General features: G+C 46.0%; 1 protein-coding gene across 1 annotated transcript; it reads right to left on the bottom strand.

Annotated features, from left to right (window-relative positions):
* Nucleotides 1–813: 813 nt before the first annotated feature.
* On the bottom strand, nucleotides 814–8,224 carry LOC142254118 (uncharacterized). The gene is made up of 9 exons (XM_075325160.1): nucleotides 8,175–8,224; nucleotides 3,300–3,340; nucleotides 2,009–2,115; nucleotides 1,857–1,934; nucleotides 1,700–1,777; nucleotides 1,392–1,605; nucleotides 1,155–1,311; nucleotides 878–1,026; nucleotides 814–842 (listed from the first exon to the last, which is right to left on the bottom strand). The coding sequence occupies exons 1-9, from the start codon at nucleotides 8,222–8,224 to the stop codon at nucleotides 814–816; spliced, it is 903 nt and encodes a 300-aa protein (XP_075181275.1).
* Nucleotides 8,225–144,179: the final 135,955 nt, after the last annotated feature.

Raw genomic sequence — 144,179 nt, forward strand, 5'->3', positions numbered from 1 at the left:
GTATATCTTGGGCTTGGGGTGGAGATAGTACTGGAGGGGCTGACAGGTGGGAACACACGCACAGTTGGAGTATTGAGGGTGGAAAGTGGTGTTGGTGGTGGTGGTGGGGAAGTAACAGAAGGTGAAGGTGTGGTTGAGAAACCAAGAGGGAAACCAGGAGATGGGATGGGATTTGGTAAGGATTGAGGGGTGGAGTGGAGGGATTGGGAGACAGAAGAGGTGGCGGGTGAATTAGTGGCTTGAGTTGGGGTCATGATGGGTGTGGAAGGCGAGATGTGGTAGTGGGTAGGAAGTGTAGGGGCAGATGTGGTTGGGAGCTGGTACTGGGCCGCAGGCTGGTACTGGGCTGCAGGCTGGTACTGGGCAGCAGGCTGGTACTGGGCAGCAGGCTGGTACTGGGCAGCAGGGGGAGTAGGGACAATGGCTGGAGGGGGGGCAGGTGCTGGAGGAGGGGTGGGTGGAGGTGGTTGGGAGGAAACCTGCGCCAGAGCCTGCCGTGTGGCTTGCATTACATGCATCTGCTGGTCAGGAGATAGCTTTTCCATGCGCTCTAGTACGGCTTGAAAAAAACAATGATTGGGTGATTTACTTGCATCTAAATGCAGCCTGTCCAGACGCGTGCACAATTCGTGTGTATTTTTTTCCATATTGGCATTTATGAAGCTAAAAGAAGAACGATTTTGTTCGGCTAATAATTTAATGGCGTTCTGGAAGGCTGCATTTAGATGCAAGAACTCGGGCGCATAGCTCTTTTCCTGACCCCTATGACGCTGACGCCCAGAACCCAAAGGTGTTCTACTGAGGGCAGCAGTGTCAGAGGGGTGAGGTAGGGGAAAAGCTATCTCGTCACCAGCAGCTTCAGGTAATGAAGTCTCACCGGAAGCTCCAGCGCAGGTGGATGGGACAGATGTAGATGGAAGGGAAGGTTCAGATGGGTCGGGTCTGTGCCTGTGTTCCCCAGTGGCGGACTGTTCAGGGATCGCTCCTGTCGGGTTCGATGCAGGCTCCCGAGTGCTGCAGACGGTGCTGTTAAAAAGAGGAAAAACAAAACAATAATTACTTTAATTGCTATACATTGGCACTGACTAAAAAAAAAGGCAAAAAAAATCAGACATAAAATATTATACTTTGTACATATTGTGGGGAATATTTACCTTCTGCACACCATAGTTGTCCGGAGGAACGACAAGGCTCTAAAGTAACGGTACTTCGATCTGCGTCCTCCGGATCCACTCGGGGCCTGCATCTCTTGATTCAACTCCTTTTTGAAGCGATCCCTGATAGACCGCCACCGCTTCTGAAGTTTGTCACCTGAAAGTGGAAAGCACAAAGTGGTTAGTATACAACACATTACATCCTGCAGCATAACCTACTGAACTGTGAATACTTACGCGCTTTCTTCTGGCCACGAGAATTGAGCTCCCCCCAACCTTCTATCGCTGCGTGGCATACCTCGTCCCAGAGTCGACGGGTTACGATAGAATCAGCGTGGCGGCGGTCAGCCATGTTCCACAGCGGCTCCCTCTCTCTAACTTCATCGATGAGGAGGTCGATGTTGATAAATCCGGCCTCCTCACCGTCAGAATCGGGAGCACGCTGTGATGCCTGTTCAAAGAAAGAAAAAAGAAATTAAAAAAAAAAAAAAAAATTAGACATAAATTCACACAGACATGAAAAAAAAAAAAAAAATAAATCTTACACTATGACCACCGCCACCTCGACGACGACCCTGGGACGGTCTTGGGGGAGCTCTATCGTGAGCCCTAGAAGTTGAAGCCTTTAGTGAAGAAAAAAAAAAACATTATTTACTTATGTGTTTGGTGTGCTGTGGTAAACAATTCCTGTATGAAACTTACACTATGACCGCCCGCTCCGTGTATTTCTCCACCCCTTCCGTCCTCTTCTGGCAGCATCTCCTGTGATGTTTCGGCCACCTGTGTAAATGTCGTTTATTTAAAAATTTTTTTATTTTTTTTTAAAAAAAACACCCAAAAAAAAAAAAATATACCTCAGTTTGTGAACCGGAGGGCGGGCTACCAGAAGACGACATATCTTTTTTTATTACAGGCCTCGCACACCAACTGGCTGGCCCAAACGATGACCGCAACACTGCACCTGTAAAAAAAGAAAAAAAAATGTCTAAGTACATGTACGCAGCTCACAACAGTGATCTGTGGACAGTACTGTGGACATTACCTCAGGAACACTCTCCTCCAAAGAAATTCTCACTGGCACTGAAGCAAACGTACCCAGCAACTGGCTGGCCCAAACGATGACCGCAACACTGCACCTGTAAAAAAAGAAAAAAAAATGTCTAAGTACATGTACGCAGCTCACAACAGTGATCTGTGGACAGTACTGTGGACATTACCTCAGGAACACTCTCCTCCAAAGAAATTCTCACTGGCACTGAAGCAAACGTACCCAGCAACTGGCTGGCCCAAACGATGACCGCAACACTGCACCTGTAAAAAAAGAAAAAAAAATGTCTAAGTACATGTACGCAGCTCACAACAGTGATCTGTGGACAGTACTGTGGACATTACCTCAGGAACACTCTCCTCCAAAGAAATTCTCACTGGCACTGAAGCAAACGTACCCAGCAACTGGCTGGCCCAAACGATGACCGCAACACTGCACCTGTAAAAAAAGAAAAAAAAATGTCTAAGTACATGTACGCAGCTCACAACAGTGATCTGTGGACAGTACTGTGGACATTACCTCAGGAACACTCTCCTCCAAAGAAATTCTCACTGGCACTGAAGCAAACGTACCCAGCAACTGGCTGGCCCAAACGATGACCGCAACACTGCACCTGTAAAAAAAGAAAAAAAAATGTCTAAGTACATGTACGCAGCTCACAACAGTGATCTGTGGACAGTACTGTGGACATTACCTCAGGAACACTCTCCTCCAAAGAAATTCTCACTGGCACTGAAGCAAACGTACCCAGCAACTGGCTGGCCCAAACGATGACCGCAACACTGCACCTGTAAAAAAAGAAAAAAAAATGTCTAAGTACATGTACGCAGCTCACAACAGTGATCTGTGGACAGTACTGTGGACATTACCTCAGGAACACTCTCCTCCAAAGAAATTCTCACTGGCACTGAAGCAAACGTACCCAGCAACTGGCTGGCCCAAACGATAACCGCAACACTGCACCTGTAAAAAAAGAAAAAAAAATGTCTAAGTACATGTACGCAGCTCACAACAGTGATCTGTGGACAGTACTGTGGACATTACCTCAGGAACACTCTCCTCCAAAGAAATTCTCACTGGCACTGAAGCGAACGTACCCAGAAACTGGCTGGCCCAAACGATGACCGCAACACTGCACCTGTAAAAAAAGAAAAAAAAATGTCTAAGTACATGTACGCAGCTCACAACAGTTATCTGTGGACAGTACTGTGGACATTACCTCTTCCCTGGAGCACTGGACTGGAGGACAGCAGAAGTTGAAGTCAGGAACGAACGGCAGGAGGTGTGTAGAATGTGCTGGATCCTTTTATAAGTTTTGTGATGATGAAAAAAAAAAATTTGCGCATGCTCTGTTTACCAAACCGGATGCGGTCACCGCATCCGGTTTAAACCGCATTGCGCCGGATCCGGCATGCATAGACAACCATTGTATACAATGCCGCATTGTACCGGATCCGGCAGAATGCGGTTTTTTTAAGGGGCAAAAAAACGTTACATGATACGTTCTATCCGGCCGCCGCATTTAATTATTTTGCCGCATCCGGAAAAAACCGGATGCACCGCAAAGCCATCAGGTACAATCCGGTTACAATGCAAGTCTATGGGGATAAACCGGATGCGATACCGGATCCGTTTTATCCTTTTTTTCCCGGATTGTACCTGATGGCAAAAAACTGATGTGTGAAAGTAGCCTTAAAGTCAGTTAATTTAAACTCACAACTAGGTCCCTAGAGAGGGGTTTGTCCAATCTAATATATAAAGCTGAGTGTATGTGTGTATGTGTACTGTGTGTGTGTGTTTGTCTGCCAAAGGAATCCGCAATCACAAAATTTTGTACAGCCACCCCATTGACTCAGATGACATAATAGACTATGTTATGAGGGGAAATTTTTAACCCCGCGCTTTACAGTTATTAGCTAAAAAACCTGCCTCCATTAAAGTCAATGGAGCTGGGAGCTACAGGTCATTAATAGGAGCTGTGATTGGTTGCTATACGCAACGAAGAACATTCTTAGTATAAGAACTTATGTGTAAGGTAATATGTTATCAGTAGATATAGACACACACAGAGACATGCACAGAGACAGAGACATGCGCAGAGAGACGCAGAGACAGAGGCATGCACAGAGACATGCACAGAAACACACAGAGACAGACAAAGACAGACACTGAGACAGAGTCATACACAGAGACAGACACACAGAGACACACACAAAGAGAGAAACAGAGATAGACACAGACAGAGACACAGACAGAGACACAGACAGAGACACAGACATACAGAGATAGACACACACAAAAAACAGACATACACAGTCAGGCATACACAGAAACACACAGAGAAAGACACAGAGACACAGACAAAGACACAGACAGAGACAGACATACACACAGACAGATACAGAGACTGACACACAGAGACAGACATAGAGACACACAGACACACACACAGACATACACACACAGAGACACAAAGAGACTGATATAGAGACAAAAACACACAGAGAAACTTACAGAAACAGAGACACACAGAGACACACAGAGACACAGATAAACAGAGACACACACAGAGACAGAAACACACAGAGACAGACACAGAGACACACAGACACACAGATACACAGACACAAAGAGACAGAGACAGACACACACACACACACAGACACACAGAGACTGATACAAAGACAGATACAGACACAGATACACAGAGACACACAGACACACAGAGACAAACAGACATTAACAGAGACAGAGACTCACACAGACAAACACAGAGACAGACACACACAGAGACAGACACACACACACACACACAGACAGACACACACAGAGAGAGAGACACACAGAGAAACACAGAGACATACACACACAGACACACAAAGAGACTGATATAGAGACAAAGAAACACAGAGAAACACACAGAAACAGAGACACACACAGAGACACACAGAGACACAGATAAACAGAGACAGACACAGAGAACACAGAGACTGATATAGAGACAGATACAGACAACGATACACAGAGACACATAGAGACAAACAAACATTCACAGAGACAGAGACTCACACAGACAAACACACAGAGACACAGACACACACAGAGACAGACACACACACACAGACACACACACACAGAGACAGACACACAGAGACAGACACACACAGAGACAGACACACACAGAGACAGACACACACAGAGACACACGAGATACAGACACACACAGAGACACACGAGATACAGACACACACAGAGACACATAGAGACAGACGCAGATACACAGACACACACAAATACAGAGACAGAGACACACAGAAACAGACACACAGACACACACGCAGAGACAGATACAGACACACAGACAGATACAGAAACACACACAGAGACACACACAGACGACGAGAGAAGCAGGCAGACAGATAGGGAGACAGACAGAGAAGTAGGGAGGGAGACAGACAAAAAGGGAGGAAGACAGACAGAGAGGGAGGGAGACAGACAGAGAGGGAGGGAGACTGACAGGGAGGGAGGGAGGGAGACTGACAGAGGGGGAGGGAGACAGACAGACAGAGAGGGAGACAGACAGGGAGGGAGAGAGACAGAGAGGGAGACAAACAGAGAGTGCATGGGAGAGAGGGAGAGTGAGAGAGACACTAAGTTACTATCCCGGGCAACGCCGAGTACTACAGCTAGTATTAAGTATAATTTGTTATACAGATCATAAACTATAACAATATTTTCCATTGACATTTTGTTGAAAAATGATTAATAGAAGAAGTATAACAATTACTTAGTATGGTACTACCTGGTGTTCAAAGTGTTGAGCAATATGCATGTCCATCTACTGAACTAAGTGCTGGTGGACACACATGCACAGTGTTACTTAGTTCACAGCAGTGTGCCAAGGTAGCTCTGTTTTCTTTTTTTTTATCTACCATGACATAAGAGGGGGCTGGCTTAGCTGTTGTAGTTAGTCTCACAACTAGCCGCCTTCTCGGTGCCGAAATTGTGACAGTAGGGGCTGATCTTAAAAGTAAATGAGAAAGTTTTATTAATATTTTATGATAACATATGTAAACTTTTTGAATGAAAATGTTTCATGGAATAACCTCTATAAAGGGGTTGTCCAGAGGTAGATAAATCTGCTTTGCTTATGAAATCCAAAATATTTTGATTTATTAAGTATGTTAGTTGTACTAATATTAGTTAGTATGTGAGTATTGTTGTATTTTATTATTCAGGTATGTTCCATTTTCAGAGCTTCACTTCCACCTTGGTTTGAGAAGAATTTTTTTGGGGATGTGATAAACTCGACTGACTGCCTCATTTCAATAGTGAAGCCAGCCCCCTTCTGTCTGTGAATTAGCCTTGTTGAAGATGAAGACTGTCTCTTTGAGTTACATACATCACCACCAGATGCGGAGTGCGTCTTATAGCTATGGAGGTTTTACCTATTCAGAATTTTGCTATTGGCCCTATGATTTCTATGTCTGTGTGTAGTTATCTACTAAAGGGTTGTTCCCAACACATGATGTTATCCACTACCCATAGAATAGAGAATATCATACTGATTGCTGAGGACTGAACCACTGAGACGCTCTACGATCCCAAGAATGAGGTTCTGATACCTGAGGTCCAGGCTCGCAAGGCTCCCATCTCGGGATCTCTGGAGTTCCAATGGTCAGATCCTAGGTAATCAGTAAATTATTACTTCTTCCATAGATAGAGGTTAACTTCTTATTTGATAATAACCCTTTATAATAAAAACTAAAAGGTGTTTTACTATGCAGTTAAATATAACAGTAGATGAGAAATTTATTATAATATCCATAAAATGTAATTTTACTTGCATATAAAGTACACCATACTGAAAGAGTTTATGAAACATGAAAATCAGTCCTGTACAGACTTGAAAGCCGGCCATGAGCGGTGACAAAAATCTCAGAAATGTGCTTAGAATAACAAACTTAACTTTCCTAGACTTTCCAAGATTTTATGAGATTGGCTGTGTGGTGTATCTGTTTTCTTTTCTGACCACTATTCACGTTGAATCAAACAATATACAGTATATATGATGAACTATACAAAGCTGTGGACTTGTTTTTTTTGCTGTTTCAAGTACTATCACTTGTGCAATTGAGCTTGTGGGCTTTTGTAAGCAACAAAGCGGAGGTGGCAATGTCCCTTCTTTATGGTAATTGTTTCTGTATCTATTGGGAGAACTCAAGATACTTCAGTGGATTGCAGAGATAATTAAATAACTTTTCTAGAATAGAACATTGAAGGTCTAATAACTTTCCCAGAGTACTTAGTATCTGCTTCTTGACGATCCCCGAGAGACCAACTACTGAGAAGCAAAGTCTTAGAATCTTATATTAATGCTGTTAAACAGATGTACCCATGTGAATAGACAGCTGAGTCTCACTGCTCCATACCAGCATATGGAATCTCATGGCCACATGATTTTGCTTTTAAAATTATATGCAGCAGCTTTGTGACAAAACTTGTGCTATTATAATTGGCTTCATGTGTAAAGACTGAAGTGAGTTTATCAAAATGAATGTCCTATGTTTGGTTTAGTAAACACAGTAGGGTAATTTTCCATTTGAAGAACAGAAAATTTTGTAATATGACAGAGCTAAATTCAGCTACATTGCCCCTCCAGCCACACTGACTCATGCAGGAGGATACACCAGGAGACCATGCTGAGATATCTGCTGAGTGTTGCTGCCTGCTTATGATTGGTCAGCAATATACAGGGGAAGAAGAAGTACACACCCCCAGTGAAAAATGTGTATTATAAGTCCAAGTGAGTGTTAGCAAAGTTAAGTCATTAAATATCAAATACTTTGATTGCTGAAATCTCCACAATGAAGAGTCGAAATTGAAAAAAAAAATGTTATATTCCACTCTGCAGCCACTATTACACAGTCTTTCTAGTTCAACACAGAAATTTGGTGAAAGGTCCTCTTTACCCTCTACACGACATTGGACATACTGCGTACATCATGAAAGTCAGTGCCATTCCGACCAATGAAGTACTTAGTACGTCATGAAGATCACAGGTGTTCCTGCGCTGTACTGCCGCGATTGCAGACGGGTTTCCTGCTAATATTTCAGTCAGGACCCAGCTCTCACTGCCAGGAGTGGTGGTCGCACCGTTCTCAGCAGTTTATCTTCCTAAATTCTGTAATCAATGGTGATCAGGTCCCTGTAAAGCGATCACAGGGACCCGATCACTACCACGGCAACCCTGGGTTGTCACCAATGATGACCCTGGATCACCCAGCTATTCAGAGCCTCACAGACCATGTTGGATGCATGGTGTGTGAGGCGAAGTATCGGAGCTACGAGTGCAGCTCTGACACTCATAATCCACGGCAGTGATGAAGCACTGCAGTGGATTAGATCAGTGATCAGATCACAGAAAGTTAGTGTCCCATAAAAATACTAAGTTAAAAAAACAAAAAAAAAAACAAAACAAAAACAAAAAAAAATGATATACGTATATACAGTCATATGAAAAATTTGGGCACCCCTATTAATGTTAACCTTTTTTCTTTATAACAATTTGGGTTTTTGCAACAGCTATTTCAGTTTCATATATCTAATAACTGATGGACTGAATAATATTTCTGGATTGAAATGAGGTTTATTGTACTAACAGAAAATGTGCAATCCGCATTTAAACAACATTTGACCGGTGCAAAAGTATGGGCACCTCAACATAAAAGTGACATTAATATTTTGTACATCCTACTTTTTCAAAAATAACAGCCTCTAGTCGCTTCCTGTAGCTTTTAATGAGTTCCTGGATCCTGGATGAAGGTATATTTGACCATTCCTGTTTACAAAACAATTCCAGTTCAGTTAAGTTTGATGGTCGCTGAGCATGGACAGCACGCTTCAAATCATCCCACAGATGTTCAATGATATTCAGGTCTGGGGACTGGGATGGCCATTCCAGAACATTGTAATTGTTCCTCTGCATGAATGCCTGAGTAGATTTGTAGCGGTGTTTTGGATCATTGTCTTGCTGAAATATCCATCGCATGCCTGGTTCCCACCGTGAAGCATGGAGGAGGAGGTGTGACGGTGTGGGGGTGCTTTGCTGGTGACACTGTTGGGAATTTATTCAAAATTGAAGGCATACTGAACTAGCATGGCTACCACAGCATCTTGCAGCGACATGCTATTCCATCCAATTTGCGTTTAGTTGGACCATCATTTATTTTTCAACAGGGCAATGACCCCAAACACACCTCCAGGCTGTGTAAGGGCTATTTGACTAAGAAGGAGAATGATGGGGTGCTACGCCAGATGACCTGGCCTCCACAGTCACCAGACCTGAACCCAATCGAGATGGTTTGGGGTGAGCTGGACCGCAGAGTGAAGGCAAAAGGGCCAACAAGTGCTAAGCAACTCTGGGAACTCCTTCAAGACTGTTGGAAGACCATTTCTGGTGACTACCTCTTGAATCTCATCAAGACAATGCCAAGAGTGTGCAAAGCAGTAATCAAAGCAAAACGTGGCTACTTTGAAGAACCTAGAATATAAGAAATATTTTCAGTTGTTTCACACTTTTTTGTTAAGTATTTCATTCCAGATGTTTTAATTCATAGTTTTGATGCCTTCAATGTGAATCTACAATTTTCAGAGTCATGAAAATAAAGAAAACTCTTTGAATGAGATGTGTCCAAACCTTTGGTCTGTACTGTATATAAGTAAATGTATGTAAAAAAAAGTACACATATTTGGTATTGCCCCGTCCGTAAGAACCTGCGCTATAAACCTGTCACACTAGTTAACCCTTACAGTAAATGTGACGCCCTGGCTATACCAGGGTGCTGCAGGGTTCTGGACTGCCTTTATCTTAGGAGCAGGGCCCACCCTCCTTGGTCTTGGAACCTTGACCCGGGGCACTGAATACAGCACACAAAATCCTAAGCCACCTCACAACACACCCTGCCAGCACACCAGTGGGTAGGACCAGTTGGGAATGGGCTAGACAGGATGGTGGGAGGGATATAGTGAGGAGTTCAGGAAGCAGCAGGAAGTTAAGTGGTGACTCTCAAGAGGAGAGGACACAGGGAGTTGGAGCTCCCAGGGAGGGGTTGTAGCCCCTAGAAGACGGCTAGGTTGGGACCACAGGAATCAGAGACCTGGTCGCAGGGGACTGGATTGGTGGTCCAGTAACCGGTTCAGATAACTGAATAGGATAACTGAAGTGAGCACTAATATATATATATGAGTGCAAGCCAAAAAATACATACTATATAAGAATAAGGCTGCACATCAAACTTAGATAATGGTATAATGCCTCAAGCATATGGAAAAATATTGGAATATACAATGAAAAATGCTACTTGCTAATTTGAACATGTGAATAATGAATTGCATACCTGCCATGAATATTAGGAAAAAGGAGATATTTAGCAATCGCATTGATCAATGTAACTGAGCCCCAAGACCTCGTCAAGGTATATCTCTATATTGGGGTCCCTAGCTCTGTGACCCTAATTGTGTGTCATCTCATTGCAATTAAAAACTGCTATGGGTGGAGAGGGGTAACTAAGGACTTTCTTATATAGGAGATGGAAAAAACATGGCCGAAAGGGGCGGAGCTGTGTTCACATTCAGAAAAAAGCTACATATAACTGAATAGGATAACTGAAGTGAGCACTAATATATATATATGAGTGCAAGCCAAAAAATACATACTATATAAGAATAAGGCTGCACATCAAACTTAGATAATGGTATAATGCCTCAAGCATATGGAAAAATATTGGAATATACAATGAAAAATGCTACTTGCTAATTTGAACATGTGAATAATGAATTGCATACCTGCCATGAATATTAGGAAAAAGGAGATATTTAGCAATCGCATTGATCAATGTAACTGAGCCCCAAGACCTCGTCAAGGTATATCTCTATATTGGGGTCCCTAGCTCAGTGACCCTAACTGTGTGTCATCTCATTGCAATTAAAAACTGCTATGGGTGGAGAGGGGTAACTAAGGACTTTCTTATATAGGAGATGGAAAAAACATGGCCGAAAGGGGCGGAGCTGTGTTCACATTCAGAAATAAACTACATATAACTGAATAGGATAACTGAAGTGAGCACTAATATATATATATGAGTGCAAGCCAAAAAATACATACTATATAAGAATAAGGCTGCACATCAAACTTAGATGTTTGGCCTTTCGGCCATGTTTTTTCCATCTCCTATATAAGAAAGTCCTTAGTTACCCTTCTCCACCCATAGCAGTTTTTAATTGCAATGAGATGACACACAGTTAGGGTCACAGAGCTTGGGACCCCAATATAGAGATATACCTTGACGAGGTCTTGGGGCTCAGTTACATTGATCAATGCGATTGCTAAATATCTCCTTTTTCCTAATATTCATGGCAGGTATGCAATTCATTATTCACATGTTCAAATTAGCAAGTAGCATTTTTCATTGTATATTCCAATATTTTTCCATATGCTTGAGGCATTATACCATTATCTAAGTTTGATGTGCAGCCTTATTCTTATATAGTATGTATTTTTTGGCTTGCACTCATATATATATATTAGTGCTCACTTCAGTTATCCTATTCAGTTATATGTAGTTTTTTTCTGAATGTGAACACAGCTCTGCCCCTTTCGGCCATGTTTTTTCCATCTCCTATATAAGAAAGTCCTTAGTTACCCCTCTCCACCCATAGCAGTTTTTAATTGCAATGAGATGACACACAGTTAGGGTCACAGAGCTAGGGACCCCAATATAGAGATATACCTTGACGAGGTCTTGGGGCTCAGTTACATTGATCAATGCGATTGCTAAATATCTCCTTTTTCCTAATATTCATGGCAGGTATGCAATTCATTATTCACATGTTCAAATTAGCAAGTAGCATTTTTCATTGTATATTCCAATATTTTTCCATATGCTTGAGGCATTATACCATTATCTAAGTTTGATCTGCAGCCTTATTCTTATACAGTAACCGGTTCAGGACTGAGCACGGCAGGGTACATGGAACCTAGGTCGGGGAGAAGCTGTATGCAACTCGGCAATTAGCCTGTAGCGAGTAGAGTCTATATGTTTTACTCCCATGCGCCCAGAGATTGGCAGCGCCAGCACACCGAGGGGGATAGACTTCCCAAATAACGGTCAGAAAATCCCACGTGCCTGCAGCCAAGGGCATTGCTCCACATAACTGGGGAGCAGGACCCGGACGGTTTCAAGCCTAAGGGGTACTTTACACACTGCGACATCGCTAGCATTTGCTAGCGATGTCGACGGCGATTGAACCCGCCCCCGTCGCACGGCCGATATGTTGTGATTGCTGCCGTAGCGAACATTATCGCTACGTGTCACGCTCCCCGGGTCCTTGGCTCCCCTCCTCGGGTCCTCTCCTCCGCTCCCCGGGTCCTCAGCCCCGCTCCCCGGCTCACCTGCCACGCTCCCCGGGTCCTTGGCTCTGGTGCCCGTCCTTCCCAGGCCCCCTGGTCTCCGATCGCGCCGCCCGACGGCTTCCCAGGCCCTGGCCGGCTCCCCTGCGTCCTCTTCTCAGCCTCCTTCCCTGGCTTCTGGCACCCGGGCTGCGCGCATGCGCATTAGGGCGCGCGGTCACTGACCCTTTCTTAAAGGGCCAGCGTCCATTAACAGGAAATGAGGCTAAACAGGTACAGGGTATAAAGGGGTGTATTGTCCAAGAGGGCGGGGCCTGATCTTCGTGTTTTCCAAGCTAGGAGTCAGGTCTCCTTGTGTCTTCGTGCCATACTCACGTATCTCTCTTCTAGAGCTGATCCTGCCTCGCCATCCGGTCCTGCTGAATCCCGAACCCCGCACGCTGTCCGTCTGCCATCTGACAGTCCGTACCATCCCGGATCCCTGCGGTGACCCGTCATCTCGCTCCAAAGGTTCCGGACCCCGCCTGACATCACCTCGGCTTCCGAACCTGAGCTACGTCACCCGGACTACCATCTGTGACTCCGTGGTCCCAGGGACTTCTTCGTTACACTCACTGGCACGGACTGTTCTACTGCCCATAGTGCTTCAGCTACCGGACTCCTTACCACCATCTTAGAGTTCGGCCCAGTGGATCCACCTCCTGGGTCTGCCCGACCGCCTGGCCCTGACAGTAAGATCAGGCCATGGATCCCGCTGCGGCACTAGCAGCCTTGCAAGAGGAACTCCAACGCCAGCGTGAAGTCCAGACCCGCATGCTGAACTTTATGACTTCCGTGGACACCCGCCTGACCACGCTACAAGCGGCAGTCACGTCTTCGACATCCCAAGCCGCCACTAGTCAAGCCACGTCCCCCGCTCCCGTGGCTGCTTCTTTGGATGCTTCCAGACTGCGTTTGGCCTCACCACCCCGGTACGCCGGAGATCCCAAGTCCTGCAGGGGGTTTATAAACCAATGCTTCCTCCATTTCACGCAGCTGCCACATCTGTTTGCCTCCGACCAAGCCAAGGTCGCCTTCATCATGTCTCACCTGGAGGGCGAGGCACTGGCGTGGATGAACCCGTTGTGGGAGAAGGAGGACCCTATGACCAAGGATCTTCAAGAGTTCCTGCAGGCCTTTCGCAGCACCTTTGACGAGCCGGGACGCGCCTCTGCGTCTGCTTCATCCCTCCTCCGCTTACGTCAAGGAACACTGACGGTGGGCCAATACGCCATCCGTTTCCGCACTTTGGCTTCAGAACTCGGGTGGAATAATGAGGCCCTAACAGCCGCCTTCTGGGAAGGACTCTCGAGTCGCATCAAAGATGAGTTGGCGGGTCGTGACGTGCCCTCCACCCTAGATGCCCTGATTGCCCTAGCAACTCGAGTGGACATTCGTTTTCAGGAGCGCTCCAAAGAGCTGTCTCGTGAGAGACGTCCGGTACGGCATTCCTCTCCTCCACAGAAGCCCTCCGTATCTCAGTCATCAACAGCTGGGATTCCCGTCCACGAGCCCATGCAGATCGACCGAGTACGACAGTCTGAACAACGTCGAGCAGAGCGGCTCGCCAAGGGTCTCTGCTTTTACTGCGGAGAGGACACACACCTCCTACGCTCCTGTCCGGAAAGGCCGGGAAACTCCAAAGCCTAGGGTTGGTAGGAGAGGCCACCCTAGGTGCTGGGACTCTCTCAGACCCGGTTATGTGGACTGTGCAAGTGTCAACGGGAGAGACGCGCTTCACGGCTGAGGCATACCTCGACTCTGGAGCAGCAGGCAATTTCATCCAGCAGGCCACGGTGGACAAGTACCAGCTGCCTGTTACTCCACTCGAGAAGCCCCTAGTGATTGCCTCTGTGGATGGGAGACCCCTCTCTGATACCATCTCCTGGGTCACCAGTCCGGTCGAACTGCGTATCGGTGCCCTGCACACCGAGAACATCGCTCTCTACGTCCTTCCACACATGTCCCATCAAATCCTGCTGGGACTTCCCTGGTTGCGGACACACGAACCATCAGTCAGCTGGGGTACTGGCGAAATCACCCGATGGGGTCCTGCTTGTCATGAGAAGTGTCTGAAGTCCATACAACCCATCCGACGACCTCCGGTTCCAGAGAACCTACCGGAACTGCCTTCGACCTATTGGTCCTTCGCAGACGTTTTTGACAAGAAGGAGTCTGAGGTACTTCCGCCACACCGTCCCTACGATTGTGCCATCGACCTGCTCCCAGGAACAACACCGCCTCGAGGACGGATATATCCGTTGTCTCCATCCGAAACCAGGGCCATGTCTACCTACATCACAGAAAGCCTGGCAAAGGGATTCATCCGGAGATCCTCCTCGCCTGCGGGAGCAGGCTTCTTCTTCGTTAAGAAGAAAGAGGGTGACCTACGCCCATGCATCGACTACCGGGGTCTGAATCAGATCACCGTAAAAAACAAGTACCCTCTGCCGCTCATCCCCGAATTGTTCGACCGGCTCAGAGGAGCCCGTGTGTTCACCAAGCTGGATCTTCGGGGTGCCTACAACCTAGTTCGTATCCGCTCTGGGGACGAATGGAAGACCGCGTTTAATACTCGCGATGGGCATTATGAATACTGCGTGATGCCCTTCGGCCTGTGTAACGCACCAGCAGTCTTCCAAGAATTGGTGAACGACATATTCCGGGACCTCCTCTACATCTGTGTAGTAGTTTATCTGGATGACATCCTTATCTTCTCTCCGGACCTCCAGACCCACAGAGAGAACGTACAGCTGGTTCTACAAAGACTGAGAGAGAATCGTCTCTACGCCAAATATGAGAAGTGTGTCTTTGAGCAGTCCTCTCTCCCTTTCCTGGGATACATCATCTCGGGCACTGGACTGCAGATGGATCCAAAGAAGGTCTCCTCCATACTCAACTGGCCTCCCCCTTCTGGACTGAAGGCAATCCAACGGTTCCTGGGATTCGCCAACTACTACCGCCAGTTTATCCCTCACTTCTCTGCCCTGACTGCTCCTCTCTCCGCTTTGACCAAAAAGGAGGCTAATCCAAAGGACTGGTCACCTGCGGCCGACGCCGCGTTTTGCTCACTGAAGCGAGCATTTGCCTCCGCTCCTGTACTCCACCGTCCGGAGTTAAACCGCCAGTTCACCTTGGAGGTGGATGCCTCCTCCTCGGGAGCCGGAGCAGTGCTCATGCAGAAGTCCTCCTCCGGCAAGATGGTGACGTGCGGTTTCTTCTCCAAGAGCTTCTCAGCGCCTGAACGTAATTACACCATCGGTGACCGAGAACTATTGGCGGTCAAACTGGCTCTGGAGGAGTGGCGCTACCTCCTGGAAGGAGCAGTGTACCCCGTGATTATCTACACGGACCACAAGAACCTGGAATACCTGCGGTCCGCTCAGCGACTGAACCCACGGCAAGCCAGGTGGTCCCTATTCTTTGCCAGGTTTGACTTCCAGCTCCATTTCCGACCCGCGGACAAGAATGTACGCGCTGATGCCTTGTCTAGGTCTTTCATGCCCATGGAGCAGGAGGAAGAGACTATCCAACCCATCATCTCTCCTAGCAAGATCATTTCGGTGGCCCCTGTCACCCTGGCCCAGATACCGCCCGGAAAGACCTATGTCTCTGAGACTGACAGGCAAAAAGTGTTACACTGGGGTCATGCCTCAAAAACAGCCGGTCATGCAGGCCAGAAGAGAACATGGGGTGCGATTGTACGCCATTACTGGTGGCCATCCCTTCGCACGGACGTCGCTGCTTTTGTCTCTGCCTGCTCCTCTTGTGCCAGAAACAAGACGCCCAAACACCTGCCCTATGGCCGTCTTCTGCCTCTGCCTATACCCTCAGTTCCGTGGCAACACATAGCGATGGATTTTATTACGGACTTGCCATTATCCTCTGGACACACAGTCATATGGGTCGTGGTGGACCGGTTCTCCAAAATGGCTCACTTCATCCCCATGGCTGGACTGCCCTCTGCTCAGGAACTCGCGGAAGCCTATATACACCACATCTTCCGCTTGCATGGCTTTCCATCCCACATCGTGTCCGACAGAGGAACTCAGTTCACCTCCCGCTTCTGGAGGGCGCTCTGCAAACATCTGGGAGTAACTCTGGACTTTTCTTCCGCATACCATCCTCAGTCTAATGGCCAAGTGGAGAGGGTCAATCAAATCTTGACATCCTTCTTACGTCACTATGTCAACGCCCATCACGACGACTGGTCCACGCTTCTGCCTTGGGCTGAATTCTCACATAACCACCACATCAGTGAGTCGTCCTCCAAATCTCCCTTCCATGTCGTTTACGGACTTCAGCCCTCCGTTCCATTGCCTATATCCCCTTCTTCGGATGTCCCTGCGGCTGATACTGTAGCCCGTGACTTCGCTACCATTTGGGACTCTGTCAAGGCGTCCCTTGGACGCGCTTCCCAGCGGATGAAGAAACACGCTGACAAGAGGCGTCTGGACCCTCCGTGTTTCTCTCCTGGTGACCTGGTCTGGCTTGCTTCCCAGTACATCCGATTGAAGATACCTTCCTACAAGCTGGGTCCTCGCTACATCGGGCCGTTTAAGGTCCTCAGCAAGATCAATGAGGTCTCTTACAAGCTACAGCTCCCGGCCACGATGAGGATACCCAACTCATTCCACGTCTCCCTGCTCAAGCCGGTTGTCCTTGGTCCCTTCTCCGCTGCTGCCAGTCCGGCTCCTCCACCTATTGCCGATGACGACATCTATGCGGTAAGGGATATCGTGGCCATGAAGACTGTTCGAGGCCGACAGTTCTTCCTGGTGGACTGGGAGGGGTATGGTCCTGAGGATAGGTCCTGGGAGCCCAGGGAGAACGTGGGCACTCCTCTGATCCGTGCCTTCATGTCCCGGTTGCGGGGAGGGGGGCGTGGGGGGGGGGGTACTGTCACGCTCCCCGGGTCCTTGGCTCCCCTCCTCGGGTCCTCTCCTCCGCTCCCCGGGTCCTCAGCCCCGCTCCCCGGCTCACCTGCCACGCTCCCCGGGTCCTTGGCTCTGGTGCCCGTCCTTCCCAGGCCCCCTGGTCTCCGATCGCGCCGCCCGACGGCTTCCCAGGCCCTGGCCGGCTCCCCTGCGTCCTCTTCTCAGCCTCCTTCCCTGGCTTCTGGCACCCGGGCTGCGCGCATGCGCATTAGGGCGCGCGCGCGGTCACTGACCCTTTCTTAAAGGGCCAGCGTCCATTAACAGGAAATGAGGCTAAACAGGTACAGGGTATAAAGGGGTGTATTGTCCAAGAGGGCGGGGCCTGATCTTCGTGTTTTCCAAGCTAGGAGTCAGGTCTCCTTGTGTCTTCGTGCCATACTCACGTATCTCTCTTCTAGAGCTGATCCTGCCTCGCCATCCGGTCCTGCTGAATCCCGAACCCCGCACGCTGTCCGTCTGCCATCTGACAGTCCGTACCATCCCGGATCCCTGCGGTGACCCGTCATCTCGCTCCAAAGGTTCCGGACCCCGCCTGACATCACCTCGGCTTCCGAACCTGAGCTACGTCACCCGGACTACCATCTGTGACTCCGTGGTCCCAGGGACTTCTTCGTTACACTCACTGGCACGGACTGTTCTACTGCCCATAGTGCTTCAGCTACCGGACTCCTTACCACCATCTTAGAGTTCGGCCCAGTGGATCCACCTCCTGGGTCTGCCCGACCGCCTGGCCCTGACACTACGGCAGAGTCACACACACATACCTGCTCTGCGACTTTGCTGTGACCGGCGAACCGCCTTCTTTCTAAGGGGGTGATTTGTTCAGCGTCATAGCGACGTCACAGCAGCGTCACTGAACCGCCGCCCAATAAAAAAGAAGGGGAGGAGATGAGCGGCCGAAACATGCCGCCCACCTCCTTCCTTCCTCCTATTCCGGTGGACGGAGGTAAGGAGATGTTTGTCGTTCCACCGGCGCCACACATAGCGATGTGTGCTGCCGCAGGAACGTCAAACAACATCGTACCTGCAGCAGCACCGATATTATGGAAATGAACGATATGTCAACGAACAACGATTTTGCACGTTTTTGCACTCGTTGATCGTCGCTCATTTGTGTTACACACTGTGATGTCGCTACCGGCGCCGGATGTGCATCACTAACGATGTGACCCCGACGATATATCGGCAGCGATGTTGCAGCATGTAAAGTGCCCCTAAGGGTCAATCATTAACACTTTGTGCAAGAAGGAGGGCCTTCGGATCACCCAACAGGGCCATAGGTAGAGGCATACCTGGACGGGTTCTCCCAGGAGGCAGCGGCACCCAGAGACTTGGTTTAACATCTGTGCCTGTGAATTCTTCTCACCTGCTTGCTACTACTATGGTGATCTGAGTGAGTACCCTGCAACCCCGACCCTACTGCCTGCCCTGCGACCCACACAGCGCTCACCATCATCATCCTCCCAAGTCCGGGGCCTCCCTACCTGCGGAGGGAATCACCACCAGGCTGCCCAAACACCATCAGCCCCGGTACTCCATTGGCAGCGGCGGTACTCCCCGTTACTGTAACCCGCAGGTGGCGTCACGAGCTCTCCTCTGTATATATCCCCTTACCCCCTTTTTATTTTGGAGTGTCCACTAGGCCCCCGGGTTCGGGTCCCTCGAGCCACGACCATCCCCGGATTCAAGCAGTCTGAGCACTCAGGGGTGGTATAGTAAACACAGTAAAAAAAAAAAAAAGTAGCAAAAACAATCTTTTCATCACATAGCTGCCCACAAAAGTGGAATAAAATGTGATTAAAAAGTCATATAGAAATAAAAATGGTAACACTGAACACATTATCTTGTCCTGCAAAAAACAAGCTGCCATAAAGCTCTGTCAGTCAAAAAATAAAAAAGTTATAGTTCTCAAAATACAGCAATGCAAAAACTTTTTTTTTCTATAGAATTGTTTTTATGGTGTAAAAGCCGCAAAGCATAAAAAAACCCTATATAAATGTGGCACAGCTGTAATTGTACTGACTTGAAAAATAAAACTGTCTTATCACTTTTACAGCACGGTGAACCATGTAAAAAAAAACAAAAAACTATTCCTGAATTGCTGTTTTTTCTTTTTTCTGCCTCACAAAAAGTGGAATAAAAAACGATCCAAAAATATTGTATGGCCAAAAATGGTGCCAATGAAAACTCTAACTCATCCCGCAAAAAAATATGTCGTCAGAAAAATAAAAAAAACTATAGCCATCAAAATTCAGTGATGCAAAAAACCTTTATTTTGTAAAAAATTTTTTAGTGTGATAGTCACCAGACCTAAAAAAAACCCCAATATAAATCTGGTATCCCTGTAATCATACTGACGTGAGGAAAAAATCCACCTAATCACTCATACTGCAAGGTGAATCACGTAATAAATAAATAAATAAATAAAGCATTCTTCAAATCAGGTTGATTTGTTTATCCTGAAGATCGCAGTATGGCGTGTTTAATATTTATCCTACGCTCTATGGTGCTTACACCGTGATAGTGTAAATCTCTGAAAAACGTTATTCAGACAACTCCCAACGTAAAATTCATTATAATGAGAGAGTCACTTTGACCTCACGTCACGCCTGTGGTCTGGCGGTGTCCATCTTTTGATGCGTCTTTTTATGCGTGCACAAATATGTGGTCAACAGCAGTTTTGTTCAACTTTGAAAAAATGGACATCGCTGAACAGAGGCTAAACAGATTCTGGAGTAACTCTGCTGCCTCATTAGTGAATAGATCCATCGGGGTTTTCACCTGAATCACGTATTTCGGAGATGTAGATGGAAACCCCTATATAAGTGCTTAGCATAAAGCATAAGATAAATGGGAACTGATTCAAAATGTTCTGTACCCCAAATTGCCACCAAATAGCATTAAACTCAACCCACAAAAACACAAGTTCCCACTTAGAGCCATTATCTGTTAACTGACATATAGGGTTTCCACGTTGCTGGTAGCATAAAAGCTATCTAACGATTCCAGCTAATTTTGCATTCAAAAATTCAAATGGCGCGCCTTCCCTTCCGAGCCCTGCCGTGCGCCCAACCAGTAGATTTTCACCACAAATGGGGTATTGGTGTACTTAAGAGAAATTGCACAACAAACTGTATGGTGCATTTTCTCTTATTATCCTTGTGAAAAAAGTTATTTGGTTGAAGTAACAAGTTTTTGGTAAAAATGTAGTTTTTTACTTTCACGGCTCAACTTTGCAAAATTCTGTGAAGCACCTGGGGGTTCAAGGTGCTCATTAAACATTTAGATTTCTTGAGAGGTCTAGTTTCCAAAATGGGGTCACTTGTGGGGGTGTTCCATTGTTTAGGCACCTTAGAGGGTCTCCAGTCATGACATGGTGTCCGCTAATTTTGCATTCACAAAGTCGAATGGCGCTCCTTCCCTTCCAAGCCCTGCCATGCACCCAACCAGTAGATTTCCAGCACATGTGAGGTATCAACATACTCAGGAGAAATTGCACAAATTGTATGGTAGATTTTCCTTTTTTACCCTTGTGAAAATGCAAAATTTGGGTCTAAAGTAACATTTTTGTGGGGAAAAAAATACAATTATAATTTTTTTCCTTCCACATTGCTTTAGCTCCTTTCCTATGAAGCACCTAAAGGGTTAATAACTTCTTGGATGTGGTTTATAGCAGTTTGAGGAGTGCAGCTTTCAAAATGGTGTCTCTTTTGGCAATTTTCTGTCACCTAGGCTTCTCAAAATCACTTCAAATATGGTGTGGTCCCTAAAAATTGTTTTTGTAAATTTTGTTGGGCAAATGAGAAATTGCTGATAAACTTTGAAGCCTTCTAACTTCTTATGTTAATATTATGTTAATATTATGTTAATAAAAAAATTATGTTTCAAAAATTGTGCTGGTGTAAAGTAGACATGTGGGAAATCTTATTCATTAACTATTTTGTGAGACATAATAATAATAAAAAAAAAATTCTTAAGCATCAAAAAACGTTGAAATTCAATATTACTGGGGAGATATTCAGATTCACCAGTTTTTGAATTGTAACTCGTTTTTTATTATTTATATGTTAGAATGTAGTTGCGGCCTGCAATATGTAGGCCGCACTACTCAACCTATGCATTTATGCCTAAACACACATAGGCACAATATTAGGCAAGGGATTATGACACACAGTGGCTTATGATATTGGAGCAGATCCCTGAGTGTCATCCTGAGAGATTCAAAAGATTGGTATTAAGGGAATCTTACTGGATCTATAAGTTGGCTACCCTGATTCCTGAGGGATTAAACATCAGCATAGAACAAATAAAATGAATTAAGCGCCGAGGTTGATACTTAGAATTTATTTTTACAGTATATATTTTTTACATAAATTTTATATATATATTATTTTATTTATTTATTTTTTTCTCTACATATTTTTATGCGCAATTTTATAGATTTATCAAAGTGTGTTTTTTATTACTTTGTATTTTATTATTTTCACCTTAGTGGTTGATATTAATGTGATTAATTAATGCTGTGATTTTTGGTGTATCTATTACTTATTTTTGTACTGTGAATGTGATTTTAATCTAGGTTTTAATTTTATTTATATATGCAGTTTTGCACGGTTAAATTTACCTGGAATTTAATTTATTGATTGATAGATTGATTGACTGACATGGAGTGTATAAAGCCCACTTTACACGTTGCAATTAGTTGTACAATCGCATTTGCGATGTGACACGCCCAGGTTGCATACGGGATTTTATGAGATTGCACGTTGGTCGTTCATTTGCTGTCACACTTGCGTTAGTAGTCTATGTTAAATTGGTCAATTTTATGTGCGATCCTTTAGATCATGTGTTCTGTGACGTATGCATTGGGCACCTTTTTTTTTTTTTTTTATTTATTGACTTGCCAAGCGTGTGTACTGTGTAGGGATGCGTTTTTACTATGTCATCTGCCGTTCAGCTCTGCTACATGGCCGCTAACAGCAGACACAGACAGCCATGTAGCAGAGCTGAATGGCAGATGACAGCAGACACAGACAGAGCCGCACTGTCAGAATGAACTCGGGTGAACTTCACCCGACTTCATTGTCATGCTGCGGCTCTGTCTGTGTTGCGCCCTGATTAGCGGTCACCAGTGAAGACTCACCGGTGACCGCTAATCTCCTAAGTGACTGAAGTTAGCAGCCCTCTCTCATATACTCACCAATCCCAGATCCCCGGCACTGCACGGCGTTCACACTGCTCCGGCGGCTTTTACTATTTTGAAAAAGCCGGCCGCCCATTAAACAATCTCGTATTCCCTGCTTTCCACGCCCACCGGCGCCTGTGATTGGTTACAGTGAGACACGCCCCCCACGCTGAGTGACAGGTGTCACACTGCACCCAATCACAGCAGCCGGTGGGCGTGTCTATACTGTGTAGTGAAATAAATAATTAAATAATTAAAAAAAACGGCGTGCGGTTCCCCCCAATTTTAATACCAGCCAGATAAAGCCATACGGCTGAAGGCTGGTATTCTCAGGATGGGGAGCTCCACGTTATGGGGAGCCCCCCAGCCTAACAATATCAGCCAACAGCCGCCCAGAATTGCCACATACATTATATGCGAAAGTTCTGGGACTGTACCCGGCTCTTCCCGATTTGCCCTGGTGCGTTGGCAAATCGGGGTAATAAGGAGTTATTGGCAGCCCATAGCTGCCAATAAGTCCTAGATTAATCATGTCAGGCGTCTATGAGACACCCTCCATGATTAATCTGTAAATTACAGTAAATAAACACACACACCCGAACAATCCTTTATTAGAAATAAAAAACACAAACATATACCCTGGTTCACCACTTTAATCAGCCCCAAAAAGCCCTCCATGTCCGGCGTAATCCAGGATGCTCCAGCGTCGCTTCCAGCGCTGCTGCATGGAGGTGACCGGAGCTGCAGAATACACAGCCGCTCCGGTCACCTCCACACAGCTAATGAACACAGCCGAGCGATCAGCTGCTGTCACTGAGGTTACCCGCTGTCACTGGATCCAGCGGTGGCCGCGGGTAACCTCAGTGACAGCTCAGCTGATCGCGCTACTCACCGCCGCTCCTATCACCTCCACGCAGCAACTGAGGTGAGTAGCGCGATCAGCTGAGCTGTCACTGAGGTTACCCGCGGCCACCGCTGGATCCAGTGACAGCGGGTAACCTCAGTGACAGCAGCTGATCGCGCGGCTGTCTTCATTACCTGCGTGGAGGTGACCGGAGCGGCTGTGTATTCTGCAGCTCCGGTCACCTCCATGCAGCAGCGCTGGAAGCGACGCTGGAGCATCCTGGATTACGCCGGACATGGAGGGCTTTTTGGGGCTGATTAAAGTGGTGAACCAGGGTATATGTTTGTGTTTTTTATTTCTAATAAAGGATTTTTCGTGTGTGTGTGTTTATTTACTGTAATTTACAGATTAATCATGGAAGGTGTCTCATAGACGCCTGACATGATTAATCTAGGACTTATTGGCAGCTATGGGCTGCCAATAACTCCTTATTACCCCGATTTGCCAACGCACCAGGGCAAATCGGGAAGAGCCGGGTACAGTCCCAGAACTGTCGCATATAATGTATGCGGCAATTCTGGGCGGCTGTTGGCTGATATTGTTAGGCTGGGGGGCTCCCCATAACGTGGAGCTCCCCATCCTGAGAATACCAGCCTTCAGCCGTATGGCTTTATCTGGCTGGTATTAAAATTGGGGGGAACCGCACGCCGTTTTTTTTAATTATTTAATTATTTATTTCACTACACAGTATAGACACGCCCACCGGCTGCTGTGATTGGGTGCAGTGTGACACCTGTCACTCAGCGTGGGGGCGTGTCTCACTGTAACCAATCATAGGCGCCGGTGGGCGGGGATAGCAGGGAATACGAGATTGTTTAATGGGCGGCCGGCTTTTTCAAAACAGTAAAAGCCGCCGGAGCAGTGTGAACGCCGTGCAGCGCCGGGGATCGGGGATCGGTGAGTGTATGAGAGAGGGGGATAGACTGACATGGACAGAGAGTGAGGGACAGAGATAGTGACGGACTGACAGAGATTAGTGAATGACAGACATTGTGAGGCGCTTCAGAACGCAGCTTTTCAGCTGCGCTCTGAAGCAGACCTTTTATAAGCTGCGGTGCAGAGCGCACACCTGCGCACATAGCATCAGACATCAAAATCGTATGAGGGATGTCACACGTTACAATTGACTAGGTTCGTGCAACAAAACGCTCAATTCTAGAGAATGATACGATGTGTTTGCGATCAACGGTTTTGCGTTCAATCCTGATCGCAAGTAGCTGTCACACGCAGATACCTCACAAACGATGCCGGATGTGCGTCACTTACAACTTGACCCCAACGACGGATTGTGAGATATATTGAAGCGTGTGTAGCGGGCTTAAGTTTGTCTTACAATGACCTCTTACTTCTACTGGCACCTGATCAAGGAGGCAGACCGCCTCTGAAACACGTTGTGAATAAAACCAATGATATTATAATTTATTCTTTTCAGCTTTTCAGTAGAGCCGAGCACTGGGTGTCTGATCTGCGTCCCTTACCACACAAGTTTTGTTTTTGTTGGCACTATTTTGTGAGACATAATTCTCAGATTTAATGGCTTAAAAAAATCAAAGTTTGGAATTTACAAAATTTGTAACATTTTTGCAAAATTTCTGATATTTTGACAAATAAACACAAAAGATGTCATCTTAAATTTACCACTATCATGAAGTACAATAAGTCACGAAAAAACAATCTCAGAATCACTGGGATCCATTGAATCATTCTAGATTTATAACCTGTCAAAGTGACACTGGCCAGAAATGCAAAAAATTGCCTGGTCATGAAGGTGAAAACCATGCTTAAGGGTAAAGGGGTTACAGATCCCGTCGGGGATTAGACTAATGCAGCAAGCTCTTCCCAGTGATACTAGAGTTGATTAACAAGTCTCTTATCAATGGACACAAGGGAAAGACCTATCAAATACAGATGAGCGGACCTGTGGGAGTTCGGTTCGGTGGGTTCAGCCGGACTTTAGATAAAGTTCGGTTTGGGACCCAGACATGACCTAAACCCTAATGGAAGTCCCTAATTGGGCAGTTCGGGTCTCCGCCCACATGCAGCCAGCGATAAACAGAACACTTCCAGGGGCGGGGTTTTTCAATTTTTTTGTTTGGTGCACACTACATCCAATCATTCTATTGTTACCCTCAGTTTCGAGCCGATAAAACACTGCAAGTGGCTCACACTGGGCTGAGGACCCAGCGTACCCGAGCACAGCAATGCAACTGGTGAGCACCTGAACTTCGAACTCGAACTCCGTGAGCCGTGTTTATGGCACACGTGTGTTCTCCGTGTGTTATCCGTGATAACACACGGAGATCGGGAACTTTCTGCTCCCCTGTCCCTGGCGTTGCTGTCCGTGGTGCTGATCTTCGGTCTCCGGTCCTGCCGACTCTCCGCTGCTGCTGCTTCTGGCCCGCAGTGAAGTGAATATGCAATGAGCATAATGAGCGGCGGTCAGAAGCAAGTGACAGCAACGGCAGAGACAGCAGGGCTGGAGAAGGTGAGTAAAGTTTTTTTATTTTTTTCTCAGAAACATGTGGTTTCTCCGGTGCGTGTCACACGGAACACTTCCGTGTGGTCCATTAGCGTTGCGTGTGACACCCGTGATGCTGAAGAAAAACGGACATGTCTACGTGTGGAGCACACGGACACATGTATGCTCCACACGGACACACGGTCCATGGCAGAACATGCATGTGAGCGCAGACCCATTGAGTTTAATAGGTCTACGTGAGCCCGTGTCTCCAGTACGTGAGGAAGGAAACAGACCAAACACGTACCAGAGACACGGACGTGTGAAAAAGGCCTAAAGTATATTTTCTCTGAAATGCCAGAGCATTTCAAAGGAAGATATACCTGGGTGTAATCATGCAGCCAGGAGCTGATTCATGCTGATTGCAATATGGGCACTATGAATCAGATGACAGGTTCATTAAGTGTAAAGTTCTTACTTTAACCATATTTCTAACAGAAAGTTCTTACTTTATTTCTACTTTGTGTGTGATGGCCATATGTTGTCATCATTTTTTAGGATCACATTAAATAATTTATAGCTTATAATTTGGACAGATACCTTGTTTGCCATTGAACTTGTCTACAACATATGGACTCGCATATCTTTCACATGATTCACCTGTGGCGCCCTTGTATTTCACACTTAGTTATGTGGTGCACTGTACCATTCTCACAGGAATGAAAACTATTCTTTCATAAGGCTACTTTCACACATCCCGTTTGAGCCGTGCGGCTCAATCCAGCTGTGAAACCTATGCAACGGATGCGGCGAAAACACTGCATCCTTTGCATAAGTTTTTACATGCGGCCAGTCCATTTTTTTCCGGTTGCGGCACGCTACTGAGCATGCGCAGTGGAAGAAACCGCATGCGGCGGCCGGATGCTTTTTTGTTCCGCATCGCGCCGCATCCGGCGTCCATAGGCATGCATTGAAAAATGCGTTGCAGCGGCCGGATGCGGCGCGATGCGGTTTTTTTTGCCGGAGCAAAAAAACGTTGCAGGCAACCTTCCATCCGGCCGTGGCATCGGCTAAATCTGCCGCATGCGGCAAAAACCGGACCGAACGCAAGTCCATGCGGCACAATATGGCACTAATGTAAGTCTATGCAAAAAAACCCCGCAACCGGCGGCAAAAAAAACGGTTGCGGTTTTTCTGCAGAGTGCCGTATTGTGCCGCAGAGAAAAAAACGGATGTGTGAAAGTAGCCTAAGAGTTATCTCTCATCTCAGCAGTTTAACCCCTCACATGCCACAGTCAATAGCAGGATTGATTTTAGACAAACTGTGGCTCTGCGTGAAATTCAAAGTGGGGCCCTCAATCCTGAAATACTCCATCAACAATGTCACAGCCAATTCAGTATGTTAACACCAATATAATCTTGTAACAAAAGGAACATATAATTGTATTAACCACAGCAATAAAACCACAATATATAACCCACAAAATGATTGCCATAAATAAATAAAAACATTTACACAAATTTTTTTTATTCATTCTGGCTCACAAGCATTGGAATAGAATGCAATAAAAACCATCATGTTTCCCAAACTTCCCTGTGAAATCTGTTCTGGTGTCAATGTCGATGCTCAGGTTGTCTTTGCTGGTTATTGTTTACTTATAACATAAGGTACAGCCACAAGACAACGGTAGCCAAGACTAGCAAAGACTACGATTTGTACATTGGCCCCGAAACAATGTGTCATTTAACATTTCCAAGCTAATTTTTTTACACTAACGAAAAACCCTTTAGGGTTTGTCTACATTGAACTTAGCTGCTAAACAGGAACATTTACACACACACACACACACACACACACACACACACACACACGGGCATAAGGATTACAATTGCAAGGGGTGTAACCAGGGCTGTATTTTGCCTTCGTGCTGCCCTAGGCACTTTAAGTGGTGGCGCCCCTTAGTGACAACGTAAAACTGAGTATTCGCACACAACATCTGTTTAAGGCAGATCTACTCTGTAAAACACTTGAAAAAGTACCAATGAGAAACGAAGGGCACTAACCCCCCCCCAATGGGGATCACCACAGGCACATCAAAACATAGCATGAGTATAAAATATTCCCACCACACCGTCCCCACTTATACACTGTGACTGTCACACTGCCCCTAATATACTACACACTGCCCTCCCTTATAAATTATACCCACCACACCTTCCTCAATTATGAAATATGATCTGCACATTGTCCTCACATCATGCTTCCCCCTCCTCACAGTGTCTCATGCATGCTGCCCCCTCCTCACAATGTCCCATGCATGCTGCCCCCTCCTCCCAATGTCCCATGCATGCTTCCCCTCCTCACAATGTCCCATGCATGCTGCCCCCTCCTCACAATGTCCCATGCATGCTGCCCCCTCCTCACAGTGTCCCATGCATGCTGCCCCCTCCTCACAATGTCCCATGCATGCTGCCCCCTCCTCACAATGTCCCATGCATACTTCCCCCTCCTCACAGTGTCCCATGCATGCTGCCCCCTCCTCACACTGTCCCATGCATGCTGCCCCCTCCTCACAATGTCCCATGCATGCTGCCCCCTCCTCACAGTGTCCCATGCATGCTGCCCCCTCCTCACAGTGTCCCATGCATGCTGCCCCCTCCTTACAATGTCCCATGCATGCTGCCCCCTCCTCACAATGTCCCATGCATGCTGCCCCCTCCTCACAATGTCCAATGCATGCTGCCCCCTCCTGACAGTGTCCCATGCATGCTGCCCCCTCCTCACAATGTCCCATGCATGCTGCCCCCTCCTCCCAATGTCCCATGCATGCTTCCCCTCCTCACAATGTCCCATGCATGCTGCCCCCTCCTCACAATGTCCCATGCATGCTGCCCCCTCCTCACAGTGTCCCATGCATGCTGCCCCCTCCTCACAATGTCCCATGCATGCTGCCCCCTCCTCACAATGTCCCATGCATGCTTCCCCCTCCTCACAGTGTCCCATGCATGCTGCCCCCTCCTCACACTGTCCCATGCATGCTGCCCCCTCCTCACAATGTCCCATGCATGCTGCCCCCTCCTCACAGTGTCCCATGCATGCTGCCCCCTCCTCACAGTGTCCCATGCATGCTGCCCCCTCCTTACAATGTCCCATGCATGCTGCCCCCTCCTCACAATGTCCCATGCATGCTGCCCCCTCCTCACAATGTCCAATGCATGCTGCCCCCTCCTGACAGTGTCCCATGCATGCTGCCCCCTCCTCACAATGTCCCATGCATGCTGCCCCCTCATGACAGTGTCCCATGCATGCTGCCCCCTCCTGACAGTGTCCCATGCATGCTGCCCCCTCCTCACAATGTCCCATGCATGCTGCCCCCTCCTCACAATGTCCCATACATGCTTCCCCCTCCTCACAATGTCCCATGCATGCTTCCCCCTCCTCACAGTGTCCCGTGCATGCTGCCCCCTCCTCACAATGTCCCACGCATGCTGCCCCCTCCTCACAGTGTCCCGTGCATGCTGCCCCCTCCTCACAGTGTCCCGTGCATGCTGCCCCCTTTTCACAGTGTCCCGTGCATGCTGCCTTCCTCTTTTCCATAATGACACCTCCATGCTGCCCCACTCATCATACTAAGACCACCACACTAGCGCTTATGCTGAGAAACACACACACACTACCCCACTCTTGATATTGACTCCCCTACATTGTTCCACTCCATACTGAGCCCACACATGCTGCCTCTTCTCCATAATGAGCTCCCAATGCTGCCCCCCTCTTATTCTGAGTCCTTACACTCCCCTTCCATCGATATTGTCATTGCTCTATCCCTCAACCCTTGTCCTCTGTCTCTAGCATTGGCCCCTCTCTTCCATTCCCCCAGCAGCAGCCTCTCTCCCCCCAGCCTCCCCCAGCATCAGCCTCTCTCCCCCCAGCCTCCCTCAGCATCAGCATCCCTGCTCCCAGCTTACCCCAGCATCAGCCTCTCTCCTCCCATCCTCCCCCAGCATGAGCCTCCTCCAGCATCAGCCTCTCTCCTCCCAGCCTCCCCCAGCATGAGCCTCCTCCAGCATCAGCCTCTCTCCTCCCAGCCTCCCCCAGCATCAGCCTCCCTGCTCCCAGCTTCCCCCCAGCATCAGCCCCCCTCCTCCCAGCCTCCCCCAGCATCAGCCTCCCTCCTCCCAGCCTCCCCCAGCATCAGCCTCCCTCCTCCCAGCCTCCCCCAGCATCAACCTCCCTCCTCCCAGCCTCCCCCAGCATCAGCCTCCCTCAACATCAGCCTCCCTCAGCATCAGCCTCCCTCAGCATCAGCCTCCCTCAGCATCAGCCTCCCTCCTCCTAGCCTCCCCCAGCATCAGCCTCCCTCCTCCCAGCATCAGCCTCCCTCCTCCCTCAGCCTCCCCCAGCATCAGCCTCCCTCCTCCCAGCATCAGCCTCCCTCCTCCCTCAGCCTCCCTCCTCCAAGTCTCCCTCAGCATCAGCTTCCCTCCTCCAAGCCTCCCCCTCCCCCTCCCAGCCTCCCCCAGCATCAGCCTCCCTCAGCATCAGCCTCCCTCAGCATCAGCCTCCCCCAGCATCAGCCTCCCTCCTCCCAGGCTCCCCCAGCATCAGCCTCCCTCCTCCCAGGCTCCCCCAGCATCAGCCTCCCTCCTCCCAGGCTCCCTCAGCATCAGCCTCCTTCCTCCCAGCCTCCCCCAGCATCAGCCTCCCTCAGCATCAGCCTCCCTCAGCATCAGCCTCCCTCCTCCAAGCCTCACCCTCCCAGCTTCCCCCAGCATCAGCCTCCCTCCTCCCAGCCTCCCTCAGCATCAGCCTCCCTCCTCCAAACCTCACCTTCCCCCTCCCAGCCTCCCCCAGCATCAGCCTCTCTCCTCCCAGCCTCCCCCAGCATCAGCCTCCCCCAGCCTCAGCCTCCCTCCTCCCAGCCTCCCCCAGCCTCAGCCTCCCCCAGCCTCAGCCTCCCTCCTCCCAGCCTCCCCCAGCCTCAGCCTCCCTCCTCCCAGCCTCCCCCAGCATCAGCCCCCCTCCTCCCAGCCTCCCCCGGCCTCAGCCTCCCTCCTCCCAGCCTCCCCCAGCATCAGCCTCCCTCCTCCCAACCTCCCTCAGCATCAGCCTCCCTCCTCCCAACCTCCCCCAGCATCAGCCTCCCTCCTCCCAGCCTCCCCCAGCATCAGCCTCCCTCCTCCTAGCCTCCCCCAGCATTAGCCTCCCTCCTCCCAGCCTCCCCCAGCATCAGCCTCCCTCCTCCCTCAGCCTCCCTCCTGCAAGTCTCCCTCAGCATCAGCTTCCCTCCTCCAACCCTCCCCCTCCCCCTCCCAGCCTCCTCCTCCCAGCCTCCCCCAGCATCAGCCTTCCTCAGCATCAGCATCCCTCAGCATCAGCCTCCCTCAGCATCAGCCTCCCCAGAATCAGCCTCTCTCCTCCCAGCCTCCCCAGCATCTGCCTCTCTCCTCCCAGCCTCAGCCTCTCTCTCTCCCCCCCAGCCTCAGCCTCTCTCTCTCCCCAGCCTCCCCCTCTCTCTCCCCCCAGCCTCCCCCCCAGCCTCCCCCAGCATCAGCCTCTCTCCTCTCAGCCTCCCCCCCAGCTTCAGCCTCTCTCTCCCCCCAGCCTCAGCCTCTCTCCCCCCAGCCTCCCCCCCAGCCTCAGACTCTCTCTCCCCCCAGCCTCAGCCTCTCTCCCCCCAGCCTCCCCCCCAGCCTTAGCCTCTCTCTCCCCAGCCTCCCCCCCAGCCTCAGCCTCTCTCCCCCCAGCCTCAGCCTCTCTCCCCCCATCCTCAGCGTCTCTTTCCCCCCAGCCTCCCTCTCCCCCAGCCTCAGCCTCTCTCCCCCCAGCCTCAGCCTCTATTCCCAGCCTCCCCCCAGCCTCAGCCTCTCTCTCTTCCCAGCCTCCCCCCAGCCTAAGCCTCTCTCTCTTCCCAGCCTCTCTCTCTCTTCCCAGCCTCCCCCCAGCCTCAGCCTCTTTCTCTTCCCAGCCTCTATCTCTTCCCAGCCTCCCCCAGCCTCAGCCTCTCTCCCCCCAGCCTCCCCTTGCATGATTATAGTGGACAAAAAGAGGCATCGCAACGATCATCAACTAACCTGTAAGGAGCCCATACATTCTAGGCTCTGCCTCTGCCTTACCTGCTCCGGTGCCCGCCGCCCTGCTCTGGCTGGCTCCTCTTCTGGCTGGCTCCAGCTTCAGACGCGTCCTCCTCCGCGGCGTGTGTCGTCTGCAGCATTGGACGCTGCAGCACGGGGCAGTCAGCTGATTGTCGCGCCCGCGCGCCTCTGACCCCGGAAGTGCAGGCGATGGAACTTCCGGGGTTAATCAGCCCACTATGCCTGGCGCCCTCCGTGTATTTAAATAGACAGAAGTGCGCCTCTCCTCCCTCTCAACCCCCCCCCCCGAACACAGCCGAGTGCAACGGAGGGAGGGACGGGGGGCGGGGATGTAAAAAAAAAAAAAAATTTATATATATTTTTTTTTTTTTTTTTTTGCTGCCAGAAAGTGCCGCCCCCCGCATTGTGCCGCCCTAGGCACGGGACCACAGGTGCCTAGTGGCAAATACGGCCCTGGGTGTAACTGCAACTTGGCCTGAAGGGAAAGGGGGCCTATCTAGATACTTGGGAAGGCACATATTTAACTGTATCCGTGTTTATATGAAGTGGATACAGTTAAAAAATGTGGTGGCGCAGAGAGCCCCTGGCTCCCTGCCACCATCACTAGCTCTAGTAAGGCACATGTTGCATAAGGGCTATCAGAGCTTCCAATTGCACAGAGGAAGTTAGGCAGAGACATGACATCACATCATGGGTGTCACCAAAATTGGATCATCGGAGAGCATGCTTGATATTTTTGTGACGGCAGAAAGGTGAAATGAATTTTAGACAGAGCCATTATTACTACTATTATATAAATAAAGGGGACACTATTACTGTATAAGGGTGCAAAGAGAGACATAATTATTGTATAGGGCCTCAAAGGGGGGGGGACACAATTTTTGTATGGGACATAAAAGTAGGACACTGCAAGGGGGATATAAAACTTTTGCATAGGGATATAAACGAGGCAATATTACTATGTAGAGGCATAAAGGGGGCACTAAAAACTGTATGGAGGAACAATAGGGTATGAAATTATTAGTGTGCAGGGCACTATTTAATTTATATAGAGTTAATTAAAGGCAATAAGCCCAAAATGTCTGTGTGTTACATTCTGAAGAAACAAGATGTGGAACTTTATGTTAAAATGTTTTAATTGCGTTCTTGGCCAGATAGAAAAGAACAGGGGAAATTAATGACTTTTATCACAAAAACGTCACTGGTAAGTTACTAGATTTATCTGTGCAATATACACATATATAATATACTAGCTGTAGTACCTGGGCGTTGCCCGGGATAGTAACTGTCTCTCTGTCTCTCTCCCAGTCTCTGTCTGTGTGTCGCTGTCTGTCTGTCTCTCTGTCTGTCTCTTTCCTTGTCTGTCTGTGTCTATGTCTCTGTCTGACTATTTCTATCTCTGTCTGTATTTGTATCAGTCTATCTGTCTCCATCTCTGTGTCTGTCTGTCTCTATCTCTGTGTCTGTCTCTATGTGTGTGTTTATCTGTCTCTTTTCCATCTGTCTTGGTCTGTCTCTTTCCAGGTCTGTCTCTTTCCAGGTCTGTCTCTTTCCCCGTCTGTCTCTTTCCCTGTCTGTCTCTTTCCAGGGCTGTCTCTTTGCCCGTCTGTCTCTTTCCAGGCCTGCGTCTTTCCCCATCTGTCTCTTTCCCCATCTGTCTGTTTCCCCATCTGTCTCTTTCCCCGTCTGTCTCTTTCCCCGTCGGTCTCTTTCCCTGTCTGTCTCTTTCCAGGTCTGTCTCTTTCCCCGTCTGTCTCTTTCCCCATCTGTCTCTTTCCCAGTCTGTCTCTTTCCCCGTCTGTCTCTTTCCCCATCTGTCTCTTTCCCCATCTGTCTCTTTCCAGGGCTGTCTCTTTCCAGGGCTGTCTTTTTCCAGGTCTGTCTCTTTCCAGGTCTGTCTCTTTCCCCGTCTGTCTCTTTCCCCGTCTGTCTCTTTCCCCGTCTGTCTCTTTCCCCGTCTGTCTCTTTTCCCGGCTGTCTCTTTTCCCAGCGGTCTCTTTTCCCGGCTGTCTCTTTCCCGGGCTGTCTCTTTCTCCATCTGTCTCTTTTTAGGGCTGTCTCTTTCCCCATCTGTCTCTTTCCAGGGCTGTCTCTTTGCCCGTCTGTCTCTTTGCCCATCTGTCTCTTTCCCCGTCTGTCTCTTTCCAGGGCTGTCTCTTTCCTCGTCTGTCTGTCTGTCTCTTTCCCCATCTGTCTCTGTCTGTGTCTCTGTCTGTCTTTTTCTGTCTCTCTAGCCATCTCTACACCAACATTATATAACCTCACGCATAAGCTTCAACTAACAGTTTATTTTGTTCCTATAGCAACCACTGACAGTTGCTATTGATAACCTATAGCTCCCACCTCCATTCAGTTTAATGGCGGCAGGATTTTAGAGACTAACTGTAAAGCACGGGGTTAATTTTTTCTGTCAAAACATAGTCTACGATGTTCCCTGGGTCATATGGGGCGTCTGTGCAAAATTTCGTAATTGTAAATGCTACGGTGCGGATTCCTTTAGCGGACACACACACACACACACACACACACATATACACACACACACACACACACACACACACACACACATATATATATATATATATATATATACTAGAAGGTGGCCCGATTCTACGCATCGGGTATTCTAGAATTTACGTATTGTGTAGTTCATGTATGATTTTTGTTATTATAGATATATATATATATATATATCTATATGTATATATATATATATATATATATATATATATATATAGATGTTGTTGTGTGTAGTTACCAAGTGTTTGTGTAGGGCGCTGTACATGTTCTGGGTGTTGTCTGGGTGTGGCGGGGGGTGAGAGCGGTGTTGTATGTGTGTTGCGTTGTTTGTGGAAAACTGTGTGTCTGTCGCGTTGTGTGTGTGTGTGTTGCGCGGTTTGTGTGTGTGTGGTGTGTTTTGGGGGGAGGTATGTTTTGTGCAATGTGTGTGTTGTGCGGTGTGTGCGTATATTTATGTATGCCGCGGTGTTTGTGTGTTGGGTGTTGTGTGTGTGCAGCGTTGTCTGTGTGTGTGGGAGTCTGTGTATGGCGGTGTTTGTGGTTCCCTGTGTGTGTGTGTGTGTTGGGGGGAGGTGTGCACCTCCCATCGTGCTCCATCCTCCATGCTGCGCACCCCCCATCGTGCCCCATCCCCTATGCTGCGCATTCCCCATCGTGCTCCATCCTCCATGCTGCGCACCCCCCATCGTGCTCCATCCCCCATGCTGCGCACTCCCCATCGTGCTCCATCCTCCATGCTGCGCACTCCCCATCGTGCTCCATCCCCCATGATGCGCACTCCCCATCGTGCTCCATCCTCCATGCTGCGCACTCCCCATCGTGCTCCATCCTCCATGCTGCGCACTCCCAATCATGCTCCATCCCCCATGCTGCGCACCCCCCATCGTGCTATATCCCCCATGCTGCGCACCCCCCATCGTGCTCCATCCGCCATGCTGCGCACTCCCCATCGTGCTACATCCCCCATGCTGCGCACTCCCCATCGTGCTACATCCCCCATGCTGCGCACTCCCCATCGTGCTACATCCCCCATGCTGCGCACCCCCCATCGTGCTACATCCCCCATGCTGTGCACTCCCCATCGTGCTACATCCCCCATGCTGCGCACTCCCCATCGTGCTACATCCCCCATGCTGCGCACTCCCCATCGTGCTACATCCCCCATGCTGCGCAACCCCCATCATGCTCCATCCGCCATGCTGCGCACTCCCCATCGTGCTACATCCCCCATGCTGCGCACTCCCCATCGTGCTACATCCCCCATGCTGCGCACTCCCCATCGTGCTACATCCCCCATGCTGCGCACCCCCCATCGTGCTACATCCCCCATTGTGCTACATCCCCCATCGTACTACATCCCCCATGCTGCGCACTCCCCATCGTGCTACATCCCCCATGCTGCGCACCCGCCATCGTGCTACATCCCCCATGCTGCGCACTCCCCATCGTGCTACATCCCCCATGCTGCGCACTCCCCATCGTGCTACATCCCCCATGCTGCGCACCCCATCGTGCTACATCCCCCATGCTGCGCACCCCCCATCGTGCTACATCCCCCATGCTATAATAGTTCTCCTATTATACTCAGAGAGGAGTATAATAGGAGGACTGTAATAGGAGGAGTAGTCCTGGGGGGAGAGGAGTATAATGCCGGCTCCCTGCACATGTGTACCGGGAGCCGCTGCGCATTCCCCATCGTGCTCCATCCCCCATGCTGCGCACCCCCCATCGTGCTCCATCCCCCATGCTGCGCACTCCCCATCGTGCTCCATCCTCCATGCTGCGCACTCCCCATCGTGCTCCATCCTCCATGCTGCGCACTCCCCATCATGCTCCATCCCCCATGCTGCGCACCCCCCATCGTGCTCCATCCCCCATGCTGCGCACCCCCCATCGTGCTCCATCCGCCATGCTGCGCACTCCCCATCGTGCTACATCCCCCATGCTGCGCACTCCCCATCGTGCTACATCCCCCATGCTGCGCACTCCCCATCGTGTTACATCCCCCATGCTGCGCACCCCCCATCGTGCTACATCCCCCATGCTATAATAGTTCTCCTATTATACTCAGAGAGGAGTATAATAGGAGGACTGTAATAGGAGGAGTAGTCCTGGGGGGAGAGGAGTATAATGCCGGCTCCCTGCACATGTGTACCGGGAGCCGGTGTACGCTGGTAACTATGATACACATCGGGTAACTAAGGGACCTTAGTTACCCGATGTGTATAATGGTTACCAGCGTTCACCGGCTCCGTCACGATCCCAGCATGGCAAGGTTATGTCTGGCGTTGCTGGGATCGTGACGGAGCCGGTGTACACTGGTAACTATGATACACATCGGGTAACCAAGGGAGCTTAGTTACCCGATGTGTATAATGGTTACCAGCGTTCACGGCCTCCGTCAAGATCCCAGCATCGCAAGGTTATGTCTGGCGCTGCTGGGATCGTGACGGAGCCGGTGTACACTGGTAACTATGATACACATTGGGTAACCAAGGGACCTTAGTTACTCGATGTGTATAATGGTTACCAGCGTTCACGGGCTCCGTCAAGATCCCAGCATCGCAAGGTTATGTCTGGCGCTGCTGGGATCGTGACGGAGCCGGTGTAGAAGCAAGCGATATCCCAGGATGTTGTGAGTGTGTGGATGTGATGTGTGAGGTGTGTGTGAGAGTGAGTGTGATCTGATGTGTGTGTGTGTACTCACCTGGGAGTCGGAGCTCCGTGTCAGTTGGGCCAGAGCGAGCGTGCATTGCGTGAGGGGGGCGGGGCCTGCAGAGAGCCGGGGCGAGAGGCCAATCCGTGTGGGGGGGGCGGGGCCATGGCGAGCCCAGCGGCCAATCAGCTTTGTGTCACCGTAAGGACACAATTTTGGAGCATGACAGACAGACAGACAGACAGAATAAGGCAATTATATATATGATATATATATACATACGCACATATGTCGCGGGCGGGGAGGTGGGTGTCATCACACAGCGCTCACCCCTTCTGCTCGGGTCCGGCGGCTGCTGCTCAGTGGTGGCTCGAGCGGTGGGCCGGATCCCGGGGGTTCTCGAGCGGCACTCCTCGCCCGTGAGTGAAAGGGGGTTGTTGGGTGTGGGGATTGTTTATTGTCCGTGATGCCACCCATGGTTGTGGTGATTTCACCACCGCTGCTCGGTGTGGGGATCCCGGGAGTGATGGTGGGGGAGCAGCTAGTTGTTGTGTTGCCCCTCCGTGGGTAGGGGTTGGTGATCCTGGGGCCCGGTGATGAGATGGGAGATGCAGGGCCTGGTGGGCGCAGGGACGCGGGGGCAGCGCTGTGCCTTGCGGCACTGTGGTACTCACTCAGCCTGAGACGTTGACACAGTTTTACGGTAAACCACACGGCTGGAAAGACGGTTCCCACGGACGGCTGTACTTGCTCTCCCAGTAGGTGACAGTGATGTCCCTTTTCCTTGCACCTTTGTTTCTGTGTTGGTAACGATGGGTTCCCACCGGTAACCCGCTCCCCGCCTTCAAGCTGGACCGGAGGAGCTCTACTCTTTGCCCGCAGGCGCTGGCCCTGAGAAACTGGTGCCCTGGCGGTAGCAGTGTTTCTACTGTAATGGTTGGGCTGTTGCCTTCAATCGGGACTTGGTTGTTGGGGGATCTGCGTCCCCTTCACTGACGGATTTGGCAAATTATGGCGACTCCTAGCCTTGCCGGGGTCCGAGAGGCCCCTGCCCTGGTGCTGACTGTCCTTTGGTACACTGCTCCAGACCGCCGGGCCACTACCCGTCCGCGGTCCTTCCAGGAACTTCCAAACGGTCCCCCTCCAGACAGTCACTGCCGTTGCTGACCTTGCTGACCCTGTCCTGCACACAGCTGGACTCTCTCTTCAGGCTTTCTTTCTGTCACTTTTCACCTTTCTTCCACTTCTCCTACTCCTCCTTTACCACTTCCACTTCACTTCCTAAACTCAACTTCACTCTAGCCCTGCCTGGGCTCAACTGCTGGGTTTTCCCGCCTCCAGAGCTGTGTCCTCCTCGGTGGGTGGAGCCAACCACCTGGCCCACCCCCTGGTGTGAACATCAGCCTTTGGAGGAAGGCAACAAGGATTTTGGTTAGCTTTGATGTGCCTAACTGGGGTGTAGGGTGTGTTGGTGCAATGACCTGTGACCCCTGGCTTGCCCAGGGCGTCACACATACATACACTGAGCTTTATATAATAGATACACTACCTGTGTACAAATAGTATCTATCACTATATGGTCACTGTATGGTGGTAATATTGTTCTTGGTACAGTTGTTTTAATTATTAGTATAGAGGTATTATTTAGGCTCCCATGTGGTGGTAATATGAAGTCATGGTGTGACAGTATTATTTGTTCCTTATGTATGTAGTGGTATTGTTGGTAATATTGCTATTAGTATAGTGGTTTTTGTTCAGTAACTGAGAGGTAGTATATTTACTAGTGGTATTATCTGCTAACTGTAAGACATTATTGTTTATATATTTGTTTTTTTGCGCCTTTTTTTTTTTTTGAGAGAGGGAAACATATATTCTTATAGATTTTAGCAGGTCCCTAGAGGATCATGTATCCATTCATCAACCTAGTGATTATTTGTATCACGATGTGACTGCAGGATAGCGAGGGACAGGGGGCTCCTATACTATACATAATGCTAGGGGATCCAAGCCTATCCCTAACCGCAGGGTTTCCCCACATGGTGGAAATGCCTGACTCCTATGCCTGGCTTTCTTTTGATAAGAGCTAATCTGTTCCTCCCAGGGAAGGAAGGGGCAGGAGTGTGATGGCAAAACAGATTTAGAGAGACAGGGAGAAAACAAAAACTCAGACATACTGCAAACTCACAGGAACAGTAAGGAAATAAGGAGGAAAGCAAGAGAAGTAAGGCAGCAACAAGAGGACAATAAGGGTTAACACCACAACCGCACACAGAAATAAAGCACTATGACCACCAGTAAGTCTGGATTACCCACCTCTCCAGACCAGTATAGATAAACTATAGCTGATACTAATGGAAGTGTCCAGCAAGGATATATAGGAGCGGATTGAATTTGATGAGATTAACTCCTGCTAGCCTGCCTAGCCTGCCACAAGTCTGTGGGTTGACGCACGAGTCTCCCTGTGCTGATCACAGATATCAGAGAAGATAGAAAACAGAGTGTAAAGTGGGCTTTACACGCTGCAACATCGCTAGCAATGTTGCGAGCGTTAGCACCCACCCACGTCGGTGGCACGTCACGGGGTGATCGCTGCCGTAGTAAACAGTTTCGCTACGGCAGCGTCACACGTCTTCACCAATGTCGCTGTGGCCGCAGAAAAATCTCTCCTTTAAGGGGGATGTTCGTTCGGCGTCACAGCAACGTCACTAAGCAGCCGCCCAATAGAAGCGGAGGGGCGGAGATGAGCGGCTGGAACATCCCGCCCACCTCCTTCCTTCCTCATTGCGGGTGGCCGCAGGTACGGTGATGTTCCTCATTCCTGCAGTGTCACACATAGTGATGTGTGCTGCTGCAGGAACGACGAACAATCTGCGTCCTGCAACAGCAATGATAATTGGGATAAGAACGACGTTTCAACTATCAATGATTAGGTGAGTAATTTTGATCGTTAATGGTCGTTCGTGCGTTTACACGCAACAACGTCGCTAACGAGGCCGGATGTGCGTCATGAATTCCGTGACCCCAACGACATCTCGTTAGCGATGTCGTTGCGTGTAAAGCCCGCTTAAGAATATGTAGTTTCCACAGATCCTGACGCTGCCATGACAGTCGGCGATGCGTGTGTGTGTGTGTGTGTGTGAGGGGTGTATTCACTTTTGTGATATACTATACATTACAGAATAAGAATTAAACATGCATAAAAATCTGTCATTGATAAATTGTTAATTTACTGAGAGGCCTTGCAACAGCCGTGCTTTAATGATTTTTTTGCACTGAATTGTGCCAGGGAAATCACTTTGACTAGACCCCAGTGTCCTCTGAACCTTTCTTCTATATTTCTTAACTGTTGATGGAATCATTCACCCTGCTCTTCACTTAGGTCACCAAGGTTTACTGGGAAAAGATCCAAGTGGCTGTGGAGATAACGCACCTTGATACTCATTGTACAACCAATGTGATTGAAATAAGAAAGCATTCTTTCTACTAGTTCAGAGTAATTATTTGCTTTATAGTTCCCAAGAGAGTTCTGTACAACCATAGTGAAATAAGACCATGCATCTGCCTCAGCATCATTCAATTATTAATCTTCGAAGTGTGGCGTTTTGATGAGTACTGTGATTTGAGAACCGTCAAAAATACCCTGCAGATACCTTTTCTGCAGATGTAGGTCGAAGTATCTTCACTGTTTGTTTAGAGCCTTTACAAACTGCTTAATTAAACCTAATTTGATGTTCAGTGGTGGTAAAATGATCTTATTACTGTCAACCAATGGTTCTGCCATTGCATCCTTTTCTCTTACTACCATGTGTTCTCCCAGAGGACAGTTTTCTCAACTAGTTAACAATTTTGATTTACTATCCAAAGACAGAAAAAATACGGATACTTACTGTATCTACCCTGCTGTCCCAGGAGAATATTCACCATATTTAGAGTCACACAGATTGGCCACAGGTGATTGTGGTATGATATTTTCTGTAGACTAATTGTATTTTGCTTTTCAGTAGTGATGGGTGAACCTGGACTGTAAAAGTCCTGATCGCGTGGGTAAACTAATACCTGTGCACAAATTTCTGAGAACTCCGGGTAACTATCCGGATCTGGCTACCCAGGTAATTAAAAAAAGAAAAGAAAATCATGGCTGGGTATCAAAATTGGGGGGACCACAAGCCGTTTTTTGATTATTTAAAAAAAAGCCAGATGGATCCCTTTTATTTTGATACACACATAAGCACATGGCTGGGGGCTGCAGCCTGTAGCCATATGCTTTATTTGTGCTATGTATCATAATACGGGGGGACCCTACTTCAATTTTCTTATTTACTTATTTATTTTACACCACTATTCATACACAGACAGCATCTGCAATTGCAAGCAGTCAGACACTCTGTCACATAGGCTGGGGGTGCGGTTTGATTGCAACTATTCACAGCTGACAGAACTGCCGGTGAGCAGGGGAAGCAGTGTATATGTATGAGATTATTGAGCAGACCCGGAAGTAGTGTCACAGCTGGGTGGGAGTAATTATAACACGCCTGCTAAAATCCCCCTTTCCCTGCCACCATTTTAAAGCACCTGATTCGGGTCCCCATAGACTTATATGAGGATTGGTGCCTGGCCAGATATCCAAAATTAATTAAAAAAAAATACAGTTGGACCGGCTGATTATGGACATCTGAGGATTGGGCCATCACTACTCTTCAGACATCTTAGTGTACCGCTGGTATGTGCCATCATACTTACTACCATTACTGTCCTGTGACTGACCAGCTTGCTGAGCTTACTCATGCAACTCTCACAGCTCTGCTGCATCTGACCAGTTGCTGGTGAGTCTCCTTCTGGCTATAGGGATAACAGGATGGCTGGGAGAAAAACGGGTTAAATGCTGCGCTAGAAAACCACGATTCTGATGGATAGAATAAATCCTTTCCTTTAATGGCACAAGTCAACGCGTTTCGAAAGCATATCCGCTTTCTTCATCAGGACAAGACAGTACAAAAAAAGAGAACAGTATGCTCTGCTGCATCTGACCAGTTGCTGGTGAGTCTCCTTCTGGCTATAGGGAGGCACAGTCAGACTCTGCAGGAATTTGTATTTCTTGTGTTCTGTAGTGTTTATTCAGCAGAAAATTCCCTTCCAGCTCTCAGTATATTAGGCAGCTTCACCCTCCACACAGTTGCCTGATTTTAAGGTCTTTGTCTATTCCCCTCTGAGCTCTGTCTAAGTGGTCTCTCTGTTTTGTCTCTCCTGTTTTTCCTGAGCTCTCCTTGTTTGTCGCCCATTTGTTCTGATATCTCCTCTTCTTGCTATGTTTCCTGTACCTGTGTTGTTTGTCCTATCACTGTCCTGCACATTGGGACCATGTCTCTGGGTTTTGCCTTGCATGTCTCCTGTACACTGACCCTGGTCAGCTGCTGTAGGCCCAGGGACTGCCATGGAGTATATCTGGTGACTACCTGCAGTTCAAGCCTATCCTCACCATCAGAGGCCTTAATGAAGACCAGGTAGTTGCTTATTCACGCTCCTCCAGGGTAAGCCTGGCCAGTGGCACAGTGGGTTCACATCCACTAGCCGTTACACTTAGTTGAGTGACATATTGAGATTGATTTGTTTACATTCTGTCAAAGCACACATTTTAAGCTTAGAACTGTATATTAACAATCATAATTTGCTTGGTCGATATTGTAATACACCCATTTTCGTCAGTAAGGGGTACTTTGCATGCTGCGACATCGCTAATGCGATATCGTCGGGGTCAAATCGAAAGTGACGCACATCCGGCGCCGGTAACAACGTCGCAACGTGTAAAGCCTAGATGCGCCTATAAACGATTGCAAAAGCATTGAAAATCGGTGATCTGTGTAGCGTCGGTCATTTTCATAATGTCGCACCAATAGGAGATACGATGTTGCTCCTCGTTCCTGCGGCAGCACACATCGCTGTGTGTGAAGCTGCAGGAGCGAGGAACATCTCCTTACCTGCCTCCACCGGCAATGCGGAAGGAAGGAGGTGGGCGGGATGTTTACATCCCGCTCATCTCCGCCCCTCCGCTTCTATTGGCCGCCTGCCGTGTGATGTCGCTGTGATGCCACACGACCCGCCCCCTTAGGAAGGAGGCGGGTCGCCGGCCAGAGTGACGTCGCAGGGCAGGTATGTGCGTGTGAAGCTGCCGTAGCGATAATGTTCGCTACGGCAGCTATCACAAGACATCGCATGTGCGACGGGGCAGGTACTATTGCGCTCGGCATCGCTAGCCGATGCTAGCGATGTCGCAACGTGCAAAGTACCCCTAAGACTTGAACAATGTTGCAATAAACAACATCACTTTCCCCCGAGCAGAGTGGAAGTAAATAATTTTCCCTGTTGTGATAGAATGTGATTTTGATTTTCGCATGTAATAAATTCTTTTCTGCTAGTCACTATGGACGTCAACAATACTGCTGATTTTTTTAGGGGGTGATTTAGCTCACTAATGAGCTCATTGAGCTCTAGCTGATAAAAACTTGTGGCACTGATGAGTTTCCTTCTAAATCACCGACATCATGAATACTATTTATAGGTGAAGAACAGGACTCATCTTTAGGGAGCTCTGCTACCTTATTGAATGATGGGACTGATATTTCATATGAGTGTAAAACAGGTCGTTTTGCCGAGTCTAGGTCAGGGTACATCCATTTACTCCGATTACGTTCATAAGTATGCCAACTTTCAATCCCACTCCTTCCACATGGTAAAAAAATGTTTTCCGAGGCTCCTCTCCTGTACGTCTATTCCAGGGTGTATCATAGTGCCAACTTCTAATTTTGGGGCATAGCCTTTATGAGTAGGCTTTACTATTATATGGCTAGCTGCTGAAGAAGGGCCATATAGGCAAGGTTTCTCTCCTTAGGCCTCTCTTTCACACGTCAGTGATTTTGGTACGTATGTGCTAGTTTTTATAGGCTTCTCTTTCACACGTCAGTGATTTTGGTACGTATGTGCTAGTTTTTATACGTACTAGAACCATGGGCATACGCAGACCCATTAAAATCAATGGGTCTGCACACACATCAGTGATTTTTCACTGACTGTGTCTCCATGCGGTGTATACTCATGTCCGTGATTTCCGCACGGAGACATGTCTGTTTTTTTCTCGCATCACTGATGTCCTATGGACCACACTATGGTGTGGAGCAGCCGGAGTGCCCCTGCAGAGATGAGGAGCAGGCCACTGAGCAGTGAGGCCCACGGCAGAATGTGAGTCCGGTCGTAGCCGGCGCCGGGGGCATCCAAGTGAGCCTGGCTCCTGGGCAGGAAGGGGAGCACGGAGCCCGTGCCCCATACTGGGAGCAGCAGCAACGGCAGCTGCGCCAAGAAATTGCTGTTTAAAGAAGAAGAGTACTAAGAGGTAGTGGTTCCCGGCTACCTTTATGCAAGTCCCCGTTGGGACCCTGTTGATGTTCCCGTTGTTTTATTACCCATTAATACAAAAAGACATGGCTGAGAACTTGGAGGCCAACCCAAAAACTATTGGGTCTTGTAAATATCCCCTAGACCACCCTTTTCATCATCCTGCAGTCTCCGTAGAGGTTGGTTGGAGGAAGGGCCTGCGGCAGAGTAGGCTGAGGTCCTGTCACCATGGCAACCGGTGACTACCCTCCGGGTCAGGGGTCCCCTGGCATGGGGCCTCTGAGAGAGACTGCCGGGTAAGGAACTTATTACCCGGCCCGTTTGGGCAACACCCGGACCCGAACCTGTTTCCTGGACTGGGGAAAAGAGGTGCGCAGCAGTGCTTAGCGGTGGCACCAGGGATAGGTTTGGTTGGGTGGGTTAAGGTGAAAAGGACCCGGTCCCATCCCGTCCCGGTTAATAAAATTGTTTTCTGTAACGTTTAAGTGACCTGCCTCCTGTTAAGGGAAGAAACCATAGCATTCATACTCTATAAATATGTTATTTTAATTGTATATGTTCTAAAATCTTTTTATCTTTTCCAGTTAAACAAAATAAACCTGTGGTGGTCGGACAGCCTGCGGACGGTCTGTGTTTAACCAAGGGGGAATGTGACGCCCTGGCCAAGCCAGGTAGTCACAAATAGGGCCCCATACAACACCCTTCCCTCACAGGTGACATCAGCCAACCCTTAAAACCCTAGTCACCCCCTAAGGGCTTGATAGACACACCAGGGGGCGGAACCAGGTGGTTGGAAGAGGCCCACCTTGGAGTTTTAGACAGCCCGGGGCGGGCAAAACAAGAGTTCAGTTCAGACAGTTGAGTTTGAGAGTTCAGTGAGAGTGGAGGACAGGCCTGTGTCTCAGGTTTGAAGCAAACTGACAGGTACCAGGGTAGGAGCCCTGGTGCCTTTGGCTAGGAGGCATACGGCAGTCTCCGTCTGCAGGAGCCGGGAAGATGGGTCGGTGGAACTGAGGTGGACCGGGACAGGGTAGTGGCCCGCCGGTACCGAGTCGGGGAACCGACTCGGAAACCGGAGCACACAGAGGGTACTCAGACCCTGAAGCTAGGTCCAGAAGCGACTGGAACTGGTTAATTAACTGATTGCGGCCAGGACTAGAGGTCCTGTCCCACCCAAAGTCCCGATTGAAGGCAACAGCCCACCGAGGGGGATAATAGGCCACCGCAGCGGCTTAGAGATCCCACGGGCCAGCATCTGAGGGCAAGGGCTCCTTAGGCCACATCCAGCCGGGAACGGACTCCTGAAGTTGCAAGCATAGGCAGTGCACCGTTCTAAAACAGGTGCAGGAGAAAGACAGAGACCACCAGCCGGGTGGAGGAATCAGAATGCAGCCGGATGTGGGCACCGACCACCATCACCTTGGTTTAACAGAGTCTCGTGTGTTTTCTTAATAATGAGTACACCAGCACCCTGCGGTCGCCCATCTCCCTGCACCACCAAATCCCAACGGGTCCCGGGGCCACCATGCCTGCCCATGGAGGGGTTAATAACTTGCTGCACAACACCTACCCCGGGTGCCCCGTAACTGCAGCGGTGGTGTCCAATATCACCACATACCGTGGGTGGTGTCACAAACCTAGTACGGCCCTGTACATATACGTCCATCAAATCCCCCTTTTCATTCGGAGTGTCTGTGGGATCCCCCGGGTCCGGAGACTCTCGAGCCACCCGCCGGAAGGTCCAGACCTGAGCAGCGGCAGGCTCCTAGCACGGGGAGGCACACATGCATATGCATTTATGCACGACACCACGACCTGAAAGTAGCTGCAGCGGGATTCAGTGTCGGCCGGAAACACAGCAGAGCCGAACAGTTCAGTACCATGGACAGCAGGAGCGGGGACAGGTGAGTTTATCTCCATATCCTATCACGGATGACGGATCACGGATAGCACATGGATAACCCACATGTGCCGTGAATCACGGCACATGGAGGGACATATACGTTTTTAACACGTCAATGAAAAACGTCTGTTTTTTACTGACGTGTGAAAAAGGCCTTACAGTGGTTGCCCTAAAGACATTTTCCAGGCTACATGTATTAGATTATATTCCCTACTAATACCATTTGTTAGCTGCATTCGTAATTTCATATGTGCAAAGCAAGTGGTGAAGGACAGGGAAGTGGACTTGCTGCTGAAGGTACACACAGAGGTCGAGGTTTTGGGCCAGGTGAAACTATGCCTGCTACTTGAGCACAACAAATCTGCTTATCCACAAGACCTATATTTTTGTCTCACTTTGCCTGGGGGGAGTGAGACACCACCTCTGAAGGCCGAACAGTGCAAATAGGTTGTTGGTTGGATAGCAGATAATAACCAGTCTTGGAGAATATTTTTTGAATTGCACCAGAACTCAATCAAAGTATATCTTCTATGCCTCTTGCTGAGTGTACTGTAATCCCTACTTGGAATTCTTGGTAGGCCTACCACTGAGTACATAGTCTGTTTCCGGTTAGGAGTCTGAATCTTTTTAAAATTGATCCAAATTTTGTCAAAAGCCCTGCTCTACATCTCTTGATGCATGTATTGCAATCTGTCCTTGGAATTCTTGCTAGGTCTTCCACTGCGTGCATAGGCTGTACCAGGCTAGTAGCCTAAATCTTCTTAAAATTTACCCAAAATTCAGTCAGAGGCTCTCTTCTTTGTATCTTGCTGCGTGTATTAAGCTGTACAAGGTTACTAGCCTGAATCTTCTTAAAATTTACCCAATATTTAGTCTTTTTTTCTAGTCTTGAGGCTGCCATTCACATGCTTATAATGTTGCATGTTTACTGAACATTTGTTACAGCTCAGTTTCTTTTGGTGTTTTTCTTTTTTTTTTCAGCAAGAAAAGCAGTAACCACTACACAAGTATAAGGGGTGTCTAGGGACAAAACCAAAAGACCCGAGCAGAGAGCAAATTAGCAGCCACACAAACTACTAACCTTCCTACCCAAGCACAACTGAAAATAATCAGAGCTGAACAGAGGATATGGCGGGTTTAAATATCCCTCTCCTCGGTCAGCTGACATTGCTGAGGTAACTTACAGTTTCCACCTTCAATCCAGAGTGGCAAAAGAGGGGGAGAGGAAGATTGACTGGAAGGAACCTCCCACCACCTAGCTGAACCAGAAGACATGGCATTACATATCCCCTGGCAACAGCTAACACTAGAGGACCTAGCATCCTGGGACCCCTGCACCACATGATCGCTGGTAGTGACGGCACCTTGCCTCCCAGCAATGCCACAACCTGAAGTGAGTCTTTTAGGCTGGAGTCACAGTTGTGAGTGCCTCGCGTGTAACTCGCTCGAGTCTCTCATTGCATCACCCGTCACACTCTCCGGACAGGAGCATGTCAGCTGCATAGAGATACATGCAACCAACCGCTCCTGTCAGGATGAGAGACTCGCGCGAGTTACACGCGAGGCACTCGCAAGTGTTACTCCTGCCTTAGAGCGCAAAACACGTCCAGAGGAAACATCTGCACTAGCTCCGCCCACTGGAGGCGACACCCAGCCCCTGATAGCCAGTTAAGACCGACTGTGAGCTGGAGAATGCGCAGAATTGCGAAGGACTCGCCTGGGTGCAGAGGCACGAGCCCCGGAGACCTGCCATGAAGCCCACCACCATGCAAACAGCCAGACTTGACAGTATTACAGTCCTTCCTTCTAATTTTTTGAAGCCATTGCACTTAGTACATAGGTTTTATGAGTGTAGGAGTGCCACTATCTAACAATTTTACCACAATGTGTATGAGGCCCTCCTTTATGTCTAATACAGAGTGTATCAGAGTCCCTCTGTGCTGCCCCCACGCCTGTAGCAGCTGAGCTGCTCGGATCTGGACCCACTGTGTGGCTCGAGGGATCCTCCGGACCCGGGGGTCACGCGGACACGCCAAATGAAAAGGGGGACGTAGTCGTACGGGCTTGGCCGTATTCAGTTTGTGACACCACCCACGGTGTGTGGTGAAAGGTGGCACCACCACTGCTGTTGTGGGACACCCCGGGGGAGATGTAGTGGCAGCTGGATGTTAACCCCTCCATGGGTAGGGATGGTTGCCCCGGGGCCCAGTGGCTCTGTGCAGGGGATGGCGATGGCAGGGGCCTGCACGCCCGGACTTACCAGGGGATGTTTGGTTACTCACAGTTGAATAAATCACACGAGTCTTTTGGTAAACCAAGGTGCTGGTGGCCGACCGCCGCGGCCGGTTGTACTCTGATCCCCCACCCGGACTGGTGGTCGCCGTCTTTTCCCTCTGCACTGTTTTTGCTTGTGTTGGACTTCCCGGTATGGAACACGGGAGTCCGCTCCCGGCTTGTTGTGTACCTGAGGAGCCGTGCCCGCTGACGCTGACTCGTGGGATCTATCGGGCCCTGGCGGTTGCCCTATCACTCTCTGTGGGTGGTTGTCTGCTTTTGGGACTTTCGTTGGGACAGGACCTAAAATCCTGCCCTCAATTGGTTAATTAGCTAGGCCGTTGGTTCCAATCCTGGCTTCAGAGTCAAAGTACCCCCTCTGTGCTCAGTTTCCAGGTCGGTGCTCCGGTGTTGGTATCGGCAGGCTCCAACCCTGTCCCGGTTCACCTCGGATCTCCGGTTGCCGTCTTCCCGTCACCTGCTGATGGAGACCACCATCTGCCACCTAGCCAAGGCACCAGGGCTCCAACCCTGGCGCCAGTCAAATTGAGCTTCACCTCCGCTGGAGCTACACCTAGCCCCAGCCTCCACTCCTCTCAACTTGAACTCGAACTACTTGTTTTCCTACCCCGGGCTGTCTAGACCCCTAGGTGGGCATTTCCTAACCGCCTGGTCCCGCCCACTGGTGTGCCTGTCTTGCCCTGAGGGGGGTGGCTAGGGTTTCAGGTCGCCTGTATGTAACCTAGGTGAGGGAAGGTGTTATGCAGGGGTCTATGTGTGACTACCTGGTTTTGCCTGGGCATCACACCTCTTCCTTCTAATTTTTGGCAGTCCTTGCATTGTCCACATAGGTTTTGTGAGTTTCAGAGTCCCTTCTTCATAAATTACACAGGATGTGTCTGGCATGTCACTCACACCATATGCCCAGATAACGTACTAAAATGTTAAAATTAAATTTACCAGTGAATGGGGTTTTTTTACCATTGAAACCAATGAGAAAAATGCAGCAAATATACTATACAGGAGTCTAAATATGTTGCTAGACAGTATGATTTTTTTAATGATAGCGATTGATAAGCGAATAGTTCTCGCCCTGCGATAGTGCATACATACATGCTGATTATTACAAAAGCAAATGTTCGCTTGAAAGATCACTGGAGCTGTCAATGGAAAGTTGCTAGTCGTTTACAAAAGCATGTATTACAACTTTTAAGAATTTATTACATGGTGAACTTTTATGCCAGCAAGTGATAATTTGTAAGCTAATTGAAAGGTCTGGTTTTGCGAAAATTGGATGATATTACGATCATTAGCATCTATTACACATTACAAATATCGCTGTCTTTAGAATGCTGTTGAAATTTCACAAGCATTTTTTGCCCCGTCTAATAAGGGCTTAAGCTGTGTCCATGTGTAGCACCCCACGGGACCTGCAGGGCATAACTCGTCACCGGGCCAGTTTTTTTGTGGGGTTCTACATTTTGGCGCTGCGAGCAGGGTCGCGAGCCCATAACAACGGGTACTGTGCACCTTCTTGGAATTTACAAAAACTGATTGCCCACCATTAACCATCCTGGCAGGAAATGAAGGGGCATGTCAATTTGGGTGGGACCCAAAAAGCGTGCAAAAGTGTGGGAGGAGCCCAATTCCACCTACTTTGGAGGTAAAAGTGGGCCTCCTTACCTCTTGGGCCCCTGTCCGACCGCACAGGCTGCACCAATGATATGTCTGCCCCTGTAACAAAGCTCATTTGTTATATCTGTCACTCCTCACTTCTGCCATATCCTCTCATAGAGGAGGTAGACACAAGACTGAAGGCTGCCTCCTACGCTGTCAGGCCCCTATCCTTCAACTTCTAATCAGACACTGGTTGAGAGTAATGTTCTCTGACCAGTGGTGTAACTAGAGTTGGATGGGCCCTGGTGCAAAGTTTGGACCTGCCCCCACCCCCCTCCACGTACACTGACACTTGGGGTACGGGATAATGACACTGACAGTCGGGGTATGGGAAAATGGTGCTGACACTTGGCTCTTGCCCACAGCACCCAGGTGTCCCATGATCTGAAATCCCTCTATCAGCACCCTGTTTTCCTATGTTCTAATATCCATCTTGTTCTCGGCACCCAGCTTTCCCATGCTCTGCTAAACATCTTTTCCTCAGCACCCAGCTTTCCCATATCAGAGCATGGGAAAGCTGGGTGCTGAGAGATGTACAGCAGAGCATGTGAAAAGCTGGGTGCTGAGGGAAAGAGCCTTTTTCCCTCATCACAAAACATTCTCATCCCATGCTTGTATCTTTTTCCCCCCTCGTAAATACTTCTCCAAATACTATAATGGCCCCCACATAGCCTTCCATATAGTATAAATGGTCCCACATAATCCTTCATAAATTAGAATGCACCTCCATAGTCCTCCATGTATTATAATGCATTTCCCATAGTTCTCCATGTATTATAATTCACCCCATAGTATGCCATATATTATACTGTACCACATAGTTCTTCATATATTTAATGCACCCCCTCCATGTATAAAGTAGCCCTCATAGCCCTCCGATTTTTATAATGAATTTCCCATAGTTCTCCATGTATTGTAATTCACCCCATAGTTCTCTATATATTATACTGCACCACAATGTTCCATGTTATATAACGCACCCTCATAGTCCATGTGTAAGGTAGCCTCCATAGTCCTTCATATATTATAATGTAACCCCCATAGTCCTATATGTATTATAATGCAGCCCCATAAACCTTCATATTATAAAGCAGGCCCAAACCATGATGCTGCCACCACCATGTTTGACAGTGGGGATGGTGTATTCAGGGTGATGAGCTGTGTTGCTTTAAAACAAACATATTGTTTGGCATTGTGCCCAAAATGTTCGATTTTGGTTTCATCTGACCAAAGCACCGTCTTCCACATTTTTGGTGTGTCTCCCAGGTGACTTGTGCCAAACTTTAAACAACACTTTTTATGGATATCTTTGAGAAATGGCTTTCTTCTTGCCACTCTTCCATAAAGGCAGATTTGTGCAGTGTATGACTGATTGTTGTCCTATGGACAGACTCTCCCACCTCAGCTGTAGATCTCTGCAGTTCATCCAGAGTGATCATGGGCGTCTTGGCTGCATCTCTCATCAGTCTTCTCCTTGTTTGAGATAAAAAATTTTAGGGACGGACGGATCTTAGTAGATTTGCAGTGGTATGATACTCCTTCCATTTCAATATGATCGCTTGCACAGTGTTTCTTGGATGTTTAAAGTTGTGAAAATCTTTTTGTAACCAAATCCGTCTTTAAACGTCTCCACAACAGTATCACCGACCTTCCTGTTGTGTTCCTTGGTCTTCATGATGATGTTCTCTGTGCTGTAAACAGAACACTGAGACTATCACAGAGCAGGTGTATTTATACGGAGACTTGATTACATACAGGCTTATATTTATCATCATCAGTCATTTAGGACAACATTGGATCATTCAGAGATCCTCAATGAACTTCTGGAGTGAGTTTGCTGCACTGAAAGTAAAGGGGCTGAATAATATTGCACACCCCAATTTTCAATTTTTTACAAACGTTTAAAATAAGCAATAAGTTTCGTTCAACTTAACAATTGTGTCCCACTTGTTGTTGATTCTTCACCATAACATTAAAATTTTTATCTTTATGTTTGAAGCCTGAAATGTGGGAAAAGGTTAAAAATTCAAGGGTGCCGAATACTTTTGCAAACCACTGTATATCTGTGTGCTGTTACCCCACTGCCCCTCCGGCAGCTACACTCTGTGCACAGCACACTATGTGTATAGTGTGTACACCGCTGTGTGCAGTAGTGTTTACAATGCCGCAAACAATATACAGTAGTGTGTAGCTTGTTGTATTGTGTGTATAGTGTGCATTGTGTAGTGACAGTAAACGTATTTGAAAATATATTTATCATGCTTTGAGATGTCAATGTATGCAAAAACTGGTCTAAATTTATAGATGTAAGCAAGCCAGTGAATATGAAGCTAGATATGCTACAGAACTTGTTCCAGGCCAGACAATTTGCCCTTGGGTGGCAAAGATAATTATTTCCAGCTGTAACCATGTCTGTTACATCCCAGATCTTTCGTTATCGCTTCATCATCATCTCAACAGAGACTATCCTCCACTGATCTGCTGTCATTTCTGCCTTGAGTTAAAAACGTTTGATGAATGCATTCGCCTGAAAAAAAATTACTAAAAAGATAGTTTTATATTTAGATCAAACAGAGTTTGCAATGTTTAAGATGGAGATGAAAAGCAACCAACAAGGATGCACATAAAAATCATGGGGTCCCACAGCAAGAGTTCATGTTGAGCCCCTACTTCCGCCATCTGAGGATACAGATGCTATTGAAATCAAAATACCCAGCAGAAGACGGATGTGGCTGCTTGGCCTCAGGGTGTTCCCAGCTCTCGGGCCCTATAGTGGCTGTGTGGTTTGCCGCTATAGGCGGTATGCTCCTAGCAGCCAAACATACAGCACTACACACTGACAGACACAGACAGAAAAATACCCTGTGCAAGAACAGTATATGGGCCCTTTTCAGTCCAACAACTGATCAAAATTCACAATTCCACCTGTTTTGTAAGTAGAAATGGGCCCCCAACCTCTTGGGCTCGTGTGCGGCTGCATAGGTTGCACCAATGATAAGTCTACCCCTAGCACTACACCTGTTACATTACCAATTTTTGGCAATTTTCAACCATAAGAACCACCCTTTGAGCAAAGACACAAAGCTGAAATGCACACATTATGTAAAATGTATTAATATAGGCAAAGTTCTATAGGCTGGTGCCCTGCTATATACAACACAGGAAATCAGATGATCACAGTTTCAAGTCTCCTAATGGGACTATTAAATATAGTAAAAAGTAAAAAAAAAAGTTTTTAAAAATATGAAAAAAATTAGAACCTCACAAAAGTTAAATTAACACCCTTTTTGCCCTATTAAAAAATACAATAATATATATATATATTTTTTTTTTAAATACACATATTTGACATCACTGCATTTAGAAATGTCCAATCTTACAAAATATGAAATAAATTAATCCAAACCGTAAACGGCATAAGAAGAAAAAAAATCAAAACATCAGAATTACTTTTTTACTTGCAATAAATGCAACAATAGGCGATCAAAACATTGTATCTACTTCAAAATGGTATCAGTAAAAATGTCAGTTTAGGGTGCAAAAGATAAGCCATCACATAGCCCCAAATCCAGAAAAAAGAAAATGTTACAGGTCTCGGAAAATGGAGACAAAGGCAAATTTTTTCAATATTTTTTATAAATTTCCAATATTTTTCCACCACTTAAATAACAAAAAAAGTAATTATACATATACAATATATACCATATTGCCCTGCCAGTTTTATTATTTTTTGAACATGGTATACAAAAAAAATTGGGGAATTGCATCTTTTTTTTGGCATTTTCACTGCAATTTATTCTCCCATTTTTTAGTACAATATAGGGTAAAATGAATGGTGTAATTTAAAAGTACAACTCGTCCCACAAAAAACAAGCCCTCATATGTCTATATATCCAGAAAAATAAAAAAAAGTAATGGTTATTGGAAGAAGGGGAGGGAACAAACAAAAACGTAAAATGGAAAATTGCCCATGGGTGAAAAAGATAATACAACTGTCATTGAGGGGTGAAAGGGGTTTTCCCATTTAAAAGATCCTATGTTAATATGTAGTAGGTGTAATAATGATAATATTAGCACATACCTCCAATTAGAAATGTAGTATAGTTCTCCTGGTATCTATGGTTACGCGACCATTCATATAGTCGAAGTTATTTAGTTAGCTGCTTGCGGTCTTAACCATGGATACCTAAGGTTCTGCAATGCCCTGAACATGAGGTAAGCGACATAGTGAATCAGAAGAACTATACTACATTTCTAATTGGAGATATTATTATTATAGCTATTACATATTGGCATAGGATCTTGGAAATGGGGATACCCCTTTAAAGGGAAGCTGTTAAAAAGATTTCCCAGCCCAAACCATTTATATGCACATGTAGCTCTTTCACAGACAAGTCCAGCATTCCCTTTACATGGCCAGTCCGGTCCTAAGAATATAGCTGTAATACTGCCCACAAATAATACAAATAATACCTACCTTTTAAGTCACAAGAGGTTTGAAAATCAACAAAGAAATCACTAGTAAACCAGATGAGGACGCTGCAACAAACTGCGTGTTGAAAAGGCTCAGGAAGAATGAATGAAAGCGCTACTGCGTCTTCCTTTGTTTGGCACGGTCACCCAATCAGGCGCCGCTGTAGTGATCACCAATCAGAACAGAGGGGTGTGATAACGGCAACGTAAATGCGCTGTAGCGATCAAGAATCGGAACAGAGGGGCGTGAAAAAGGCAACGCAAAGGCGCTGTAGCGATCACCAATCGGAAAAGAGGGGGCGTGTAAAAGGCAACGCAAAACATGTCTAGGGGTAAATAACACGCCTCTATCAAGGTCTGAGTTGTCGCACAGCGACGCGTGTGACACGTCTTCCAACGACCGTCAAGGTTGTTATGATCGCTGCTCCGTCGTTGTTTAAAACTACATGTTTGACAGCTAACTAGCGATCATGTAACGACTTACAGGGTCGCTGTTACGTCACAGACAATGGTGACATAACAGCGACGTCGTTGTCGCCGTCGCTGTGTGTGACACTAGCACAAGAAATCAGCGTTTAAACTGATAAACAAAGGAGGCTGAAGTGCTATTTGTAGATCTGAAGTCTCTCACTCCAGCTCTGTTCTCCGCTCAGCATCGCCTCCTACTGCTTCACAATCTCATTTGCCTGAAGCTACATAGCATAGAGGCTGTCAGTCAAACTGATTTCGTAGAAATGGACTGGCCATGTAAAGGTATTACTAGATGTGTATTTTAAAGAGCTACATGAACATATAAATAGATTAAAAGGGGGGTGGGGTTAATGCAGCTGATAGATTCCTCTTAAACATTTAATAACTTGAAAAAATACTGTTGCAGCATGATTTTTAACCATTTATCCTGCAGTCATTGGTGTGCTATACTACTTTAAAAGTTCAAGTGGAGTTCAGATTCCCCTTTTGAGTTGGAATGCTTGGAGCTGCTAATCCTTATTCCTTTATTGAGTCAGTGTGAGACGTAAAGTAACATTCCGGTGCCACCGGATCAGCTACTAAAGTTAACAGTAATGTGGATTATAATGATTTCACATATAATAAACTAATGAATTCAGATATAAATAAGACCTTTTCCTTGGAAGAATGGCAACGCTGCCTTAAAACAACGTATATTTCTATTGCTTGTGCGACTCTGCATAAATTATTCTACAAAACCATCACAAGATGGTATTGTCGCAGGCGGAGGAGGGGACGCTGCGCTCTCCCACTGCTCGGATCCGGCCGCTGCTGCGGCTGCCGCTGCTCGGTGGTGACTCGAGTGGTGGGCCGGATCCCGGGGACTCGAGCGGCGTTCCTCGCCCGTGAGTGAAAAGGGAGATTGTTTGGATGGTGGGGGATTTGGTGATTGTCCGTGACGCCACCCACGGTTGTGGTGATATTGGTGACACCACCGCTGCTCTAGACGGGGATCCCGGGAGCGGTGACAGGGAGCAGCTGCTAGTTCTCGGGCCTGTTCGTAGTAGTTTCTACGCATAATTTGAAAAAGGGGGTCCCAACGGGGACCAGTTGCCGGCAACGACCGATGCAAATCAAGGCTTCAATCAGGTGAATCTTCGGTTAATTATTCTTTTTCATTCTTTTTCCAAAACTTTAAACGGTACTCTGGTGGTCCCAACGGGGGACAACTGCAACGGGACTCCACTGCCCTTACTCCGACTCTTCTGATGAGGCGGCCCCATCCTCTTCACCAGCATGTCAAACATGCAGTGACATGCCTGCTGTGACAGGGGTGCCCGGTATCCGTTCCCACCATTGCGCGCGGTGTAATAAACTACCGGTTCTCCCACGTAGCGGAGACGCTCATTGCCTCCTCACTTTCAGGGGTGGGCTCTGCACCGGAGCAGGAGTCACTGGAGTCACTATCACTTGTCTCTGCGTCAGCGGGTTGCCGCCAGCTGCCGCAGCCTCCCGGCTCCCAGTAGCCAGCAAATCAGATTCTTCTGCGGTAGCGTGGGGTAGTAGGTCAGGTGGATTCACGCTGAGGCGCCCCATAAGTAATGGTAAGGGCAATGCGTGGTTCGAGACTGGGCCGGGCCCCTCAGCCGCAGTGGCCGGTCCTGGTAGGACATAGGGACGTGGGTCACCTGTCGGCTCCGTCACATCTGTTCCCATCCCGTACATTGGGGCAGTCGCAATCAGCATCTCCACCTCATTGGTCCACTGCTCCATCATAAGGCATATCTGGTTCTGCTGGCGTTGGTTGAACTCAATTATTCTGGCCTTCATCCACTCCACGGTCCCGGGCTCGGGCACAGCGCCTGGTGCCATCCTGGCCGGGGCCTCTGATACGTCTTCACTAAGGGGCTGCGATCCTGACGGTTCCCACAGGAGTGATTCAGGCCGGCTCCGCGTGTCTGCAGCCAGTCGGTCCGCCGAGGCAGATTGGCAGGGTATTGCAACCGGTTGAATAGGTAGCGGGCCTTGTGGCAGGCGGCAGCAGCTAACACGGGTAGTGGGGGAGGAGGCAGGGCGAGCGGGGATGGACCGGGTCCCTCGGCCGCGATGACCGACCCGCTAGGGGTACAGGGGCGTGGGTCACTCACCCTCCCTTCCAAATCCTCTTCCACCTCGCGTCTCCGCATAGCTGCCACCACGTCCGCCATGTCGGTCTCCCACTCCTCCAGGAGGAGCTACATGTGGGCTTGCAGACGGTTGTTCAGCGGGGCGTTCCGGTCTCTCAGCCACATTGCCGTGTCGGGTGCGGGAGCATCATCGCTGGGTGTCGGCCTGTGCATCTTGGCAATGAGGTCTTCCAGGAACCCAGTATCGCCGCAGAGTCCTGGTGTCTCTGCTTTTATAGCCGCGGGCTACATGCAGCCAGATGCCATCAGTCCCCCTTAGTCTCTTTTCGGCTCCTCCTCTACAGGGGCGGGGTTTTGGCCTTCGCGCCTCCACTACTCGAGGAGACGCTTGAGCGGGAATTCTTCGCGCCCAAATGGCGGCTTCGCAAATTTTTCGGCCGGACACCTCTGGCGGTCACACAAGGCGCACTTCCACCAGTTGGTAGAACGGTAGGATCCTATTCGTGACGCCAAATTGTCGCGGGCGGAGGAGGGGACGCTGCGCTCTCCCACTGCTCGAGTCCGGCCGCTGCTGCGGCTGCCACTGCTCGGTGGTGGCTCGAGCGGTGGGCTGGATCCCGGGGACTCGAGCGGCGTTCCTCGCCCATGAGTGAAAAGGGAGATTGTTTGGCTGGTGGGGGATTTGGTGATTGTCCGTGACGCCACCCACGGTTGTGGTGATATTGGTGACACCACCGCTGCTCTAGATGGGGATCCCGGGAGCGGTGACAGGGAGCAGCTTTGTTGTTAGTTCTCCCCTCCGTGGGTAGGGGGTTGGTTGTCCCGGGGCCCGGTGATGGGGTAGGAGTGGATGGGAGGCGGGTTACAGGGCCTGGTGAGGTGCAGGGTTGCGGGGGCAGCACTGTGCCGCACGGCACGGTGGTACTCACTCAGCCAATGATGAGGACACAGTTCTCGGTAAAACACACGGCTGGATGGACGGGTCCCACAGACGGCTGCGGTGTTGTTTCTCCCGGCAGGTTGGTGGTGACTGCCTTTCCCTGCACCTATGTACGGTAAACGGTTCCAATGGGTTCCCACCGGTAACCCGCTCCCCAGCTTGGATATGGGCTGGAGGAGCCCCTTTTGCCCGCAGGCTCTGGCCCTGGGAACGGTAGCCTTGGCGGTGGCTGTGTTTCCCTCTCACGGTTGGACTGTTGCCTTCTGTCGGGACTTGGTACCGCCGGGCCTCCGCCCGTCCACGGTCCTTACGGTAAACTCCGATAGGCCACTCCTGCAGACGGTCACCACCGTCTGCCAACCTTGCTGTACCGCCCGGGCCACACACCCGGACGCTGTCAGTTAGTTGCTCCACTACCACTTTCCTCCCTTCCACTTTCACCTCCAAAACTAAACTGTCTGCTTTTCCCGCCTCCAGGACTATGAACTCCTCGGTGGGCGGGGCCAACCACCTGGCCCACCCCCCTGGTGTGAACATCAGCCCCTGGAGGGAGGCAACAAGGGTTTTTGTGTCTGACTTCGGTGTGCCTGACCGGTAGTGCGGGGTGTGGTGGTGTTGTTCTCTGTGGCCCCTGGCTTGTCCAGGGCGCCACAGTATTATACCCCAGTGCTTTTAAATAGAGCAAGCCTTGGCTCCATCGGCACTTTGTTGGAGAGAATGTGGAAGCGAAGGGAATCTCCTTTATACCTTCTAGAGCTGCCCGTAATGAAAGGGCTTTTGGTCAGGAATATTCGTTCTGGTAAACCATATAACCCACATTTCTATTGACCATATGCCACAAATGGCTGCCTTATCCATGGACATGGAGCACATCGACCCAATTTTTAGACCAATTATAATTCATATATTCGTGGTAGCTAAAAATCTAATTGCATTATATTGGATAATGATATAATAATAATAATAATTTTTATTTATATAGCGCCAACATATTCCTCAGCACTTTACAATTCAGAGGGGATATGTACAGACATGATGAGACATTACAAAATAACAAAATTAAGGTACCAAAAGTGAGGGCTCTGCTCGTAAGCTTACAGTCTGTGAGGGTAGGCACAAAAGGTGAATGGGGGAGGGGGGGCAGAATTTATACAGGTACAGAGTGTAAAAAAAAGTACAAGAGGAAGGAACCAGAAGGACAAGGGGACAAGCATTGGAAGTACCTTTTTTGAAGGGCAGAAAGGGACTAGATAAAGGTGTGGATGTTGGGAATTAAATCGGATTGTTCTTGGTAGTGTGCTCCAGAGCATAGGTGCAACTCGTGAAAAATCTTGAAGACGGGAGTGGGAGCTTCGAATTGTTGAGGATGTCAGTCTTAGGTCATTAGCAGAGCGAAGGGCACGGGTGGGATGATAGACAGAAATGAGGGAGGAGATGTTGGGTGGTGCGGAACCGTGGAGAGCTTTGTGAGTGAGAGTGATAAGTTTATGTTGGATTCTGTAGCGAATTGGCAACTTGTGTAGTGACAGAGCAGAGGCATCAGTGGAGCGGTTGGAGAGGAAAATGATCCTGGCTGCAGCATTCAGAATGGATTGGAGAGGGGAGAGTTTAGTAACAGGGAGACCAATTAGTAAAGAATTACAATAATGCAGGTGAGAATGAATGAGAGCAACAGTAAAGGCCGCTTTACACCCTGCGACATCGCTAGCGATGTCACTAGCAATCGCACCCACTCCCGTCGTTTGTGTGTCACAGGCAAATCGCTGCCCGTGGCGAACAATATCGCTAGGACGCGTCAAACGGACTTACCTTCCTAGCGACGTCGCTGTGGGTGGCGACCAACCTCTTTTTTAAGGGGGCGGTTCGTGCGGCGTCACAGTGACGTCAATCAGCGGGCCACCAATAGAAGTGGGGGGGGGGAGCAACCGCATTCACGTCACTCCCACCTCGTTCCTGGAAGACGCAGGAACGCTGTTGTTCATCGTTCCCGGGGTGTCACACGTAGCGATGTGTGCTGCCTCAGGAATGACGAACAACCTGCGTCCAACACGAGCAACGATATTTTGAAAATGAACAATGTGTCAACGATCAACGATTTGGTGAGTATTTCTGATCGTTAGCGGTCGCTCGTAGGTGTCCCACGCAACAACGTCGCTAAAGAGGCCGGATGTGCGTCATTAATTCCGTGACCCCAACGATATCTCGTTAGCGATGTCGTTGTGTGTAAAGCGGCTTTAAGAGTTTTTGCAGAGTCAATAGCAAGAAAAGGACAAATTCTAGAGATGTTTTTGAGGTGGAATTGACATGAACGAGCGAGTGAACGAATATGGGGAGTGAAGGAGAGATCAGAGTCAAATATAACCCCAAGACAGCGGGCATGTTCCTGGGGCGTAATGGCAGAACCACAAACAGAAATAGTAATATTGGGTTTCGGAAGGTTAGGGAGGATACAGGGGAAGTTCGGTTTTTGACAGGTTCAGTTTTAGATAGAGGGAGGTTTTGAATATATCCCAGGGGGCATTGCTCTAGAATCACTGCGTTGAGAAACACGTGATGGTGTCTCCGCAGTGTTGGATGTTGATCTCCCTAAGGTCAACCATCCTTGCTTATGTAGTCTTCTACTAGGCATTGCTCCAACTAGCCAGTTTCCTACTCCACACTGATGAGGGGCAAATACCCCGAAACAGCTGTCTGTGGATGGATACCATGTTTAGTATAGGTGGTCTCCTTGACTGGAGACTGCCCTTCCCATGGTTTTTCCTTCCCGGTGAAAGACCTGGCTAGTTTCCTGCCAGCGTTGAGAAACATGTGATGTTGTCTCCGCAGGCTTTCTTGTTTTGAATATTTCCTAGGGGGCATTGCTCTAGAATCACTGCGTTGAGAAACACGTGATGGTGTCTCCGCGGTGTTGGATGTTGATCTCCCTAAGGTCAACCATCCTTGCTTAGATAGAGGGAGGACATGATATTAGAGACAGCGGACAGACAATCGGTAGTATTTTGTAATAATGCAAGGGTGATGTCAGGAGAAGATGTGTACAGTTGGGTGTCATCAGGATAGAGATGGTACTGGAAACCAAATTTCCTGATCATTTGTCCAATAGGGGCAGTGTATAGAGAGAAAAGGAGGGGGCCTAGGACTGAACCCTGAGGAGACCCGACCGTAAGGGGAAGAGGAGAGGAAGAGGAGCCGGCAAAAGATACAGTGAATGAGCGGTCAGAGGAGAACCAGGAGAGAACAGTGTCCTTGAGCCCGATAGAGCGGAGCATAGTGAGGAGGAGCTGATGATCCACAGTATCAAATGCAGCAGAGAGGTCCAGGAGGATCAGCAGGGAGTAGTGACCATTAGATTTAGCTGTTAGTAGATCAGCAGAGACTTTAGTAAAAGCAGTTTCAGTAGAATGTAAGGAGCTGAAACCAGATTGTACAGGGTCAAGGAGAGAGTTTTCTGACAGATAGCGGATTAAATGGGAGTGGACCAGGCATTCCAGGAGTTTGGAGATCAAGGGGAGATTAGAAACAGGTCTGTAGTTACTGTAGTTAGTGGCACAATTTTGGTCCAGGGATGTTTTTTAAGTAATGGGTGTATGCTGGCATGTTTGAAGGAGGAGGGAAAGACACCAGAGGAGAGAGAGAGATTGAATATTTTAGTTAGGTGAGTGGTGACATCTGGGGTGACAGATTTAAGGAGATGTGAGGGAATAGGGTCACTGGTGCAGGTAGTAGGGCGAGAAGATGCGAGGAGCCTATTAACTTCTTCTGTGACTGGATCAAAGAGTGAAAGTGAACTAGATGAAGTGTAGGAGGGCAGGCAATGTGTGGTGTTATGAGGCTGGGAGGAAATTTCCTGGCGTATATGGTCAATTTTTTCTTTAAAATAATTGGCCAAGTCGTCTGCGTTGAGGTTAGTGGTTGGGGCCAGAACTCTTGGTCAGAGAAGGGAATGGAAAGTATCAAAGAGTCGTTTAGGCTAGAGAGGTGATGAGGGTGGCTAGAGAGGTGATGAGGGTGTTAAAATATGCTTGTTTGGAGAGGTGAAGGGCAGCATTGTATGTTTTGAGCGTAAACTTATAATGGATGAAATCTTCGGCTAGATTGGATATTCTCCACAGACTTTCAGCGCTCTTGGAACACCGCTAGAGAAAGCGTGTTTGCCACGTGTGCTAGGGCTGCTGCCATCTGCGCCGAGTTGCTCTGCGTATAGCAGGAGCAGCTTCATCTAGGGCGCTCTGTAGGGTTTCATTATAATATTTTACAGCAGAGTCAGAACATGAGAGGGAGGATATTGGGGCCAGTGATGATTGCAACTGCTTCAGAAATTTCTGAGTGTTAATGGCATTTATTTTCCTCTATGGGAGCTAAGTGGGGGTGTCCTGAGTGGGTTGACAGCTTTTGACCAAGAATGGGAGAAGGTTGTGGTCAGGGAGTGGGAGGGGGGAGTTAGTAAAATCATTCACTGAGCGGAGGCGGGAGAAGACCAGGTCAAGCGTATTCCCGCCTTCATGTGTAGGAGAGTTAGTTATAGAGTTGAGCGCGGTTCGCGGTTCGAGGTTCTCCAGTTCGCGGCTCGAGTGATTTTGGGGGCTGTTCTAGATCGAACTAGAACTCGAGCTTTTTGCTAAAGCTCGATAATTCTAGATACGTTCGAGAACGGTTCTAGCAGCAAAAAGCAGGGCTTTTTGCAGCTACAGTGTGCAGGAGCCATCGCTGGCAGCCTGCCAGAAGCTGGTAACCAAGATAAACATCGGGTATCCAAGCAAAGCGCTTTGGTTAGTAACCCGATGTTTATCCTAGTTACGTGCAGGAAGCCCACACTTCCCCGCTCAGCTCACTCCGCCCCCTGCAAGCGGCATGTACACATACATACATACACACACACACACACACACACACTCACATTCACCTGTCCCCAGCCAAGCAGTCCACGACACTGACATCCTCAGCGCAACCCACTTCGCACTCCGCCGCCAGCACACATGGCTCCGCCCACCTGGCACTCTGCACACATGGTCCCGCTCGGCTTACCTGCGGTGATGAAGTCCCGACCTCAGCGCTGTCACTGTCCTCCATGGCCGCCGCTTGTCACATCACCTTCTCTCGCTTCCGACCCGAGACTGACTAGCGGTGACGTCACGGGCCGCTCGCGATATTTGGCTGTGAAGGCGGCGGTCATTGAACTCAGTGACAGGTGCTGTCAGCAGTGCAGGAGATCAGCGCAGGTAATGTACCTCGCTGACAGCAGCACTTGTCATCCCCTGCAGTGACCTGGGCTGACCCATTGATGTTAGCTCAGGTCACTGCACTGCTCTCCCAGCCAATGGGGAACATCCTGCTCTTCATTGACTGGGACAGTGTGGATCGTCATGGCAACCCCTTGGATTACACCAGACCTGGATTTGTTTTTCTTTCTAATAAATTGGTTAAAGAGGGAATGTATTGGGGAGTGTTTTTTCAAATAAAAATGTTTGTCGTCTATTTTTTTTTATTACTGACTGGGTTGGTGATGTCGGGTATCTGATAGACCCCTGACCTCACCAACCCCAGGGCTTGATGCCAGGTGACATTACACATCTGCTATTAACCCCATATATTACCCCGTTTGCCACCGCACCAGGGCACGGGATGAGCTGGGGCGAAGCACCAGGATTGGCACATCTAATGGATGCGCCACTTCTGAGGCGGCTGCGGCCTGTTATTTTTAGGCTGGGGAGAGTCCAATAACCATGGACCTCCCTAGTCTGAGAATATCAGACCCCAGCTGTCTGCTTTACCTTGGCTGGTGATCCAATTTTGGGGGGACCCCTACGTGTTTTTTTTAATTATTTATTTAATTTAAAATAACAGCGTGGGGTGCCCTCAGTTTTGGATTACCAGCCAAGGTGAGGCTGCCAGCTGTGGTCTGCAGGCTGCAGCCGTCTGCTTTACCCTAGCTGGCTACAAAAATAGGGGGAACCCTTCGTCATTTTTTTTTTCATTTTTTTGGCTAAATACAAAGCTAAGCACCCCTTAGTGCCACATGAAAGGCACCAAAGGGTGCAAAATTACAAAATGCAGGAGAGTGGGACATTATGTGTCTTTCTGCCATTATAATGACAGAAAAGACTGATATGAAGTGCACAAGCACAAGAAAATCACCAGAGCACTCTACGCTGTGAAAAGCAGTAGAAAATGGCACTGGAGTGAACATGTGACCGCCTCATGTAGGATGAAGCTATGGATCCTGGGTAAATTTATGTATTTTCCCTCCTTCAGTTTTTTTGCAGTACACAAAAAAAACGGAAGGCACACGGATGACAAACAGATGACATACGGACCGTCTACGAAACGGAAACGGATGCCACACGGATGCACCCGTGAAAAAAAACGGACTGTTTTTTGCAGACCGCAAAAATGGATCGGTCGTGTTAATGTAGCCTTATTCTGATCTGCCGTTTATAAACAGCAGGCAGAAATAAGTGAATAACGCCCCCCAGCGTCAGAAAATCTCCGGGGTTTCAGGGCTAGCTGAGACCCTGGAGATCATGATTCAGGACGGTTTTTCCGGTCCCCGCTCACGTGATCACAGGTATACACCGTACACCGATGATCACGTTACAGTAAATGACAGCGCTGGTAAAAAATTATTTATCTCCCATCTGGCATGAACAAACATGATAAATCTCCTCCCCGGTCCCCTCCGGTCCCCCGGTGTCGCCAAAGTGCCCCCCCTGATGCCCTCCCAGAAATCCAAGATGGCCGCGCGCACAGCAGCGCGCCGGCCGCTTTCACCCTACTCCTCTGATTTCTGTCGCATGTGCCATGACACATGCGACAGAAAACTCCTCCCCAGGCCCTGCCAGGTCACCACCAATAACCCCACCGGTGTTCCCCGGTGTCCCACGGTACCTGTGCGCAGCGTTGATCCCCCCACGGCCCTCTCCTTCACAATAGACGCTGCCGCATGCACAGAGCGGCTGTCAGCTCAGCTTCCTGAGTTCAGACACAGTGAGTGGTGGTTATGCATCTGTAAGCTAAATGGGCGGCACGGTGGCTCAGTGGTTAGCACTGCAGTCTTGCAGCGCTGAGGTCCTGGGTTCAATTCTCACCAAGGACACCATCTGCAAGGAGTTTGTATATTCTCTCTGTGTTTGCATGGGTTTCCTCCGGGTACTCTGGTTTCCTCCCACACTCCAAACACATACAGCGCTATGGAATTAATAACGCTATATATATGAATAAATTATTATTATTACTGCAATGCCCTGCTCATGAGGTAAGGAACATAATTGATCAGGAGAGCTATACTACATTTCCAAATGGAGGGATTTGCTTTTATAGTTGCCCTGCTGAATGACTACCAAACATGAGAGTCCGTTATACGCCACAAGAAAACACATCTAAATAGCGAGCTCTGTTGTTAAGTATTCATTCAGCTGGATAACTGGACTTAAAGGGGTATTCCATCTCCAAGATCCTATCCCCAATATATAGTAGGTGGAATAGCAATAATATCAGCAAATACCAATATTTGGAAATGTAGAATATTTCTCCTGATTAGGCATGCCCTTACCTCATGAGCAGGGCATTGCAGCTTTGGTAGCAACCATTACGACATGAACTCTGCTGCTGTGGACTCGGGGAGAGTGAGTGCAGATTCATTGCACCCACACTCCTCACATGAAGGGTCTGCACTCCTAGAAAATGGGGGATACGCTCCCTGAGTGTCTCCCCCCCATATTCTAGACGGTCCAGAGTCATCGTGGGACCCCTTTATTTTTTTTCTTACAATAAATTGGTGAAAGAGGAAATGTTTTGGGGACTGTTTTTTCAAATAAATTTCTTTTGTCGATTTTTTTTTTGTTAGTACTGACAGTTTATGATGTTGGGTATCTAATAGATGCCATGACATCACAAACTGCTGGGCTTGATCTCAGGTGACTTTACAGCTAGTATCAACCCGATTTATTACCCCGTTTGCCACTGCACCAGGGCACGGGATGAGCTGGGGTGAAGCACCAGGATTGGCGCATCTAGTGGATGCGCCACATCTGGGGTGCCTGTGGCCTGCTATTTTTAGGCTGTGAAGGCCTAATAACTATGGACCTTCCCACCCTGAGAATACCAGACCACAGCTGTCCGCTTTACCTTGGCTGGTGATCCAATTTGGGGGGGACCCTACTTTTTTTGTGTAATTATTAATATTTATAAAATAATTATAAAAAAAGAGCCTGGGGGGACCGCCACATTGGATCCCCAACCACGGTAAAGCTGCCAGCTGTGGTTTTCAGGCTACAGCCGTCTGCTTTACCCTAGCTGGCTATCAAAAATGGGGGGACCCAACGTCATTTTTTTTTTAACTATTTTTTAAATAGAAAAAATTAATGGGCTTCCCTGTATTTTGATTGCCAACCAAGGTAACGGCAGGCAGATGGGGGTGGCAACCCATAGCTGTCTGCTTTATCTGTGCTGAGAATCAAAAATACCGCGGAGCGCTACGTCATTTTTTTTAAAGATTTATTTTTACAGCACTGTGATGTCCAGCAATCAAAATACAGGGAAGCCCATTTTGTTTTTAGTTATTTAAATAAATAATTAAAAAAAATATATATGGGCTCCCGCTGCATTTTTTGTATTGCTAGCTAAGGGTAATCCAAGCAGCTACTGGCTGCTAACCCCCCACTGCTTGGTGTTAACTTCACTGGCAATGGAAAATCCAGGGAAGCGGTTTTTTTTTACAAAAAAAGGACGTGCGCTTCGCCATATTTTTGTATGTAGCCAGGTATAGCAGGCAGGTGCTGGAAGAGTTGGATACAGCGCCAGGAGATGGCGCTTCTATGAAAGTGCCATTTTCTAAGGCGGCTGCAGACTGCAATTCGCAGCAGTGGGGCCCAGAAAGCTCAGGCCAACCTGTGCTGCGGATTCCAATCCTCAGCTGCCTAGTTGTACCTGGCTGGACACAAAAATGGGGCAAAGCCTACGTCATTTGTTTTCTAATTATTTCATGAAATTCATGAAATAATAAAAAAGGGCTTCCCTTTATTTTTGGTTCCCAGCCGGGTACAAATAGGGAACTGGGGGTTGGGGGCAGCCGTACCTGCCTGCTGTACCTGGCTAGCATACAAAAATATGGCGAAGCCCACATAATTTTTTCAGGGGGCAAAAAACTTCTGCATACAGTCCTGGATGGAGTATGCTGAGCCTTGTAGTTCTGCAGCTGCTGTCTGTCTGTATGGAGAAGAGCAGACAGCAGCTGCAGAACTACAAGGCTCAGCATACTCCATCCAGGACTGTATGCAGAAGTTTTTTGCCCACCAGAAAAATGACGTGGGCTTCGCCATATTTTTGTATGCTAGCCAGGTACAGCAGGCAGCCACGGGCTGCCTCCAACCCCCAGTTGCCTATTTGTACCCGGCTGGGAACCAAAAATATAGGGAAGCCCATTTTTTTTTAATTATTTCACTTATTTCATGAAATAATTAAAAAACAAATGATGTGGGCTTCGCCCCATTTTTGTGTCCAGCCAGGTACAACTAGGCAGCTGGGGATTGGAATCCACAGCACAGGTTAGCCCGAGTTAAGAAAAAATCGCCGGGTGGCGATCCCGTCCTCCTCTTTGGGTATGTGCATCATGTGATTCTATACCTTTGACTTCCATGGCTGGTTTCTTGTTGGCATGTGGTTTTTTGCTGTGACTTTTTTCTTTGACATTTTCTATTGATATGCACTTGCACTTTAGACTTTGTGATAATTTGTCTGCCAGAGAACTATTGGTAACTATTGGCCTTTGGTTGGAAACTGCCGATATGGTTTTTTACATACCTGGGTGGGGTTGAGCTTTACCAGTATATATACTGCAAGTGTCAGTTGAATAGAGTATTGATATATTCCACCTACCCCAGTGTGTTTGACTATCTTTCAGTATACCTTTACCTTCCCTCATTCTACGACTAGGGGATTGTAAAACATTCAGCACCTCTCCTCCCACGGCTAATTGTTTCCTCCATTGTTTTAAACCGCATGCCTCTCCCACGACTAGTAGAGAGTGTGAACAATAGATATTATCATCATATCACATCTATCTTTGATGGTTTAACAGAATAGCCACATATGTTCACCTCTCCCACGGCTATTGTTAACAACTATACTGTACATTTTCATCACAGTGTTTGCCGCCCTTGATTTAGTGGTAGTTTTTAACTCCCTTTATATTGCTGTCTTGCGTTTGTCTCTTTTAATAATAAATAAATTTCTATTTGCATATACACTCCACTGTTCTCTAGTTAGTTAGTTGTGAAAGGCCAAGAGAGGAGGTTAGAGATAAAAGATAAGCGGCAGCTGGGGAAAAGGGATCATCAATAGGGATGTTAAAGTTCCCTATGACAAGATTGGGGAGGTCACAGGCTAGAAAATGTGGAAGCCAGGTGGCAAAATGATCCAAGAACTGACTGGTTGGGCCTGGAGGGCGATACACAACTGCTACGTGCAGGGAGAAGGGTCTGTAAAGCCTGACAGTGTGGACCTCAAAAGAAGGGACGATAAGTGAGGGGACAGGAGGGATGACCTGAAAAGAGCAGTTTGGGGAAAGCAGCAGACCAACACCTCCACCTGATCTGTTGTCAAGTCTAGGGGTGTGAGAAAATTGTAGGTCACCATATGAGAGAGCAGCATCAGCTGTGGTGTCTGACTGCTAAATCCAGGTCTTGGTAAGAGCCAGGAGGTTAAGAGATCAGGAAAGGAAGAAGTCATGGATGAAGGAGAGTTTGTTGCACGCTGAGTGTGAGTTCCAAAGGGCACAGTTAAAGGAGACAGAAGGCATGCAAGGAAGAGATTTAGGGGTTTTCTGAGTATGCCAGGGAAGGAATTGAACTTATTATTATAAGAAGGGCCTGGATTAGGTGCAATATCTCCTGCTAAAAGGAGAAGGAGAATAGAGAGAGTGAGCATGTGGTTAAGAAATTTATGAGATTGTCTATTGCGTTGCATGGTGGGAGTGAATGTATCTGGATAGTTTTTCCTTGAAAATTGAGACTTGTATTACTGAAATGTGACTTTTTTATATTCAGCATTTTATCTTCTTTATGTATACATGTGTTATTACAAAAGATTTCTGTTGTTTCTTACCCTTTCCCACTCCCTTCCCTCTTTTCTTCTCCTCTCCAATAATGTGTTCTTCCCTTCATCCCATCCCTTCCTTCTTCCCTCCCCACCCTTTCCCTTAGGTAAGATGGTTTACTCACTTGATACTTTAAAGTCTACATATATTGCTATCCATTAAGTATCCTGTATAATGTTACTGTTTTGTTTTTTTTCGCTTTGATTGTTTGTTTGAAAATTCTTTAATAAAAATTATTTCAACCTGAATTCAGAGATATGGATGGCAGATAAATGAATGTGTGATGGAAGATGGAGAAAGCAGCTCCTACTCTGTGCTGCTTGGAATAAATGGGGCAATTTACAGGTTTTTTTATAGTTCTGTGCTGTTGTACAGTCTGACCCAGCAGAAGGTGGGAGAGTGAAGTAAGCCGTCTATGAAAAAGATTGCAAGGTTGTTTAGATTCCTAATGGTGTCTGAAAATTATGATTCCAATAGTTTCTGTATCCTAATGACAAAATGTATTTGCTTTTATAAGACCATTCATTTCCACAGCACTTTACAGATGTGATCCTCACTGTCCCCATTGGGGCTCACTATCTAAATTCCCTATCAGTATGTCTTTGGAGTCTATGAAAATCTCATTAGAATCACCTTCATCTTTTATTATAATCTGTTTGCCAGAAGTGGTCTAGAATCTGGAATTTCCAGTAACCTGATCTGTAGGTGGTTTGGGGGTTTTAGAAACAGGTAATTGCATTTCTTCATGATAATTTGGGAGCAAATGTACTATTGGAACCTGTGGACTAGGCATATCTGATTGGATATCTAAGTGGTTTGGTTAATTCAGGCACAGGAATTGATAGTCCAGTACTAGCTCAGGAGAATTATGCATTTGCAGTGGAACAAAGTCATGAACAACTTTATTCCATGTTTGTCTAATATATATGACTATTAAGCTATGTCTGTATGCTGCAGAAAAACGCACCTTGTGCCAGAAAACACTACAAAAAAAGCATGCATTTTTTTGCACGTTTTTATCCCATGTTTTTTTTTTTTTGTAAAATCAATGGCAGGAAGGGCTAGAAATTTCAGGGCAAAAATGCACAAAGAATTAGGCTACAGCGTTGCTAAAAATGCACGCTGCATTTTTTTGCCACGTTTTTGCCGCAATATTTGGTGTAATTTTGCTGACAGAAAGTTCTCCCTTTTGACTTCCCAGGAAAGTCTATGAGAATTGAGATTTGCTGTGTGCACGGTGCAGTTTTTTTTTGTCTGCAGTTTATTTGTCAGAAACGTCTGACAAACTGCAGCATGTTCTATCTTTTTGCATTTAGTCCTTCTGTTTCTCACTAGTGATGGGAGGACTTGCAAATCAATTCTCAGGTTGGCGGGGGATTGATCACTGGTATGTGGCCTTATGGTCACACTCCTCACTTGCCCTCTCATTCTTCTTTCGGGGCCACTTATTAGGCTCATACATATTCACTGCTTACCCCACTCATGGCATCTGTGATTGGTTGCAGTCAGACAGTGCCCTCAGCCTGTGTGACTGCCTGTCTGACTCTTCCAATCACAGACCCGGTCTGCGGGTTTATAGTGTACAATAAAAATAAATTAATATCAAAATTGGCGTAGGGTCCTCCATAATATGATACTTAGTGTGCCGCCCCCACGTCAGCAGCCGGGCTGCTTGGATCCAGATCTGAAGTGGCTCGAGGGACCTCGGGATCCAGGGGCCGTGCGGACACTCAAATAAAAAGGGGATGTAGTATGTACAGGTGATTATTGTAGATACTTTGTGACGCCACCCACGGTGTGTGGTAAGGTGGAGTACCACCGCTGCTGTTGGGGAGCACCCGAGGGCGATGGAGCGGCAACTAGGTGTTTGACCCCTCCGTGGGTAGGGGTGGATGCCCCGGGGCTCAGTGTCCAGAACACAGGAGGTGATGGCTGCCGGTGGTGGTGCGCCGGGCCGGACCGGAGGGTGTTGGTGTACTCACGATTAAATGATTGCACACAAGTCCGCTGGTAAACCAAGGTGTCAGTGGCTGGCTGCCGCCTCCAGGTGTATATGGTTCCAACACCCGGCTGGTGTACCAATGTCCCTTCCTCCGGCATTACGTACTTTTCTCCTCTTTTGGACAACCTCGTGTGGAACGGGGAAGTCCTCTCCTGGTTCTGGTTTGGTTGGGAGATGTGCCCGTGAAAACTGACCCGTGGGATCTCAGTGGGTTGTTGCGGATACCCTATCCCCCACGGTGGGCTGCTGTTTTGCTCTATCTGGGCTAACACACTGGAACAACATCTGGGACCTTGTCCCTGGCCTGGTTAATTAGGGAAGGGGCTTGCAACCGTCTTCTAACTAGGGTCCAGGTACCCCGCCTGTGCACGGTTTCCGGACTGGATCTCCACTGTCGGTACCGGCGGGCTCCAACCCTACCCCGGTCCACTTTGGATTTCCTGCTACTGAACTCCCATTGTCTTTGGACACGGTCCACTGCTTGCCACCTAGCCAGTAGACCAGGGCTCCTACCCTGGCAACCCTTCACTAGCCACAGACTTCACTTCAACTCCGACTTCCTCCTCCAAACTCCAACTGGTTCCCTCCCCCGGATCCTCAAGACCCCTAGGTGGGCGCTCCCAATCCGCCTGCTCCCGCCCACTGGTGTGTCCTTCCTACCCTGAGGGGGGTGGCTAGGGTTTTGTGACAGATGGTACCTGATGTGGGATGGTGTTGTATGGGGTGTACTGTTTCTCTGTGACCAACTGGCGGCGCCAGGGCGTCACACTTAGCAAAGACACAGCCCATGGCTACAGGCTGCAGCGCCCAGCCGTGCGCATATCTTGGCTGTAGTTTTATTTGTCAACCCAAAACTGCAAGTAAAAAAGAAGCAACGTGCGCACAGCATTTCTGAATTCTCATAGACTTTGCAGAGAGAATGTAAGACATGCAGTTTTGGGCAATAAACTGTACAAGAAAAAAAATGCCACGTGTTGCACACAGGATTATGGTATATAAACAATAATTCACCCTGGACAAGTTTGAACTTTGTATAGGGCCCATGATAGTCTCAACTCCCTGCAAAAAATGTAGAAACACTGAAGTATTTCTTGAGCTAACCAGGATCTCCTCTGGGAACTATGATAACTGGTAAAATAAATGTCTGCTTAAAGAGGTTTTCCAGGACTTTAATATTCATGAACATTCTTTAGAATAGATTATCAATATCACACTGAGATTGTGAATGAAGTTACTTGTTTTAATTTCTTATCTTCTTCATTATTCGATTTATTTATTTTTTGGTAACATTGTTTAGTTTACTCCTGGAAAGAAATGTGGTTGTAATGATGTTTGTTAGATAATACGGATACAGGATTTTTTTGTACAGTATATACAGAACTTGGCATAAGAACTGATATGTCCTATGTCTCATTATATGTCTTTTTGTACACCCATAGATCAATAAAACATTTAAAAGAAGGAATAACGAAAGCTAGGGCAGAAACAAAGACCACTGTATGGATACTTACAGAAAAAATCTATACCATCCACTACACTTACAATCCAAATCATAATCTGTATGCCTTGAGTAGAAGAAAAGAAGTGCCTTTGTATCTGCAAAATATATTGTGGAATAAAAGAACAGCAGTTTTGTAAGTTTTGTTACCAATGTTAAGAATTTTTTTCCAATCATTGAAGCAGAAAAATAAAATTCCAAGCTGTGATGTAAAAAGAATCTGCAATTAACCTAGCTGTAGTAAGTTGCTACCTATTTATATTTTCATATGAGACATAACAGACATTTTCCCACCTTAGAGAGATGAATGTTACCTTTGGCCTAAGGCGCTAAACGTTTCAGACAATTCAAAAGGGTATGTGTCTCTGGATCACTCCTTGAAAAAGATGTGTCTGGAATTCTGTTATGATCATCAAACAGGATTATCACTTCTCAGGGTTATTTCTTGTGCTTTCAATAATTGCATTTGTGAATTTAGGGATTTCTTTACATAACAATTAAAGAGCAAAAGAGTATATCATAGATTAAAAGGGATTGTCCACTACTAGGACAACCCTTCCTGATTCCACTTGTTTCCCTCAGTTAAAATGAAAGACCCTGTATTCACCTCCTGTTGTGGCGTTGTTACAGCACTGTTGGTAACCGCGGTTCAGGGCTCACGTGACACTGTGACATCACGCAAGCCCTGCGTCCACTTACTGCTGGCTTCTCTTGCCACACGTTCGGTTCAAATGAGTTAATCAACAGGAAGTGACACTGTGGCTGCCACTCCTTACCTCTTGATAGTTCCTTTGGTCCTAAGGCGTGGCGAGAGAAGGCGGCAGTGATTGGATGCGGGGCTCATGTGATATTGCAATGTAACGCGAGCCCCGAATTGCAGTTACCAACAGCGCAGGAACAATACCAGAACAGGAGGTAAGTACAGGATCTTTAATTTTAACTGTTGGATACAAGTGGAATCAGAAGGGGTTGTCCTAGTAGTGGATGCATCAGCACATGAAATACAGGGTTAAAATACTACAGGCACCTCAACAACATTAAATTATAAGGAGTTGGGTCAAGTTCTATTACATGGTGTAGGGTCTCCTAGGGACATTAGGTTATTTTTCCATTTACACTTTCAGATTTGGCTGAAAAAATGATAAAGGACATTGATAACATATTTTAACCTTTTTTCAAAATGGTCAATTTCCATTTTTAAGTCTGAGTTTTCCTCCTCTTTTTCCAAGATCCATAACTTTTTGGATGTATGATGGCTTGTTTTTTGGGAAACGAGTTGTACCACTTAGGCTGTGGAAAACCCACGGATTTTCTAGATTTTCCAGATAAATCCGCGGGTTTACGCAAGTACAGACACTCCCCATGTTATCCTATGGGATTTGGGGAGTGCTGTATCAATGCTGCGATAGTTGCGGCTGCGGAAAATGCTGCGGATTTCCCGCAGCCGCACGTAACTGCATGTCATTTATTCATGGGGAATTCCCTGCAGAATTCCTGCCTTTCAACTATGGTGATACAGGGTGGGAATTCCGCACACGAAATCTAAGCACTGTTTCCGCAGGTTTCACACAACAATTCCGCAGAAATACTGCAGCAATGGATAGCTGCAAATTTCGGGAGTTGCTGCGTGAACCTGCGGAAATACCTGCAGAAAAGTCCGCAGGTACATTCTCCCGTGGGCACATGGTCTTAGTGTACTGGAAAACAGGAAAAGAATTCCAACTACGACTAAATAGTGAAAAACCCTGAAATTCTAAACGTGTTTTGGGAATTGTTTTTATGGCATACACTGACGTGGCATCCTGATTCTCCTCATCACTAAAATTATGGTGATACCAAACATGATTGTTGTTTCTTTTTTATTATGTTAGTGATGAAAAAGAATTGGAATTTTGTAAGAAAATTTTTTTTGATTGCCAAAATTTTCCAAACCCATAACATTTTCATTTTTCAATTTTAGCTTGATAAACTTGCCTGAGGGCTTATTTTTGAGGGCTGTCATTGATGCCATTTTGGGATAAATATAACATTTTGATCACTTTTCGCACTATTTTCTCAAGGTTTTACGGTGAGCGAAAAAATGCAATATTGATGTATTTAATTCGTTTTTCTGTTTATGTAGTTTACCAATTGGGTTAATTAATTTTATATTTTGATATTTTAGATTTTTATGGATGCAGATATCACACTTTTTTATTTATTATTGTATGTTAGTCCCGTTAGTGGACTTGAACCTGCAATCATATAATCACGTGCTATATACTGCAATACAGTAATATTGCTACATATAGTCATGGCCGAAAAGGTGGGAACCCTTGAAATTGTTCCACAAAATGAAGTATTTCTCCCAGAAAAATATTGCAATTATACATTTTGTTAAAGTTTTTTTCCTTTGTGTGTATTGGAACAACACAAAAAAAGCAGGGAAAATGGACAAAATTTCACACAAAATTCCAAAAAGTGCTGCCACCCTCAACTTAATAGTTGGTTGCACACCCTTTAGAATAAATAACTGCAATCAATTGCTTCCTATAACCATCAACAAGCCTCTCACACCTTTCAAGTGGATTTTGAACCACTTTTCTTTTGCAAACTGCTCCATCTTTCATATTTGAAGGGCGACTTCTCCCATAAGCGATTTTAAGATCTCTCCACAGGAGTTCAATGGGATTTTGATCCAGACTCATTGTTGGCCACTTTAGAACTCTCCAGTGCTTCATAGCCATCAATTTTTGGATGATTCTTGATGTCTGTTTGGGGTCATTGTCCTGCTAGAAGACCCATGACCTAGGACACAAACCCAGTTTTCTTACACTGAGCACTACACTGTGACCCAAAATCCTTTGGTAAACTTTAGATTTCATAATCCCTTATACACAGTCAAGGCATCCAGTACCAAAGGCAGAAAATGAATCCCAAAACATCTTTGAACATCCACCATATTTGACAGTAGGTACCGTGTTAATTTTCTGTTTAGGCCTCATTCCATTTTTGGTAAACATTAGAATTATATGATTTACCAAAAGATTCTATCTTGGCTTCATCTGTATACAAGACACTTTCCCAAAAGGATTTTGGTTTTGACTTACTCATGCCCAATTTACCAAACTGCAGTCTAGCTTTTTATGTCTCTGTGTCAACAGTAGGGTTCTCCTGAGTCTGCTGCCTTAGTGTTTCATTTCATTCAAATGTCGATGGATAGTTTGCACTGATATTGATGCACTCTGAGCCTGAAGACCAGTTTCAATTTCTTTAGAACATGATTAGAGCTGCTTATTCACCATCTGTACTATCTTACGTTGCAACATTTTATCAATTTTTCTCTGCCGTCCATGTCCAGAGAAATTAGCTAAAGTGCCATGGGCTGTAAAAGTCTTGATTATGTTTGCATTGTGGACAAAGGAACATCAAGATCTCTGGCAATTCAAGAGGCCCCTGACTATCATAGCAACCCATTGTTGCCACATGATAAGGTTGCAGGGTAGCCAAAGAGCACACAGAATGATGTGCCGCTCCTCTCCACCCATTAGAGGCAGGTCCTGACTGTGTGTCACCAATACACCCAGTACCGACTTACACCATGCATGTACAATGGGTATTGGTAAGAGGTAAAATACACATTAAGTTTGAAATTCTCATGAATTAATGTGACTTATGATAGATGATATAATAAAAATGTTCTATTGACTTTAATGACTTTTATACTTACGCAAAAAACTACTGACAAGGTATAGTTTAACCCTGAAATCAATGACTTTTGGCTAATTTTTTTCCTCTTTTCATAAAGGTTCATAAAGTGGTAGCGTGAACATTCATTTTTAAAGTCCTTTTATGGTATTCATTTCATCCCTATACAGAAGTGTAGTCTTCGTTGCAGAGCCCCTGGATTACGCTGCTGGCTTGTTGAGAGAGTTGTGGGAAAAATGCAAGCTACAGTAGGTCACAACCAGGAAAGCGAGGTCAATGGCAAAACATATAAAAAAAATAGTCAATGGAATAGTTTGGTTCGAGTCTAGGAGGTCAGACAGAATAAGCAAGAGAAGTTAATCCAATAAAAAACCGAAGTATTTATGAACCAATGACAGAAGTGAAGTGCAGAATAAAAGTGGACATCATGTGCGACCATTGGACACTGCCCCTTGCATCGATTGGTCTCTGTCATTACTGATCTGACTGACCACTTTGTTAGCAGTGGTTGTTGTGGAGAAAAAGAGAAGACTGTAGGCAGAGTTAGTAGTCTAAGGCCTCTGAGAGAGAGACAGAGAGAGAGAGGGAGGGGAGAGAGAGAGATTTATTCTGAGCAGAAATTAATTTATACTTCATCTAAGCATGCTCGGTTGAAAAAAACTGATCCGTCGCCGGAATCCGTCACTTGACGGATTGCGATAGATTCTGCGCCCATAGGCTTCCATTATAACAAACGACGGACGCCGAAGGATCCGTCGCTGTCCATTTGGACGTTGGCTCCGTCGGCTGGACAAACATTTTTCGATGGATCCGTTGCCCGACGGATGAAATGTGAGCCCATCCGTCGCAATTTGTCGCTAATACAAGTCAATGAGAAAGAAAACAGACCCAGTGCTAGATCCGTTTTTTCACAAAACAACGGATTGCGACTGATGGCAAAAAAAATAATGTCTGAAAGGGGACTAAGATACCAACAGTTACTGCAAGTGGAAGATTAGCAATCATAGTCAGGATAATAGCTAGGCTGTTTCCAAGAAAAACAAGTCAGGAATACATTCTGGGACATAACTGGAACTTTAGAACCTTACTGCTCAGGCTAGAAGGGTTTGAGGAATGTCCCTTTAAGAATCCAAGATTAGGAGGACATTGGTTATGAAGAAGATTGTTGGTGCATGCTAGCCATTGGAGAAACAGAGAGTCAGTGTGCAGACTCAAGATCAATCTGTGTTTTCACCTCAACATCCAGACAGCAAATCAGACAGGTGAACTCCCTTTTATCGCTTGTTCCAAATCCCAGAACTGGAGATGACAGAATGGCCAGTCCTACCCAGCTCTAATAGCCGTTCCTAAAACCTGGACCCAAAATCGAGGCCCATTAAAAAATGGCCCATTAAAAAATACTATACGTGCTGGAGTCTACTTCTCCGAGTCCTACAATATCGAGACTTGCCTCTTCGGTGATGCATACCTCCCGACCAAGCCCTGTTATGCTACCACCTTAAACTGTATATGGAGTGGGGTATGTGTGGCTTCGTACTGTCTATAGAGGGATGATACTTAATTCTGCTCAATATTAAGTGATACAATTAATATTAATATAAAATAATATGTTAATATTAATATTGAGCAGAATTAATTTAAGCCAATTGGTTAGGCCTTCCACACCAATCAAGGTCTCCCATATGGCCCTTCATTAATTGCCCACCCCTGGAATAATGCATAGTTTCACATGTGTGGGTAAACTTTCATCTGATCAGACCTATTGATTTACATTGGTAAGTGTGCTGTCTGATTTTTACATGGAAAGTACATTATTCGCTCTTCTGAACGAGCGCTATATTTCATTTTTGTCATTATTCTAAACAAATTCTTCAATGTAATAAATATAAAATGTAAGAAATTTCAATTCTGATTGCTTCATTTCCTTTCAGAAACATAACCTTTATTCCTGCAGAGTGGCATGTTCCAAGAAGACCTTGCACTTCTTACAAGTTCTGATAATCTCATGAAATGCTTTTATCAAAGTCCCATATAAAAATCCTTCACCTTGAACTTGTTCTTCCAGACATCACCTCAAATAAGACATCGGTACCTCCTATAGCAGTGCTCAATTTAGATAAAATAATCCTGCGTTAAACACACAAGCATACGGTAATTAAGTAGTATGTGGCATTGAATCTTGTACATTCCAGCTGCACTATTCTATTGTTTTATTGAAAATAGATGACCATAGTAGCACACCGGGGCATAGTGACACACCGGAGAGCATGAACACAGCCTTAGAGATGAAAATTAAGTTTTGTGGTTTTTTAACATCACCACAGTGCGAACCCCACCTGGGACGAGAACAATACCTTGTGATTAACCAACATGTTTCCATGGACTTTGTGTCATTTTCTCACCGGCAGAAGTGGATCCTCACATTTGGCTTTTGTAGACACTCTATTGTGTTAAACACTGACTGATACCATATCTAGTAATGATGAGTGAGCACTACAATGCTCAAATGCTTGATACTCGAATCAAGCAGGTTGGCTCGAGTAATGAGTACAATGGAAGTCAATGGGAAATTCAAGTAGACCCTCTCAGGAAGGCTGGGGGGGGTGCAGGAAAATCACTGAAATGGATGGAAACAGTGCTCAAATGGAATGCATGGGGAAGACTACTGGACGCATCTGCTGGGAACAATGTTGTCAGAGTATTATTCCACTTTTACAAACTGATATAGTATCCTATATAATTACTTGTATATAAGGCAAAATAAAAAAGAGGAAAAAAAACGCCTCTTCCACCCCTTAAGCTATCAAAGTTATGTTCACACGTAGCATTTTTGCTGTATTTTTGCACTCTCATTGCTTTCAATATTGAAAAAGCTGCAAAAACGCTGAAAGAGTTGCCATACGGCATACGCATCAGTTTTGCAATGAAAAAAAACCTAAAACCAATCTTGTACTTTAGATTTCTGAACTCTCCTAGCTTTTGCTGTTACTGTAAAAATCAGCATTTCATTTGCATAAAACTCATGAAAAAAGCTGCTAAAAAATGCAGTAAAAAAATGCAACGTGTGAACATAACCTCAATGCAAGGCCTTCTCTCACTGTATTTCCCCGTCACTTATGACTACAGTAGATGACATAGTAGAGGAGGAAATTAAACTACTGGTAATCACTAGAGATGAGCCACCCCCCTAGTGTTCGAGTTTGGTTCGTCGAACGGCGGGTGTGTTCGTCGAACACCTTCGAACCCCATTGAAAACAATGGCAGGCAAACACAAACACATACAAACACATTATACATATACACATACAGTTAATAAACATTGCCAATATACTTACAGGTCCCCGCGACGCGTCCTGCAGACTCTGTCTCCTGCCCCTTCTCCTTTCAATCATCGCTGTGCCCTCCCGGTAACCAGCACTAATGATAGGACCTTCCATGACACCATAGAATGTGACCAGTCACGTGTGTATTATCTCATTGGCTACAGACTGGTCACAAAGCTATGACGTCATGCTAGGTCCTGTCAGTGCATCTCTCCGGTACGCGGTGCTCGTTCGAGCATCTCTGTGTACCGGCGAGATGCTTGGGCACATGCTTGGCTCCCCGTTCCTGCATGTCGGCGCTCTTTCAGAGTCAGCCCACATGCAGGGACTGGATGCCACAGCTGGTGAATAGCGACGCCGGGAATCAGGTGATCGGAGATCACCGTTGCTATAGTAACCCGCCTGTCAGGTTACTATTGCAACAGTGGCAGCGGTGACGTCACCGCTTACCAACCCGAAGCCTCTGCTCACTCACTGAGTGATTAGACTGCACGGGAGCAGCAGCGTTCTTCCTCCCATACAGTGCTGTCTGATGTACCACAGCTGCATGGGTTGAAGGAGAAAGAAGACAGAAGACCAGGATCGTGGAGGGGTGAGAGGGAGTAATAAACATGGAGTCTCTAAGTGTGTCTGTGTATTTATTTCTATTAAAATATTTTTTCTCTGTGTGGTGTTTTTTTTTAACCCTTTATTGGAGATTCTTAATGACTGGGTCAAACTTGCTTGACATTAAGAATCTCTGGCTTAATACTAGCTAGTAAAACAAAGCTAGTATTAACCCTTTATTACCCAGCGAGCCACCTGGCATCAGGGCCACTGGAAGAGTTGGATACAGCGCCAGATGATGGCGCTTCTAGGAAAGCGCCATTTTCTGGGGCGGCTGCGGACTGCAATTCGCAGCAGAGGGGTCCAGAAAGCTTGGGCCAACCTGTACTGCAGATTCCAATCCCCAGCTGCCTAGTTGTATCTGGCTGGACACACAATTAGGGCAAAGCCCATGTCGTTTTTTTTTTTAATTATTTCATGAAATTCATGATATAATTAAAAAAAGGGCTTCTCTATATTTTTAGTTCCCAGCCGGGTACAAATAGGCAGCTGGGAGTTGGGGGCAGCCGTACCTGCCTGCTGTACCTGGCTAGCATACAAAAATATGGTGAAGCCCACGTCATATTTTTTTCTTCAGTTTTTTGGCAAAAAAAAAAAATGCTTCCCTGGATTTTCCATTGCCAGTGAAGGTAACACCAAGCAGTGGGGGTTAGCAGCCAGTAGCTGCTTGGATTACCCTTAGCTACCAATACAAAAAAATGCAGCGGGAGCCCACGTATTTTTTTTTAAATGATTTATTTAACAATTAAAAAAATGGGCTTCCCTGTATTTTGATTGCCTGACATCACAGTACTGTAAAAAATAAATCATTAAAAAAAAATGACATAGCGCTCTGCGGTATTTTTGATTCTCAGCGCAGATAAAGCAGACAGCTACGGGTTGCCACCCCATCTGCCTGGCGTTACCTTGGCTGGCAATCAAAATACAGGGAAGCCCATTCATTTTTTTTTTATTTAAAAAAAATTGTTAAAAAAAAAAATGCGTGGGCTACCGCCGTATTTTGATCGCCAGTCAGGTAAAGCCAGGCAGCTGGTGGCTGGGATTCTCGGCAGCCCACAGCCACCCCTGGAAATGGCGCATTGTTTCTTAGCACCATTTCCAGGCACTTTATCCGGCTCGTCCTACGGCCGTGATGGCGGTGGCTTGCTGGGTAATAAAGGGGTTAATACCAGCTTTGCATTCTCAGATGGTACTAAGCCCGAAATTCATGGTGTCACGCCAAAATAGACATGGCCACCATGAATTTTTAGTAAAGATAAAAAAAAACAACACACAGAAAAATATTTTTATTAGAAATAAAACACAACACAATTAGTGACTCCATCTTTATTGAAATAAAGAACCCCCCCTCCGCCGTAATCCTGGGTCAAGGGTCCCGCACCATCCAATCCGGATCCAATCACCTCAACGCTTGACTTATAGTGTCAGCTGATTCCATCAGGTGACCACATCAGCTGAACATCGCCAGGTCCGCAGCCATCGGACGTGGAGAGAGAGAGAGGAGAGAGAGAGGAGAGAGAGGAGAGAGAGAGAAGAGAGAGAGAGGAGGGAGAGAAGAGAGATAGGACAGAGAGAGAACACAGAGAGAGGACAGAGAGAGGACAGAGAGAGAGAGAGAGAAAGAGAGAGAGAGAAGAGAGAGAGAAGAGAGAGAGAGAAGAGAAAGAGTGAGATTAGAGAGAGAGAGAGAAGAGAGAGAGAGAAAGTGAGACACGCAGGCACTACCGCCCCCATCATCATCACCGCACACATCCTGGCACTGCCGCACTCATCATCATCACTGCACACACAAGCACTACCTCACTCATCATCATCACCGCTCATACCCCAGCACTACCACACTCGTCATCATCACCGCACACACGCAGGCACTACCTTAGTGAAGTCTCCGGTGACAGCCCAGCTTACTTCAGTTGCTGCGTGGAGCTGACACAGAGCGGTCGTGTTCTATGGCGCTCCCTGTCAGCTTCATGTAGCAGAGCTGAAAGCGTCGTGTGGATTACTTCGGACCTGGATGGGTGTTTTGGGATTAATAAAGTGGTAAAAGAGGGGTTTTTTTTGTCTTTTATTCCAAATAAAGGATTTTTTGTTGTGTGTGTTTGTTTACTTTCACTTACAGGTTAATCATGAAAGGTATCTCGGGGAGACGCCTGTGATGTTTAACCTAACCTTATTACCCCGTTTGCCACCGCACCAGGGCAATTCAGGATGAGCCGGGTAGAGTCCCGGGACTGTCGCATCTAATGGATGCGGCAATTCCGGGTGGCTGCTGGCTGATATTGTTAGGGTGGTGGGCTCCCCATAACGTGGCGTTCCCCATCCTGACAATACCAGCCTCCAGCCGTGTGGCTTTATCTTGGCTGGTATCAAAATTGGGGGGAAGCTCAGGCTTTTTTTTAAAAATTATTTATTTATTTTACTGCACGATATAGACCCGCCCACTGGCGGCTGTGATTGGTTGCAGTGAGACAGCTGTCACTCACCGTGGGAGCGTGTCTCACTGAAGACAATCATGGGTGCCGGTGGGCGAGGAAAGCAGGGAATACCAGATTGATTAATGAGTGGCAGCCATTTTCAAAAGAGGAAAAGCCGCCGGAGCTTTGTGACAGCCGTGCAGCGGCTGAGTAGGAAAGATCGGTGAGTAGGAAAGAGAGAGGGATTGTGCTGGGGACGCAGGACACATGTAAATACACAACATGCGCACATAGCCTTACTGTGAAAAGCCACGCTTTTGGTGATCGAACCATTATCGAACGTTAACTCGAACTGTCGAACGTGAAGCAAATCATTCTAGTTCGTCGAAGGACTTGAACATTGACCAAAACAACTCGAATTTTACATCTCTAGTAATCACCAGTAAATGTAATGTTAACATTTTACTACCTCATCTGGGTATGTAGTGTATGTTATATGATCAGACACATTTTATTTAATTTATAAAGGAGGGTCTCTGAACCTCATAAAACCTATGCGGACAATGCAAGGACTGGCAAAAGTTAGAAGAAAGAGGGACTCCGATACACCGTGTTTTAGATATATAGGCGGGCCTCATACACATTCTGTTCAAATTGTTCGATTGTGGGTCTCCTAGACTCCTATAGTCTATGCATTAAATGCAAGGGCTGCCAAAATTTAGAAGGAGGCACAACAATACACCCTGAAAGACACGTAGCAGAGGGCCTCACAATACAATTTTTTCCCATTATTAAGGAATAGGTCTCCTAGACTAGTAAGGCCTATGCACTAAGCACAAGAGCTGCCAAAAATCAGAAGCAAAGAGGACTGTGACACACACTATAATAGACATAAAGAGAGCCTAATGCACCTTCTGTTAAAATTGTTAGGTTGTGGAACTCCTAGACTCCTAAAGCCTGTGAACTATATGCAAGGCTGTCAAAAATTAAAAGGAGGGACTCCAATACACCCTGTAAAACACATAGAGGAGGGCCTGACAATTTATTCCCATTATTAAGAAGCGAGACTCCTAGACTAGTAAAGCTTATGAACCATGTGTAGGGGCTGCCAAAAATTAGAAGGAATGACTGCAATACAATCTGAAAGACACATAAAGGAGGGCATCAGAATACAGTTTTTTTCACATTATTAAGGAGTGGAACTCCTAGACTAGTAAAGCATATGTACTATGTGCAAGAGCTGCCAAAAATGTTAACTATTTACTGTAAATCAATCTCTGATAGCGGAATTTAACACACACTGGCAGGGAGGACACCATTCCCAGTCTCCATTGGTGGCTCTGTTATGTGATCACGAGGTGCTGATGGGTTGTCACAACAAACTTCCTGTGAACGCAAGCTGAATGCCGGCATTCACAGTAGATCAGCATTTCTGCTATTCAGAGCGATCAGACAGTGTTAGCTTCAAGTCCCATAAAGGGACTAATAAAATCAATAAAAAGTGTATAAAAAAGTTTTCAATAATATAAAAAAATAAAAAACACAGAAATTCAAAATTACCCCTCTTTTGCCCCATTAAAAATAAAAGAATTAAAAAAAATAAAAATATACACATATTTGGTAATGCCCAGTCTATTAAAATATAAAAAAACCTAATCTGATCAGTAAATGGCGTAATGAGAAAAAAAATCAAAACGCCAGAATTATAGTTTTTTGTTCGCTGTAACATTACAATAAAATGCAATAAGAGGTGACCAAAACATCGCATCTACGCCAAAATAAAACTTCAGCTTACAACACAAAAAATAAACCCTCACACAGCCCCAGATCCCAAAAAATTAGTATGCTAAAGGTCTTGGAAAATGGCGATAAATGTGTAATTCATGTTTTGACAAATTGCTGATTTTTTTTCACCATTTAAATAAAAAAAAACTATACATGTTTGGTATCTATGAGCTTGTACTGACCTAGAGAAACATATCTCTGGGTCAGTTTACCATATAGTGAACATGGCAAATAAAAAAAATCCAAAAAACAGTTGTGGAATTGCACTTTTTTTGCAATTTCACCTAATTTGGAATTTATTTCCTGTTTTCCAGTATGATATGTGGCAGAATGAATGGTGTCAATCAAAAAGCAAGCCCTCATGTGACTATATTGACAGAAAATTAAAAAGTCATATTTTTTTGGAAGAAAAGGAGTAAAAAACAAAGATAGAAACTCGCTGGGGGTGAAGGGGTTTACGTTTAGGAGTGGGTCTCAGAATACAATTTTTTTCCCATTGTTAAGGAATAGAACTGTCACCGGAGTTTTGGTCAAACTTCACTGACTGTCATGGCGGCGTCAGGTTCTTCACATTGCAGGTTTTGACGCTCCACCCGATTGTTTATCTGATGTCTCTGATTAACACAAGCAGAATCGAGCTTTGACCTGCTGTGTGCTCAGTCATAGTCAGGCTAGCAGGACTTAACCTGTGCTAGGCTGCTTGTTAGGCTCCTTTGATCACATGTTGTGAGGAAGCCAATCACATCTGCTCCACTCATCCACTCATATTTAAGCTGGATTAAATCTTCTACCTATGCCAGTTATAGGTTATACTGTGTTGCTTTGTTTGTTTTAGTGTCCCAGACTATCTGGAACATGTTGCTTTTTGCCTCAAGTGGTTGTGGAGTTTACTCGTTGTCTTGATGCTTCCTCCCTGCTCTTGTTTTCCTCCTTCTTTTAAATTTTCTTATACCTCTGTAAACTCATGCTGTGTGACAGAGGTTTGGTTTTCCCTGTCTGTCTATATTTGGGGGTTTAATCTCACTCCTGTCCCAGTCTCCCCTGTAGAAGAGGGAGAGGGTATCAGATCAAGGCTGCTCAGGAGCAGGGACAAGAAGGCGACTTAGACATCCCCATTTTTAGGGGTATCCCTGAGACTAGGAATAGCATAGGGCCCCTGAGCTGACGGTTAGCTTAGGAGCCCTGGTTTCCTTCTATCCCCATAGTTATCGTGACAGGATCTCCTTCCCCATGATTTAGCCATAGCGAAACGATCGTTACTGGTCATTTCATCATGTACCTGATGAAAGCATATTTTCTGCTGAAACACGTTGTATTAATAGGAGCTTATAATTGAAAAAATAAAAATACAACAATTAATATCAGCAAGTGGTTCCTTAAGCGCTACAATTAGACCGAAAGAACTCTCTCCTAGATTCCTGGTTTTGGGCCCTTATCTGTGGAATCTCTGAGCCACTTAAGGCTATGTGCGCACTAGAGATGTGAAGTTTCTCAAGAAAATTTCTCGAGAAACTTCTGGGAGTGAAAGATTTCCGGACCTCCGGAAAAAATCCGCACCAAATCCGCATGCGGATTTGCCGCGGATTTGCCGCGGATTAGCCGCGGAATAGCCGCGGAATTGCCGCGATTTTCCCGCGGGTGGTTCCCTGCGGATTTTTGCAGGCTGTACTGCAGAAATCCGCAGGGTACCTGCGGAAATAATGAACATGTTCATTTTCTCAAGAAAGTTTCTCGAGAAATTCCGCATGCGGAAATTTCTCGAGAAAAATCCGCACAAGTGCGCACAGCTTTTTTTTTTTTTCATAGAAATTGCTGGGAAATGTCAGCACAAAGATTGCAGACATTTCTCAAGAAATTTCCGCGGCAAATCCGCGGGTAAATCCGCGGGTAAAAAGCTCTAGTGCGCACATAGCCTAAGGCCGCTTTGCACTCTACGATATCGTTAATGAATTATTGTCGGGGTCACGTTGTTTGTGACATACATCCGGCTTCATTAACTAGATCACAGTGTGTGACACTTATGAGCGACCTTAAACGGTCGCAAAAGCGGTCAAAATCGTTTGCCGTGGAGAGGTCGTCTTAAAACAAAAAATCGTTCTCTGCTTAATAGCGATGTTGTTCGTCGTTCCTGCGGCACCACACATCGCTGTGTGTGACACCGCAGGAGCGACGAACATCTCCTTACCTGCCTCCACCGGCAATGCGGAAGGAAGGAGGTGGGCGAGATGTTACGTCCCGCTCATCTCCGCCCCTCTGCTTCTATTGGACGCCTGCCGTGGGACGTCGCTGTGACGCCGCATGAACCGCCCCCTTAAAAAGGAGGCGGTTCGCCGGCCAGAGCGACGTTGCAGAGCAGGTATGTGCGTGTGACTCTGTCGTAGCGATAATGTTTGCTACGGCAACGATCACCACATATCGGCCGTACTACGGGGGCGGGTGCTTTAGCACTCGACATCGCCAGCAAATGCTAGCGATATCGCAGCGTGTAAAGCCCGCTTTAGGCTTTACTCCCTGCCCGGTATAGCCGTTTGGCACCCTGAAACAGGATTCCTTATATGGCCAGCATGCACACATGCCTGCTGTATATGAATTGATATCAGGTGACTTTAGCCTTGTGTGACCTCACAAATTTTTTCCACCATCTCTCCTGATCATTTTTGTCTTGTATTTTTATGCACATTTTTGTAATTTTTATTATAATGTTTGGATGCAAAGTACCATTATTATTACTGCTATTTAATAAAAATTGATTTTTATATTCAAAAGCACTCTTTTCCTCCTTGTTTTTCTTTCCTTGACTAGTAAAGCCTATGCACTAATGTACTAGGGCTGCCACAATTTAGAAGGAGGGACAGCAATACACACTGGAAGACATGTAGAGGAGGGCCTCGGAATACAATTTTTTTTCCCAATAATGATTAAGGAGGGGGACTCCTTGACTAGGAAAGCCTATGCACTATATGCAAGGGCTGCCAAAAATTAGAAAGAGGGACTCTTAGATAGGGACTCGTGAAGATAGGTCTCATGTATGAGCATGTTTCTTTGACTCAAAGAGAAGGCGCAGTTTCAATTGGCCCACGGCCATGGCCTCTGTGTGCACCACATCTACTGCCCTGTCTCTTACTGCACGCCTTGCACATTTTAAATTAGGTAGATGATATTTGCCTGTAAACTTTATGGAATTAATAGGGTATAGAATAGATGTATCCCTGACAAGGGTTTTTTAGTTTTAGGGTTCAGCGCCAAGGACTGTAAGGCTATAATCCCTGCCTATATGCCTATAATCCAAACCTATCCCTTCTCCAGCAGCTAGCCCTACACTGAATTCAGCAAACATCAGTATTAATAAGGAATAGAAGTAACCCTAACAATGGACTTTTAGTTTTAGGATATAACGGCAAGGACTGTAAAGCTATAATCCCTGTTTATGTGCTTGTAATCCAAACCTTCCCCCTCTTGCGCAGCTGTCCTTAGACTGAATGCAGCAAGCAGCGGTATTAATTGGGAATAGAATAAATGTAGCCCTTACAAGTGACTTTTGGTTTTAGGGTGCAGCAGCAAGGGCTGTAAGGCAATAATCCCTTTCTATATGCTTTTAATCCAAACCTATCCCTTCTCCTGTTTTCGGGAAAGAGTTTGCTGAATATCGCATCACCAGGTCTTAAATAGATCTGATGATGCAATGTGGCTGGCCAATCACAATAATTCCAGCAGCCAATAAGGTTACGGCATTACCGTGATTTGCAGATAATCCCCCATCTTTACTGGATGAAAAACAGCCAAGAAACATAGAGGGCAGGGGCTCCAGCATGGCACTGGAGCACTTACGAAACTCAATCACATATAGAGCATGCTTGAGCACGATCGCCCATCACTAATCACTAATCTCTACCATGCCTGATGAAGAGACCTGAGTAGTCTCGAAAGCTTGCAATTATTACCATCTTTTCAGTTAGCCATTAAAAGGTATCAACCACTGAGGACTTTCTGTTCTTTTAAACAATTTTTTTAATCTTTAGTGTTACTTTTTTTTTTTTTAAAAAAAAGAGGTTCTGGAGCAGTTGCAGCATGTATTATATAGTGTTCGGCCCCAGCTGTTAAAGAGTATGAGCAGGGTGAGGGTTTCATATCAATCAGTGGTCGGCTGGAAGCTCTTCACTAATAGAACATGTTCTTCAGCAGCTGAGGTTATTTGTCATAAGGAGTGATATATCTACCACTTATATTAATAAGAATATATATTGCCACACTACTACTTAGATAAAATGACTTTCAGGCAGCAAAAAGAAGAAATATGGAGGCTTTGGAATGTTAATGTATGTGAAATATGCTGGACGTTTTCTCCTTGCTGTTGGCATTCTGTTTTTCATATGCAAGTGTGGTCCACTTGAGTCTTTGATGTCCGTGCACAGGAGACTCTGGTCCACAGAGATTTAGCGGTGAGCTAACTGCTCGTTGTGTTATTATATACATATATATATATATCAGGCCCGGACTGACAGGCGGGAGGGGCGGGACTTCTCCCGGTGGGCTGGCCGGTGGACGGGTGGGGGGGCCGCCCCCCGCCTCTCCCGCACTCAGGGCCGGCGTCAGCAGTGAACGCGGCATACCTGGGCAAATGCCGGGGCCCTGGAGAGCCGGGGGGGCCCACTCGGCCTCGTCAGTTCTGGTGCCCCTTGGCCGGGGCCCCCTCGCCTTAGTTCTGCTGCCCCCGGGCCAAGTTCCGGGGGTCCGCAGTCCTCGCCAGGAATCTGCAGCGCCGTCCCTTTAAGGCGCGCAGACTTCCTGGTTTGAACTTCATCTGTGGGCGGTGCTACCGACCGGCCTGCTCAGTCCCACAGATGAAGGAGTTGCAGTGCCAGCCAGCGACCCCCAGCACAGCTCTTCTCTCCGGCGCTGTGTGGGCTCCCTCTCCACCGTGACCTGAGCGGTATGTGCCCTCCCCGTTCCCCCCCCCCGGTGTTGTATGTGCTGGCCCCTGGAGCTGTGTGTGGGCCCCCCAGAGCCGCGTGTGTGGGCCCCTCAGAGCCACGTGTGCGTCTGTATGTAGCAGAGCTATGTGTGTACGTATGTAGCAGAGCTATATGTATGTATGTAGCAGATTCATGTATGTATGTAGCAGAGCTATGTGTGTATGTATGTAGCAGAGCTATGCGTGTATGTAGCAGAGCTATGCGTGTATGTAGCAGAGCTATGTGTGTATGCATGTAGCAGATTCATGTATGTATGTAGCAGAGCTATGTGTGCATATATGTAGCAGAGCTATGCGTGTATGTAGCAGAGCTATGTGTGTATGTATGTAGCAGAGCTATGTATGTAACAGAGCTATGTGTGCATGTATGTAGCAGAGCTATGTATGTAACAGAGCTATGTGTGCATGTATGTAGCAGAGCTATGTATGTAACAGAGCTATGTGTGCATGTATGTAGCAGAGCTATGTATGTAACAGAGCTATGTGTGCATGTGTGTAGCAGAGCTATGTATGTAACAGAGCTATGTGTGCATGTATGTAGCAGAGCTATGTATGTAACAGAGCTATGTGTGCATGTATGTAGCAGAGCTATGCGTGTATGTAGCAGAGCTATGTGTGTATGTATGTAGCAGAGCTATGTGTATGTATGTAGCAGATTTATGTATGTATGTAGCAGAGCTATGTATGTAGCAGAGCTATGTGTGTATGTATGTAGCAGAGCTATGCATGTATGTAGCAGAGCTATGTGTGTATGTATGTAGCAGAGCTATGTGTATGTATGTAGCAGATTTATGTATGTATGTAGCAGAGCTATGTGTGTATGTATGTAGCAGAGCTATGCATGTATGTAGCAGAGCTATGTGTGTATGTATGTAGCAGAGCTATGTGTATGTATGTAGCAGATTTATGTATGTAGCAGAGCTATGTGTGTATGTATGTAGCAGAGCTATGTATGTAGCAGAGCTATGTATGTAGGAGAGCTATGTGTGTATGTATGTAGCAGAGCTATGTGTGTATGTATGCAGCAGAGCTATGTGTGTATGTATGTAGCAGAGCTATGTGTATGTATGTAGCAGATTTATGTATGTATGTAGCAGAGCTATGTATGTAGCAGAGCTATGTGTGTATGTATGTAGCAGAGCTATGCATGTATGTAGCAGAGCTATGTGTGTATGTATGTAGCAGAGCTATGTGTATGTATGTAGCAGATTTATGTATGTATGTAGCAGAGCTATGTATGTAGCAGAGCTATGTGTGTATGTATGTAGCAGAGCTATGCATGTATGTAGCAGAGCTATGTGTGTATGTATGTAGCAGAGCTATGTGTATGTATGTAGCAGATTTATGTATGTAGCAGAGCTATGTGTGTATGTATGTAGCAGAGCTATGTATGTAGCAGAGCTATGTATGTAGCAGAGCTATGTGTGTATGTATGTAGCAGAGCTATGTGTGTATGTATGCAGCAGAGCTATGTGTGTATGTATGTAGCAGAGCTATGTGTGTATGTATGTAGCAGAGCTATGTATGTAGCAGAGCTATGTATGTAGCAGAGCTATGTGTGTATGTATGTAGCAGAGCTATGTGTGTATGTATGCAGCAGAGCTATGTGTGTATGTATGTAGCAGAGCTATGTATGTATGTATGTAGCAGAGCTATGTGTGTATGTATGTAGCAGAGCTATGTGTGTATGTATGCAGCAGAGCTATGTGTGTATGTATGCAGCAGAGCTATGTGTGTATGTATGCAGCAGAGCTATGTGTGTATGTATGCAGCAGAGCTATGTGTGTATGTATGCAGCAGAGCTGTGTTGTGTGTGTCTGTATGCATGTATGATGTGTATCTATGTATGTGAGTGTATATGACTGTATAGATGTGTGTGAAGATGTAATTTACCCTCTCACTGTATATGCTGTACAGATTCCTATTTCCAGCTGGGTTCATTGTCTTATTTGAACTACTTCTGTGTACATTTCTATTGTTGTAGGTAATCACCCCCCTAAAATGCAAGGTTATATCCTCTTGAGGCACTTCCATCCCTGGGAGTAGGGGGAGGTGGGCCTAGAGTCCAACTAGTGTAAACTCTGCTTACCTGGGAGATTCAGGCAGAGTGAGCTGAAACTTGAAGGGAGCAGGAGCTCCAGCCTGTGTGGCTGTGGACACGGACGGAGCTAGGCCTGTGTGGCGGCCCGTGGGATTGTGTGGAACTCTTTGGACTACTGTAAGGACGATTGCTTTGTAATCCGGTCCGAGGATTGTCGGGAAGGGCCCCCGAATCTGTTTTACGTGGACTTATCGTGTGCTGTTCTTGCATTCCTGTTAATAAACCTGTTGGATCGTCCCTCGGCCTCGTCCATCCTTTGCTCTGTTGTACACCCCCGTCACAAACTGGTGGCAGCAGTGGGATCAGAGCAGAAGAAATGGAGGACAACGGCCAATCAACGTCTGAAACCAGAACCTCAGGATACAGGAACTGGACTGTGGCGAGTCTACAAACAAAGGCCCGTGAATTAGGTGTCGGCTACAAAGGACTCTCTAAGGAGCAACTAATTGAGGCATTGGAACACGCTTGCCTGCAAGATGGCACCGAGGAACAATTTCCACAGCAAGGGGAGCAAAGACGGGAGCCGGAGGTGAATACCCAAAAAAGTCAATGGGTTGTGTGGTACAAGGAGGAGATGGCACTGCTTGGAGATGAGGCCACCATAGAAGATAAGAGGGAGGCCATGCGTGGAGCTAAAGAGAAGGAGCGCAGGATGGAGGAGATGGCATTGCTGGATAAGCAGCTCGCTGTGGAAGCCGCGAGAGGTTCCAGACAGACTGTAACCCCAGCACCCATCATGAGGGAACTTCCCAGAGTGTCCCGCAAAGACTTCAAGCAGTTTAATGAGGTTGCTGGTGACATTGAGGGCTTCTTCCAGGACTTTGAGCATCAGTGTCGATTAATGGAAGTCCCGGACAGGGAGCGTGTCCGGCATCTGGTTGGGCTCCTAGAGGGGGGAGCTGCTGAAGCCTATAGAGCTATGGACCCTCGGTGGAACTGTGAGTATGCGGATATTAAACAGACTATTCTAGAACATTATGCTGTGACCCCAGACACTTACAGGACTCAGTTCCGTGCTTTAGCCTGTGATGGGGAAGTGTCTTTTAAGATATATGCTCATAGACTCAAACAAATATGTAATCGCTGGCTGGAGGCAGAGGAGGCCTTATCTTGGGAGACCTTCCTGCAGGTCATCCTAAAAGAACAATTCTTTGCCCAGTGCCCCGCTGAGATCCGGGAATGGGTGCGTGAGAGAAAACCAGCGACAGTGGAGGAAGCTGCTGCTCTCGCTGATGAGGCTCTCACCATCAAGCCTCAGTGGAGGGTTCTGTTGGAGGATGGAGAGACGCCTAACAGCTCCACAACACCGGATGCCCCCAGTTATTCTGTCCCCATTGTTCCCCGTTCCTCTAAGCCACCACATGTTGATACCCGTGTTAATGTGCCTCCAGTTGCTTCTACTGCACTTTCTGGAATACGCCGGGGAGAGGAAGTAACAGAGCGCAGGTGTTATGTTTGTAGGCATCCCGGGCATTTGCAGGCCTCATGCCCAGCCAGGCCATGGAGGAATCATCCTCAAACCCCTACAGCACCTTCAGGTGGGAGCCGGCCTCCAAGTTCCCCTACCCCTTACCCAAGAGGACGCCTTGGATGGAGGGAGACCCAGCTCAGATGCTATCAATGTGGACAGCCAGGGCATCGGCAAGTCTCCTGCCCAGCTGTTCAAATGAGGACTGATCCTGCGCCCAATCGGATTGTTAATTATTTACAGCCCAGCGCCATGGAGGAAGATGTGGCACCGCTATGTGAGGACTGGCCTAGTGACTCAGCCCATGTTGCACCACCAGGAGTTTACGGGGTGCGACCTGCAGTTATGACGACTTCTGCTCATCGAGGTAAGCACTTGCAGGAGGTTGTGCTGGATGGACAGAGACTTGTTGGATTTTGTGACTCGGGTGCTTTCCTCACACTGGCTGATCCCCGAGTGGTTCGGCCTGAGGCAATCCATAGAGGACCTGGGATTGTCATTGAACTGGCTGGTGGACAATGGAGGACTATTCCCACAGCCACTGTGGATCTGAGCTTTGGTTTTGGGGTCAGGCGATGTGTGGTTGGGGTGATGGGTGGTCTGCCTGCAGCTGTTCTCCTGGGCAATGATGTGGGAGAGCTACGATGCCAATTCGTGGCTGCATGAAGCCACATGTAAGTAACGCTCTGCCTGTGTGTACTTAACCAGTGACCTGTAGAGGTCCCTAGTACGTACACAAGTTGGGAGGGGGAGGGATTGTGAAGATGTAATTTACCCTCTCACTGTATATGCTGTACAGATTCCTATTTCCAGCTGGGTTCATTGTCTTATTTGAACTACTTCTGTGTACATTTCTATTGTTGTAGGTAATCACCCCCCTAAAATGCAAGGTTATATCCTCTTGAGGCACTTCCATCCCTGGGAGTAGGGGGAGGTGGGCCTAGAGTCCAACTAGTGTAAACTCTGCTTACCTGGGAGATTCAGGCAGAGTGAGCTGAAACTTGAAGGGAGCAGGAGCTCCAGCCTGTGTGGCTGTGGACACGGACGGAGCTAGGCCTGTGTGGCGGCCCGTGGGATTGTGTGGAACTCTTTGGACTACTGTAAGGACGATTGCTTTGTAATCCGGTCCGAGGATTGTCGGGAAGGGCCCCCGAATCTGTTTTACGTGGACTTATCGTGTGCTGTTCTTGCATTCCTGTTAATAAACCTGTTGGATCGTCCCTCGGCCTCGTCCATCCTTTGCTCTGTTGTACACCCCCGTCACAATGTGTCAGTTCTATATGTATTTTTGTGAGTTTGTCTTTAAATATGTATATGTATGTGTACGTATGTGTGTGTCTGCGTGTGGATGGGGCCCACTGGGACTCTTCCGACTGGGGCCCACAAAAACCTGGAGCCGGCCCTGCCCGCACTGCCTGCTGTTTAAAATTATTTTGTGGCTGCCGCCACCCGCCGGCCGCCACTATAGCGGCAGGGTCCGGTGAGCGGCCCCCGCCGCCAATTTTCAATGCTGCTGGCCGCCGCCGGTATTATACCGCCAGTGCGCCACCACATGTGGGCTGCTTTGGTTTGAGTTCCAGGGCTGAATTTCAGTCCCAGTCCGGCCCTGATATATATATATATATATATATATATATATATATATATATATATATACAGTGCCTACAAGTAGTATTCAACCCTCTGCAGATTTAGCAGGTTTGATAAGATGCAAATAAGTTAGAGCCTGCAAACTTCAAACAAGAGCAGGATTTATTAACAGATGCATAAATCTTACAAACCAACAAGTTATGTTGCTCAGTTAAATTTTAATAAATTTTCAACATAAAAGTGTGGGTCAATTATTATTCAACCCCTAGGTTTAATATTTTGTGGAATAACCCTTGTTTGCAATTACAGCTAATAATCGTCTTTTATAAGACCTGATCAGGCCGGCACAGGTCTCTGGAGTTATCTTGGCCCACTCCTCCATGCAGATCTTCTCCAAGTTATCTAGGTTCTTTGGGTGTCTCATGTGGACTTTAATCTTGAGCTCCTTCCACAAGTTTTCAATTGGGTTAAGGTCAGGAGACTGACTAGGCCACTGCAACACCTTGATTTTTTCCCTCTTGAACCAGGCCTTGGTTTTCTTGGCTGTGTGATTTGGGTCGTTGTCTTGTTGGAAGATGAAATGACGACCCATCTTAAGATCCTTGATGGAGGAGCGGAGGTTCTTGGCCAAAATCTCCAGGTAGGCCGTGCTATCCATCTTCCCATGGATGCGGACCAGATGGCCAGGCCCCTTGGCTGAGAAACAGCCCCACAGCATGATGCTGCCACCACCATGCTTGACTGTAGGGATGGTATTCTTGGGGTCGTATGCAGTGCCATCCAGTCTCCAAACGTCACGTGTGTGGTTGGCACCAAAGATCTCGATCATGGTCTCATCAGACCAGAGAACCTTGAACCAGTCTGTCTCAGAGTCCTCCAAGTGATCATGAGCAAACTGTAGACGAGCCTTGACATGACGCTTTGAAAGTAAAGGTACCTTACGGGCTCGTCTGGAACGGAGACCATTGCGGTGGAGTACGTTACTTATGGTATTGACTGAAACCAATGTCCCCACTGCCATGAGATCTTCCCGGAGCTCCTTCCTTGTTGTCCTTGGGTTAGCCTTGACTCTTCGGACAAGCCTGGCCTCGGCACGGGTGGAAACTTTCAAAGGCTGTCCAGGCCGTGGAAGGCTAACAGTAAGCCTTCCACTTCCGGATGATGCTCCCAACAGTGGAGACAGGTAGGCCCAACTCCTTGGAAAGGGTTTTGTACCCTTTGCCAGCCTTGTGACCCTCCACGATCTTGTCTTTGATGGCCTTGGAATGCTCCTTTGTCTTTCCCATGTTGACCAAGTATGAGTGCTGTTCACAAGTTTGGGGAGGGTCTTCATTAGTCAGAAAAGGCTGGAAAAAGAGATAATTAATCCAAACATGTGAAGCTCATTGTTCTTTGTGCCTGAAATACTTCTTAATACTTTAGGGGAACCAAACAGAATTCTGGTGGTTTGAGGGGTTGAATAATAAATGACCCTCTGAATAAACTTTTCACAATTTAAAAAAAAAATAAAAAAAGAAATAACATTCTTTTTTGCTGCAGTGCATTTCACACTTCCAGGCTGATCTACAGTCCAAATGTCACAATGCCAAGTTAATTCCGAATGTGTAAACCTACTAAATCTGCAGGGGGTGGAATACTACTTGTAGGCACTGTATATATTACTTAAAGATTCTTGTCGTCCATCCTGCTCTCATTATAGTGTACTATCTTCACAATGGAACAGCCCATTGCAGCGTCTGACCCGGCAATTAGCCTGGAAGATGTGAATGATTATACATCAAGATTTGATTTCCTCAGATCTTTAAAATGAGCTTACATGAAAATCCAGGGCAGATACCTTAGGAAGCAATTTCTCTGATGAATCAGCTGTAAAAAAAAAGAACGCCCAAGGAGCTCAAAACTCGGAGGGATCACAATACACTGACTTTGTATATAAAAAAAGAAATGGTACCTCGAGGACTAAGTAAATAAAAAAATAAATCTCACCCCTAGCTACTCAGAGAACTTGATTGGAATTCCATATTAAGTGATTGTTCTTCGAAACTCACAGCATTGATTTTATCTCATGAAGAAATTACGCTGACTGACCTCGGATCACAAATTAAATCTTTACAGGAATAACCTTCTCTTTTTGCTGCTATACAGAATTTTCAATTATTGGGAAAATGGATAAAAGATACATGGTAAAATATTATCACTATAGACAGCATTGTAACATAAGCCAAGTATAAAAAATTCCTCGGGCTTATACAAATTATTAAATGGATCAGGTACATTTCTGGAGGAGAAATTCAAGCAAAGGTCCAAATCAATACCTTGTGGTGTATACTGAAATAAGAGTAAAAAAAAAGTGGTCAGCATGGCGGCGGCCTGGTCTTGGTGGGCCGAGCCTGGCGTGGCTGCGGCCTGTTCTTGGCGGGCCGAGCCTGCTGTGGCAGCGGCCTGGTCTTGGCGGGCCGCGCCCAGTATAGCGGCGGCCTGGTCTTGGCGGGCCGAGCCTGGCGTGGCTGCGGACTTGGTCTTGGCGGGCCGCACCCAGCATGGCAGCGGCCTGGTCTTGGCGGGCCGCGCCCAGCATGGCGGTGGCCTGGTCTTGGCGGGCCGCGCCCAGCATGGCGGCGGCCTGGTCTTGGCGGGCCACGCCCAGCATGACGGTGGCCTGGGTTAGCGTCGCTCCTGCGGCTTGGATGAGGGTCGCGGCGGGATCTTGGCGGGCCGGCCCTGGCATGGCGGCGGCCTGGACCTGGCGGGCCGAGCCTGGCGTGGCTGCGGCCTGGATTGGCATCGCTGCTGCGACCGGTTCTTGGCGGGCCGGGCTGGACATGGTGGCGGCCTGGATTGGCGTCGCTGCAGGGACCGCGGACGTGGCAGCGGGGATCGGGGCACTCGTGCAGGCAGGGGCATCAGATGACTCAGCAGCATCGCCGGTGTTCGGGCGGTCGCTGCTCTGCGTGTCGCTTGCCTCTCCGTCCACTTCTTTGGGCCCAGGTGACTCCAGCCATCTCTCTGAGCTCTGCGCGTCCTTCCCGGATCTGCTGCATCACCTTCGCCTCCAGCCTTTCACACCACTGGTCCAGCTCCCAGTCCCACCAGGCAGCGGAGCCTAACTCTGGGTCGCTGCGCTTGAATGCTATTTTCTCTGCGTCGTCGCTGCTCTCCAGATCTTCTCTGCAGCCTCCCAGCTTCACTTCCTGTAGCTCTGAGTCTTCCCGCCGTCTCTGCACACCTCCGCTCTCATCACTTGCGAGGTCAGGACTCTGCAGGGGTTCTCTGGGTAGCCACACCTCTTCGTGGGCGGTAACTTCTTCTAGCGCGGGCTCCTGTTGTTCTTTGGCGCGCTTTTCATGGTGGCAATATGGCGGCGCTTCCAATTTTTCAAGCGGACCGCTCAGGCACATGGTCACCTATCTTAACAGGTCTAGTCCTTATCCTGTTTGTGACGCCAGATGTGAAGCCCCACAGGTGTTGTGTCGGTGCATTACCTTCAGGGACTCCACGTGGAGGAATAGTCTGGTCACAGGTAGGGAACCTTCTCTTTAGGATTTTCGTGACGCCACTCTCGGTATTGCGGTCAGGGTGACCGCCACTGCAGATTAAGGGGTGCCTGGGGCTGATGGTGGGTGCAGTCAGTTGTAGTGGCCTCCCGAGAGTGAGGCAAGGCCCAGGGCCCTGTGTAAGTGTGTGGAACCACAAGGCGCAGAATGACTCAAACACAGTCCAGGCAGTCTTTCAGGGTTTTTACTCACAGTTGATGGCAGGGTGAGTAACCCGGGTGTAGCTGGGATGAACCAGGCTGGAACCAGGTATCCTTCCGGCTGGCTGATGAGGGTGACTATCAACTTGCCTTCCTAGCCCTGTGTGTTTTGGGGTGACCCCTACTTGAAGCTCTGCTGGGGTCGCCCAGGGAAGTTGCTGATGCCTCTCTCCCCTTCTTTTGGCCCGTTTGCTTGTAGCCTGGACCAGGTCACTCCGGCTGCTTGCCTTCTGTGAACTATGGGCCCTCTCTTTGCTACGTGGCTGCAGACTCTGTGGTGTTGTGGCGTGTGTCTGAAGTGCTCCCACCGGCAGGTTTGGCAGAGAAAATTGAATAAATCACTGCACTGGGACCTATTACCCTTTCGGGCCTGGTACCTCCCTGGCAGTCCCCTTACTCTGCCACTCCTTTGCTCTCTCTAGCCTTGGGTGGATTTTGGGTGGCACTAACAGGTGACCGATCTCCCCCGTTTGTAGTCACTGCGCGTACGTTGGCTGACTAGTGGCAGCCTCAGGTCTCCTCTTTGCGTCTGCTCACCCTGAGCTCCACTTCAGAATCAGCTCACTCCTTCCTACTCTGTCTGCCTACGCAACCTAGCAACCAGGCTCTCTACCACACCCCTTGAGTGGACATGGAGGCCACGCCCCCTCCTGAATTCCCCAGGGGTCCCTATCAAAGGTAAATGTGTGAGACCTGATTACTATGCACCTCAGTCAGCCTTCTGGATTACCTGTATTGTACTGCCCACAGCATGGGTGTAGTACTCAGTGGTGCCTGACCAGGTCAGGGGCGCCACACTTCAGCGGGAAGACAGCGGCGGCGGACACAGCATCGCGGGAGACTTCAGCATCACAGAATGTAGTGGCGTGGACAGGTGAGTATAAGTGCCTGATCTCTGTGTATTATCATGGATAACACACAGAGATCACACGTGTGCCAAAATCACAGCACATGGAGGGACATACACACCTTTATCATGTCAGTGAAAAACCTGTTTGTGAAAGAGGCCCAACAGACACTGACACATCAATAGAAACATCCATATATACTTCATATTAAGCCAGGTATTCATGCAGCTCTACTCTGGACACTAATATGGGACAATCATCAAGTAAAAATAAAAAAATAGTACACCTCCGGTGGAATAAACACAACATGAGAGCAGAGCGGTGATATCCCAGCCGCACTCACAAATGAGCCATACAGACTTCCATGTCATGAAATAATCAAGCTTTTTTGTCATGTGATTAAATAAAGTACTTACTATAAACAGTGTTTAAATTTCTCCTTACAAGAGACTTTAACCTTTTTTCAACTATATCGTTGGGGTTACGTTGTTTGTGACGCACATCCGGCGTCATTAACGATATCGCAGTGTGTAAAACTTAAGAGCGATCTGAAATTATTGCAAAAGCGGTCAAAATCGTTTGCCGCGGAGAGGTCGTCCTGAAATAAAAAATCGTTTTCTGCTTTTTAGCGATGTTGTTCATCTTTTCTGCTGCAGCACACATCGCTATGTGTGACACCGCAGGAGCGACGAACATCTCCTTACCTGCCTCCACCGGCAATGCGGAAAGAAGGAGGTGGGTGGGATGTTACGTCCCGCTCATATCCGCCCCTCCGCTTCTATTGGACGGCTGCCGTGTGACGTCGCTGTGACGCCGCACAAACCGCCCCCTTAGAAAGGAGGCGGATCGCCGGCTGGAGCGACGTCGCAGGGAAAGTATGTGCGTGTGACGCTGCTGTAGCGATAATGTTCGCTACGGCAGCGATCACCACATATCGGCTGTACGACGGGGGCGGGGGTTATCGCGCTCGACATCGCTAGCAATTGCTAGCAATGTCGCAGCATGTAAAGCCCGCTTAACGCTGTTACTATTTTGCCATAAATGCTTTAGGTAAAGATCTTTAACCCCTTCACTCATGTGCGATTTTCCGTTTTTTATTTTCAATTTTTACTCCCCTTCTTCTGAGACTCGTAACTTTTTATTTTTCTGTCAATCTTGCCATGTAATGGGCCTGGCTTATTTTCTGTGGGACAAGTTGTACTTTTAAATGAAACCATGAGTTTCACCATATAGTGTCCTGGAAAATGGCAAAAATATTTCAAGTACGAAAAAATTGCAAAAAAAAAGTGTGATTGCACGAAAGTTTGGGGGGTAATTTATTCACCGTATTCACTATATGATGTGTCGGTGTGATGCCTCAGGTCAGTATAAGTTCGTAGACACCAAACATGTAAAGGTTTCCTTTTATCTAAGAGGTTAAAAAAAATTCAGAAGTTTGTCCAAGAAAACTTCTCACTTTTTGCGCCATATTCCGCGACCTGTAGCGTTCTCATTTTTTGGGATCTGGGGCTCAGTGATGGCTTATTTTTTGCGTATCAGGCTGACGTTTTTAATGGTACCATTTTTGCACAGATGCTACATTTTCATCGCCTGTTATTGCATTTGTGCAAGACTTGTGACAACCAAAAAACGTAATTTTGGCGCTTTGGATTTTTTTTTCCGCAATGCAATTTTTTATTTTTTTAATTATGCGAATGAGGGGTGATTTGAACGCTTAGGGGTTTTTTTTGTTTTTTTTATTTTTTAAAACTTTTTTTTTACTTTTTTTTTTTTACTAGTCCCCAGGGGACTATAAGGATCAGCAGTCTCATCGCTGAATAATTTCTGTTGATTAGAGCTGCAAAGCTCTGATCAGCAGAAATGCAGCATTCCTGTTAGAACTGGCACTTTGTCGGCTGTAAGGGCTCATGCGCACGTTGCTTAATTGCATGCATTTACATTGCGTATTGCACTGCAGCTTAAATGCATGCATCCTGCGTCCCCTGCACAATCTATGTAGATTGTACATTAGACGTGTGCACGTTGCTTTTATGAACGCAGAGATTTGGGTGCTAAAATTTTGACTCAAATCCGTGCGTTCATAAAATGAGCATGTCAATTATTCCGTGCGCTATGGATGCAGCTCCCACTCTGTCTATGGTGGGGGCAGCAGCCATAGCGCATGAAATCGGTTTTTTTTTGTACAAAAAAACTGCATCCATTATGCAGTGTTTCTGCAGCAATTTGACGTGCACATGTGCTGTCAAATCGCTGCAGAATATTCAGCAGTTACATGCGCATGAGCCCTAACAGGAACTACGTCATGATAGCGACAGGAGTCATCACATGACCTGTCGCTACCATGGCAACCCTCTACTCCCCGTGATCGCGTCACAGGGCCTCCAATGCCATGGGTTAGAGGTGATTTTCCTGTCACAATCATTTATATCATGCTGTCACATTTTGACAGTGCAATCTAAGGGGTTAACAGGCGCAGATCCACCTGCGCCTGTTATGCTGTTTAAATCAACAGACAGGTGCAGGGATCGCCACCACCTCACCGCAGCAGCCGGCATTGATTACCACTTCATGATTTAGGACGTACCAGTACGTCCTCGGTCGTGAGGGGGTTAAACACCTTATCTACCAGTTTCATGGTTTTTTATGCTTTCACAGCCATCACTTCCTATTCAGAATTCTTTGCTCTGTTCTGACTACATTTCCTATCAGCCCTCATTCTGGATGGCAAACCAGCATTGAGCACGCTCCCTTAAACTCCACCTACACCCCTCCCACTCCAGCTTCACTCACAAGCCCAGTATGATTGTGGCGCCCTGGACAAGCCAGGTCGTCACAGGTACTGCAACAACACACCCCACACCCCGAGATAGGCACATCAGTCACACACAAATCCTTGTTGTCTCCCTCCAGGGGCTGATGTCCACACCAGGTGGGGTGGAGCCAGGCGGTTGGCCCCACCCACTGAGGAGTTCACAGTCCTGGAGGCAGGAAAGGAAGTCAGTGCAGAGTAGTTTAGAAGAGTGAAAGTGAAGGAGCGAGAAGTGGTAGTTGAGGAGAAAGAGCAGACTGACCGTGTTCGGGTACGTGGCCCGGGCACCAAGAGCAAGGTTGGCAGACGGTGGTGGCCGTCTGCAGGAGAGGCCGATCGCCGCGGAACCGTAGGACCGGTGAAGACACACAACAGGTGCAGGGAAAGGCAGCCACCACCACCCGTCCGGGACTAACTACCGCAGCCGACTGCAGGACCCGTCCATCCAGCCGTTTGTTTTACCGGAGACTCTGTATTCATCATTGGCTGAGTGAGTGCCGTCAGGCACCGCGCTGCCCCCGCGACCCTGGACCTCGCCAACCCTGCCTCCCCCGACACCTCACCGGGCCCCGGGACCACCAAATCCCCCTACCCACGGAGGGGAGAGAAACATCTCGGCTGCTCCCTGTTATCGCTCCCGGGATCCCCGTCCAGACCAGCGGTGGTGTCCCAACCTCACCACAAACCGTGGGTGGCGTCACGGACCATACCCTCCAACCCCAAACCACCCCTTTCACTCACGGGCGAGGAGCGCCGCTCAAGTCCCCGGATCCGGCCCACCGCTCGAGCCACCGACCAGCAATGAGCAAGCAGCAACACAGAGCCGGACCAGAGCTCGGTGAGTGCAGCGGCCCCCCTCCCCGCCCGCGACATGATCTCCTGTTCACTGTTAGGCTATGTTCACACGGGGCATTTTTGCTGAGCGTTTGCTGTATATTTTAGCATGGTTTTTGTCTTGGTTTTATGCAAATCCATGCTAATAAAACTCTGCTTTCACAGTCCTAGGAAAGCCTGTAAAATACCAGAAATCTCATAAACACAAAACACCTGCAGTTTTTTTCCTGACTGTTCTGTCAACCACCTTGGTTTTTGCTCAGTTTTTTACAGAATGAGCATGTCAATTCTTTGCAAAACCTCGGCAAAACTATGGCAGAACTGCAGGTTATTTCCTGGAAAAAGATATGGTTGTGCCAAAAACACCTTGTGTGAATATAGGCTTACAAGGAATGGAAGTAATGCACAAAGCACCAGAAGAGCAGCAATGGTAATAAAGATAATCTTAAATTCCCACACACTGGCTGATGAATGGGAACAAAGATATGATATAGGGGGAGTTCAGCAGGGTGTAAATAGATGAAACAGGGTGCAGAGCAATGTGTATATATATATATATATATATATATATACATATATATACAGTGCCTACAAGTAGTATTCAACCCCCTGCAGATTTAGCAGGTTTACACATTCGGAATTAACTTGGCATTGTGACATTTGGACTGTAGATTAGCCTGGAAGTGTGAAATGCACTGCAGCAAAAAAGAATGTTATTTCTTTTTTTATTTTTTTTTTTAAATTGTGAAAAGTTTATTCAGAGGGTCATTTATTATTCAACCCCTCAAACCACAAGAATTCTGTTTGGTTCCCCTAAAGTATTAAGAAGTATTTCAGGCACAAAGAACAATGAGCTTCACATGTTTGGATTAATTATCTCTTTTTCCAGCCTTTTCTGACTAATTAAGACCCTCCCCAAACTTGTGAACAGCACTCATACTTGGTCAACATGGGAAAGACAAAGGAGCATTCCAAGGCCATCAGAGACAAGATCGTGGAGGGTCACAAGGCTGGCAAGGGGTACAAAACCCTTTCCAAGGAGTTGGGCCTACCTGTCTCCACTGTTGGGAGCATCATCCGGAAGTGGAAGGCTTATGGAACTACTATTAGCCTTCCACGGCCTGGACAGCCTTTGAAAGTTTCCACCCGTGCCGAAGCCAGGCTTGTCCAAAGAGTCAAGGCTAACCCAAGGACAACAAGGAAGGAGCTCCGGGAAGATCTCATGGCAGTGGGGATATTGGTATCAGTCAATACCATAAGTAACGTACTCCACCGCAATGATCTCCGTTCCAGACGAGCCCGTAAGGTACCTTTACTTTCAAAGCGTCATGTCAAGGCTCGTTTACAGTTTTCTCATGATCACTTGGAGGACTCTGAGACAGACTGGTTCAAGGTTCTCTGGTCTGATGAGACCAAGATCGAGATCTTTGGTGCCAACCACACACGTGACGTTTGGAGACTGGATGGCACTGCATACGACCCCAAGAATACCATCCCTACAGTCAAGCATGGTGGTGGCAGCATCATGCTGTGGGGCTGTTTCTCAGCCAAGGGGCCTGGCCATCTGGTCCGCATCCATGGGAAGATGGATAGCACAGCCTACCTGGAGATTTTGGCCAAGAACCTCCGCTCCTCCATCAAGGATCTTAAGATGGGTCGTCATTTCATCTTCCAACAAGACAACGACCCAAAGCACACAGCCAAGAAAACCAAGGCCTGGTTCAAGAGGGAAAAAATCAAGGTGTTGCAGTGGCCTAGTCAGTCTCCTGACCTTAACCCAATTGAAAACTTGTGGAAGGAGCTCAAGATTAAAGTCCACATGAGACACCCAAAGAACCTAGATAACTTGGAGAAGATCTGCATGGAGGAGTGGGCCAAGATAACTCCAGAGACCTGTGCCGGCCTGATCAGGTCTTATAAAAGACGATTATTAGCTGTAATTGCAAACAAGGGTTATTCCACAAAATATTAAACCTAGGGGTTGAATAATAATTGACCCACACTTTTATGTTGAAAATTTATTAATTATAATAATATATATAATTTAACTGAGCAACATAACTTGTTGGTTTGTAAGATATATGCATCTGTTAATAAATCCTGCTCTTGTTTGAAGTTTGCAGGCTCTAACTTATTTGCATCTTATCAAACCTGCTAAATCTGCAGGGGGTTGAATACTACTTGTAGGCACTGTATATATATATACACACACACACCCTTCTGTATATGTACAGATACATGGCATTGTAAGCTTGCAATTAGAGCCCACACTCCTGTAACTGTTGTATGTAACTTTGTAATGTCTTTATTGTCTGTACATGAGGTCACTTAAAGGGAATCTGTCAGCAGGTTTGTGTTACTTCATCTGAAAGCAGCATGATGTAGGCCAAGAGACTTTGCATCCAACAATATATCACTTAGTTTAGTGGGTGCAGCGGTTCTACCACAGTCAGAGATTTTAGATGTAGCAATGCAGTAGAGCTGAGAAAGCTGCTCTGGTCCACTGCAGGCTCTCTATGTACAATATCTATAGACAGTGAGTTGCTTATCAAAGGAGAGGGCGGAGTTGGATAAGGTCCTGTGTACCAGATAGTCACTGCAATGCAAATTTTGGATTTTTGAAAATGTTTTCATATTCAATGACTGATTTTAAAAAACAATTCTATTTTTAACCATCACATATATGGATTTTGCACAAAACACGAGTGAAATTACATACAAGCGAGATGAACAAGAAAAGTATTTATTCACAATAAAAAAAATTCATTAGGCACTTTTTTATTTTCGCTTCAAAGCTTCTCTTGATACCTTTTCTCTTATAGAATGCTGTCGAGCTTCTCTGTGAAGCATCCAGCATGTTCACATTCCATCCATATCCTTGATATCATGAAGAAATATTTCTCCTTAAGGGTGCTTTACATGCTGCGACAACGCTAGCGATTGCTAGCGATGTCGCGAGCGATAGCACCCGCCACCGTCATTCGTGTGACATTTCATGATCGCTGCCGTAGCGAACAATATCGCTACGGCAGCGTCACACGCACATACCTTTTCAGCGACGTCGCTGTGACCGCCGAACAATCCCTCCTTCAAGGGGGGGTGCGTTCGGCATCATAGCGACGTCACTGTGGCGTCACTAAGCGGCTGCCCAATAGCAGAAGAGAGGCGGAGATGAGCAGCCGGAACATGCTGCCCACCTCCTTCCTTCCTCATTGCCGGTGGACGCAGGTAAGGAGATGTTCGTCGTTCCTGCGGCGTCACACATAGCGATGTCGCTAACGGCGCCGGATGTGCGTCACTAACGACGTGACCCCGACGATATATCGTTAGCGATGTCGCAGCGTGTAAAGCACCCTTTACTCTTTGCTAACAGCACCAAGGTGTTCAGGAAAGTAGTCCAAATGGAAATGTAAAAAATCTAACTTCAAATATATCAGGCAACTAAAAGCTAAAAGATAAACTTAAATTTTAGATCTTTGTTGCTACCTAAAAATTTCTTTACATCATTAAAAGAATCCCAAGCTCATTTCTCAACAGTTTTCATTTTTGTTTTGAACACGTCATACTTTATGAATTTCTGAATATACGAACCCACAAAACATGCCTTCCTCCACTCTTACTTCAGACTGTCCCTGAAACTTGGTACACAGGTAATTAAAAGTCCCTCCTTCTTTTGGTAGAGCTTTCACAAACTGCTTCATCAGGAAAGCTTAATATAGAGTGGTGGCAGGAGAACTTTAGTGAGATCAACTAAACTCTCCGCAAGTATGTTTTGGCGTCCAGGTTGCAAGATGTTCTCGTTGGCCAACTTTTTTGGCTCCAGTGATGAGTCCCCGTATGTCCCATTCACAAAAAAGCATGGGTACTTCGTGTCGCCTTCTTGCTGCCCAAGGAGCCAAGAGAGAACTTTTAGATCACCACATATTGACCATCCTTGATCCTTGTAGTTAAGATTAGGGATGATCGAATACCTCAAGTATTCGGCTTTGCGAATATTTTCCGAATAGGTCACCGATATGCGAATATTTGATGCGTAATGTAAGTCTATGGGAAGCCTGAATAGTTCTGAATTGTTGTTATTCGGGTTTCTCCTAGACTTACATTGCGTATCGAATATTCCAAAATAGTCAAATAGCAGCGAAGTATTCGGAAAATATTTGCGAAGCCGAATATTTGAGGTATTCGATCATCCCTAGTTAAGATCCTTGAGAATGAAGGCTAAATTCTTATAACTTTCCCTCAAATGCACAGAATGCCCTACAGGCACTGCTGCATACTTGCTGTCATTGTACAGTAGTCCACCTTTCAGACTTTTTTGGGATGAATCAATAAAGAATCTCAACTTACTTACACTGTACTCAATGTTACATTTTTCCATCAGCCCAGGAACATCCCTGCAATACACTAGAGCACCGTCTTGACAAAAGTATGGAAGGAATTCCTGTTTTTCTGCTTTTGTACCATATAAAACAGGTTCCAGGATCTAGCAGGTTCTTTTCCTTTAGTCTAGACTCTAAAAGTTGTGCAGAATGTTTATGAAAGTCCAAGTCCCCGAGTAAATAATTTAGTTCAAGTGTACCGCCCCGGGGCTCGGCCGGCGTCCGAGCCGCTCGGATCCGTGCTCATCGGTGGGTGGCTCTAGCTCCTCACGGACCCGGGAGTCACGTCGCTCTGAAAGGGGGCTTTGGTGCTACACGTAGGGACTTCGGTGGGGAGGTCCACGGCCGGGGTACGCAGTTTTTTGTAGGGGATTTGAGTTTGTGACGCCACCCACGGGTTGTGGTGAATGGATGGACACCACCGCTGCTGTTGACTAGGCTCCCGGGGATGGTGTTGCGCAGCTTGGTGTTGACCCCCTCCGTGGGTAGGGGGGGTGATGGTCCCGGAGGCCCAAGGGAGGTGCTGAGGCGGGGGAATGGATGCGTGCTGGGGTGTCGGTGCGGTGCGGCGCGGTGCGCGGCCTGAGGGCACTGTTGTACTCACTATTACAAACACGCTGGAGTCTCTGGTAAACCAAACGAGATGGTGAACGGTGCCCGCAGCCGGCTGCAGTTTTCCCCTTATCAGGTTGGTGGTTTACGCCTTTCTCCTGCACCTTACTTATGTAGAAAACGTCGACTCCTATGCCTAAGCAACGGTAGTCCGCTCCCCGGCTTGGTATGTGCCGGGAGAGCCCTCTTTGCCCGAAGAAGCTGGGCCCTCGGGTCTTTATGCCTGGGCGGTGGCGTTACCCTAATGGTTGGGCTATTGTCTTCAGTCGGGTCTTAGGTGGGATAGGTCCTTAAGTCCAGTCCTCAATCAGTTGATTTGACTCAGCCCGGTTGTTTCTGGGCCTCGTACTGGGTCTGAGTACCCCTCCTGGTGCTCCGATTTCCAATCGGTTCCCCGGTTCGGTACCGGCGGGCCACCACCCGTCCCCGGTCCCTACAGTTCCACCGGCTGTAAATCCAGCTCCTGCAGGCAGCCACCACCGTCTGCCTCCTTGCCAGAGGTGACTGGACTCCAACTCAGACACCTGGTGTAGACTATGGCAGACCTAGGAACAGGTCTGCCCTTGAACTTCACTCCACTCCACTTCACTGTCAAAGCTCAACTCCACTCTAGTTTTTCCCGCCTCTGGGCCTGTGAACTCCTCGGTGGGTGGAGCCGACCGCCTGGCTCCGCCCCCCCTGGTGTGAACATCAAACCTGGAGGGTGGTGACAAGGTTTTGTAGTTTGGCTGCTGTAACCTTTCTAAGGGGGGGGCGTGTGTGTGTATGGGACTACCCGTGACAACCTGGCTAGTCCAGGGCGTCACACAAGCTGTGAAAGAAGTTGTGGTTTGTTTGGCCTATGGAGTCAGTTTTTATGAACTGTAAGTCATGGATTTTTTTCGTTATTTTTAGTGAGTTCAGAGATCAAAAGTATATTAAAAATCATATGTAATAGTAGCAATGAATCCAGCTCACCATTTCTGTATTCACTCTCTGTTCAGAGCCCAAACAAAGGCCCTGCCACAGCCTGATAATTAAACATGTAAAACTGAAAAGTCCAGCTCAAATGAACAGTTGCTTCTTTATTTCTTGAGAATTTCAAGTACACGGGACATCAAATTTTCACAAGGAAACCGCTATAATGGCGTATGCATCAACGCGTTTCTGTGGTGTTTACACGCTGAATCATGATTAAGGGTGGAAACACACCAGAAATCCGTTGATGCATATGCCATTATAGCGGTTTCCTTGTAAAAATTTGATGTCCCGTGTACTTGAAATTCCCAAGAAATAAAGAAGCAACTGTTCATTTGAACTGGACTTTTCTGTTTTACATATTAAAAATCACCTCTTACTTTTCAATCAATTTAACCTTGCAGACCTGTGTAATCACTGGGGTGATAAAACCTTCAGTTTAGGAACACAAAAGCATGCAGTGTGACGTGTCACACATCATTGAATTCCGTGTTTTAACCCCCTGTCATGGGTGTGTCACGGGTGACAGACAGTCATGTGGTTTCGGGCAATAGATAGTCACAGTGTTTGGCTAAATGCTCCCTGACTTTCTATTGTTCCTGCTGTCAGTATTCATTGTATTAAGTAGCTTTCTTGCTGGGCTTTTATCTCTTCCCCTTTTGGACCCAGCAGAGCCCTCCTTCCATCCAGCTGCTGAATATTATTATTTCCCTTGTGCTTAAATACTCCCATCTTCCCTGGTCTTGTGCTGGGGATATTATTCAGTACATTCAAGCTCTGGTTGCAAGCAGGTGGCTTGTACTCATCTGTGTTATTGTTGCTGAAATGTTACTGAACTATCTGAGTCGTCTGTGGATAAGTAGTTCGTACATTTTCCCCTGTGTGTCCTCCTTTTCTTTTTCTTTCTTGTTTAGTGGGGTTGACGAAGAGCCCATACCACTCGTTCCCTTTTTAGGGTCCAGCACTAGGGATACCTAGAGTCAGGTATCCAGCTCGTCGCATAGGTGAGGTACCTATCTGTGGTGGTGGGGGACCCCAGGGGCCAGCGGTACATTTGCTCAGTGGTCAATGACTCTCCCTTCCCTAGATGCAGGGTTCTCTTTCCCTTTCGTCATTTGCTTGCTAGTCCTCCATACCAGGCGTGACACTCCACTCATGGTGGTTTCCTGAGGAATAAGTAAATAAAACTGCATCCAAAATATTAGCTCCATCCAGCAGCGCAATCCACATTACTTTGGAAGTCCTGCTCAACACCCGCTGATCTTTGATCCATGGTTAAAAGGTGATGTTCAGTATAGCGTCACGTGATTGGTGCCATGACTGCTAGTCCTCCCATCATCAATCAGATGTGGGCGTGTTTACTGAACTTTACTCACGGTCCCTAAGCTCAAACATCAGCAATACATGCCCATAATGGATGTGCAAACACCGCAACACAGCCACTATGAGTGCACCCTCATAGCTTAAACTGATCCAGCACTAGGAGCACACCCAACATGGTATAGCCCATCGTTTAGGTAGGCACAGCATAGTGCAGTTGCACATATATCAGGGGCAGGTATATGACATAATACAACATAATGCAGTGGCACATATGCATGTAAACGTTTGGGCACCTATAGTCAAAATAACTGTTATTGTGAACAGGTAAGCAAGTTGAAGATGAAATGATTGCTAAAAGATATACAGTTAAAGATGACACATTCCCTTTGTATTTTATGCAAAAAATTACAGTATTTGTTTACTTTAAAAAGTTAAAAAATGTTAAAATGAAGAAATATGAGGGTTAGAGCAGGACAGTTACACTTACCGAGTCTCCCGTACAGCTAACACACTACTTATGGATTCGATAATAAACTCTCATGCATATTCACTGCTTTCCCTGCCCATGCTCTGTGACAGCATCTGTGATTGGTTGCAGTGTGACTGCCAGCCTCTGTGACTGGTTGTGGGTGTAAACATAAATAAACAATTGGTAAAACGGAGTAGGGTTCCCCCATATATTGATACCCACCGCATATATAGCAGTTGACTACAGTCTGCAGCCCCCAGCTGTTTGCGTTATCTTGGCTGTGTATCAACATACGAGGGACCTTATGCAGCTTTTTTAAATAATTTAAACAAATAATTTTAAAAACAGAGTGCAGTCACCCCTAATTTTGATACCTAATCAAAATAAAGCAGTCAACTTGGGGCTTTTATTCTCAGGCTGGGGATACCCTTTGTTATTGGGCCCCCCAGCCTAAAAATAGCAGACCATAGCCACTCCAGAATTGTCGCATCCATGAGATGTGCCAATCCTGGAGCTTTACATGGCTCATCCCGATTGCCCTGTGCGTTGACAATCGGGTTAGCATGAGTGGTTAATGACAGTTATGATTGATTTGTCAAAAAAGAACAGCTGTCATCAAGTGCAAGGTTAGAAATGGGTAGGAGTCAATGAGACTCCCATTACTACCCGTGTAAGTCAATAGAAATAAACACAAAACACAAGGAAAAAACTCCCTCTTTCCCCAATTTATTAATTTCCAAAACTAACCTGCAGGTTTGATATAATTCACAAGAGCTCCAACGATACTCCCGGCTCTGCTACATCCTGAGGTTCTAGGGCGCGGTCAGATTAGAAAATGCGACCCAGCACTGAGGCATCAGGGGCACACTGACTGAGCTACAGCTGTGAGCGTTGATGTCAGAGAGTATTCAACTGAGGTCACAGCTGGTCGGTACCACCCATGGTAGGCCAGGCAGACAGATGGGGAGGGAATAGATAGCAAGACCCGACTCACATATTCCCTTCCTATTGCACCTGTCAATCAAATAGCAATGCATTGCTGGAACTTTACTTGCACATATTTCTGAAAAAAAACATTCAATCTGTGAACAAAAGGTGTGTTTGGATTCAACATCCTATTGCCAGTATAGCACTGGCTTTACTTTATATATGAAAATCCTGCTGGTTTGTTCCCTTTAAGTGGGTTCCCCCTCTGCAGAAATGCTGTACAAGTTGATGTTAAAGCTAATCTGTCAGCAGGTTTTTGTAATCTGAGGAGTTAAAACACAAATTTCCAAGATGACTCTCTTATCAAGGTCCATGCTGTTTACCAGCAATGTTTGTTTTAGTACCAGGAGGTTATCATTGCTTGAATACATTTCCTTAAGCCTGGTAGTTCAACACGCCCCCTGCTGTGATTAGCAGCTCACTGTCTATAGATATTGTACATACAGAGCCTGGTGTGAGTAGGACAAGTCATGGGTAAGTTCACACAGTGCGTTTTTCGCTGCGTTTTTGCTCAGTTTTCGGGTGCGTTTTTGCTCAGAAAACTGCATGACTTTGCTTCCCTAGCAAAGTCTATGAGTTTTCATTTTTGCTGTCTGCACACAGCGTTTTTTTTCAGCTGCGTTTTTGTGGTGCCACAAAAACGCAGCATGTCAATTATTCCCGCGTTTTTCACTGCGCTTTTCATCCATTGAGTGCAATGGGATGTTGAAAGACGCAATGAGAAACGCAAATAGGTGCGTTTTGGTGCGTTTTGGTGCGTTTCTAAGACCAAAAACGTAGCTATAAACGCAGGAGGTGGGTAGTAAAGTGACATGTACAGGAAGAGGATTCCTTCTGTCAGTAAACACAGAAGCGTGAATCCTCCCGGTACCGTCACCGCCGCTTCCACCTCCCATCCTGTGCATGTATGCTGCCGTGCAGCGTCATGTACGGGCAGGAGGTGGAAGCGGCTGCGAAAACAAAAGTGAACAGTAGAAAAAATAAAAGTCATACTCACCTGTCTGCAGACTCCCGGTGCCATGCCCGCTCCCATCTCCTCCCGGTACCGCCGCTCCGGGTGTGTGCAGTCTCCCCGGGTACGTATGCCTGCAAAATGCAGGACCTGGTGATGGATCACCTGATGCAGTCACCTGACGCATCAGCTGATCGTAAGTCTCGGGGTGACGCTAGCGGCCGGCCGGTTTAACCTATCAGCGGATGCGTCAGGAGACTTTATCCCTGATTACCGGCAGCTCCTGCAGCGATCGGACGGGATCAGACTCGCTCTAGGAGCTGCCGGTAATCAGCATATAAGTTTTTTGTTTTTTTTTTTGCACCGATGCATCTGCTGATTGTATAAACGGCTTTTATACAATCAGCTGATGTGTGATGTGATTCACGCACTTGATCCTGACACATCATCTGATCGCTTTGCCTTCCAGCAAACCGATCAGATGATATTGGATCCGGATTGGAGGGCGCGGGACCCTTGACCCAGGATTACTGCGGAAGGGGGTTCTTTATTTCAATAAAGATGGAGTCACTAATTGTGTTGTGTTTTATTTCTAATAAAAATATTTTTCTGTGTGTTGTGGTTTTTTTATCTTTACTAGAAATTCATGTTGGCCATGTCTAATATTGGCGTGACACCATGAATTTCGGGCTTAGGGACAGCTGATAATATACAGCTATCCCTAACCCCATTATTACCCAGTGAGCCACCCGACATCAGGGCAGCTGGAAGAGTTGGATACAGCGCCAGAAGATGGCGCTTCTATGAAAGCGCCATTTTCTGGGGTGGCTGCAGACTGCAATTCGCAGCGGGGGTGCCCAGAAAGCATGGGCACCCTGCACTGTGGATTCCAATCCCCAGCTGCCTAGTTGTACCCGGCTGGACACAAAAATTAGGCGAAGCTCACGTAATTTTTTTTTTTTAATTATTTCATGAAATTCATGAAATAATTAAAAAAAAAAGGGCTTCTCTATATTTTTGGTTCCCAGCCGGGTACAAATAGGCAGCTGGGGGTTGGGGGCAGCCCATACCTGCCTGCTGTACCCGGCTAGCATACAAAAATATGGCGAAGCCCACGTAATTTTTTTTGTTTGGGGGGGCAAAGAAATCCTGCATACTGTCCTGGTAGGAGGATGCTGAGCCTTGTAGTTCGACAGCTGCTGTCTGCTCTCCTGCATACACTATTGGATGGAGGATGCTGAGCCTTGTAGTTCGACAGCTGCTGTCTACTCTCCTGCATACACTATTGGATGGAGGATGCTGAGCCTTGTAGGTCTGCTCTTCCTGACTCTCCCTCCAGCATACAGTCCTGGATGGAGCATGCTGAGCCTTGTAGTTCTGCAGCTGCTGTCTGCTCTCCTGCATACACTATTGGATGGAGTATGCTGATTCTTGTAGTTCTGCAGCTGTCTGCTCTCCTGCATACACTAGTGGAGAATGAAGAACATATTGAAGAAGGAAATGACATCAGACTTTTTTTTTTGTTCACTGATAAAAAACGCATAAAGACGCAGTGAGCAAAAACGCAGCAAAACGCAGCAAAAAACGCACCAAATCGCGGCAAAAACGCGTGCGTTTTTGTCTGCGTTTGTTTGACGCAGGTACGTTTTTGTGCGGTTTTTGCCGCAAAAAAACGCACAAAAACGCAGCGTCAAAAAAACGCAGTGTGTGAACCTAGCCTTTCTCTGCTCTGAGGCATGCTAAATATAAAAACTCTGATTGTGTCAGAACCACTGCACCCACTAAACTAAGTTTTTGTTGGATTTAGAGTCTCTTTACCTACATCATGCTGCTCTCAGAAGAGCTAGCAAAAATCTGCTGCAGATTACCTTTTTATTTGTGATTTGAACACTTCATGGCACAAGAGGAGAAATTTGGCTTTGGGATCATGGATTTCACGTTTTTTGGGAGGGATGCACATGATCCAAGTACCACGTGGAAAGTCTCTAATTTTTCGTTAACCCCTTAATAACCAAGGACGTACTGGTACGTAAAAAAAGTTTTTTAAAAAAATAAAAAAACAAATCTAAAAGTTCAAATCACCCCCTTTTGCCCCATTGAAAATAAAACAATTAAAAAAATACACATATTTGGTATTGCCGAATTCAGAAATGCCCGATCTATCAAAATATAAAGTCAATTATTCTGATCATACCCGGCGTGGCAAGAAAAAAACACCTAAATTACATTTCCTGATCACCACTACATTTCATTAAAATGCAATAGCAGGCGATCAAAACAGCGCATCTACACAAAATGGTATAATTAAAGTCTCCAGCTCAAGACGCAAAAAATAAACCATCACTGAGCCCCAAATCCAGAACAATGAGAATGCTGCGGGTCTCAGAAAATGGCAACAATTCAATATTCTATTTTTTGGACAAAGTTCAGAATTTTTTTCACCACTTAGATAAAAGTAAAAGTATGCATGTTTTGTATCGAAGAACGCATACCGACCTGAGGCATATGGATATGTCAGTTTTACCATATAGTGAACATGGTGAAAAAAACCCCTAAACTATTGTGGAGTTTCAGTTTTTTCACTATTTCTCCACATTTGGATTTTTTTTCCCGTTTCTGTTTTCCAGTACAGTATATGGTAAAATAAATGGTGTCATTCAAAAGAAAAACTCATCTCACAAAAAATAAGCCCCCATATTGCAATATTGTTGGAAAAATGAAAAAGTTATGGTTCTCGGAAGAATGAGAGGAAAAAATGAAAATGAAAAATCGCTCAGGGGTAAAGGGGTTAACAGATAACTAATCTAGCTTTTTGCTAGAATAGCTGAAGTTTTTATTGGTGTCATTTTAGGGTATATGTTTTTAGTCACTTTTTATTCTTTTTTATTCTTTATATATATATATTTTGGAATTTTTACACACTAAAATCACATTTGCACAAAAGATTATTTGTTTTTTAACATGACCAGATTCTGAGAGCTTTAATTGAGTAAGCTGAACTGCAGCAGTTTAATGCTGATTATCTGCAGATTAATGGCAAACTTGCAGGTAAATAGCATTTTTGCATGTGGTGGTTAGAGATGAGCGAACCGGTCGCAGTTCGGCTCGAGGTCGGTTCGCCGAACGGAGCTCCCGTTCGAGTTCGGTTCGTCGAACGTTCGACGAACTGAACTCGAACCAATAGGCTATAATGGGAGGCAATCACAAACACAAAAAAAATGCATTATAAATGTACACATACAGTTAATAAACATTGCCATAACACTTACCGGTCCCCGCGATCCCTCCTGCACTCTGTCTCCTGACGCTATTCCATCCGATGATCGCTGAATCCTCCCGGTGACCGGCACTGCCAGCAGAGATGCAGGACCTATCGTGACGTCAAAATAGCCATGTGACCAGTCACGTGGCTATTATCTCATTGGCTACAGACTGGTCACATGACTATGACGCGTCATGTAGGACCTGCGAGTGCATCTCTCCGGTACACGGTGCACATGTGTGTATCGCCGTGTACCGGCGACATGCTCTAGCACACGGTCGACTCCCCATTCCGTTAGGGACCGGCTGACACAGCCGGTCATTAACGGAGATCACTGTTGCCATGGCAACGCAGTTAGCGGTGACGTCACCGCTAACCGCGGCTCCGGGAGCACCGTTGCTATGGTAACGCGTCTGTCAGCGTTACCGCTGTTACCGCTAGCAGCACTGATCACTCACGGAGTGAATGCTCCACGGGAAGCAGCGTTTTCCCCATGCAGCAGTGATGTAGCAGAGCTGCATTTGTTAAACGAGAAAGACAGAAGAGCAGGATCGTGGAGGGCTGACAGGGGGTAATAAAGATGGAGTCTCTAATGTGTCTGTGTATTTATTTCTATTAAAGTATTTTTTCTCTGTGTGGTGTCTTTTTTTTAACCCTTTATTGGAGATTCTTAATGGCCGGGTCAAACGTGCCTGACATTAAGAATCTCTGGCTTAATACTGGCTAGTAAAACAAAGCCAGTATTAACTCATGATTACCCAACAAGCCACCCGGCTCCAGGGCTGTTGGAAGAGTTGGATACAGCGCCAGATGATGGCGCTTCTATGAGAGCGCCATTTTCTGGGACGGCTGCGGACTGAAATTCGCAGCAGAGGCGCCCAGAAACCTCGGGCTAACCTGTGCTGCGGATTCCAATCCGCAGCTGCCTAGTTGTACCTGGCTGGACACAAAAATGGGGCGAAGCCCACATCATTTGTTTTTTAATTATTTCATGAAATAAGTGAAATAATTAAAAAAAACGGGCTTCCCTATATTTTTGGTTCCCAGCCGGGTACAAATAGGCAACTAGGGGTTGGAGGCAGCCCATGGCTGCCTGCTGTACCTGGCTAGCATACAAAAATATGGCGAAGCCCACGTCATTTTTTTGGTGGGCAAAAAACTTCTGCATACAGTCCTGGATGGAGTATGCTGAGCCTTGTAGTTCTGCAGCTGCTGTTTGCTCTTCTCCATACAGACAGACAGCAGCTGCAGAACTACAAGGCTCAGCATACTCCATCCAGGACTGTATGCAGAAGTTTTTTGCCCCCTGAAAAAATTATGTGGGCTTCACCATATTTTTGTATGCTAGCCAGGTACAGCAGGCAGGTACGGCTGCCCCCAACCCCCAGTTGCCTATTTGTACCCGGCTGGGAACCAAAAATAAAGGGAAGCCCTTTTTTTATTATTTCATGAATTTCATAAAATAATTAGAAAACAAATGACGTAGGCTTCGCCCCATTTTTGTGTCCAGCCAGGTACAACTAGGCAGCTGGGGATTGGAATCCGCAGCACAGGTTGGCCTGAGCTTTCTGGGCCCCACTGCTGCGAATTGCAGTCTGCAGCCGCCTCAGAAAATGGCATTTTCATAGAAGCGCCATCTTCTGGTGCTGTATCCAACTCTTCCAGCACCTGCCTACTATACCTGGCTAGCATACAAAAATATGGCGAAGCTCACGTCCTTTTTTTGTAGTTTTTTGGCATAAAAAATAAAAAATGCTTCCCTGGATTTTCCATTGCCAGTGAAGGTAACACCAAGCAGTGGGGGTTAGCAGCCAGTAGCTGCTTGGATTACCCTTAGCTAGCAATACAAAAAATGCAGCGGGAGCCCATATATATTTTTTTTAATTGTTTATTTAAATAACTAAAAACAAAATGGGCTTCCCTGTATTTTGATTGCTGGACATCACAGTGCTGTAAAAATAAATATTTAAAAAAATGACGTAGCGCTCCGCGGTATTTTTGATTCTCAGCGCAGATAAAGCAGACAGCTATGGGTTGCCACCCCCATCTGCCTGCCGTTACCTTGGTTGACAATCAAAATACAGGGAAGCCCATTAATTTTTTCTATTTAAAAAATAGTTAAAAAAAAAAATGACGTTGGGTCCCCCCATTTTTGATAGCCAGCTAGGGTAAAGCAGACGGCTGTAGCCTGAAAACCACAGCTGGCAGCTTTACCGTGGCTGGGGATCCAATGTGGAGATCCCCTCAGGCTCTTTTTTATAATTATTTTATAAATATTAATAATTACACAATAAAAGTAGGGTCCCCCCCAAATTGGATCACCAGCCAAGGTAAAGCGGAAAGCTGTGGTCTGGTATTCTCAGGGTGGGAAGGTCCATAGTTATTGGGCCTTCACAGCCTAAAAATAGCAGGCCGCAGGCACCCCAGACGTGGCGCATCCACTAGATGCGCCAATCCTGGCGCTTCACCCCAGCTCATGCCGTGCCCTGGTGCAGTGGCAAACGGGGTAATAAATCGGGTTGATACTAGCTGTAAAGTCACCTGAGATCAAGCCCAGCAGTTTATGATGTCATGGCGTCTATTAGATACCCAACATCATAAACTGTCAGTACTAACAAAAAAAAAAAATCGACAAAAGAAATTTATTTGAAAAAACAGTCCCCAAAACATTTCCTCTTTCACCAATTTATTGTAAGAAAAAAAATAAAGGGGTCCCGCGACGACTATGGACCGTCTAGAATATGGGGGGGAGACACTCAGGGAACGTATCCCCCATTTTCTAGGAGTGCGGACCCTTCATGCGAGGAGTGTGGGTGCAATGAATCTGCACTCACTCTCCCCGGGTCCACAGCAGCAGAGTCCATGTCGTAATGGTTGCTACCAAAGCTGCAATGCCCTGCTCATGAGGTAAGGGCATGACTAATCAGGAGAACTACTGTAGAGGAAGCTCTGCTCACTGGTATATAGGTGCTCAGAGGTAATAATAGATAAAATTAGTGAGTAACCTCGGCACTCTAAATCTCCCAGACTAAGTCAGTAAGTCACAACGGATAGTAATGCAAAATCACTCTTTATTGGTCCATATTAAGAAAAAAAATTTTTCATAAGCAATTATGTTTTTGTCCAAAACAAGTTACAAATGACGTTTCGGCCTGAGCCTTCGTCAGATTGAACTTATCTGCATGTTATCATGAAAAATGACAATAATCAGTATCACATAAGAGTGAGAGAACAATAACATAAACTCGAACAATGTAGAGGTACAATTGGGATGCAGCAAAAAAATTGCAACACAGCAAGAAATGAAACACATGATACAAATGTCATAATACAGTACAAGGACAATATAGTAATGACAAATATGGGGTCAGAGTAGGCTTAGACAGCTCTGGTACGAAAGAGATGTCAATCATAAAGTAACATGTGCAGTAGGTGTAGAGCTACACTATGCATGGCAGAGCTAATGGGTAGACCGACCATAGAAAAAGAACGGAGAAAAAGTGGAGAAAAAGTGGAGAAAAAATGGAGAAAAAATAGAGAAAAAGTAAAGAAAAAGTGGAGAAAAAGTGGAGAAAAAGTGGAGAAAAAGTGGAGAAAAAATGGAGAAAAAGTGGAGAAAAAATGGAGAAAAAGTGGAGAAAAAGTGGAGAAAAAGTGGAGAAAAAATGGAGAAAAAGTGTAGAAAAAGTGGAGAAAAAGTGTAGAAAAAGTGGAGAAAAAAATGTAGAAAAAGTGGAGAAAAAATGGAGAAAAAGTGGAGAAAAGGTGGAGAAAAAGTGGAGAAGAAGTGGAGAAAAAAATGGAGAAAAAGTGGAGAAAAAGTGGAGAAAAAGTGGAGAAAAGGTGGAGAAAAAGTGGAGAAAAAGTGGAGAAAAAGTGGAGAAAAAGTGGAGAAAAAGTGGAGAAAAAGTGGAGAAAAAGTGGAGAAAAAGTGGATAAAAAGTGGAGAAAAAGTGGATAAAAAGTGGAGAAAAAATGGAGAAAAAGTGGAGAAAAAGTGGAGAAAAAAATGTAGAAAAGGTGGAGAAAAAATGGAGAAAAAGTGGAGAAAAGGTGGAGAAAAAGTGGAGAAAAAGTGGAGAAAAAGTGGAGAAAAAATGGAGAAAAAGTGGAGAAAAAGTGGAGAAAAAGTGGAGAAAAAGTGGAGAAGTGGAGAAAAAGTGGAGAAAAAGTGGAGAAAAAATGGAGAAAAAGTGGAGAAAAAAATGGAGAAAAATTGGAGAAAAAATGGAGAAAAAGTGGAGAAAAAATGGAGAAAAAGTGGAGAAAAAGTGGAGAAAAAGTGGAGAAAAAGTGGAGAAAAAGTGGAGAAAAAATGGAGAAAAAGTGGAGAAAAAGTGGAGAAAAAATGGATAAAAAGTGGATAAAAAGTGGAGAAAAAGTGGAGAAAAAATGGAGAAAAAGTGGAGAAAAAGTGGAGAAAAAGTGGAGAAAAAAATGTAGAAAAAGTGGAGAAAAAATGGAGAAAAAGTGGAGAAAAGGTGGAGAAAAAGTGGAGAAAAAGTGGAGAAAAAGTGGAGAAAAAATGGAGAAAAAGTGGAGAAAAAGTGGAGAAAAAGTGGAGAAAAAGTGGAGAAAAAGTGGAGAAAAAGTAGAGAAAAAGTGGAGAAGTGGAGAAAAAATGGAGAAAAAGTGGAGAAAAAGTGGAGAAGAAGTGGAGAAGTGGAGAAGAAGTGGAGAAGAAGTGTTTGTTCATGCCAGATGGGAGATAAATAATTTTTTACCGGCGCTGTCATTTACTGTAACGTGATCATCGGTGTACGGTGTATACCTGTGATCACGTGAGCGGGGACCGGAAAAACCGTCCTGAATCATGATCTCCAGGGTCTCAGCTAACCCTGAAACCCCAGAGATTTTCTGACGCCGGGGGGCGCTATTCACTTATTTCTGCCTGCTGTTTATAAACGGCAGATCAGAATAAGGCTACATTAACACGACCAATCCATTTTTGCGGTCTGCAAAAAACAGTCCGTTTTTTTTCACGGGTGCATCCGTGTGGCATCCATTTCCGTTCCGTAGACGGTCCGTATGTCATCTGTTTGTCATCCGTGTGCCTTCCGTTTTTTTTGTGTACTGCAAAAAAACTGAAGGAGGGTAAATGCATAAATTTACCCAGGATCCATAGCTTCATCCTACATGAGGCGGTCACATGTTCACTCCAGTGCCATTTTCTACGGCTTTTCACAGCGGAGAGCGCTCTGGTGATTTTCTTGTGCTTGTGCACTTCATATTAGTCTTTTCTGTCATTATAATGGCAGAAAGACACATAATTTCCCACTCTCCTGCATTTTGTAATTTTGCACCCTTTGGTGCCTTTCATGTGGCACTAAGGGGTGCTTAGCTTTGTATTTAGCCAAAAAAATGAAAAAAAAATGACGTAGGGTTCCCCCAAGTTTTGTAGCCAGCTAGGGTAAAGCAGACGGCTGCAGCCTGCAGACCACAGCTGGCAGCTTCACCTTGGCTGGTAATCCAAAACTGAGGGCACCCCACGCTGTTATTTTAAATTAAATAAATAATTTAAAAAAAAAACACGTAGGGGTCCCCCCAAAATTGGATCACCAGCCAAGGTAAAGCAGACAGCTGGGGTCTGATATTCTCAGACTAGGGAAGTCCATGGTTATTGGACTCTCCCCAGCCTAAAAATAGCAGGCCGCAGCCGCCCCAGAAGTGGCGCATCCATTAGATGTGCCAATCCTGGTGCTTCGCCCCAGCTCATCCCGCGCCCTGGTGCGGTGGCAAACGGGGTAATATATGGGGTTAATACCAGATGTGTAATGTCACCTGGCATCAAACCCTGGGGTTGGTGAGGTCAGGCGTCTATCAGATACCCGACATCACCAACCCAGTCAGTAATAAAAAAAATAGACGACAAACACATTTTTATTTGAAAAAACACTCCCCAAAACATTCCCTCTTTAACCAATTTATTAGAAAGAAAAACAAATCCAGGTCTGGTGTAATCCAAGGGGTTGCCATGACGATCCACACTGTCCCAGTCAATGAAGAGCAGGATGTTCCCCATTGGCTGGGAGAGCAATGCAGTGACCTGAGCTAACATCAATGGGTCAGCCCAGGTCACTGCAGGGCATGACAAATGCTGCTGTCAGGAGCGAGGTACATTACCTGCGCTGATCTCCAGCACACTGACAGCACCTGTCACTGAGTTCAATGACCGCCGCCTTCACAGCCAAGTATCGCGAGAGGCCCGTGACGTCACCGCTAGTCAGTCTCGGGTCGGAAGCGAGAGAAGGTGATGTGACAAGCGGCGGCCATGGAGGACAGTGACAGCGCTGAGGTCGGGACTTCATTACCGCAGGTAAGCCGAGCGGGACCATGTGTGCAGAGTGCAGTGTGCAGAGTGTGTGTGTGTGTGTTTGTGTACATGCCGCGTGCAGGAGGGGGTGGAGCGAGCTGAGTGGGGAAGTGTGGGCTTCCTGCACGTAACTAGGATAAACATCGGGTTACTAACCAAAGCGCTTTGGTTGGATACCCAATGTTTATCTTGGTTACCAGCTTCTGGCAGGCTGCCAGCGATGGCTCCTGCACACTGTAGCTGTGAAAAGCCCTGCTTTTTGCTGCTAGAACTGTTCTCGAACGTATCTAGAACTATCGAACTTTAGCAAAAAGCTCGAGTTCTAGTTCGATCTAGAACAGCCCTCAAAATCACTCGAACCGCGAACCGCGCTCAACTCTAGTCATGTGTGGTGACGTCTGGCTTTGACCTGGAGTGGCCTATGGAGCCTTGTTCTCTGAATGAGGCTCCATAGGTTGGAGTATGGATTCGGGGAGGTCGTGGGACCACTACACAATGGATTACATTGGATCTTCATGGGATTGTTTTTAAATAAATTAGTGAACAAGGGATAGTGTGGGGGAGTTTTTATTCAAATAAACTATTTTTCCATGTGTGTATGTATTTTTTAACTTTACACTTACTGAGTTAGAAAGACCCCACTCCATTGCTAACCCCTGGGCTTGATCTCAGCTGAGCACTGCACTGCCAGGTCTCATATAAGACCCAATGATGCAATGCGGCTGACCAATCACAGTAATTGGTTCTCAAACTGTATATCAGGGTTATGTGGGAGCTCATACTGTATGTAGGGGGGCTGTGTGTGGGTTCATACTATATATTGGGGGCTGTGTGTGGTCTTATACCGTATATGCTGGCTATGTGGGGACTCAGACTGTATAGACAGAACTAAGTGAGGTCTAAAACTCTATATAGGGGCTATGTGTGGACTCATATTGTATAAAGAGGGCAATGTTGGGGCTCATACTGTATATTGGGGTTATGTGGGAAAATAGGTGGGAAAATAACTAGGTCAAATCAAGTTCAACCTTTCTCCAGTAATTATACATTTTTCTGTCATTATATTATCTATCACCACAATGGTATGTGTACTGAGGAAATCATCCAGCCCTTTTTTAAAAGCTGTTATAGTATCTGCCATTACTACCTCTTGTGGTAGGGCATTCCACAGTCTGACTGCTCTAACTGTAAAGAGCCTTTTCCTATTTGACTACTGGAATCGCCTTTCTTCAACTTGGAGTGAGTGCCCCCTAGTCCATAGTATTGTCTTTGGAAGGAATAAGTCATGTGCCAGTAATTTGTATTGACTACATACAGTGCCTACATGTAGTATTCAACCCCCTGCAGATATAGCAGGTTTGATAAGATGCAAATAAGTTAGAGCCTGCAAACTTCAAACAAGAGCAGGATTTATTAACAGATGCATAAATCTTACAAACCAACAAGTTATGTTGCTCAGTTAAATTTTAATACATTTTCAACATAAAAGTGTGGGTCAATTATTATTCAACCCCTAGGTTTAATATTTTGTGGAATAACCCTTGTTTGCAATTACAGCTAATAATCGTCTTTTATAAGACCTGATCAGGCCGGCACAGGTCTCTGGAGTTATCTTGGCCCACTCCTCCATGCAGATCTTCTCCAAGTTATCTAGGTTCTTTGGGTGTCTCATGTGGACTTTAATCTTGAGCTCCTTCTACAAGTTTTCAATTGGATTAAGGTCAGGAGACTGACTAGGCCACTGCAACACCTTGATTTTTTGCCTCTTGAACCAGGCCTTGGTTTTCTTGGCTGTGTGCTTTGGGTCGTTGTCTTGTTGGAAGATGAAATGACGACCCATCTTAAGATCCTTGATGGAGGAGCGGAGGTTCTTGGCCAAAATCTCCAGGTAGGCCGTGCTATCCATCTTCCCATGGATGCGGATCAGATGGCCAGGCCCCTTGGCTGAGAAACAGCCCCACAGCATGATGCTGCCACCACCATGCTTAACTGTAGGGATGGTATTCTTGGGGTCGTATGCAGTGCCATCCAGTCTCCAAACGTCACGTGTGTGGTTGGCACCAAAGATCTCGATCTTGGTCTCATCAGACCAGAGAACCTTGAACCAGTCTGTCTCAGAGTCCTCCAAGTGATCATGAGCAAACTGTAGACGAGCCTTGACATGACGCTTTGAAAGTAAAGGTACCTTACGGGCTCGTCTGGAACGGAGACCATTGCGGTGGAGTATGTTACTTATGGTATTGACTGAAACCAATGTCCCCACTGCCATGAGATCTTCCCGGAGCTCCTTCCTTGTTGTCCTTGGGTTAGCCTTGACTCTTCGGACAAGCCTGGCCTCGGCACGGGTGGACACTTTCAAAGGCTGTCCAGGCCGTGGAAGGCTAACAGTAGTTCCATAAGCCTTCCACTTCCGGATGATGCTCCCAACAGTGGAGACAGGTAGGCCCAACTCCTTGGAAAGGGTTTTGTACCCCTTGCCAGCCTTGTGACCCTCCACGATCTTGTCTCTGATGGCCTTGGAATGCTCCTTTGTCTTTCCCATGTTGACCAAGTATGAGTGCTGTTCACAAGTTAGGGAAGGGTCTTAATTAGTCAGAAAAGGCTGGAAAAAGAGATAATTAATCCAAAAATGTGAAGCTCATTGTTCTTTGTGCCTGAAATACTTCTTAATACTTTAGGGGAACCAAACAGAATTCTTGTGGTTTGAGGGGTTGAATAATAAATGACCCTCTAAATAAACTTTTCACAATTTAAAAAAAAAAATAAAAAAAGAAATAACATTCTTTTTTGCTGCAGTGCATTTCACACTTCCAGGCTGATCTACAGTCCAAATGTCACAATGCCAAGTTAATTCCGAATGTGTAAACCTGCTAATTCTGCAGGGGGTTGAATACTACTTGTAGGCACTGTATGTAGTTACACATATAAATGACCTCTCCTCTGAGATGTCTTTTTTCTCAGCTAAACAAGCCAAACTTTTCCAACCTCTCATCTTACGGAAGGCCTTCCATCCCTAATATTAATGTTAATATTGAGCAGAATTAATTTTAGCCTATTGGTTCAGCTCTCCTCCACAGTCACGGTCTCTTATGTTATGTATAATGCTATGTTATGAATAGCGCAGTACATACTGGAAAAAAAATTGCGTGGCAACTTGTTTTCTACGGAGAACCCCTTAAATGCAAAACACTGTTATTGTGCATCACAGTTATGGTGTGAGCACCACAGGTGTGCAGGAACCATCTGTATCTTACAGTTAACACTTGGCTTTAAAGGAGATAACGCCTAACAATTATTTCATATAATTGTACTGTCCTCTAGAATCAATTCACCAGTGGGCCCCAGGCACCCCAGTCTCACACTGCTCAATCCTTCGAGGTATGTTATGTACTGCATTACTACTGATGGAGGTTGTAGTATACTAGTGCACTCTCTTCCTCCCATGGTCCGTGCCTAGGTATACTGAACAAAAATATAAACCCAACAGTTTTGTTTTTGCTCCCATTTTTCATAAGATGAACTCAAAGATCTAAGGCTTTTTCTATGTACACAAAAGGCTTTTTCTCTCAAATATTGTTCAGAAATGTGTCTAAATCTGTGTTAGTGAGCATTTCTACTTTAAGGAGATAATCCATCCACCTCAAAGGTATGACATATCAAAATGTTGATTAGACAGCATGATTATTGCACTGGTGTGCCTTAGGCTGGCCACAAGAAAAGGCCACTTTAAAATGTGCAGTTTTATCACACAACAGAATGCCACAGATGTCGCACGTTTTGAGGAAACGTGCAGTTAGCATGCTGACTACAGGAATGTCCTCCAGAGCCGTTGCCTGTGAATTGAATGTTCATTTCTCTACTATAAGCCATCTTCAAAGGTGTTTCTGAGTATTTGGCAGTACATCCAGCCGGCCTCACAACTGCAGACCACATGTCACCGCACCAGCCCAGGACCTCCACAGCCAGTATCTTCACCTCCAATATCATCTGAGACCGGCCACCCGGACAGCTGATGAAAAAATCAGTTTACAAAATCAAAGTATTTCTGCACAAACTGTCAGAAGCCGTCTCATCTGCATCAACATCCTTATCGGGGTCTCCACCTGACTGCAGTTATTCATAGTCACTGACTTGAATGGGTAAACGCTCATATTCAATGTCATCTGGCATGTTGGAGAGGTGAACACTTCATGGATGAATCCCAGTTTTCACTGTACATGGCAGATGGTAGACTATGTGTATGGCGTCGTGTGGGTGAGCAGTTTGCTGATGTCAATATTATGAATTGTGTGGCCCACTGTGACAGTGGGTTTATGCTATGGGCAGGCGTATGTTATGGGCAGTGAATACAGGTGCATTTTATTGATACCATTTTGAGTGCACAGAGATACAATGATGAGGCCATTGTTGTGCCATTCATCCACGAGCATCACCTCATGTTGCAGCATGATAATGGACGGTCCCATGTTGCAAGGATCTATACACAATTCCTGGAAGCTAAAAACATCCCAGTTCTTGCGTTACCGCATACTCACTGGACATGTCACCCATATGGGTGTATACAACATTGTGTTCAAGCTCCTGCCAATATCCAGCATCTTCCCACAGACATTGATGAGGAGAAGACTAAGGGGTACTTTGCACGTTGCGACATCGCTAGCCGATGATAGCGATGCCGAGCACGATAGTACCCGCCCCCGTCGCACATGCGATATCTTGTGATAGCTGCTGTAGCGAACATTATCGCTACGGCAGCTTCACACGCACTTACCTGCCCTGCGACATCGCTCTGGCCGGCGACCCGCCTCCTTCCTAAGGGGGCGGGTCGTGCGGCGTCACAGAGACGTCACGCGGCAGGCGGTCAATAGAAGCGGAGGGGCGGAGATGAGCGGAACGTAAACATCCCGCCCACCTTCATCCTTCCGCATAGCCGGTGGACGCAGGTAAGGAGATGTGTGTCGGAACTGCGGCTTCACACACAGCGATGTGTGGAGCTGCAGGAACGACAAACAACATCGTACTTGCGGACGCACCGACATTATGAAAATGAACGACGTGACACAGATCGGCGATTTTTGACTGTTTCACGCTCATTCATCTTCTCTCCTAGGCTTTACACATTGCGACGTTGTTACCGCCGCTGGATGTGTGTCACTTTCGATTTGACCCCGACGATATCGCAGTAGTGATGTCGCAACGTGCAAAGTACCCCTAACATTACACAGGCCACAATCAACAAGATCAACTCTATGTGAAAAAGACGTGTTGCACTGTGTGAGGCAAATGGTGGTCACATCAAATACTGACTGGTTTTCTGACCTCCAAAGAGCCCCCAATAATATAAAACTGCACATTTTTGGAGCGACCTTTTATTGTGGCCAGCCTAAGGCACACCTATGCAATAATCTTGCTGTCTAATCAGCATCTTGATATGCCACACCTGTGAGGTGGATGGATTATCTAGGCAAAAGAAAAGTGCTCATTAACACAGATTTACACAAATTTGTGAACAATATTTAAAAGAAAAAGGTCTTTTGTGGACATAGAAAAAAATCTTAGATCTTAGGGTACAGTTCATGAAAAATCGGAGCAAAAGCAAGTGTTGCATTTATATTTTTGATCAGTGTAAGAGAAAATGAATTATATAATTGGGGAGTAGAGATGATCACTCTCCCTGGCAATGCCAGATTCGCTCCTCTCTCTGGTGAGTTGTAATCATATGGTATCAAGTGGCCAATAAAAGCCCAGAGACAGGGTCACAATCAGTATTGAGTATTCTGAGCTACTAAGACAGCTGAAACTCTGATCATGTGACCAGAATCCGCCAGTGAAGGCACCAGTAGAGTTAGCTGGAATAGCAGTGAATGGATGTCTAGGAACAGGTGGGGGTGTAAAGGGGGATATGAAGGGACGATCTGTAATGAGAAAAGATGGGCAGAGAGATCTGTGTGGTTGTCTGCCATGAGCAGAATATGCAAAGTAGGGGAGCTGAAAGAGACAATTGAATAGGGTCTTATCCAAGAAACAAAGATGTCAAGCTACAGGGATTGGTCATCTAGTTGGGTTGCGAAACCACAAAATAAAATCACAGTTAATATGGCTGCTAAAACCCCACAAAACTGTTCACAAATAAAAGTCAGGAAAAAAAGACATTTTAATCTGCGCTGCAAAAGATATAGATGGAAATTCCAGAGAATACAATGGAAGAATGCGGTTTGTCAACGCGTTTCAAAGTATAATAAAACTTCCTCATCTCGCCCCCTATCTGTTGATGTCCCCCAAACGTTCAGTTCTTGGACCACTGCTGTTCTTCATCTGCCCCTTCGGCCTGTGACAGCTCATAGAGGCCCACAGCTTTCAGTATCATCTATATACTGATGATACACAGATCTTCCTTACTGGACCTGACATCACCTCCCTACTAACCAAAATCCCATAATGTCTATCTGCTATTTCATCCATTTTCTCTGCTCGATTTCTAAAACTTAACATGGACAAAACCTCCTCCTCACTCAACTCTCCCAACAGACCTATTCATCAAAGTCAATGGCTGCTCACTCTCCCCAATCCCGCATGCTCACTGCCTGAGGGTGACCCTCGACTCCGCTCTCTCCTTCAAGCCACACATCCAAACCCTCTTCACCTCCTGCTGCCTCCAACTCAAAAATATTTCCCGGATTCGTACATTACTTTCCCAGGAAGCTGCAAAAACACTAGTGCATGCCCTTATTATCTCCCATCTGGACTACTGCAAGTTCCTGCTCTGTGGCCTCCCTTTAAATAGTTTCGCACCTCTTCAATCTATTCTAAACTATGCTGCCCGACTAATCCATCTGTCCCCCTGCTACTCCTCGACTTCCCCTCTTTGTCAATCTCTTCACTGACTTCCCATTACCCAAGGAGTTCAATTTAAAACCCTATCCATGCCATACAAAGCCATCCACAACCTGTCTCCTCCATACATCTGTGACCTAGTCTCCCGGTACTTACTTGCATGTAACCTCCAATCCTCACAAGATTTCCTCTACTCCCCTCTCATCTCCTCTTCCCACAATCGCATCCAAGATTCTCCCGTGCATCCCCCATACTCTGGAATGCTCTGCCACAACATATGAGACTCTCACCTACCTTGAAAAGCTTCAAAAGGAACCTGAAGACCTACCTCTTCCGTCAAGCCTACAACCTGCAGTAACCCTCAGTCCTCCATAGCGCTGCATGACCAGTTCTACCCTCACCTAGTGTATCCTTACCCATCCCTTGGTGATTGTGAGCCCTTGCAGGCAGCGTCCTCTCTCTTCCCGTACCTGTCTGTGCCTTGTACTGTTTGTTTTATTGTACTTGTCCCTTTTATGTATACTATGTATACCCCTTCTCACATGTAAAAATAAATGAAATATATGGCGCTATAATAATAATAATAATAATAATAATAACTTTGTCAGTACAAATCACAAAAGTACAAAAATGTAAAACTAAGCCCCTATATGGGTTTAGAAGGCAGTATTTTCAAATACTTGCACGAAAAGAACACATGGGGGGGGTCAGATGACTTACAAATTGTCAGTGCAAATAAAGTTTGTCTGCAAGAACCAGAGGGGAATAAAACGTACAAAAACATATATGCTTGGACAAGCCCCCAAGAGAACAGGTGAATCCCCCAGTGGGCCCCTATGCAGTGGTAAATTACTTACTCCCCAATATCAGCTGTAGTTGTCTCAATAGATTTGATTCATATGTACAGACAAAAGCAGCATCATTCATTCAACAAAGCACCCCGTTTATCTAATATATAAAGCTGAATGTGTGTATGTTTGTGTGTGTGTGTGTGTGTGTGTATATGTCTGGGATTGGCATCTGCACCGTCGCAGCTACAGCCACAAGATTTTGTACACTCACACTTTTGGACCCCGAGAGCGTCATAGGCTATGTTTTGAGGGGAAATTTTAACCCCGCGCTTTACAGTTATTCACCAAAAACCTGCCTCCATTAAAGCGAATGCAGCTGGGAGCCACAGTGCAGCCAGAACTTCAGAAGAATGCGCAGCCACACCCTTAAATGGAATGTTGGCATGTCACAATGCAGCCAGGGAAAGAGACAGACACAGACAGGGAAAGAGGCAGACACAGACAGGGTAAGAATCAGACACAAAGAGACAGACACAGACAAAGAGACAGACTGACAGGGAAAGAGAGGGAAAGAGAGAGAGACAGTTTAAGAGACAGACACAGACAGGTAAAGAGACAGACACAGACACAGTGAAACAGACAGACAGGGAAAGAGAGGGAAAGAGACACAGGGTAAGAGACAGACAAAGACAGGTAAAGAGACAGAAAAAGACACAGACATAGGGAAAGAGACAGAGGAAAAGAGGGAAAGAGACAGACAGGGAAAGATAGGGAAAGTGACAGACAGGGAAAGTGACAGACGGGGAAAGTGACAGACAGGGAAAGTGACAGACAGGGAAAGTGACAGACAGGGAAAGTGACAGAGATAGATAGACAGACAGGGAAAGAGATTGAGACAGACTTAGAAAGAGACAGAGACAGTCAAGGAAAGAGACAGACAGACAAAGAGATAGAGAGAGACAGAGAGATATATACAGAGGGGGAGACAGACATTATAATTACATTTATATCTATTTGTTTTGTGTTTTTTTGTGTGCAGAATACATTTTTGTTAATACATTCCATTTCGTTAATAGCAGTTATTAACCCATGCGAAGCCGAGTAGTACAGCTAGTCTAATATATAAAGGTGAATGTGTGTATGTATGTGTGTATGTATGTATGTCTGGGATTGGCATCTGCACCGTCGCAGCTACAGCCACAAACTTTTGCACAATCACACGACTGGACCCCGAGAGCGTCATAGGCTATGTTGTGACGCGAAATTTTAACCCCGCACATTCCAATTTACCAATCAATTTTGCCCCTATCTACAGTCATTTGAAAAAGTATGGGCACCCCTATTAATGTTAACCTTTTTTCTTTATAACAGTTTGGGTTTCTGCAACAGCTATTTCAGTTTCATATATCTAATAACTGATGGACTACGTAATATTTCTGGATTTAAATGAGGTTTATTGTACTAACAGAAAATGTGCAATCCGCATTTAAACAAAATTTGACCGGTGCAAAAGTATGGGCACCTCAACATAAAAGTGACATTAATATTTTGTAGATCCTCCTTTTGCAAAAAATAACAGCCTCTAGTCGCTTCCTGTAGCTATTAATGAGTTCCTGAATCCTGGATGAAGATATATTTGACCATTCCTATTTACAAAACAATTCTAGTTAAGTTCAGTTAAGTTTGATGGTCGCCGAGCATTGACAGCACGCTTCAAATCATCCCACAGATGTTCAATGATATTCAGGTCTGGGGACTGGGATGGCCATTCCAGAACATTGTAATTTTTCCTCTGCATGAATGCCTGAGTAGATTTGGAGCGGTGTTTTGGATCATTGTTTTGCTGAAATATCCATCCCCTGCGTAACTTCAACTTCATCACTGATTCTTGCACATTATTGTCAAGAATCTGCTGATACTGAGTTGAATCCATGCGACCCTCAACTTTAACAAGATTCCCAGTGCCGGCATTGACCACACAGCCCTAAAGCATGATGGAACCTCCACCAAATTTTACTGTGGGTAGCAAGTGCTTTTCTTGGAATGCTGTGTTTTTTGCCTCCATGCATAATGCCTTTTTGTATGAGCAAACAACTCAATCTTTGTTTCATCAGTCCACAGGACCTTCTTCCAAAATGTAACTGACTTGTCCAAATGTGCTTTTGCATACCTCAGGCGACTCTGTTTGTGGCATGCTTGCAGAAACGGCTTCTTTCGCATCACTCTCCCATACAGCTTCTCCTTGTGCAATGTGCGCTGTATTGTTGACCGATGCACATTGACACCATCTGCAGCAAGATGAAGCTGCAGGTCTTTGGAGGTGGTCTGTGGATTGTCCTTGACTGTTCTCACCATTCTTCTTCTCTGCCTTTCTGATATTTTTCTTGCCTGCCACTTCTGGGTTTAACAAGAACTGTACTTGTGTTCTTCCATTTCCTTACTATGTTCCTCACAGTGGAAACTGACAGTTTAAATCTCTGAGACAACTTTTTGTATCCTTCCCCTGAACAACTATGTTGAATAATCTTTATTTTTAGATCATTTAAGAGTTGTTTTGAGGAACCCATGATGCCACTCTTCATAGGAGATTCAAATAGGAGAACAACTTGCAAGTGGCCACCTTAAATACCTTTTCTCATGATTGGATACACCTGCCTATGAAGTTCAAAGCTCAATGAGGTTACAAAACCAATTTAGTGCTTTAGTAAGTCAGTAAAAAGTAGTTAGGAGTGTTCAAATCAAGAAATTGATAAGGGTGCCCATACTTTTGCATCGGTCAAATTTTGTTTAAATGCGGATTGCACATTTTCTGCTAGTACAATAAACCTCATTTCAATCCAGAAATATTACTTAGTCCATCAGTTATTAGATATCTGAAACAGAAATAGCTGTTGCAAAAAACCAAATTGTTATAAAGAAATAAGGTTAACATTAATAGGGGTGCCCCAACTTTTTCATATGACTGTACATAATGGGGAAAAAGTGAAACGAAAAGTGTTTCCGCATCGTCGCATTTACAATCACGAAATTTTGCACACTCACACGTCTGGACCCCGAGAGCATCATAGGCTATGTTGTGAGGCGAAATTTTAACCCCGTGTGTTCCAATTTACCAATCAATTTTGCCCCTATCTACATAATGGGGAAAAAGTGAAACGAAAAGTGTATCCGCACCGTCGCATTTACAATCACAAAATTTTGCACAGACACCTGATGTGACCCAGGGAACATCGTAGACTATGTTTTGACAGGAAAATGTAACCCCGCGCTTTACAGTTACTCTCCAAAAAACATCAAAAAGGAATGAAAAAAGAAAAGATTCAGCTCACCCGTATATGTATCCGCTCAGTTCAGATGGGATGCAGGATGTCCACCGGTTGTCCTTGATAAAACACTATACGAAAAGCAAATTTTATGCATGCTAAATGATGTTACTACATATAGACCACTCAATGATGACCCTACAAGTGTTTTTCTGGACAAACTACGGGGTATTGTTAACAAAGGCTTCGACATCGGCATATTGGACAAACGTAAAACTGAGTACCTCGTTAATGACTTTCCTATTAGTCCGGTTTTTCATGGACTGCCAAAGCTCCACAAAGGTGGCTTCCCTCCACCCATGCGCCCTATTGTGGCCAGTACAGACTCGCTTTCCAGCCGCTTGTCTGACTGGCTGGACAACATGATCCAACCCATGGTAAAAACCTCAACCAGTTACATTAAAGATACCAAGAATCTTTTACAATGCCTTCCTGATTTACAGTGGAAGCATAACTACTTTTGGGTGACAAGTGATGTGGAAGCTTTGTATTCATGTATACCTCATGTGGATGCTCTTAATGCCCTCTCTTCCCATCTGATTAAACAATCCAACTTGGATGGGGTCTCAAAGGAGTACATTCTTACAGCATGTGATTTCCTGTTGAAGCATAACGTTTTCGATTTGACCAACAGTTTTACATACAAATAAAGGGCTGCCCCATGGGGGCTAGCTTTTCTTGTGCTCTTGCCAACCTCTATATGGTCACTTGGGAGGAATCTTGTATACATGTTCTTGATAACCCTTTCCTGAGTCATATAATCTGGTTTACCAGATACATAGACGATCTGGTGATGATCTGGCAGCTCGACGAAAATACCCCACAAAAACAACTCCTTGAAGATTTTCGTTATTATATTAACAATAATACCATGATCTAAAAGTTTACTGTGGAGGGATTTCAGAACTCTGCTCCCTTTCTTGACATATGGCTGTCTGGGGATCCACACTCAGGTTTGATTCATACCAAACTATATCGCAAACCTATTAGTGGGAACAACACCCTACATGCCCACTGCTGTCATGCGGCCCATACTATTTCAAACCTTCCCTTGGGCGAATTCCTGAGGGCACGTCGCCTTTGCTCCACTGATTTGACCTACAAAGCTGAAGTCGAGAATATGAAAATCCACCAAAGGAATAGGGGCTACACTAATAAAATTCTTAATAGAGCTAACAATCTTGCTCACCAAAGATCTCTGCTACAGGATAAGGACCAATCAAAAACATCATCAAGAACCTTTTCTAATATGATCACTTTTTCAACTCCTTACAGCAGAGACTTCCCCAAAATTAAAGAATTTTTCCTTCAATATCTTCCTCTCCTGTATCAGGACCCTGATCTGGCCAACATACTATCCAAAGGAGTAAACGTGGTTGCTAAAAAGACCCGAACGATTGGAAATTTAATATCTCCTTCCTCATTTTTTGTTTCTTCAGATACTGATTCTGGCACCTGGTTAAACACTAAGGGCTCATACAAATGTGGCATTCCACGCTGTGGCCTTTGCAAGTATATGAAGAAGACCCAAATAATTACCTATGGTGCTAACAAAACCCACAAAATTTCAACTTTTATCAATTGCTCCATGGCACATGTTATTTACAAGGCTACCTGTAACACTTGTACTAAAGATTACATTGGCTGTACTTCGAGACCCCTCAAGAGAAGAATCTCCGAGCATACTAATGTAGCATCATATCTTGACCCCACTACTGGTACAAATAAAAACAAACGCTCCGTTTCTGGTTTAACAAAACATTTTTTGGATATGCATCAAGGGGATTTTTCTACTCTAAGCATTACAGGAATTGAATATGTATGTAAACCTATACGTGGTAGAGATTAGTTCTGACTTTTGCTCCAAATTGAAGCAAAATGGATCCTTAGGATGGACAGTAGATTCCCAATGGGACTAAATTATCGTTCTGACCTTCGTTACGTATTATAGAACGAACATGAAGGGATCAACAATGAAAAACATATATTTTTGTATCACACATGTTCCACTGATTTGTCTACATACCACATTGCAATTTATTTTATATTTTTATATTTTTTTATATTTTTATTTTATTTTTATTTTTTGTTGAAATTTTCCCCATATAGGTATTTTCAGAATTACCTACCAAAATTACATATAATAAATAACGCATAATTCATTCATCATATATGTTTCATCTCTGATTATGGAGTGATAATAAATTAAATTAAAATTACATAAAATACAAAACTAAAAATAATAAATAAATATTTCAATCAAAAAGAAAAAAATATTTTATACATATAGCAGTGTTCTATATTTATTAGCCTATTGCCTCCCCCCCCTTTTTTTGTCACATTTTTTTTTTTCTCATATGCGATGCGGTGTGATATACCACTCAATGGATCATGTGTCTTTTTATTTATTTCACTATTTGATATTTGTCTGACTATATAACATAATCATGTGCATGTCTTCCTTTACATAGATATATCTCCTATGTTTCCACATATAACGCACCTTGTGAATAGGAAGCTGACCTTTGATAACATTCCATTGCTTTTCTATTTTTCATTTACAAACTATGACCCCATTGCCTAAACATTTTAACATACACATACACCCTCGTGCATATAGGATCATTTAATTTTTGCCCTAATCCTCAGCCCACTTTCAGATGTAACTCATTCCATGGAAAGACGGTTGATCTTTTACAAGATCCTGTCTTTTCCCTGATCGTTCTTACCGCACACTATAATTAGATTCTATGGGTATTCCTTGCCACACACGTTGATCTGTTCATGCATGGGATCGCTCAGAAACTCTTCCCCTAATCCCAAATATAACGCATCTATGTGAACAGTCCATTACCTTTCCATAGAACTTAATCTTTTTCAGTTCTCATTATATACTAGAATCTAACATAAAATATATCTTGATATATCATGGAATCATTATCCTTATTCGTCAATTACACAAATATATGTATATTTTTGGACGCTCACATAATACGTCCTGTTTAAGACTCAATAACAAATAATATTAGATTATATACAACCAAATTTAAGAAATAATGATAATGAATAATAAAAACATAAAAATATAAAATCCATATTTCCCTCTATTTTGGGATGATATAATAAGAACAGGCAGCCTATTGACCCATTATTACTGCCTTTTCTAATTTTTTATATACATTTTTTATTTTACTGCTAAGGGTGCTTGTTCTCGCTTTACTTTTTGATTCCTGCTGCTTTTTTGTTGTTTCTAGTGCTCTTCTGCACAGCCTCCCATATGTGTCCCATGCGAACATATCTCATGCATATAAACACTTCTTATTCACATACATCCTTATTTATATATCTTTATTTTTATCATCATTTTTTCTTTATTTTTTCTTCTTTTTTACTTTACATTCTTTCTACATCCAAACAGGTATTTACCTTCTATGCAGGGGTTAATTTCACCGTTTCCTCTTTCCCCTGATCTCATTTGCATTTTCCTGGGACTACACCCACCTTTTGTCCGCCCTTCATTCTCCATGGTAAGCTTTATATGTTCGGTTCCACTGTGTGTTTTTATACTTATGATTAAGGACTTATCTACATTCCAACTGTCCGAAACGCGTCAAGCCATGATGTTTTCATGGAATCGATGATGTTTTTTCTTGGATTCTTAATCGTTTAATAAAGTTTCTACACTTTTATATATTTTTTGTTGGATTTATATTTTTCTATCCTGGAACTGGTGCTGAGTCCCATCCTTACTCCTTTCTATCTCCAAAAAACATGCATTCATTAAAGTAAATGGAGCCTGGAACTACAGGTTATTAGTAGGAGTTGTGAGTGGTTGCTATAGGAACAAAAGACATTCATAGTATAAGGTTATATGTGAGGTAATAAGATGTCTGTGGGGAGACGGATAGAGAGAAACAGACAGAGACAGATAGAGAGAGAGAGACAGAGACAGACAGGGAAAGAGACAGAGAGATAGAGACAGACAGGGAAAGAGACAGACAGAGACAAATGGTGAAAGAGACAGACAGAGACAGACAGTGAAAAAGACAGACAGAGACAGACGGGGAAAGAGACAGACAGAGACAGACCTGGAAAGAGACAGACCTGGAAAGAGACAGACCTGGAAAGAGACAGATGGGGAAAGAGACAGATGGGGAAAGAGACAGACAGACATGCAGACAGGGACAGAGACAGGCAGACAGGGAAGGAGGAGACAGCCAGAGAGACAAACAAAGATAGAATGGGAAAGACACAGACCTTGATAGAGACAGACGGGGAAAGAGACAGAGAATATAGAGACAGACAAAGACAGACAGACACGGAAATAGACAGACAGGAAAAGACACAGACAAAGAGACGGGGAGACAGATCTGGAAAGAGACAGATGGGGAAAGAAACAAAGAGACAGAGACAGGCAGACGAGGAAAGAGGCAGACGAGGAGAGAGGCAGACGTGGAAAGAGGCAGATGTGGAAAGAGGCAGACGAGAAAAGAGGCAGACGAGGAAAGGCAGAAGAGGAAAGAGGCAGACCTGGAAAGTGGCAGACCTGGAAAGAGACAGACCTGGAAAGAGACAGACCTGGAAAGAGACAGACGGAGTGCATTACTTAGCCAATTTAATTAAATCTGCATGGAATATCTGTGGTGTTGAAATATATGTTGTGAAATGCTTCTATTAGCTTAGTTTTGCCTTTTAATAATTACATTTATATCTATTTGTTTTGTGGTTTTTGTGTGCAGAATACATTTTTGTTAATACATTCTATTTTGTTAACAGCAGTTATGAACCCGGGTGAAGCTGGGTAGTACAGCTAGTTATTATATACAAGCAAAAGAAAATTTGTGAGAGGGTAATGTAATAATTGTATGTAGCTGAAGAGTGGGCACAGGAGTTAATGTTACTGGTGGGCCCTTGACAAGCCAGAACAACATTGAAAACACATCAGTGCTTAAAGGGAACCTGTCACCAGGTTTTTCCCTTATGAGCTGTGGTGGCCACCAGCAGTAAGCCTTTATATATATAGCATTCTGCAATGCTGTATATAAGAGCCCAGGCCGCTCTATGTAACATAAAAACACCTTTATTATACTCACCTAGGGGATGGTTTGGTCCGATGGGTGACGCTGCTCTCAGTCTGGCGCCTTCTCTATTCCTTCTGTCGCTGTCCTCTTGCCCAACCCCATGCGTATGACGCATCCTGCATCATTCACAAAGAGGCTTCCATTGAGCTCCTGTGCATGCGCACTTTGATCTGCCTAGCTGTAATGTGCAGGTGTGAGAAAAGGTCAAAGACCACCCGCACATGCGCACTACAGTACTTTGATCTGCCCTTAGCCAGGTGTGGCTACTGTGTCCAGAGCTTAGGTGCAGCAGAAAGTTTAAGTGACAGATGGAAAGGTTGTCATCCTTTCCAATTTGAGTAGCGTTCATTTAGTACTAATTTTGAAAACCTATAGAATATACTTTTAATACTATTAAACATACTAAGAAGTGACTGACAGTGACTAGACCAATGTGGCCTGGACAAAAGGCAATTAGACTATAAATGAAGGTATAAGTAGGGTAAGAAGGGTAAATTGCTTTTACTTTTAACTTCTGTTACTTGTATTTTGTGACTGAGGAAAGTGCGTGAAAGTAGGTATGGCTAACAAAATGGATGTGGCTGTTAAATGGTCATGGCATTAAAATGGGTTCCTAACACAAACAGGGAACCTGTTGTTAAAAATTTGAATCCCACTCCTGGGTATCACCCCTTTCATTTAAAATAATCCCTAGAGACAGATTCCCATGCAGATCTGTGTCTGGCCCATAGTTCGGAACAGCTGATTTACATACAATAAAAAGGTGAATATCTCTGGATTAGAAAATTGGATCCCAGTTATGGAGCTATCATTTTAGTCAGCATCCTATGACCTACAGGCACATATAAATGGCTTAGTAGGGATGATCCTACTGACAGATTCCCTTTACATGCATTCGCCTCAATTGTACTAAATATTCAGACTACAGGACCAAGAGTAAGATCCGAACTAAACGCTCTGCCTTTAGGGCTATCTTAAATCAATAATTTCAAAGGAAAAATCAGCCAAAACTAATGTCTGATCCCAAAAGAGCAAAACAACCAAACAAATGACTTATCACTGAATTTTATAAAGAAATCAAAAACTCAAGAAAATACTTACAAAACACTGCCACATACTCAAAACATAACCGATATCTGAGTGGTATCATTCTGGGCAAACTGACAGTGACCCTTAGGAAGTCTAGGACACTGAAAAGTACTCTAGCCCCAAAATGTTTAAAATCAATTGGAATGAAAATGCAAACCACAGGCTTATTACCCAAAATAACAGAAAACTTCACATGTAACCACAATAGAAGTTAATGTTGCCAGAACACATCCCATTGCCGAAAAGAGGTTTTTTTCCAGTTCAATGAAAAACATTATTATTTGTTTCTAAATTCTGACTCGGACGTTAACATATATTTACTTGAGTGTACTGTACATGTGGTCTATAGTACATTGGTCGGACAACCCAAGCATTGAGAAATTGAGTGACTGAACACAGGGCAAATATAAACAATACCTAGCCTCTTCACAGCATTTCTTGACATCATAAAGCAAGGGCCACATGAACATTTTTCTTTTATTCGAGAAAATCTATCCACTTATGATAATCACAATCTAATCAGACTCTGATAAGAGTTTAATCTGAGTGTGATCCAATTTTCTCGGTGGTGGAGAGGAAAAAAGTGTCTACAACTTCTCTATATTGTCTGTACATGAAAATCAGTCCGCACTTAGATGTCAGATGTTTTCCTGGGGCTCATTAGAGTTGAATGGGCGACTGCCATGCAATTCTTAGGGAAAAACCATGCACGCTGCAAATTTTTTTCTCGGACCAACCTGGTCAAAGGAAAAAATGTAACATATGCTCCAAAGAATAACATGGGGACAAGTGCTATCTGTCAAAATGACACATAGCATAGTGTCGTCTGCACAAGCCCTAATTGTGATTTCTATAAATTTACATTCACCCAATAGAGCAAATCAGTAAAAATGCAACTCATCAATTTGGTGAGAGATGTTATGGGTTTTAAATTACAGACATTGGCCCCCAAAGGAAGCGACGTACCGCCACTTTCAATTGTATCAGCACTTTCAATGGTATCAGCATGCAGGATGCCAATACATTTGAAAGCACTGATAAAACAGGGAGCCGTCCACTCCCTGCTCCATCATTCTCTCTTCGTGTCCAAGTTCTGTCTTCTAAGCACGTGGGCGCGATGATGTCACTACATCGCTCCCAATCTGCCAAGCACTGCATAAACAAGGAGTGGTGATAATTTTTATTACTTTTTTTTTTTTTTTTTTTAAATCAGTGTGACACCTTATACAGTTTGCAGGACATTGTGGAGTGCATTATACAATTTGGAGCGCTATGTGGGACCCTTTATACAGCTTTGCAAGGCTATATGGGAGCCCTTATACTTTTTGCAGGGCAGTAATGGAGCAATTACACAGTTTTCAGGTCAATATGGGGGGCCATTATACAGTTTGCAGGGCTATGAGTGGGCAATTATACTGTTCTCAGTCATATGTGGGTGACATTATAAACTTTTCAGGGATGTGTGGAGGCCATTATACTTTTTGCAAAGCTATGTGGAGGACCTTATACAGTTTTCAGGGCTGTGTGGGGGTCATTATAATGTTTGGAGGGTTATGTGGGGCACAGAATACTATTTGAAGGGCTACATGGGGACCAATATACTGTTTACAGGGCTATGTAAAGGACCTTATACAGTACGCAGGGCTTTGTGGGGTATATTATTTAGAAGACTATGTGGGGCCATGATACTGTTTTGAGGAATATGTAGGGGCAATTACACTATTTGTAGGCCTATGTGGGGTCAAATATATTGTTTGGAGGGCTAGTAGGGGTTATTATACTGTGTGTGGGCCATTATACAATGTGAAGGCATGTATTTGGGCTATTATACTGTGCAAAGGGGTGTAAATGCAATTATTTTGTATGGAGGGCCATTATACTTTATGAAAGGCCATGTCAGAGCCATCATACTGTGTTGGGGTCACTGTGGTTGTATCATACTTTAATGTATGATGGAGTAATGTAGAGGCATCAAACTGTGTGTGGAAGGTACTGTGTACAGATTTTGGAGGAGGGCTATGTGGGGGCCATTATACTATTTGGAGGGCTGTGTTGGTGCCATTGCACCATTTCAGTTGAATTTGGGGGGCCATTAAAGTATTTGGAGAGCTTTGTGTTGCCCATTGTATAGTTTGCAGGGCTATGAGGGAGCCATTGTACAGTTTGTAGGTCTATGTTGGAGCTATTATACTATTTGGAGGGTTGTGTGAGGTTTATTATCCAGTTTGCAGGTGAGAAGCTATTATAATATTTGCAGTGCTATGTGGGCCTATTGTACAGTTTGCAGGGTGATGTGGGGGCCATTGTACAGTTTGCATGGCTATGTGGAGACCATTATAGTATTTGAAGGGCAATTATACTGTTTGAAAGGTGATGTAGAGGCCATTATACTGTTTGAAGGGCTATGTGTGAGCTATTACACTGCTTGGAAGGGGGCTAAGTGTGGGTCATCATACTATTTGGAGGGCTTTGTAGGTGCTATTATATAATTTGTAGGGCTTTGTAGTGGCCATTATATTATTTGGAGGGCTTTCTAATTGCCATTACACTATTTTGAGAATTATATGGGGACCGTTATACTGTTTGGAGAGCTAGTGGCCATCATTATACTGTGTGTGTGATATTATACAATGTGGAGGGTTGTGTTGGGGTCATCATACTGTGTGGAGGGGTATAAGGGACATTATACTGTATGGAGGGTTATTATACTGTATGAAAGGCCATGTCAGACCCACGATACAGTGTTCGGGTCACTGTGGTGCGATTATACTTTCTGGGATGGCGGTTGAACCAGCGTGCAGGTTTATAGATTTCTATTTACAGCCGTTGGTAGATACCTTGCTGTCATTTGTCAAGGACACCACGGACGTCCTGAAATGGGTGGACGGGATCTTTGTGGATTCAGACACTATCCTAGTGTTTGCGGATGTTGAAACCCTTTACACCTGCATCTCACACAGTGATGGCTTACGGGCAATGCGGTATTTTTTGATGAGCAGTGGTCGGGACGGTCCACTTTTTGCGAATTGATTATTGAGTTGCTCCACTATATCTTGACCCACAACTTTTCCGTGTTCCAAGATCGGTTTTACCTACAAACGCGCGTCACTGCAATGGGCGTGGCCTGCACGCCCTCGTACGCTAATCTCTTCCTCGGCCTCTGGGACAGGGAGGTGTTTGGCGACGAGGGCGCGGGGGCTGCTTCCCATGTGCTGTGCTGGATGAGGTACATCGATGATGTCCTTATGTTGTGGCAAGGTACAGTGGATCAACTCAGATCTTTTATGGATGCGCTTAACCATAATCCACTCAATATCAGTCTCACCTTTAAGTGTGAAACCGAGAAGATGGACATCTCTTTAGTAGTGGATAGGGAGCGCAATTTGCAGACGGATGTCTACAGGAAAGACACATCTGTATATGCGCTACTACATGCATCCTCTTCTCACCATCATAGTACGATAAGGGCCATCCCGATAGGACAATACTTACGGATGCGCCGTATTTGCTCTACTTCAGAGGCATTCGAGAAGCAAGCCAGTGAGTTACAATCTCGGCTTTTCGAAAAAGGTTATAGCCATCGCTGTGTGAGACGTGGGTATAATAGGGCCAAAAATACTGAAAGACAACAACTTTTGTATAATAAGAAGAGTAGACGGGAGGATCCGAAAATTATTCGGTTTATTGGTCCTTTTAATGACCAATGGGATACTATGAGGTCAATAATGAGAAAACATTGGTCTATTTTGCGCTCTGACCCTGTCCTTGGCAAGTGCATCACGGGGGAACCGGCTATGACCCCGAGGAGATCAAGAAACCTCAAGGATCTCCTGATACATAGCCATGATGCTCCCGTTTGTTAAAATTCCTTTGGAGCTACTCACCCCATTAAGGGATGTTACCCCTGTGGCCATTGTTTGGCATGTTGTAATGTACGTAGGACAGGAGTATTTAGGGGTGCAAGAGATGAAAAGGAATTCATGGTGGAATACTATATATACTATATATCTTGCGGTACAAAAAATGTCATCTATCATGCAACGTGTGCCTGCAATAAGATATATATTGCACTGACATCTCGGGAGTTCCGCACCCGGATACAGGAGCATATTAGGGATATTGAGGCGGCTAAGGCAGAAAAAGATGTCACTAAATTGAAAACCTTGCCGGCTCATTTCAAGAGATTCCATAATTGCGACCCACGATCTCTGAAATTCATAGGAATTGATGTCCTCCATATGGGGATTCGTGGGGGGGATGTTAAAAAGATACTTACCCAAAGAGAGACACTTTGGATTGTAAGATTGGGCACAATGTCCCCTATGGGCTTGAATGGGAGTTTGAGTTTTGCATAATTCCTGTAGATTTTGTTTTTCTCTCTGATGAC

The sequence above is a fragment of the Anomaloglossus baeobatrachus genome, chromosome 1 (assembly GCF_048569485.1).
Source record: "Anomaloglossus baeobatrachus isolate aAnoBae1 chromosome 1, aAnoBae1.hap1, whole genome shotgun sequence".
In the NCBI taxonomy this organism is placed as follows: Eukaryota; Metazoa; Chordata; class Amphibia; order Anura; family Aromobatidae; genus Anomaloglossus; species Anomaloglossus baeobatrachus.

Excerpts from the sequence above, each read along its gene's own strand:
- LOC142254118 (XM_075325160.1), bottom strand. The coding sequence starts at position 8,224 with ATGGCACTGACTTTCATGATGTACGCAGTATGTCCAATGTCGTGTAGA. Across the intron at positions 3,341-8,174 it reads TGTCCAATGTCGTGTAGAGG|GTGCAGTGTTGCGGTCATCG; the intron begins GTAAAGAGGACC and ends CTTTTTTTACAG. Across the intron at positions 843-877 it reads CACCTGCGCTGGAGCTTCCG|ATAGCTTTTCCCCTACCTCA; the intron begins GTGAGACTTCAT and ends GCTGGTGACGAG.